The sequence below is a fragment of the Semicossyphus pulcher genome, unplaced genomic scaffold (genome assembly GCF_022749685.1).
Source record: "Semicossyphus pulcher isolate SPU_LCO1_2020_fin unplaced genomic scaffold, fSemPul1.0.p SCAF_20, whole genome shotgun sequence".
Taxonomy (NCBI): Eukaryota; Metazoa; Chordata; class Actinopteri; order Labriformes; family Labridae; genus Semicossyphus; species Semicossyphus pulcher.
Window position 1 is genome coordinate 11,240,343 of NW_027211694.1, and position 144,179 is coordinate 11,384,521.

Genomic DNA, 144,179 nt, shown 5'->3' on the forward strand with positions numbered 1-144,179 from the left:
GATAGCACAACTGTGCTTACTTACATTTCAGGTGAAACAAAGAGATTGAGGCCTCAAGAGGACTTTCAGCTGATGATTTTCTAAAATGTGAGTTGTGGCTCAAAGGACCTAAGTTTCTGCTGACTGATGAAAAGAATTGGCCAAAACAGGATGTGAACAAACCTGCTGTCACCTTGGATGACCCTGAGGTCAAACAAGACATCATGGTTAATGATTGTGTTGTTGAGGATGCTTCCAATGCTACGAACAAGCTTCTCAACTATTTTTCAGATTGGGAAAAACTGAAAACTTCAGTTGCTTGGCTTTTGAAGTTTAAAGATCTGTTTCAAGAGCTAAGAAAACAAGGTAAATCAACTCATGAGCATTCATGCAATAAGAACAAAAGGCAGCAGAACCGCAAAGCAAAGATAAAGGTTCAATCATTGACCCTGGATGATTTACACAATGCAGAATTGGCAATTGTTCGCCTCTGTCAATAGCAAAGATTTCAAAAGGAAATCTCTCTCTTGGAGAAAGGAGCATCATCTGTGCAGACCAACAGTGACATCTACAGGTTGGATCCCGTACTCCAAGATGGGCTGTTAAGAGTAGGAGGCTGCCTGAGGAAGGCATCCATGTCTGAGGCAATAAAACATCCCATAATTCTGTCTAAGGATCAACCCATATCTAAACTTATTTTACAACACAGTCGCCCAATCACTAAACTGTCTGATGACCCTAATGATCTGGAAACACTTACACCAAATCACATTCTGCTGTTGAAGGCCAAACCACTTCTTCCTCCTGGACTTTTTGATGAAAATGACTTGTACATTAAACGGAGATGGAGACAGGTCCAGTACCTGTCAGATTTATTTTGGAAGCGGTGGGTAAGGGAGTATCTTCCACTGCTCCAAGAGAGACAAAAATGGACAAAGCCACGAAGGAACTTTTCTGTTAATGACATTATTATCATCGACCCCTCTGCTCCACGAAGTTCATGGCTGATGGGCAAAGTGACCAAAACCTTTCCAGACAGGAGAGGTGTTGTCCAGTCAGTTCAGCTTAAAACCAAGACAGGCTTTCTGGAGAGACCTGTCATAAAGCTCTGCACGTTACTGGAGGAATGTAGTTAAGGACTGGTATTAAAGACTAAATATGAACATTGACTTCTGACTAATGAAGAAAGAAGATTTGCACATACACCTTTTTGGCTCCTTTTGAAATGTATGTAATTGTAAGTGCACACCAACACAATTATGGGGCCGGTGTGTAGGAGCCATTCTTCATTTATGTTTTGTGCAGGTACCTTATTCTGACCACAAGGGTGTAGTGTAGTTCTGTTTCTGTTTAATTGGTAATCACCCAGTAACCTCCCAGCAGCAGGTGTATGAAATGAGGTGCAAATCAGTGTGAGTGGAATGGTGGTGGGGGAGCACAACAGCTTTTACCGATATCCAGATGAAAGCCAGTTTAGGTTAAGCTCTAGGGGGGGGGGGTCTGCTGCTGCTGCTGCTGCTGCTGAGAGGTATGTAGATCCATCACTGTACGTCGCAACCGCATCATTGTCAGCTAGATGGTAAATGTTAATTTCTGACGGGTGAAGTTGAACGGAGCGGCTGTAAATATTTCGCCGCTATACGTCACCAACAGCTGACGAGGAAACACTGCTGCTTTGTATTCGAGGATCCTACTGACTGTTCCGAAGTTGTTTGGTTGTCCGTCTCTTGCCCTGCATGCTGCTCGTCTGGCCACCTGCTAGAGTTGGCTGCTTCACCTCCTCCTTCAGAGGGAGACGGACGCCAGCCACACCGCTTTATATCAATTAATGGACATTTTAATGGTGTGATCGTGTGGTGGAGATTTATATCCCTTTTCGTTTAGCTTAATTTGTATAAGTGTACTCCTGTTGTTTTGATTATTTTGATTTAGTTAGATTACCTGTTCCTTAGTTCCTTTATTTGAATTTGGGTAGTTTGTGGGTTTTCCTTTGGGTGTTAACTTAAGTTGTTTGTTTTTTGTTTCATTTGGGTAGTTAATTTGTATAGTTTGTTTAATTTGCAACCGACCGATTAGTTAGTATAGTTGTGTTATATTGTTTGTTTTATTGTTTCAATTTCACTAAATGTGTTATTTCTTTTCAGTTGCTGAGGGCCGGTGGTGGTACTGGTGATCCGGGTGGTGGTATCCCCCCCCCCCCCCCCCTTTTGTGTGCTGTGCTCCCCTGGGATTTAGTTACTTCACCATCGTGTGTGTGTGTCACGTGTGCCTGGGTGATTGTTTGGTTTGTTTTGGTGGATCCCTCCCCCCTTCACTAGTCCCTCGTCCATCTGGTAAGCCTCAGCACCTGATTAGGTCTTTCTTTATTCCCCCCCCCCCCTTTGTGTGAATGGTGTGTTTAAAGTACTTTTAAAGAAACTGATTTAAAAATAAAGCATTTGTATTGTAAGTATTTGAACCACGTCTCTGGCCTCCTGAGTATCCGAATCTGTGTGTCCTAAGTGTGGGTAAACTAAATACTTCTCTGGGTGAAACTCCCAGAGTGGCGTTGTCTGGCAACTAAATATTGATCTTCAAATATTGAACAATTGATCTGATAACCGTAATATCATTAGACAGATATTGTTCCAATGCGCTTCCACTCGCTGTCACTGCCACATGTGCATTCATGACTGACCACAAGTAAGTGTTAACGTGTGTATTCATTGAAAAAGGCATTTGTTTTCTGGGTCAACATCTGAGTAAAAATAAGTTGTCTAAAAATCAAAAGTGGCAAAAACAGATTAATTTCTATTAAATTTAATCTAAAGAAATACCTCTCGTCATGATCAGTTATTTCCCTGCTAACTTTTTTATTACAGATGAATGAATGAATTCAGAGGGAGCAGGAGAGTCTCTCTGTCAGCAGGTAACACTTTTTACGTGTGAGAGTTATCATCAGGTCGGGTTTGATCAGCGTGACGTGATTTCTATTTATCCTGAAACTTTGAGCCTAATCAATAATGTTCATAGTTCATGAACAGACAGTATTTGGGCTTATTAAATAATTAATTCAGATCAGATTATCAGTGATCGAAAATGTAAATAATGAACAAATAATATAAAGACACAGTGCTGTAGGAAATGTCCGTCTGGCTCTGCAGCAGGAACACAGACTGCAGCCTGCTCTTCATGTGCAGGTGTTTGTTACACAGGTAACAGGTTACAGAGAGGAAACACTGTTACTGTGTGTTTTATTAGAATTAATACAGAGCACATGTGTGCAGACACAAACAGCTGTTAAAGCAGACTGACAGCTGATCCAGCTGTGATCAGCTGACGCGATCATCACAAATGGACGTCGCAGCACGTGACGCTTCATTGGAAAGGAGGTCTCATGTCTCTTAAAAAACATTCCCTCGTTTCCTCTCTCCTCTCTTAGTTTCCTCGCGTCTCTCCATGCATCTCTGGTGGGAGGGACTAAGACGCAAGTGAAGGGAACATGGATGCAATTTAAGAGACTTGGGAAGCAGCCAATGACTAGATACACATGGGAGGTGAAACCAAACCGGCACAGGTGAGACAATCAAGGGAGCAGATGAAAACAATAAGGGCAGGGCACATAATCCAACAGGCGGGAAAACACATAAAGGCAGGAGGTAAAACACGAAAAAACAAACATAGGGCAAGAACTTCAAAATAAAACAGGAAACACTAAAAACCAAATTCAGGACTGTGACAGCAGAACTCAAGGAGATAATCTCTAGACAATGAAACACAAATGAATTACATAACCAAACAAGACTAAATCAAGACAAGAACACAATATATTAAATACAAAATTAAACAATAAGAACTCATGACAGTCAGTCCGCTATGTTTATAAAATTCAAGGAATACAGATACACTACAATGCAGACAACTACAGATAGAGACAATAATAAGCTAATATACGTTTTATTTATCCCCGGGAAGAATAAGGTTGTTATAGCAGCTCAGTGACATAGAAAGCCATAGAACATACTAGTGCTAACCCAGATCATCAAAGTCTCCACATATGACAGAGGCTTGGGAACAGCTTAAGACTTGGAAGTACAAGCAGACCTCAAGTGCCATCTCACCTTCCCACAGGACACTATCAGTAAAACCCTGAGGCTAGAACTGCTCATTTGGTCCATGCAACAAAGAACATCTGTATGCTCAATCTTACGGTTCCATATGAAGAGCACATGAAGAAAGTGAAAACTGCAGAAGCACCAACCACTGGTGGAAAAGTGCAACCACAAAGGATAGAGAGCTAAGTGCCTTCAGTAGAGGTTGAAGCAAGACGGTTTCTAGGACAAGCCCTGTGGTGGAGGCTGGAGACACTTGTCAGCAGTACATATAAGAAGAAAATCGGTAACACCTTGAGACACAAGGCGATAGGAGCAGTGGGCAACCCCCTCTGGTTAAAGCACACACTTTAAAGAATGTTGTGTGAGTGACAAAACATCTAATGATGAAAGGACTTGTCTAAAAAAGAGCATTGTGCTTAGATTAACAGGGCCTCAAGTTAAGTGACACAATGATGGTATAACAGCTTAACAGTTTGAATAATATGGTAAAAAATTGTTAAAATATAGTACTGTATATATATCGTGTGGAGTAAATGTGTAATGTTGTGTTGTATAAAGTGAGCTGTAAATCAGATATTTTCCATGTAAAACTTCCAAAACTTCTGAGAGAAAATTTTGGTTAAAGACTGAAGCCCATCACTACTATGAACGAGCTGATTACTGAAATAGGTTTTCATGTCTTTAAAATGACTCCAACATTTACTTAGTGGCTGTTTTTTCAAAGATAGTTCACTGTTGATCTCTGTATGGGTTGACACTCAACAGTGTTGTGCTACCAGCCAAAAATAATAACAACAACCCAGGGTTCCGTTTCACAAAGCAGGGGTCTGTTTCAGAAAGCGGGTTTAGTGAAAACCCAGAGTTTGTTAACCCTGAAATATGGGAAACCTCGGTTTGCCGTTTCAGAAAGAGAGGTTACTTTATCTCTGAGTTGATTACTATGGTAACTGAGTCTGTGAACCTAACCTGGTCGCGAGCAGGTTTTCTTCAGGAAACTCTGAGTTTCGCTCTGTCTCCTCCCTCTAGAATATAAAACCCTCATTTAACTTCCTCATTCATTCAGCCCGTCTCACGCGTGTTTGAGCGGTTACAAATTTTTAAAAAAAGGGTGCGTCTCTGTGGTGCTCTGACCCCTTTGCAAAAGTCTTTTATAATTATGAAAAATAAAATCAAAAGACAAATCTGTGTCAAAGTCATCATTTTTTGATTTTTCCACAACCACTGCCGAGAGCACTCAAATAAGATGGTGTAAGTTATTGGATTTTATTTTTAAACTAACACAATCCAGTTTAATCAACATAAATTATAATGTATGTGAAGTCAGCATCATGTTAGGGATAAAGCTAATGCACATTAAAACAGCCACTGAATGATATTTCATTAGTTTAATATTTAAAATATGATTAAAGTGAGGTTCAGCCATGAGCCTGTTCTGCCTGAGCCGTACCTTTGAATGACGTTCTGGTATTTTTTCTCCCGCTGGATTGCTCCTAAATAAATAGACCAGTTCAAACTTGCAAATTTACTAGAGCAGCAGTTTCTTCCTACGCTGCCTCTCTCTCTTTTGCAGCTGCAGCAGTGTTACTTTATTTTTCTAAAAACCTGCTCGTATTCGATGAACGTCCGCATGAGGATTTCGAGCTCCACTGGTGTGACGTAGGAGGACCTCTTTTTGTGTACCGTTGCCATGGTGAATCGTGGTATCGGGGCTCCATTAATGCTGGCTTTTTATAGTCAGCGTGCACGCACTTAACTCTGGCTGAACCTAATCAGAGTTGATTGAACTAACTCTGATCGGCTGTTCTGGAACCAAAAACTCAGAGTTTCCTATTTCAGAGTAGATCAACTCAGAGTTCAGGGTTAGACTCAGAGAACCTGCTTTGTGAAACGGACCCCTGATATGGCGCATCCTTTATCACACACACAAACACACATGCACACACACACACACACACACACACACACACAAACACACACACACACACAGAACAGTTAAAAATGTTGCAGTTAAAATACATCGCAAACTTCCTACTAAAATTATATCCAATCGTTTCTTTTGAAATATAACTATAATTACCTATTAGTATTTAATCAACCTTATCTAAATTTGGGTTAGGGCTATGCATTAGCAGCTGTGTCATCCTCTCCTTCATTCAAATGGTTGTATAATTGTCTTTGAATTCTCTGCCAGTAGCATAAGACAAACACAGTTGTGCAACCCTCTAAAAATCGAGTTTGGGATTAAGAGGTTTATCACAGGATTTCTAAATGAGCGCAGGGAGGATTTGAAAAATCTCAACTGTGTAACTTTGCTAGAAGACATCTGAGAAGGGTCGTGTGTATGTAGATGTCTCTGTGTTGAACATTTTAATCAGGAGAGACAAGTAAATATTTATTATACAAAGATGATGTGGTAATGAATTATTGTCAGAAAGTCTTTGGAGTTTGGACTCGGCATGGAGAGATGGTGATCGAGGGTGTCTGCCCAAGCAACAAGATGTATCCCCTGTGGAGTCCAGGCACTGGTAGTGGAAGTGTTTGCCGATGATGTCGTCGAAGCTGATGAAACTGCTAAGACTGGCGGTGATAGGGAAGTGGGGGGCCACACACAATGGTTTGAATAAACTAGAGGCAGAGAAAAGACAAAGACAAAGTAATATGCTAATAATATGGATGTGTTGCAGTACTTTTGGATAGATGTGACCAATTTTTGGTAGTGCTTCATGACTAAGAGGAATCCTGTCGAAAAGCATTACTCCCATTGTTTACTGTACAATCTCTGATGACCATGACCAGACCACATTTTGCACAGTTATTTTCAATAACACAGCATCTGCTGCTGCCATTATCCACACAATAAGAGGCCACAAACATAGAGTGACAAGAAGACCAACAGATATAATGTTTCAGCAAATAGGATTGTTGAATGATTGATGTTTAAGGTGAATTTTAGCCTTTAAAATGATTTTAAATTGCTTTTATGTAACTCTAATATTTACTCTCCTTTAAGTTCGGTTTTTGTTTTCTACCTTCTCCCAAGAAAAATTTCTGTCTCTTTAGCTGCTAAACTCTCTGCAATGTTCAAAAGCAAGGTGTTTACTTTCTCTTTATGTTCTTTGGTGCTAGGCAGAATAGTGTACAGTTGAAACAGAAAATCATACTGATGAGAGAAATGCAAGTGAACCATAACAACAAAGCTTCTGGCCCTGAAAACAAAACTTTGAACAGATGGTAGGACACAGCTTTGACTTTTTGCTGTTTTACTGTTTAAATGCAAAGAAGTCTATAACGGCCTATAAAGCCTGTTTTGCTACTGGTTGCTTTAAGCAGTGACAGTAACACTACATTGTGCTAAAATGTTGAATTCAGCTGCTTGAAGACAGTCCATTTGTGATGGTGGATGTGGTTGCAACACAGCAGCCACTGGACAACCAGGCACCCACTCCTCTTCATTGGCCTCACTGGTTATCTGACTGAAGACAAGAAAACACTTGTGATACTTCCCTGTAGACTTTGATCTCATTTAGGGGTCAGGAGTCAGTTGGCTCCAGGTTCGCTCTATTTTTCTATTTTCATTAATTTAACTCTTTGTTCCCTCCAGCTGCCATTCTTCATTGGCCATTTGATCCCAAATACATTCATAAACTTGGTTGTGTTACCTGCAGAAGTCTAGAACAATCTCAAGGAGGGAGAAAAATGGTAAATGGACTGCACTTTTATAGTACTGGACTGTGCTTTTACACTTCATGTCACATTCACCCTTTCACAGTCACATTTACACTAAGTGCTAATCTCTAATCAGATCTATGCCCATTCCTACCTGATGGCTATGCCTTCGGGTGCCAAAGGACACTTAATCAGGTGACTGTAGCAGTCAGGAATCGAACCACCAACCTTCCGATTGAGAGACAACTGACTCTACCAGTAAGCCATGACCACACGGAAAGGTTGGTGCTTCAATAACTGTCAAGTTTTTTTGTTCTGAATTGTAAAGATTGAACATTTCACTAATGCATTGAATTGACAAATAGCATTAATAGTCTATTTCAGGCTTTTAACCTCATCTCAGCAGAAGTATTAGGAAATATTGTAGAATCTACATTTAAATCTATGAGGAATTACACTTTTAAATGATTTTTAAGCATTGTCGGATATGCTTGAAGAGAGGAGCTAAAGGCTTAGCTCATTTTACCACAATTGTTGGTAGTGCATGTACATCAATGTTATTGCTTTTTTAAATTGCTAAATATTATTGCTTAATCTTACGACGAGGCCATTTTTTTCACCACCTGTTTACAATTTCACATGACACAGTTCAGTTGCAGCCACAGGGCGGTGGTAAAGGGAGATGGCTGTGTTTCCGCTCACGTCCTGTCTCTGAAGCATCATCCACCACCAACGGCCCCTTTAAGAAAGCAGCACCGAACACTGACGAAATTTCCTCGGCCCTGCTCCCTGCCTGTTTCTGCGAAGTCAACAAGAGACAAAGCTTAACATAGGCTAGTTCCCCCCAACCTCTGGGCTACAAAAACTGGTCAGGAAAATTCTTCCCAGATAAGAGGGGGACGTAATTGGTATTCTATTGCCCGCAGCGTTTGCTTGCCCACCCACTCGACACTCACCAGGACACGAGTCGGTATACAGAAACAAACGGCTACTGTTGGAATGGATGGACCAATTTAGCAGTTTTCGCTGTGAGACAGGCGCTACTGTGGACGTCCTGAGCAGCAGGTGTACTAACGGTTAAAGCAGGGAATCTCAGTGTTCATGAAACTTTGCTACGATTTACGTGCTGGGTAAGAAGACTTGTTTTAAGACTTGCTTTATAATGTTCTTCAGCGGTCTATTTCTTCATGTAGTAAGAGCTTTGTTTCACGTTAAACATGTCTTTGGGCTCATTCAAAATGTGAATAGCTATTCATTATAGTGTGTATCCTAATGTTACGGATTAATTAAGGCTCGACAGTATTGGAGGTTAATGAAACAGTAACTCGAGGCCTTACGTCAAACTCTAGCGTCTAATTCAGTCGCCGACACAATTGCGAAAACATAACGGATACAGTATTCAACAATGCTATTTGGCTCAGCTAGCAGCTATCGTTAAACAGTGTCACTCTTGGATGGAGTCATGGATATCAAAGTAACGCTTACGATCATAGCTGTCAACTGTTTATTTTCTGTCGCAGTAACGTCCATTGCTGTTTTTTAAGGACTCGTGCATTTTCTCTGTTAAAACCCAGCCCAAACACTGTATCACTGAATAATGATAGCCTGTACTCCTGTGTTCATGTTGTGTAATGATGCCATTGGTTTCGTGTTTCATTAACGTTCTCTTGTGAAAAGGAGCTCCCAGACTTTCCTTGAAAGTTATCTTTGAAATAGGCCTGTTGATCACTGTGTTATTTTTGTGGGGGGGTTGGGTCAAAGTTGTATAATGCTGGCTACCTGAAAGACAATTTATGTTGTTTTCACTGACCGTAGGAAGCTCAGCCATCTAAGATTTGAGAGTACTGGACAGTATGAACAGTGCTGTCAAACCAAGTTTAATTTGGAAGTGGAAGTTAAAGTGGAAAAATAGGGACAAGCATTTTATTTCCAGCCTTGAATTCAACCCCTCCCTGCTCAACTCTCACAGGGGCTAGGTGGGTTACACTTTGACCTGAGACAACATTATCCAACAATTTGAGAGAGACTGACCAAGTCTTAGGGAAGTATTAATTGTATGTTCATTGTTTATGTAATGGCAAATAATGGCAAATAATAGCAGCAGAGGTAAAAACCTTTGGTAAGGCATTGGGTGCAGGGCAGGGTTAGAAGGGGAGACAGTATTTCAATGCTGTTTCCTGCAGCTCTAATTTTCCCTAAAGCTTGTGAGTAAATCTTACCTCGTCAGTTCTGGTCTGATTGTTCCTTAATTCACCCGGCAATCATGTCTGCTAATATCATTGAAGGTATTTCAATTGCAGCCTTAAATGCATCACAAAGGTGTACTCTATAATTGGTCACTGTTAGTGCCTTCAAAAGATAATTATAAGTTAAAGAGTTGTGCTGTATTGACATTATTTAAAAAAGCATGTAGGAATTGGTTTCCTTTGTTTTGTACTTTTTGTTGTGTGTCTCAGGGGAATACAGAAAACAATTTAAACAAATTAGAGTTGGTAGTAACATAAAGTCACAGACATGACTTTACACAAACTAATGCATACCATAAAAAGCTGCACTGAAAAAACTATGCTGGACCTGATTTTGGCTTAGAAAAATGCATGCTATAAAATGTGACTTCTGCAGCTAAAGCCGCCATTGATCCTGCCTACTGTGTCTGTCTGCTCTGCCCTCCGTCACCCACAGCTCTCAAATAGCAACGACACAGACAACTGTTCTCATTCACAGGTCAGCCAATACCGATGTTTTGTAAATTCCTTTTGGCGTCTTGTGAAAGACAAACAAGTTATGTTAGTGCCTGTTGCAGACAGACAGAGAGCAGAGGATAGACAGGGCTGTCACCTGGTCTTTACGTTTTCATGTATATTTTCTATTCTATTTCCCAGTATATATACAGGACATTAAGGAATATGCATATTCATTATCCCCTGTAGAACATTGATTACCTCAGACCAGAATTTTTCTACCATTGGACAGGACCACAGTAAGTGCATTTTCTGTAAACAGTGGCAGCTCTTCCAGGTGTAATTATCCCCTGACCGTCATGCGTTATGGCTCCAGACAGTCTCCACACGTGAAAAAATGTGCCTGTATGTGCCAGGGTTGAGCCTTTTATACCCCCAAGACCGACTGATCTCCTGATTATAACAATAATGACAAAATATAATGTAGTATACAGACTGTTTACAGACATGATCACTGGGAACTCTTGAGTATAATGATCTATATGCACAAACATCACTGGGGCACAGATATGCTGTTTGCGCTGCAGTGCGCTGTGGGGTGCATATCACCCTTTGCGTGTGCTTCGAGAATAAGGCGAGTCTAAGGAGTCTTTGTCTCATCTGCACAGGTTTAGCCACGCAATTAGTGAATTAGGCCCGTAGTCTTGTATGTTTAAACCCCAAGATATAGCTTGGGTATTCAAATTATATTTTATTTTGTGTTGTTTGTAATCCTGAAACTATGTTTCCCTCAACTCTAATGTTCTGTTTAGGTCCTGGAGACCTTGGCCCTCTTTAATGAAAAACATACTTAATATTATTTCATTAGTTTGATGTTTTCTGGCTTTAAGTGGATATGCTTTTTTAATGAGAATAACTTAAAAATATGATTTGTATTGCATATTTCGTGGGTCCATTACAGAAAGTAACATTACTCTGTTTTTAGCCTCAAGACTCCAGCTCTAAAACATGGATATTAATTTTCTAAAAATCTGTAATCGATCTTGACAGTACTTTTGCACCACACACCATAATTTAATTTTTACACATTACAGTTGGTTAATAAGAGATCATCACCTTTGGTGATGAATAACTTTTTGCAAACAAAAGTAATGTTAGTATATTTTTGGTACATGCATAAACCATTGAATATTACCTTGTTTGGTGTTAAAAATAATGATTTATATAACTTTACGCATATTTTAGGGATGGGTATCAACAAGAAGTTCCAGGGCAAATGGTGCTGCTATCAGTATAAAATGTTATTAAAAGGCTATGTTACAAACTTGATTTTGATTAGTTAATTACAACATTCCGAGGTCTATTATTTCTGGATTAAAGTCTGTTGTTATGAAGAGCAGACCATTGCTAAGGATGTGGCTCTAATCTTGCAATCCGGAAGACTAACTGTAAACATATCAATCTGCCGAAAGAAGTCCAGTAAATTTGACATTGGTTTGTTTTATAGAAGAAAAAAAAGGAAAAGAAACAAAACAAAGGAGAGAAAGCAATAAAGGTTAAATGATGCAAAAACTGAGGGCCAAAACGGGGAGATACAGAACTGAAGACAGCACATGAGCTAAACATTAAATGGAACACAGTATGGGATACGACTGTGTTTAAAGACAGTGAATGGAAAAGAAAATGTCAACAGACTGACAGTGACGAAACAAAAAGAAAACCTCAATCAGGTGCTGCGCTAATTCCTGCGGTCCCATTCACGGTGTCTTACTTCAACATGAGTGGAAATGTTTTCAAGTAATGTGAGTAAAAACATCTGGGTTTGCTCATTTTAATGTGAGTAATATTAGCTTGGTTGGCTCATTTTAAAAGGCTACAGTGCTATGGACGTAGCTCTCACTGTGAGTGTAACAGACTATTTTTAAACGGAAAGATAATCATTTTTACATTAATAAAATAATTTCCAAATCAATATATTGTGTCAAATAATTGATTTCATAAGTAAAATACTGTACATTCTGTATTATCTCCTGCATACCATGTCACTTTATCCCATAACTGTCACTTTTTATACTGTATTTACCTGCTATTTTGTCTTTGTACTGCTGCAACACCCAAATTTCCCCCCTGGGGATCAATAAAGTATTATCTTATCTATTAAAGTATTAAGCAGATGTAATAAGCGGTATAATGTGAGTCAAGACAAGTCCTGCTCACCCTGTCGGGGTTCCAGTCCGCGAAAACAACCTGCTCACTATACATTATTCCTTACTTAATTCAAACAAACACAGGGGAACATGCATAGCGTATCTGCCCGATAATGATGACTAAGCTGTTGCCGTCGGTTTGGCTAAATGGCTGACGGGAAAATATTAAAAAGTGTGGATTACTTTCGTAAATTTATTGAAAATGCAGATAAATGCAATAAATGTAAAAGATAAGTTGCTTTTTAAGAAGGTAATGTCAACATCCTCATTAAACAAATACTTTTTTTTTTTTCCTTTCTGAGCCTATGACTGGAATAAACACAATCAAAAGCCACCTCGCGAAACTGAGGCCTGCCTCTGTCATCCTGCTGACATGATCTATGATGACAGCAGTGTTGCTAATGTAAACACGCAGGTGACACACAGACTCATGCACATGCACATCAGCCAGTTCACTCTGTGCTCTGTTGAAGAGCTGCACTATTGCAATGACTCACATTGCAATAACGATGTTAAACAATATATTGTGCAGCCCTACTGCCCACTATGTCTATCGCTGTTCACTACTTCCAACAAGTGGATCGGTACCGGGCCGCAAAACCCAATAGGTGACATTCCCATTCGCATGGGCTGTGCGAAGTGTGCAACTGCACAGGGCCTCGCACCTCTAAAGACACTTCAAAAGTAGCCCAAAACCGCGGACCTGGCAACCCATATCCCATATCCCATGACGAGATATGAAACTGTGTTTGATATGGAGCCTGATGCTCCTCTACAGCTCTTTGTTTATCAGTGAAATAAATCAACTACACAGCATATGGACATATGACAGCATGTGGAAACGTAATTTATACTTGAATATCCCTGTATACAGAAATATGGACAGATCGCAACATTATTGAGCCATGTACAGAGCATGAGAAACATATATCTGTGTCATATCTGCTCCTCTCCAAACGTCTGTCTCCTCCCCGTGCGGCATGATAACTCTGATACACTACGCGTGGATCAACTCCGGCTCATCTCATTCACAGCATGTGGAGATGTATTTTATGCTTTATAAAGGTTGTTCACAGAAATACGGGACAGATCACGACTCTATTGAGTCAGGGGCAGAGCATGAGAAACACACAGATAGGTGTCATCACTGATTATAAACTGCTCACTGCTGGATCACATTATCATAACTTCGGATAAACTGCTAATAGATCACACTCTGGATCATCTCTCTCATATCAGAGACTGCACAAAGGTTTAGAATTTTTAAAACAAAACTGAAAACATGGCTTAAGGCAAACCAGTTATGTGATCACTGATTTTAACCTTTGTATGGAACCGTCCTTCAACATCGAGAGATTGTTTTTATGTCATATACTGTTTGTCAAAATTGTTCATTTGAATTGTTTTTAATTGTTTGTATTGTAATGAGTGTTTTTTTTTTATCTTCTTGCCCAGGGACCACAGATGTAAATTAGCTATTTATAGCTAACTCTGGCCCAATAGTTGTGTTGTGCAAGGCCCCTGTCAAATAAACTGAACTATCCCCTGTGTTTTTTGTCCTCACAGGGTTGCTGTACGCCATGTTAAGGTAAAGCCTGGGTGCGCGGTGTTGACCATGCTAAAGCGCTTGGACAAGATCCGCTTCCGAGGTCCCAGGACGAGAGACGACTTTCTGGATCTTGCTGAGTCGCCACCCGCTTCCGACAACGAATGTAGCGACGACATGCAGCTGAAGCCCAGAGCAGCTCTGCGCGACACAGATGATCCTGTGAGTGCTCACTATGCAGTGTGTAGTATGTTGGTTGCTTGGGCGTGGCTTTTGACTAATGGCCACATTTGCCGTTGATTACATTTGTCTCTGTATTTATCATACTTATCATACTGAGGAAAAGGTCTCCTCTTGTAAATTATATAAGCATTTAGACTAATCTGGCTAGCATGAACACACATCATGTCATTATGCAATTCATGCATGAACTGTTCAATTTCAAAAAGATGCACTGAATTCAGGGAGACTAGCATAATTTCCACACAGCAGCAGGTTTGGGAGAAATATTTTTTTAATAAGTGATCAAGACTGCTATGACCCCTTACAGCAGTACTCTGTGGCCATGTGCAACACTTGTCTGTATTTGCAGGTATTCACCTGACTTGGAAAAGTGAACAACTCCTGACTCCTACTTAGAGGCCAACAATTAAATATATGTTGAGAAACACTGAACAGGCAAACAAGCCAGGTATGGCCTGCAATGCTAAAAATCTATACAAAATACTAGCATTTAACTCAACGGACAACAGACAGTTCCATAAAACACAATGCAAGGCAGAGAATTTGTCCGAATTTTAATGAAAAAATCCCCAAAAGGCTCCACTCCACACCTACACAAACACGGACAAGTTAAGTTCAGTGACTGTGTGTCTGTGTTGATGTTTAGCCAATAGTATCAACCTGTCACTCAAGTGACTCAGCTCCTATGATTTAAGGCTTAATATAATTAAAACAAGAGTGTTATAAAAAAATTCACCCCCCATACAGTTATCTTGAAGAGTAAAATTAGCTATTTATAATGAAACGTTTTTTTGTACCAGGCTGTAAACATGTGTTTTTCTGCTCTAATAATGATCATTTTCCCATCTGCCATAATGTTATTTCTTGGTTTCTGGAGCCGGCCTCAAGTGGCCACTCGAGGGAGGAACTGCAGTTTTTTGCACTTTGGCATTGGCTTCATTTTTCAACACCGAAGTTGCCGCTTGAGCGGCAGTGATGTGACACCCTCCAAAACTCCAAAATAGAAAACACCCAGGTCTCACTCACAAGTACATGCTTTATTGCAGTCTTGGCAGGCTCTACACAAAAAATGTCTCTCTAATCAGATTACATGACCTGGATCTAAACCTAACCTTCTTTACTTTATTAGTTAAAACGAGAACAGTGTTTGCCCTTTTGCTGCAGAATATCTGCACTTACACTTTCTGAAAAACTAGAATATCATTGGGCGGATGGCATTCAATCATTGCACAGAGTACTTTGCCTTTCTTTCATAAGACCTCTCTGGCCTCTTCTCACTTTTCTTGCTAGATCAGTTGGTTTCCTTACTGTATCTGTTATACTTTTTGTCATTGTGTCATTTATCTAAACCGCATTTAAAAAATGCAGACTATTAAGATGTGATGGACCCTAACACAATGTTAAACATGATACAGAAATAATGGCAAAAATGTATATGAAAAAGTTAGGAACATTTACATGCGTTTGATTTCTATTTTAAAATCCCATCAATCCAAAACTATCTTATATGTGAAATATTCCAAGCCACTTTAACCTATGACAATGGACCACCTGCTGGAAATTGTATCTACATTCCTATTTACTTTATCTAAAACTACAGGTATATATAAGGTTAAAGCCTGCATTTGTTGCAGTGGATAAGTTTAGCTTTATTTTTTTGCGTCATTATGTCATAGGGCTGCACGATATATCGTGTGCATGTGCAATAGTCACATCGCAGGACGTGCAATAGTGTAGCAAATTAAGTAAAACATGCCAGGCTGACTTTATTGTTGCTCTGTGCAAAACGAAAACTTGCCAGTTTCTGGTTTTCCATTACTAATTTACAGGAAAAGTCTGTCTGATATCACAAAGTGCAGCTCCTCATCGGAGCACAGTGAACTGACTGCTGTGCTGCAGAGTCTGTGTGACACCTGCATGTCAACTGTTAACAAGGCACACAACGCTGCTGCCGTCACAGATAATCATAGAGACGGACGCCTTGTTATGCGAGGTGGCTTATAAGTAAGAGTATTCCAGTTATCAGCAGCACCTCGTCCCGGTGCTGGTTAATGCTGTGGCTACATAAACACACAGTTCAAGGAGCGTCCACGTGCGGCGGAGTGTTTACTTTTAGCAGCTTCACCTGCAGCACATGCACGACAGGAGGTTGTGTGTGTCAACAGCAAGTTTGAAATGTGAGCTTTTCATTTCAAAAAGTTATTGTCTTTGGGCTGATCACGCTGATTAAACATGTATTTGAACACAGTTAGAAATGGTAGATGAAATACCGTATAAGTAACACAACTGCAGCCCACAAATCTGTTTGAATTTATTTTATAAAGAAACTCCACCTGCTCCACCTGCACTATCCCTACTTTTTCATAACGTTCTCAGAGTCGCTGAACCAGGAGTGGTAAAAGTAGGAGGGGGGGTTTGTTAGAAGAAAATAGATTTTAAAGTCCTAGATGATAAAAAGTATGATTGTTAATTGTTTACATGGACATAAAAACACACTGCTTTTATGTGGTATCATTTCCTGTATTTTTTTAAATCACGATAAATATCGCAGAACAAAATGTTATCACAATGTCAGTTTTTTCCAATATCTTGCAGCCCTATTATGTCATGTTGCTTTATTGGTTATGTGATGACGTCAGTGGTGTAAAACCTGGTGATATGGGCATCAGCAAACTGAGTGAAACCGTAATTGCAAAACCATTCATTCTTTTTGCAACAGGAAGCTTAGGTTTCATTCTTACATGTCATCACTCTGCGCCATGATAAGATAATAACTTTGTTACATGCTGTTTAAAGCATGGAAACAAAGCCCAGGAGGCAGGCGGAGGTTGTTTCCATAACCTTGTTTAAACTGAGCTTTAATAAAAACACAATACCTAGAGTATAACTAAAATAACTTTTAGGTTGTGCAGATTTCAGGGATGTGAAGCATTTGAAGCAATAAAGTTACGGTGTCTCTTTTTAATATTTTGTGTTATCGTCAACAAAAACACAAAAGACACACACAATCTTAACAAAAAGACGTCACCATATTTCTATAAGAGATGGAACTAACTCCTTTTCCACTCTACTCATAATATTGATGGAGATTTTTTTTTGTCAATTAAACTTTTGTTGATTTCATAGGACTGTTACAGTATAACTTTATTATAACTTTATTGCCTGATATTCACAGAAAAGTCACAGTGACTATTTTACTGTGAATGGCCTCAGCTTCTTCTTTTTGACTGTAGTTGTTCATTAACAAGTACTAGTACTCGATATCGTAATAGGATTAACAAATACTGTTACTGTATATCGTAGGTAAATACTACGTGAATGTCATTGTCGATTTTTCTAAGTCATTTATTAAACACAGATCGATGCTGGGCTGTAAATATGTTAAAGCGCTCGTGGGCTGTGCTCTGTCATTCCAAGGCGTGGCTGGTTGTAGCTGTGTTTGATAAAATGCAGTTTTTTGATGCTTAGGCTAGGCTGAGTTTATCAAGTTCATTTCAATCAATCAATCAATCAATCAAATTTTATTTGTTTAGCGCCAAATCATAACCAGAGTTATCTCGAGACACTTTATAAAAAGAGCAGGTCTAGACCGACTCTTTGTTCTGTTATTTAAAGAGAGGCCCAACATGAATCACCATGAGTAGCACTTAGCAATATTCGGCACATTGGCAAGGAAAAACTTCCTTTTAACAGGCAGAAACCTCGAGCAGAACCAGACTCATGTTGAACAGCCATCTGCCTCGACTGGATGGGCCGAAAATGGGATAGAAGGACATGCAGGATAGAGACAGGCAAAGAGAGCAACAACAACATATGTCCTTGTTACATGAACAACAACAGACACATACTTATGGTTACAATGCCAATAATAGTGGTAGACTAGGGTGAAGATTAGCAAAATAAATAAATAAATAAATTAGCGAGAGAAGCAGAGTAATGATAAAGGCTGAGGTAATTGTAATTGTAACAGTTGAAGTCAACAGGTCTACAGAGAATTTCAGAGAAGCAGGACAGAACAGAGTGAGTTCATATTGTCAGCAGACTACAGCCTATATCCCAAGATTGTATCACGGCAGACACAGTAGAAGTGTAAATCATGGAGACAATAACAAATCAGGGATAACCTGTCTCGAGCTAGTTTTCCTGTTTTTAAGCATATGTCTATTTGTATCTGTAAACAGAGCAATGTTAACCGGAGTCAATTCCTTGTATGTGTTTGCCAATAAGGCTGATCCTGTAGGCCACAACCAAAGCGGTCCAGAGCCGTATCAGTTCGAGCCGCTAGCACAGGCACCGGGTGCTGAGAGTGCCGATGCTGAGGAGGAGGGGCAGGAGAGGATTGGGGACGTCTCTGAATGGTACACGATGCCCCCTGGAGGATTTGAATGTTATGGTTTTAAAATTTTTAAACATATAGCCCCGTTTTTGCACTTTACAATACGCATATTTCATGGAAAGCCACTTTTTTTTTCTATTTACAACAGGTGCTCATGTGGTCACTACACTAAGCTCTCTCCTAGAGAGAATATCTGCTGCAAGGAGGTGGCAAAGGTTACAGCTCACGAAGAGCCATAAAAAAAACCATCATATCTTTGACCTTGTATTGCAACCTGACACTACTGCAAAGTCTATGAACACAGAGACTTTGCAGTAGTGGTTGTCTCTGATTGGAGGTGGACTGGTGTGTGAGCGTATTGCGTCAGGTGAGCGTATTGCGTCATTTCCTGTTTTCTCGCTGCTACTGTGTTGTCTGTGCTGTTTGTAGCTGCTGCTAGAGCTCGAGCTAAATCGATTAATCTGCTGTAATTACCATCACTGTGGTTATTCAGCTGCTGTGTACTTAAACAGACACTAGTTTTCATCAAGCACTCTCGTTGTTGCATTAGCGTCATATCTGCTAAACCCTTAACTTTATACTCGCTTAGCCGTTAGTTTAGCAGCTAGCTTAATCAATTGAAATGTCTTCTCCTTCTCCCTCCTGCTCTCCTGATCTGCCCTGTTCGGTGTGTCAGATGTTTAGCTCTACCTCGAACTCCTTTACGGATAAGGGTACTTGTATGAAATGTAGTATTTTTGGAGCTATGGAGGTGAGGATCACGGAATTAGAGACGCGGCTCCGCACCTTGGAAAACCAAGCATCGCTAGCTGCTGTAGTCAGCAGCAAGCCCCCAGGGCGGGCCGACCTAGCGTAGCTTCTCCCCCGGCAACTCCCGAGCAGCCGGGATGCAGTGGCTGGGTTACTATCAGAGGGAAGCATAGCCACAAGACGAAGCACACGGTTCACCACCCACCACTTCACGTTTCGAACAAGTTTTCCCCACTCAGCGACACACCCGCTGAGAAACCAACTCTGGTTATTGGCAGCTCCATAGTCAGAAACTTGAAGTTAGCGAAGCCAGCGGCCATAGTGAAATGTATTCCTGGGGCCAGAGCGGGCGACATCGAGTCAAATTTAAAACTGCTGACAAAGGATAATCGTAAATTTGATAAGATTGTAATTCATGTCGGCGTTAATGACTCCCGGTTACGCCAATCGGAAGTCACTAAAATTAATGTTGAGTCGGTGTGTGCATTTGCAAAGACGATGTCGGACTCCGTAGTTTTCTCTGGACCCCTGCCCAATCTGACGAGTGATGACATGTTTAGCCGCATGTCATCATTCAACCGCTGGCTGTCGAGGTGGTGCCCAGCAAACGATGTGGGCTTCATAGATAACTGGCAGACATTCTGGGGAAAGCCTGGTCTGATCGGAAGAGACGGCATTCATCCCACTTTGGATGGTGCAGCTCTTTTGTCTCGTAATATGGCTAAGTTTGTTAGTCGTAAAACCTGACAAACCAGAGTTGAGACCAGGAGGCAGAGCTGTAGTCCTACACACTCCTCTGAGCTTCCCTGTGAGCAGTTTCCCAGCCACAATGTTAATGTTATAGAGACTGTGTCTGCCCCCCACCCAGGCCTTTTATTACAGTTAATTCAAACTCAAATAAAAAAGGAGTAAATCAAAAACATTTAATAAAAATTTAAACAACAACCGAAGTTATGCCAAAAAATATGAGAATTAAATGTGGTCTGTTAAATATCAGATCCCTGTCATCTAAAGCTCTATTAGTGAACGATCTGATATCAGATTATCATATTGATTTACTCTCTTTAACTGAGACTTGGCTGTGTCAGGAAAAATATGTCAGCTTAAATGAATCCACTCCTCCCAGTCATCTTAATACTCATATTCCTCGAGACACTGGTCGAGGTGGTGGAGTGGCAGCTATTTTCAGTTCTAGTCTTCTAATCAACCCTAGACCAAAACTTAGTTTCTCCTCTTTTGAAAGCCTTGTTCTGAGTTTTTCACACCCAGCTTGGAAAACTTTACAGCCTGTTTTATTTGTGATAGTATACCGCCCTCCTGGCGCATACTCTGATTTTCTAACTGAATTCTCAGAGTTTTTATCAGATTTAGTCCTGAGTTCAGATAAAATAATTATTGTAGGGGACTTCAATATTCATGTAGATGTTGATAATGATAGTCTTAGCATGGCATTTATGTCCCTTTTGGACTCTATTGGTTTCACTCAAAGTGTAAACCAGCCTACTCACCGCTTTAACCACACCCTTGACCTTGTTCTAGCTTATGGCCTTGAAACCGAAAACTTAATTGTCTTCCCACAAAATCCTCTTCTATCAGATCACTATTTAGTAACATTCGATGTCCTATTAACCGACTACTCTCCAGTTAACAAAAATGTACTCACAAGATGTTTGTCTGATAGGACTGTAGCTAAATTTAAACAATTCCAGCTGCTTTTAATTCTTTACCACATCTGTTTACTACAGAAAGCTCTTATGCTAATGTTAGTCCCTCTCAGCTTGATCAGTTTGTTGATAGTACTGCAGGCTTGCTGAGAAGTACTCTAAACTCAATTGCCCCCTTAAAAAAGAAGATTATTAAACGACAGAGGCTAGCTCCATGGTATGACTCAGAAACTCGTAACTTGAAGCAAATGTCGCGTAAATTTGAAAGAATGTGGCGTTCCACCAAAACAGAAGAGTCTTGTTTACTCTGGCAAAATAGTCTTAATAAATACAGGAAGGCCCTACGGCATGCTCGAGGTGTCTAGTACTCCTCCCTCATAGAAGAAAATAAAAACAATCCCAGGTACCTTTTCAGCACTGTAGCCAGGCTGACAGAGAATCACAGCTCCACTGAGCCAAGTATTCCTATAGGCCTCAGCAGTGACGATTTCATGAGCTTCTTTAATGACAAAATCCTAAAGATTAGAGACAAAATTTGTAACCTCCTGCCGTTAACTGGTGCAGATGTATCTTTGGAAACTGCTCAAAAACCTGATGTTTACCTTGACTGTTTTTCTCCAATTGACCTTCCTGAGCTAAATTCTCTGATATCTTCGTCTAAACCATCAACCTGTCTTTTAGACCCGATTCCAACCAAGCTGCTTAAGGAAGTCTTTCCCTCAATTAGCACTTCTTTACTAGATATGATCAATATGTCTTTATCGACGGGCCAGTCTTTTAAACTAGCTGTAATTAAGCCACTTCTTAAAAAGCCTACCCTTGATTCAGGCACCTTAGCTAACTATAGACCTATATCTAACCTTCCTTTTATCTCAAAGATCCTTGAGAAAGCAGTCGCTAATCAATTATGTGACTTTCTTCATAACAACAGTTTATTTGAGGACTTTCAGTCAGGATTTAGAGTCCACCACAGCACTGAGACAGCACTTGTGCGAGTTTCAAATGATCTACTTACTGCTTCAGACAGAGGACTTCTCTCTATACTCGTCCTGTTAGATCTTAGTGCCGCTTTAGACACGATAGACCATCACATCCTGTTACAGAGATTAGAACATTTAATTGGCATTACAGGATCTGCATTAAGTTGGTTTAAATCTTATTTATCAGATCGATCTCAGTTTGTTAATGTTCATGATGTGTCCTCTATGCAAACCAAAGTTAGTCATGGAGTTCTACAAGGTTCTGTGCTCGGACCGATTCTTTTTACCTTATATATGCTTCCTCTGGGTAATATCATGAGGAAACACTCCATTAATTTTCATTGTTATGCAGATGATACTCAGTTATACTTATCTATGAAGCCAGACGAAACCAATCAGCTATCTAAACTAGAAGCATGCCTTAAGGACATAAAGATCTGGATGACTAGAAACTTTCTGCTACTTAATTCAGACAAATCTGAAGTTATTGTGCTTGGCCCAAAACACCTTAGAGATTCTTTCTCTAATAATATCAGCCTGGCATCCAGCACTACTGTTAGGAATCTGGGAGTTCTATTTGATCAGGATATGTCCCTCATCTCCCACATAAAACAAATATCAAGGACAGCCTTCTTTCATCTTCGCAACATAGCAAAAATCAGACACATCTTGTCTCAAAACGATGCAGAAAAACTAGTCCATGCATTCGTTACTTCCAGGTTGGATTATTGTAACTCGTTACTATCAGGCTGCCCTAATAAGTCACTAAAAACTCTGCAGCTGGTACAAAATGCTGCAGCACTTGTGCTGACAAGAACTAGGAAGAGAGATCACATCTCTCCTGTATTAGCCTCTCTGCACTGGCTTCCTGTAAAATCTATAATATAATTTAAAATCCTTCTTCTTACTTGCAAAGCTCTTAATGGTCAGGCACCATCATATCTTAAAGAGCTCATAACACGCACAACAGGCAAGTCATTTACACACATGTACTTACACATTCATCTGTGCAAGACACCACCACAAAAATTATGCCTTTCAATTCATGCAGGTGATGCATAGGTGTGAGCAGATTGGGGGTGCAGCCTGCATGACTGCTCACCCAGGTTTCAAACCAGTGGCCCTCAACCCCTATGTGCTGCAAGCTGTGTATGGGACATACAGGCAGCTCTATGGGGAGATGCAGGAACCAGAGCTCAGTAGGTCAGTTTTAGGAAATCAAAGTAAGTTTATACAGGGAATAGTATTTAGATTTTTATTCATAACATGTAGTTAACAAAGTCGACAAGCACTGCAAAAAGGCTTACCATGAATATAGTACGTTCATTTTTCACAGTTGTTACAGACGCCCAGGTATCCCCAGCACCACCGCACAAAGGTGGTGCTGGGGATGCATGTAGTAAACAAAGTCGGCAAGCACTGCAAAAAGGCTTGCCATGAATATAGTACGTTCATTTTTTTTACAGTTGTTACAGACGCTCAGGTATCCCCAACATCACCTTTGTGCGGTGGTGCTGGGGATACCTGGGCCAGCACATCAGGGTGGTCATCCCGTCCTGTGCTGTCACCCGCATCAGACAAGAGTTCCCTGAAACTGGGGAAACCGGTTTCCAGCTCCCACCCCTTGAATAAAAATATTGATGGAGAGCTACCATTTCCACAGCTGTGTCCATTCCACCAGTTGTTGTTGGGGCAGGATGGTTTACAGTCACATAATTATAACAATTTAATGCAACACAAGTTTGATCAAATATAGAAGGAATTAGACGTCATCTATTTGTCTAATTAGTAAAAATGTGGGAATATGGGATGCACATTTTATGTCATTTATCAATAAAATCCTATGTAGATGGAAATGTCCTGGTCCTGGTTGAGAGGTAGCAGCAACTTCACATGGTAACAGCATATCAAAAAATGTCTTTTGTTCATTGTAAAACCTACTCTTTTCTGTTTCACAGTTTAATTATGAACTACACTGATTTCAAAGATGTCTGGGCAATTCATAAGTACCATCCAAAAACCAAAAACAGCTCAATGATTCAACACACTAGGAAGAGACACTAAAGGCCTCATCACCCATAGACCTTAGCCTGGTGGAGTAGGTTGAGTGCAGCTTGAGGGTTAATGTCTCAGACACTGTGCTCCATGTGAAGAGTGCAACCAGGCAGTACACAATGGTCTGAAATGTAGTCATTTGGAGTGACACGATCTGAGTCTTTACTTAACTCAGTGATTCCCAAACTGTGGGGCGCACCCCCCCTGGGAGGGCCCAGGGGAATGACAGGGGGGGGGGGGGGGGTGCCAACGTTTGGAAAATGTAGCAGGCCGAACTATGTTTTGACGTCATTTTCGAGTGGCACAGTACACAAACACGTTGCCCTCGCATATGTCAATGATTTCTGTGAGAAGCACATCACATGTAGACCTCCACACTCTAATTGTACTCTTTTCTTCACTGTATTAAGTTTTAATTCACAATCTACTTTAATCTGATCACTTTGCTTTCCTTCACTCCCCCAACACACCTGTACCTCTGTTCTCTGCACAGCTGCTGCTTTAGATTAGATTGCGTAACAGAACTGCATATGATTGTGTGCGGTCAGAGAGCGTCCGATGTCGGACCCTCTTTTACCCTTTAGAACACTGTGAGGAGTAAACTGGTCCCGCTGTTGTTTATTTAGTTGCCATGACTTCACGTGTGACTGATGTCCTGTGACTCCTGTCACTGTTTCAGGGCCGCCACAGCAAAATGTATGCAGCGGAAACACTGTTTTTTTTAAAGCACTGATTGAACTTTGTTATTGTTCTGAAAAAGTTATTGCACATTTTATTATATTTCTATTTGAAAAAGTCTGATGAAGCAAATTAAATAGTTGGGTTTTTTTGCACAGCAAATTACTCAGAGAAAAGTGAAAAGAACGGTCACGATCTTGACTTTCTTTCAATAAAAGTTTAACTTCACCCATTTGTGACATTTTTTGGGGGGTCGAGGGGGGGCCTGGGCATTTTTTTTTCTCCAAGGGGGCGCTTGACAGAAAAAGTTTGAGAACCACCAACTTAACTGGACAGGAACTCAGTGCCCGTTAAAAAAAAGGCAAATATAGTCAAATAATCATAGATAACAACAAATGTATTTTTACAACATATTATCGAGTCAAACCTTACATGTTCTTGTTAATGAAGGTTCTCGGTCATCCAGGTCATGGTAATTCAAAGCTGAATCCGAATGGTAACTTGTCTTGAAGTTCTTGGTGGACTGGTTCTTGAAATATAAGCCTCTAGAAGCCTTCTCTTCTGGCTCCATCCACCAGTCAAACTGAAGAAGCCTTTTGGATGAGAGGTGAAACATCCTCAAGAACATCAACCATGTCCAGTTACCTTTTGGATTCAGTGTCGAACTTAGATGTTCATCAAGAACCGTGACTTGTGTCTCGCCACTGCCTCCTTCTTGTCAGGTCTTGTGAACAGGGCGCAGAGTTTCTCTGGTACAGAGACTGTGTCCAGAAGCTTTTGATATGGACCCAGGTCTTCCACAACATGGTGAAAAAGCAGCTCCATCAGTGTGTCAATGTAGCCTACAGTGTAAAGATAAAACAGAGTTAGAACATAATTGTCCATGAATTAATCAATCTGCCGCTCATATGTCTAAAAAGAAATGACCTGAAGTAGGATGAGTCTTCAGTGGGCGCACAGTGAAGTCCCCATGTTTATATTTAGGGTACACAATGGAGTATCTGAGTTCTCCAGCTGCGGTGGATGCACAAAGTCGGTGTGCATTCTCATTGTAGTGCATCGCCGTCAGTTGGAGTCTAATAAGAAACACATTACATTAAGATGGTCAACAAAACACTTTAACCGTTAGTACTAATAAAGACAAAAACAAGAAAAAATGTGAGTATTATAACAAATTGTGTTCTTTACTGCATACCTGCACAACATTCCCATGAAGGAGAACACCACATTTTGGGAGCAAACTTCAGGATGAGACTGAAAAGATTCAATCCCTGAAGTGTGGTGTTGTGGACTGATCTTTTCCATGTCTTTCATCAGTCGGGGGGACAGCAGAATTGCAGTCCATTTTTCACAAGCTGCTGTACCTACACGCAGGAGTTATATAATATGATTAACCCAATTTGGCTACAATAAATGACTGTTAACATGATCAAATATAAACCACCAAGAAAGACTTGTATCTAAGAGAGAGAAATCTCAGAACACTGAACACTGTAACCCTAGGGCAGCGGATATACAATTGAAAATCATTATTATGTATTGGTTTGTGAATTACTGTACTTACTTGGCGTGAAGCCATTGCCTTGCCTGCTCACCAACAAGGGCATGGTGGAGACAACTGGGGAAAAGGACATTGTCATTGTCTCTTCCTCCACAAGGCAACATCCTGAGTTCTCGTATTTATTGCCAACACGTCCATTTTTTCCCCAATCCCTGGGGACAAAACAGAAAATTTACAAACACAAGTTGTAAAAGGAGATCTATGTATTTTTTGTCTTTATGTTTCAATTCAAAAACTTACCCAAATGCCAAGGGTCAAAGTAGTTGGAAATGTCTGGCCTTTGTTCCCGCAAGAACTTCTGTACACCTGTATGTCTGTCGCTGACATGTTTGCCTTGATCGGGACTCCTTTACGCTCCATAGGAGACAGACTTCGCTCAAAGCCCTCCCTCTCCATCCGTAAGCTGTTTCCAACTTCATTGCTCTGCTGATACAACAGAAAATAGACATGGCCTCTTCAAAGATTATACAAAAGGACTAATATGAATTCCTATTGCCAAACTTTTTCCAGTGGATCAGTGTTTTACCTGGACTAGTTGAATGTCAATGACCTTGTTTGCTTTGAGATCCATCATAGTATAGCTCCCATACTTGGCAGAATGTCCTAAAAATATAAGTGAGAACTTTATATATATATATATATATATATATACATATATATATATATATATATATATATACAGTGGGGCAAAAAAGTATTTAGTCAGCCACCAATTGTGCAAGTTCTCCCACTTAAAAAGATGAGAGATGCCTGTAATTTTCATCATAGGTACACTTCAACTATGAGAGACAGAATGGGGGGAAAGAATCCAGGAAATCACATTGTAGGATTTTTAATGAATTAATTGGTAAATTCCTCGGTAAAATAAGTATTTGGTCACCTACAAACAAGCAAGATTTCTGGCTCTCACAGACCTGTAACTTCTTCTTTAAGAGGCTCCTCTGTCCTCCACTCGTTACCTGTATTAATGGCACCTGTTTGAACTCGTTATCAGTATAAAAGACACCTGTCCACAACCTCAAACAGCCACACTCCAAACTCCACTATGGCCAAGACCAAAGAGCTGTCAAAGACACCAGAAACAAAATTGTAGACCTGCACCAGGCTGGGAAGACTGAATGTGCAATAGGTAAGCAGCTTGGTGTGAAGAAATCAACTGTGGGAGCAATTATTAGAAAATTGAAGACATACAAGACCACTGATAATCTCCCTCAATCTGGGGCTCCACGCAAGATCTCACCCCGTGGGGTCAAAATGATCACAAGAACGGTGAACAAAAATCCCAGAACCACACGGGGGGACCTAGTGAATGACCTGCAGAGAGCTGGGACCAAAGTAACAAAGGCTACCATCAGTAACACACTACGCCGCCAGGGACTCAAATCCTGCAGTGCCAGACGTGTCCCCCTGCTTAAGCCAGTACATGTCCAGGCCCGTCTGAAGTTTGCTAGAGAGCATTTGGATGATCCAGAAGAGGATTGGGAGAATGTCATGTGGTCAGATGAAAACCAAAATAGAACTTTTTGGTAAAAACTCAACTTGTCGTGTTTGGAGGAGAAAGAATGCCGAGTTGCATCCAAAGAACACCATACCTACTGTGAAGCATGGGGGTGGAAACATCATGCTTTGGGGCTGTTTTTCTGCAAGGGGACCAGGACGACTGATCCGTGTAAAGGAAAGAATGAATGGGGCAATGTATCGTGAGATTTTGAGTGAAAACCTCCTTCCATCAGCAAGGGCATTGAAGATGAAACGTGGCTGGGTCTTTCAGCATGACAATGATCCCAAACACACCGCCCCGGCAACGAAGGAGTGGCTTCGTAAGAAGCATTTCAAGGTCTTGGAGTGGCCTAACCAGTCTCCAGATCTCAACCCCATAGAAAATCTTGAAAGTCCGTGTTGCCCAGCGACAGGCCCAAAACATCACTGCTCTAGAGGAGATCTGCATGGAGGAATGGGCCAAAATACCAGCAACAGTGTGTGAAAACCTTGTGAAGACTTACAGAAAACGTTTGACCTCTGTCATTGCCAACAAAGGGTATATAACAAAGTATTGAGATGAACTTTTGTTATTGACCAAATACTTATTTTCCACCATAATTTGCAAATAAATTCTTTAAAAATCAGACAATGTGATTTTCTGGATTTTTTTTTCTCATTTTGTCTCTCATAGTTGAGGTTCACCTATGATGAAAATTACAGGCCTCTCTCATCTTTTTAAGTGGGAGAACTTGCACAATTGGTGGCTGACTAAATACTTTTTTGCCCCACTGTATATATATATATATATATATATATATATATATATACACATAATTATCAAACATACTCATCAAAGTAAATTATCACCTGGTGAGTCAGCACGCATGTCACCACCGAGTGTCACATCCCCACAAGCTATGGTGTCTCCAATTACGTCTTCCTGGTTTCTGTTCCACTGCCAGTTGATGGTGGGAAAGAGGAGCTTGGCCTGGTGTTTGTGGAAGGTTGTTTCCGAGATCCCTTGGATCTTGAAGGCATCCATGAACTAAAAGTAAAACAGCAAGAGTGATGTGATGTGATTTGTAATGTTCTACTGGGACAGAACCTGTTATTACTAATTTGGTCCTCTCTCGCCTTTGATATCTTGACAAATGATGAGCCTGTGAACAGAACAGCTTTACACAGTTGAAGCTTCCCTGCTGGTATGTTTTTCACCATTGGCTGGCTAGACCACTGGCGAAAGTACTCGCAGTGAGCACAACTCTGCCTCACATGCAGGAGTGTCCCAAGAACTGTTGTGGAGATGTCACAGCTCCAGGTGCAAATCGGACATGTTCTAAACAGCTCCATTATATTCTCTTCATAGACAATGTACTTGGTCATTGTATGAGGTGGCAATTCATTTGAGATACTATGAAGAGAAAAATGGAAAGACAGATAACATTGTTTTAATTATACATTATTAGAGTTAATATGCACCTACTTTTAACAAAAAGTTGAGTAAATAAACTAGACATGAGCCAAAAGTAGAAGGTTTTTCCTCTTGGGGAATGGCATGTAAAACTAAATTTTGCTGTTGGGTCATTGTAATGAAAATGTAAAATCTATTGTTTTCTATTAGCTTTTGCAATTCAATCATATTATATCTCAGTAGTATTTGAAGGGTAACAACAACTTTGTTATGTAATATGTATTGCCCTTACTGTTGATGGACTCAATTCAATATAAAAATCTATAAAGTCAACTTTATTGGACGCAAACGCCAGGAAACTATCCTCAGTAGTCTTGATAACGTGCAAAACTGCATGTCAAAGTAAAATATGAACTCATATTGTAATTTTACATTGATATTGATACAGCATAGTCCTTTATAATATCATATAATAATGCAACAACAGGAACATTCCTAAATAAAAGACTCATAACAGTGGCTGAAACTGTAAACCATAGCAGAAACAGCAGTAGTATTGTGAACTAAATCATTTACCTTGTAATGGTGGTGTCGGTGCCATCTAGCTGATAGCTTGAGTCATTAGTTGACACCTCACACCTTGGTCTTTTGACTGGGGTGGAGCTTGCCCTTGGAACCTCAGGGATTGCCAGAGCCTCAGGAACAGCCATGAGATTGCCCGTGTCACACTACACACTCCTGTTAGGAGTTCAGGCCTGAGTAGCTGTGCACAGAGAGAGGGCTTGACATTTAACTTTTATGTCCAATGAGCAGCAGTAAGCAACACAAAGAAAAATTTTAGAAAGAAAGATTTTAATGACATTGTTTAAATGACATGACAATAATACGGAGAAGCATATCATATGCAATGCTGCCCATTATAGCTCACCTTTGCTTTTCCTGTTAGGCTTCATGTTCACCTGTCCAGCGGCATGTTTGGTGCTGACTGGTTCCGTCTGGCATCCGATCTCTCTGGTCAGTTTGGGCTGCTATTTCACAATTATAGTTTATCTCAACTACTATTTCGATAATACTTGTGTTTGTGGCTGTTTAACGTGCAATTGTTGTAGTCAAATTGACATTCTAACCAACGGAACAATTCACTTAAACCGAGATACACAGCGCTGAATAATGGTATAGGCTAACGTTACCAACCAAGCATATTACTAACTCTCCTGAAAGGCGTTACAGCACAGCCTAATTATTGCAATATTCATTACTTTACCAGCCTATCGACAACCTTATAGGACAGCTAGATAACGTTAGGCAACGGAAAAAGGTGCACTTATAGACTGCGCCGTAAAGCCGTAAAGTAGCTATCAGTTACAGTAACGTTAGTCTTACTTTGCCAACGTAATTTTACCTTGCAAGAGTTGTTTCTGACCATATAGCATAAGCCAAGCTGTTATGTCATTGTTAATAAAATGCCTATTACAAACATACTCTTTGTACACTTACCTCCAAAGTCAGCGGAGTTGCTGGCGGCGGCAGATGTAGCTGCTGTGACTGTCGTCCTGTTGTCGGCACCGGTAGAACAACATCATACACTGCATCCGCTTTCTACATAGCCACTTTAGAAAAACCCATATCCACCTCCATGAGTTTGGAGAAACACTCTTTGGAAAAGTGACGGTTGCACAACCCAGCTCTTTGCTGGAGTTCACGGTCCGGTAGGCCCAATGCACGCAAAAACCGTGCCTCATTTCTAGGTCCTCTGGGAAAAAAGTGCAATCCGGAGGCGCTATTGCAACCGGGCATGTAACACTGCTGACCCATTCTGGCCACTAGCTAACAAATACTAACACTTATACAAATACTCACACTAATACAAACACTAACGCTAAATAAAGCTAACTAGCTAAGTTTCCTAAAAAAAACACTACGAGCTAAAGCTAACCCACAGCTTAAGTTTTCGAGCTAGCTAAAATTGGAAAAATGTAACAACTTAAGTAACTACTGCCTAAACTGCTAACTAACTTACTAAATACTATAAACTCACAACTCTAAAATTAACACTAAAATAACCTATTCTAACAGTACAATCTAACTACTCTTTCCGTTATAATCAATCCGCGCAATACTCTCTATCCACTTGACTCCCCACAGTTTGCTGAATCGGGTGACAGACTTTTTATATGGTTTGATGACGAAACCAGCGACCACATACGTCACAAGCGACCATGAGCAGCCCATAGAAAAATTCAATTGCAGTAGCCATGTTTCAACCTGTATAGGGCAGTCGCTATGCATAATTCTAACACAATTTGTAGAATTCCAACACTTTACACTCAAATGTGAAGATATGGACGTTAATTGATCGACAACACTACTAAATACCCATATACATATGTTTTCAGTGGTCTGGGGGTTTAGTTACTCTTTAAGTGTGCACAGCGTCAGCCGGTTTGTGTCCACAAAGGCTGAATAACAACCACCAGGAATGGAAAAACTGCCCATCCCTCCATTGCCAACTAGGCTTAAACTACAAAGACCAGAGAAAGAGAAATGAGGAATAGCAAGCTAAAAAGAAAGAGTTGGACCAAGACAGAAATAAAACGGGAGTAAACATTGAAGCTGCATTTCCGAGGTGGAGAGAGCTACGGGACCTGAAATGATTAAAAAGCGATGCTGAGTTAGACGGTTCTGCTCGACAGGTAATTACCAAGCAGCAACCTCCGGTGTTGAAAAATCGAGTGGCCACTTGAGGCTGGCTCCAGAAAACAAGAAATAACATTACAGCAGGTGGGAAAATGTCAATTTTTACAGCTGAAATAAACATGTTTACAGCCTGGTACAAAAAACGGTTTTGTTATAGATAGCTAATTTTATTGTTCAAGACTGTACAGGGGGTGAATTTTTTTATAACACACCCATTTTAATTATATTAAGCCTTAAATCATAGGGGCCGGATCACTTGATTGACAGGTGGATCCTGCTGGCTGTCTGCTAGACGTCAACACAGACACAGACACTGAGCTTAACTTCACCTGTTTGTGTTGTTGGAGACTTTTGGGGATCCAAAGTTTGGACAAATAATCTATCTCTGTGGGATTTATGGAACTTTATGGCCGTGCAAGATGTCTGAGCTCCAGTTTTTTGGTGAATTAAGTGTTACTGTATTGAAATATTTTTAGCACTAAGTAGCAGGTGTACTGTGCTCGCTTTAGCTGCTTGTTAGCCTGTACAGTGTTTATCAAACATGTATTTAATCGTCGGCCAGTAAATAGGAGTCAGAAGTTTCAGAGATTACAGCAGACTGCACTGTTGAGAAGATTGGTTATTTTAAGTGTCCCGTTACGTGTCGGCTCGCCGCTCTCTCACCGGGCGAGCGAGCAGTGAGTCCGCTACTTCTTTAGTCTGATAACTAAACACCTGCAGTCAGTCACAGACAGAATCTCCTCCTGGCAAACTAGCTCATACATTATTCATACAGTCTATGACTAATAACCGCTAGCTATGCTGAGGAGCATATAGCCTAGCTTCATAGCCGTAGCCGGCTGATTCATGCGGCCCGCCCATAGTCCTCAGCCATAGGCTGTAGCTCTGTCGCGCTCCGCCTCTTTGCCTGCCTCTGGATTAGCCGGCGCTGGCATTTCCAATATGGCGACCCCCAGCGGCGGCGCAATTTGGGCTTCAAGACGCTGCTTCAGAAACCAATGGGTGACGTCACTGAGACTACGTCCATTATTTATAATTACCCCAGCTTCATTTCTGCTGTATTTGTTTCACATTGCTAAGATGTCTGTGGTTACTGTGACGTTGTGTTAAGTTGGTGTTGTAGTCGGGCTAACGTTGTTGCTTGTTCTCAATGTGGCTACTGTTCAGCGTTGTATCATGGCGGAGTGGCTGAAAATATCTCTGAAGTGCGCAGGCAGTGTTACCGTTTCTCCTGATAGTTTTGTGTGCCTGTGCTCTCACGGCTAAATGTTCACAACATCAGTGAGACTGCTTAGTTGGAGCTGTTTTGTCCACAGTCTCTGTTAGCAAACTAAGAGCTAGAGGTTTTGCTAAATGGAATTGTAGATTACCGTTCACAGCAAAAACATTTCCGCTGGTCTGATGTGTATTTGCTTCGATAGTGTTGGTGGTGTAATACAGCGGCTGTGGTTGTTGTCATTTCATGTTTTTACATAGTGTATATCTGGCTCCTTAAGTTGCTTTGGTTACTAGCCTGCGCGCTCATGATAGCCTTCCCTGCGGAGAGGGCTTGGGGGCAGGACTGAGCGCCGCGGAGAGAGAGGGTGAGGGACCTGGAGGTTGTAATCTTTCAAATTTTGAAGCAACGCCCGCTCTCTTCTTCATCTTACCTACTGCAGCTTTAATAACACTTGGGATTTATTAGAGGGACTTAGAGGGAGGGAGCATGTGAATATGGACAGAGGTGCATACATTGGCGTAAGTATCGGCAGTGTGACCGGTGCAATGTGCCGGGGCCCAAGCACTTAGGGCGGCCCATGATGAACGTCCACTGCTGCCACTTTATCAAATATGTTGGGGGAAAGGTACATCAGGGCCGGCTCAAGGCATAGGCGTTATAGGCAGTTGACTAGGTTACCACTTTCTGGGGGGCGCTGGCTTGAGCCTCAAACATTTTTAATGAAGCCCCGATATTAAATTCAAGTCTACTGAAAGATTAACACCTTCACTCCCAACCTTTCTCTCTGTTCCGCTCACTTTAACCGCTACTATGCCTTTCCATCTCTCTTACTTTCTTGACCACTCACTCAGTGCGCACTTCCTGGCACAAGTTACAAGAGAGGAGAGATGTGTTCAGGTCCAGTTGAAAAAACTCACCTCAATCTTTTAATAGAGGAGAGGGTAAGAGGTGTTCTTTTGTCAGACAGACAGCATATAATAGAAAGGGAGGGGAAGAGAGACAGCAGCATATGATGGAAAGAGAGAGAGAGGAAAGAGACAAAGAAACTCTGTCTGAAAAGGTTTATTGAGTGTCTATGAATAAAGAAAGACCCTTTTAATATTACAGTAAACTGATGCATGAATCTCACTTGTTTCCGAACCTAGTCAATAAATGTTAAATGAAAGCAGTACACATTTTTAAATGTTAATGATTACTATAAAATTTAAATCTAATTAAAGAGTGCATAAAATTGCATCAAAAGAGAGCTTTTTATAAGGGAGAATCCCCCAGACCCCCCTACTGGGTTCTAAGGCCCCACAATGCTTAATGCTTAATAAATTTATCGCAATATTAAATGTAATAATCAGGTCTCTTCTGCATAACTGTGTTTCACACTGGCATGCAAAATTAAAAATGATGTTGTGTGGCAAAAAAAATAATAATTTCCCATTTGCAGTGGGGGCATCAGATTCTAAACACGCCTAGGGCACCAAAATGGCCAGAGCCGGCCCTGAGGTACACTTAGGGGGGCCCGTGACGAACGTCCACTACTGCCACTTTATCAGGAATATAGTTTTAAGATTTAAGATTGTCATTTTTTAAGATAAATTAACTTCACCAATCAGTTAGATCATGCATGTGATAGATATTTATACCACCCTTCTAATTGGTATGTTGGATTGGCAATACTGTCAATAGAGAACAGCAGAGCCAGAAATTTGGACTTGAATAGTTCTCGCAGACTGAGCACAAGGCCTGCATGATGAATAGGTGAGTACAGGTTTCACTTTGTTATTGAGTGGGGTAGAATTTAAATTTATATAAAGCTTCTGTGCTTTTCTTTTGGTCGCGTGTTTTATGCTTATCAACATGCAGTGTATGTCCAAAGCTATTTAGGATGTTTTGTAGTTTAAAGGAATAAGGCTGTGGTGGTTTGAGGCAGGCTGTTCGATAAGCGTGGATAAATGTGTCGCTACGGCTGCTGTCCGTGGTTCTGATCATTGGCTGGTGAAACTGTGTAATGTAAAAAGTCTGTCCATGAACTATTGTATTTTGGTCGTTGTATCAATTTAATTATGTACTGTATTTGATGTGCTAGAAAATACTGTGGGAAGATTGGAGCATCTAGACCGTTATGACTTTTTTTCTTCTGTAATTTTTGTTTTTTTTATTTTTCCAGTAGAAGTGGTTGTAAAGTGACTTGAGGGATTTAAACCATTTGTCTGTTGGGGTGGTTAGTAGCATAGAGAATAGATAGTTAACTTGGGGTAAGATTTTCATTTTAACTGTTGCGATTCTTCCTATTAGAGAGATTGACCTACGTTTGATAACAAGGAGGTTCTGAGTTGACTACATCATTAAATAACAAAGGTGTACTCATGATATGTATTGTCCTTGGACTAAAACCATTAGTGATTTTGAAAAAAAACAAAGCTGCCAAAATCCATACAAATAGCATTGTAGCCAACCCATTTCACTCCCACCCTCCACTCCCCTTATCTTTTTCATGTTCTCCTCGCCTTGTCTTTCTGCCTATTTAGCTTTCCTTTTATTTTATCCGCCTTTCTCCAGTCAATCCCCATACCCCTCTTCTCTTTCTATTTCTGTCTTTCAGTCCATATCCTTTTTTTCTCCATGACACACTTTTACAGGAGGTTCCTGTCTTTTTTTTTTTAAGTGCTTTTTATACAGGGACACTATCTCCTCTATGTTGCCTCACTTGCCTGTCTTGTTTGGATTTGGGCTCTTTCCAAAAGCACATTTTTCTCTCTCTTTTTCTATGTCTCTCGGTCTGTCTGTCTGTCTGTCTCCTCTCTTCCTCTCTCTATTTCACACATTGCGGTCTACTCAGGCTCACACAGAACATGCTGTTTTACTGTCAGGGAGAAGCTGCGTGCCTGCGTGCGTGCCTGTGTGCGTGCGTGCGTGCGTGCGGCAGGCAGGCAGGCAGGCAGGAGTATTCTTTTCAAGGACCCTTGCTGTAGTTGAGCAGCTATGCTCAACCTGCAGTGCTCATCATCCGTTAGCACAGCCATCTCTCCTCTCCTCCGGCTTCTTCTTTTTCTCTACCTGCATCACCAAGTCAACCCCTTATTCATCACATTTTATGCCTCATTCCTCTCTTCTTTCACATAGTCATCTCTCAATTATTGTCATTCATACTCCACCTACACACGTTTTGTTGCTAGTTTAGTGTGTTATAGCCCTTAGTCAGCATGGAGTGAGTCATCAGTGTTGCTGTAGTCAGAAGAGGGGATTCTCCTCTTTTTCACCTTCCTCCTCCTCCACTCCAGTTGGACTTATATCGGGAGAGGAAACATTAGCGTGAGTCACGGTACCATGCTAATCTTTGTGTATGTGTTAGGTACAAGAGAAAACAAGTAGAGATATTCCAATTCATCTATTTTGTCATCAAATGATTTTTAAACCTAACCTGAATTAACTTTTTGTCTGTGTTTTTGACTGAAAATGTTTGTGTGTGTGTGTTTACGTGCAGGCAGGTTCGGGGTCTCCAACCATGGCTACGGCCATCCAGGACTTCCAGAGGTCAGAGGCAGACAGACTCAATGAAGTCAAAGGTCACCTGGAAATTGCCTTATTGGAGAAACACTTCCTACGTAAGAATGCACATACACACATTGTTTGTGAAGGTTCTCAGTCATCCAGGTCATGGTAATCAAAGCTTAATCCAAAAGGCAACTGGACTTGGTTGAAGTCGTTAACACCCTCTGGGTTTGGTGGTTTCAGCTGTTTAGGCAGATAATTCAAAACTGCATTGTATGTGGGTGATGGGTGGTGTCTTAGGCCAGTGGTTCCCAACCTTTTTTCCTTGGAGCCCCCCCTGCTTGTATCTAAAGCTGCTTTCCCACTGGTTAAAAAAAACGACTCTGTGATGACTCTGCAGTATACCCGGGTAATTATCACCTCGGCTCCGATTTGCATTGATGGAAACACAAAACCTGCATCAACACGCTGATCTCCTACCCCTGTCCGGCGCGATGCTATGCTCCTGTGACCGGTGGACCTCTGCGTTGTCTTGTGTTAATGAGGCTTTGACACCGGGACTCTTTCAGTGAATTTATTCTGCCACTGGTAAACAGAATGACAGACAGAACCTCCGTTACATCTCCCAGCTCGCTCCAGCTCCTCCCTCCCACAAGGGAATTTTACAAAAGGTGAGGATATAACATTAAACATGGCTAAAGAAAACTACATACAAAACAAAGCATACCTGGGGAACAGAAAGACAGACAGAACCTCTGTTACATCTTCCAGCTCGCTCCAGCTCCTCTACAGACAAAATTTAAATCATACAAGATAGCTTAAAATGGCGGCCCGCAATTTAGCTTAACGTACCGCGCAAGCTAGCTCACGGGTGACACATTTGACATTTACAGGATTTTCAAATTAAATGATCACATCGACAAGTAACAATAGACACGGACAGACATTGTAGGAAATAAAAATATACAAAAAGAATACCATAAATAATAAAATAGAGAAGACAATAGCTTTATAACAATAGGGAATTTTACAAAAGGGGAGAGGGGAGGGTGCCAAAAGGAATATAAAACAAAAACCAAAGAAGAAGAAACAGAGAAGAAGGAGGAGCCATATACAACAGGACCAAATGGAGTGCTGAGGTACTCTCTTTCACACACTCAACACCAGGTATATTTTGTGTAATTATAAACAGCAACAGATATTCATGACCCTGTTACACTCCGTCGGTAACTTCTGTGACTCCTTGTCATGTTAGCTACAAATTCCGCCTGTCTCCGTCCAAACAGCGCATGAAAATCGTTCCGAATCTGTTGGTGCAGAGTTTGATACATAGGCTGAATGAGTAATAGATACAATAGACCTAACCATCGTAACATCTTCACTGTTTACTAACCCTGTTTCGGGCACGTTTGTAACGTCAGATGGTGATGCAGCAGAAAAGAGACCAAAAGCAGGATACTCCCCTGGCAATGGGAATACAGGCAATCAGCATCGATAAGCGGGTCTTCCCGGGTCTGAAAAACCTGCGTCAATACGCTAATTTTGTTGGGAAAAGGCTGAGCCCCCCTAGCCCACACACGTACAACAAAACAATAAAGAGATTAATTCCAAATCCTGGCAAAATTAACACCATTCATCTTATAGTTCACAGAGGTGTGGCCTCCAAAGTAGCTACTAGATTTGAATGAGGACCAAAAATATATTTTTTTTAATAGTTGAACACACTTTTAATTATCAAGTCAGTGTTTTTTAATGATTTTATTTAACATGTGAAAATCAAATTTTGACAATCTCAGTGCAGACCAAGCCTCGCACGTCCACAACCACCTTTGGTGCCCCCCTAGATTGGGAACCACTGTCTTAGGCCACCACATCTGTTAAGGGATGTTTTTTCAAACTAAAACTATATGGCTTCCTTAACACCTCTTTCAAAGCGATCTTCTCTGGCCAGTATGTGAACTTTGCTGTCTTCAAAGGAGTGGTGTTAAAGACTGTCATACTAGGTCAACAGCCCAGGTTATCAACTCTCACTTGATGACACTGTCTATTACTAGTTAATGACCTTAAAGTTCAAATCTCAAATATTTCAGTTGCGTGCTCTTGAGCGCCACCCACTGGCGATAATTGCTAACTATGGGAACACACCTCCAGATTTAACCAGACGTCCACGGCTGGCTATCTTTGTCATGGTTCTAACTCTAGATTTTCCTTGCTTTTGTTTGTAGATTGTTTGACTTAATCTGAGCGTTGAATTAGTTTATTTTTCTTCGGATTTTGACTTATTTTTGAAGTTGTATCTGTAGTCATCGATCTTTTCTTTGTTTGTTCAGCCATAGTTTCCTCGTGATGCTTACAGAAACCGGTAGTGCAGCCACTTAGCTCCGCCTACACTCTCTGACAGACCAACGACTGCTGGGTGATAGGAAATGCGTCACTGGGCACCACTTGTGATTTTTCCTGCGAATGTCGCCACAGACACCCAGTCCATAAAAATGCAATACTGCAAATGCAAAAGCTTTCATCAGTTGGTCATAGGCTCAAAAACCATTGCGTTATCTCGGTGATAGATAGTGACTTAAAAGACATTTATTTAAATGAAAACGTTCAAGATTGTTACTTTAAAGATGCTTATATTTCTAGCTACATCCACAAGTCAGTTTAACTGAAGAAGCCGTTTGGATAAGAGGTGAAACACCTTCAAGAACAACTAAATCCAGTTGCCTTTTGGATTAAGCTTAGGTAATACACCGTTCACAAATCTGCACCCTAGTCCTGGGCCGGATCACATGTTGTTTGCTGGCAGTACAACATGATACATAAACATGATAAATAAAATAACATTGCTAAATACAAGGGTTTGATCCTTTATAACCTTACAGCTACGCTACCTCCCAATTATAAATGTAAACTCTCATTTTCACAGAAGCAAGTGAACTCGATATTATAAAGAGAAACAAATAACTGAACATTGTTGAATGCATATACTGTATAGGAGCCATAGATCATTGGCCATTAGATCATTTTCCTCGCTGACGGTCCCTTTCCTTTGCTGCTTTTTCTGCGAAAGTCACACCCAGTCTATAATTCTGCAAATGCAAAGGTTTTCATCAATGGGCCATAGGCTCAATCACCATTGTGTTACCTCATTTGGCGACAGATAGTGACTTAACAGGCATTTATTACTTTGAAGATAAAAAATATATATATATTTAAGAAGCCTGCATTGTTCTAATTTAATTAATGCTTTTCTGTGCGATTTCCAGACCATTTCCACCCCAACCTTTTGTGTTTCTCTTCTCAGCCATTGTGCTCTGGTTTATGAATTTTTTCAGTTTTTTCCTCTCTCCCATATAATCGCTTAAGACACCCCTGGTCTGCATTTGCATCCCATCCCCTATTATCCTGACACCTCCCTCTTTTTTAAATATCCTCTAGAGCTATCTTTGCCTTTTTCTCATATTCCAGCTTAGTTTAGCTTTCATATTCTGCCTGCCGTTTTTTGCTTTCCTTATCTAGATTATTCTCACCTCTTATTTTTTTTATTTATCCTTTTGAAATGTGCTTTTGATTTCCCTTTCCCTTTATACTCTCTCTCTGTCAGACATGGCAGTTGGCTGTTCTGAGATTCCTCTGAAATCTGACAAACACATGTACGCCCTTAGGGCCTGTGTCCATTACCGGAACCTCAATTTCAGAGGGCCTACTGTTGCTAGGTTATGAAAGTTGTCTGCAATTCTGCTTCCCTCGGTAGTGATCGGCAAGTCTGTTTTGAGTTGCTCTGAATGCTTAATATTTGCTTTTATTCGAGATAATCTTACAAAGAATAATGTCCTGGCGTTAGCAGCAGCTCTAGACAAGAAAATTGTACCCATGAAAAACGAAAGGATTAGCTTCTCCTCCGCTATTGTTGTTGACAAAGTTGATATCTTGATACCCGCACCCTTATTGATTTTGATTGGTCGGTGAGGGAGAAATGAAATACCTTTTAGTATTCATTGAGAAAGCTTGGTAGTCCCTATTGGTAATGTTTTTTTGTGCTTTGTAATTTTATTCTGACTTGCCATAAAATCCTGAATATAAGTCGCACCAGAATATAAGACGCAGTCTGTTTTTGGAAGTTTCCCAGAGGGAAAAAGGTTTTCTACAGCTATTTATTAATAAAAACATGTATTTTCATTTAAAACATACTCAAAACACACACAAATTACAGCCTACCATCTGTTTTCGCCATGTCGAGTTTGCAATCCTGCTAGCTCCCGGTGCCGTATCTGACAGCCAACGGTAATGTTGATTGTTGAGAGGGTGGCGGCTGCAATGGCACAGTTTGCTGTTAGGTAAAGCTCATAAGGTAAAGATTGGGGTGAAACAAAAAGTCAAATACACAACCCAATTATGGATATGACATTCTGTGAAAAGACTCACTATGGTCTGCACTTTGGAAGGAATTACATATTATTGAGATTTTAATCCTGGTTCAATTGTCAACACCACTGATAACTGGTGGTAACAGCATACTGCAGGCCCCATAATTCTGGGGTAATCCATTCAACACTTTGTGAGATATAAAACAGAACTTAAACGGATGCATCCGTTTACAACACATACAAAAAAAGCACATCTGGTTTTAAAGACGTCAGTCTAGGGCTGTGCTATATCATATCGTTCAGATTATACCGGTATAATTTTTTAACGTGATAAGAAAGTGTCATATCGCGATATCAAAGATGTAAATTTGCAAGAAAATTGCTATGGCAAACAAGATGCGTATTGCTTTTCCTGTTCATTATAGAAGCACCACTTTAAATCAATACGAGCATGAGAGATGCCCGTCAGTCCGTGTGAACCCCACTCGTGCATGCTCGGCGTATGTGAGTGTGGAGAGAGCGTGGCAGAGAGCAGACTTCAGTGTTTCATAGATTGCAAGTACAATTGCATTTTAATGCAAAGAGAGGGGCCATTGTCATTGCATGCTGCTTCGGAAAACACCAGAAAACATTGGTGGCAGTGACGTGATGCCTGTAAGCATTAAAAAGTTTTCCGAATACGCGACGCATACTTTAATGGGCTTAATGAATGAACAAATCAACAAATTACTTTTAATAAAGCCTACATTGTGCGTTTCTTCTTTATTTCTCTTGCAGATTACCATCTAACTGAAATGTCCAGCATGGCCATATATCGAGTAATAAGGCGGACAGCTTCGCAATTTACTGATTTAAAGATGAACAACATACAGGGACAGTTGATGCAGTGGCAGATCAAAAACCTCTTACTAATTAAAGTAAGAAGAGAGTCTAAGCATATCACAGCTTGTAGTAGCAGGCTACAGCAGTGTTTCTATGTTGTAGATCCAAACGTGAACACTGACTGTGTGGGCACAGAGTGGGATAAAATGTGTAAAAGGCCCAATTCTCCTTTGAAAATGTGCCAGAAGCAACCAAATTTGAGCTTTTATGGCCAAAATTTTCCCCCAGACCCCCCTAGTTCATTGGAAAAGAAGGGACATTGTCAAAGCACTTTATTTTGTTTGCATAAATAAATGCTGCTGCCTGAAATCACAACGAAAAAATTATTCAGTTTTCTTTTTTTTATATCGTCATCGCAAAATTTTGTGAAATATAGTGATATAATTTTTCGGCCATATTGCCCACCCCTACATCAGTTAATAATTCACTTTCACCATCATGCCACAAACAACCAGTCTTATTTTCATTTAAAGACAGTATAACAAAACTGTAAATGAGCCTTTGCATATCTCACACATTAATGCCATCCTAAGCAGATCATCTGCCGTCAATTGGTCCACTCCTTATCAGTGCACCAGTGAGCTCCTCTCCCCTGCTGGTAGAAATTGTTCTGACCATCTGATAGTTTGAGGTAATCCTTGCTGATTGCCATGCATTGATACTGAGTTCTAATTGTGCAGTGATATTGATTGCCGTGCTTAAGTTTTTGTTAAAGTCTGTATTTTGTTGTATTTGTATATGTTTTTTTCTTAATAGTTATTTATGTCGACATAAATAACTATTAGTTAGGAGTCAGTTGTTATTTATTCAATAGTTATTTTCAATAGTAACAAGTAACCAATGACTTAAATCAAATGTTTAAAAAAAGAAAAGATTAAAGCTGACCTATAGAAATGGAAAGATCTACCTGTCTCTCTAATTTGTGATTTAGTGAGTTAACATTGTTAAGATGACTGTCCTACCCAAAGTTCTTTATTTGTTGCAGTCAATTCCACTTAATTGCCCACCAAGTTTTTTTCACTGAATCAAATAATTACAAGAGTTTTGTGCTCTCATGAACATGCTAGGATTAAGTTAACAACATTGCAAGCTCCCTTAAATAAAGGATGTCTGAACCTACCCAGAAACTATATTATTTGGCTAGTCAATCTCGTAATATCTGGTGTTGGCTTAACAGCGAGAAAGTATCTCTCCCTGGATGGATCCTACTGGGAAATATTATAACACATCCTACTCCTTTAGATGTTATCCCCTTTATTGACACTGTAAAAAACCTCTAAGCTGTCACTACAAACCAGGTCATATGTCACACATTTAATTGCTGGAAAGAATCAATCAAACTTACAGGTGCCCAGAACAACTTGTTAAAGAGCACCCCTCTGAGGAACAATCCTCTTGTCCCTTAAGAAATTAAAGATAGAATCATTGATAATTGGAAAAATAAGGGAATTAAAGAGACCTGTGTAACGACAATGTTTTTGCAGATTTTAAATTTCTTAGTGAAACATTTGTCATACCACCCTCTAATTTTTATAAATACTTACAAATAAGGAACTGGGTCGAAATGAAAAGTCCCAGGTTCCCCCATATTGCGGAAACACCAACGGAGAAAATGTTTAGTTCTACCAAATCACCAACAGGCCTCATATCTAAGATGTACGCATTCCTAAGTAATGAACTGAAAGATTAACAATGCATGAATGGCAGTCACTACTTCAGAGGACTCAAAAAACTTACCTAATACAAAACATAGATTAATCCAGTTTAATATCTTCTATAGAATATATTATACACCATACAGGCTATACCAATACAGCCATGAGACAACCCCCTGCTGCCATAGATGCAACAATAAAATGGGAGACCTATCATATATTTTGGAAATGTGAAAGATTGAAGAACTACTGGAATTGTATATTTGACCAACTATCTAAAATCTTTCTAAAAGAACCGAGTTTTTCCCACAACAATAAGGCCCAGAAAAGTTGGTTACCTAAAAGAATGCTTTCCTGTAGGATAAGTAAAATATGTTTGCTAGGAAATAGTACCATAGAAACCATGGAGTGTGAGTTGCTTTTGCACTTCTTTCTTTAATGGTTCATCTGCATTTAAACCAAGAATTTTATTTGGATTTCTTTCATACTTTTAGTGAATGGACTTTTGGTGTATCACACACACACACACACACACACACACACACACACACACACACACACACACACACACACACACACGCAGACACACACACACACACACACACACACACACACACACACACACACACACACACACACACACACATACACACACTCTCACTCCCACACCCTCCCTCCCCCCTTCTCTATTTCTCTCTCTCTGCTGCTTAAAATAAAGCTCGGGCCCAGGCTGCATGCACAACCAACCACACTGCCTAAGTATATTGTCAACTGCCTTTTCAGGTGGCATGAGTTTCCATTCCAAATGGTTTGTGTGTGTGTGTGCATGCAATGACCCATGGCTTTTCCCTTGGCATTTTGTTGTGACTGAACAGTGCTATTCTGGGAACACTTAATTGGTTAATATGTAATCATGTGTAAGTGATCGTGAGATCCCATAGACGGGGATAACATACATTCACATACAGTATGCTGCAAGGTTTTGGTTGCCATTTGCTTTATTATGATTCTGTTTCCTTTAGTTTTTCTTCTCTTTTCAGTTTCCTTTCTCTCTCCTCTTTAGGTCCACATATGCTTATATTCTCTCATCTATACATCCTTGTCATTTCTGCCTCCTCGTGTTCGTGCATATGCAGAAATTACACAACAGGGCAATCAGATATGTTTAAAGTGCTAGGAGTGTGCTTTTAATATGTCTTTCGAGCTTTCTTGCAGACATTTTTAATTTTTTCATCTGTTAAAAATTCTTATAAATGCTTTTATTCACATTGTTCTGTTGATAAGCTTTAGTAATTCAAGTACGGGGAGTAATTTAATCCCAGGAAAATACCCACATACTTCAATTGATCCCGAGCTATGGAGATAGTTTTGGCTTAATTTGTTTTGAGATCCTCCTGCTGAGACATCTTCAATTCAATTTTTTTTGTAGTGCAAAGCATTGAAAGCTTTTCATATAGAAAGAGTCAATGACAGTATGTCTACTTATGTATCCATGAAAGATAATTCACAAACCTAGAATGAACTACAGCTCCTGCTTAACTGTCCACGGTGAGGATTTTTGGTTTATCTACAATTACAAAAATTCTGCTTTGGCGGGATAAAGCCATGTTACTATGGGTACTATAGCAGGCGTGTGCATTTCTTTCCTTTAAGACGATCCAATACACATCTAGATACTTGAGCTGCGATACAAATCATGGGCGAAACATCTTACTGAAGACCAATTTAGTGCAATTCGATTTGAATGATGATGATGCAATTTCATAATATTTTCCATTATAAATGAAGTTAGACTCATTCTATAAAAGAGGCTCCGCACTCCTTCAAATAGACATATTTTATTATAGAGCATAGAAGTTTGTTTTTCTTTGTCCCTAATTATTTGACTGGGGATAGCACCTAAAACTTTTGGCGTTTTCACACCTTCCTTTTTTAGTTTGGTTGACTCGAACCCTGGAGCATTTACCCCCTTGGTGCAGTTCGTTTGGGCAGGTGGGAACAAAGCAATCGCACCAGGGTGCGGACCAAAACAACTGGACGAGACCTTGTTGAATAGGTGGTCTTGGTCCAATTACAAACAAACTCTGCTGCAGTCCGTCTGTGATAAGAACGCAGTCCGACCTAGTTCCGATCCAACTGCTGGAAGCATGGCGCACTTTTGGATTAAAAAAGCTCCTGTAGCCAGCTGCGCTGTGCATACATTATATACACTAGGCACACAGTGGCTGCACTTTAGATAGGATATTATTTTCATTAATTTTATTTCTGACATTGTGATAGATGTTTAATCTGTTACATTTAATGCAAAGTGGGACACATGTATTTTTGTTTACAATGCAAATATGATCACCAAGATTGTGATGTTTGCACACAGTTAACAGGCAGGCTGTTTGCACTTCTCGTTGCGGCTGCACTTCTCTCATTAACTTTATTCCTGACATAGCCATTTCGTCCGAAACATTACCAATGCACAGTTGTTTGATTTTGCATAACTCTCACTCGTCATTTTGGATGTATTGTGTTTTTGCTGGGCGCTGTCCAGTGCTGCCAGGTGCTGAAGTCTCTCACCTTGACACGTGAAACTTTTTTGTCCTTGCCTTTAGTCAGTTATTTTAAGCTTTTAGCTATTTTTTTGAATAACCTTAGGCCAAATTCAATTAAAAACTACATTGATATTGAATGTGCTGTGTACCAGAGCTGTTGTTATTAGAAAAACAAACTTGCTAACTCTAATAAAGTAACTCTAATGTCATGAGAATCGTTTATTTTCTTAGCACCCCCATGTATTGGAAAACATGCCTGGGCCTAACGAATCAAGCTTTACCTGAGTCATCTTCGGTTTAACAGTTGGAAGGTTAGAATATCGTTGTACATGCTCAATATGTGCTTCCTTTCTCCTCTTCAGCCGACTGAATGTAGCACGTCTTCTTCGCGTAACGTGAAGTGTTACAACCCCGTTTAGGGGGTGAGAGTTGTGAGGGAAATTCTCCTCCTGAAGATAATTTGTGAAGAACAAGCAAACTCAATGTTATGAATCAAGTCTCTTTACTTACATTTTACATGCAGCATGGAGAGAAGTACAGCAGTTCTCTCCCTTGCTTTTGCAGTGTTCAAGCTTATATACAACATCAACAACCCCGTACCCCATCCCCACATGGTACTTCACTCAGCCACATGGCCTTCATCAGCAAGATAAGATGATCCTTATCTGCTCTCCAGGGGAAACCAGGGGAAACCGGGGTTCACCAAGTCAACGTCATAAAATAAATTGCCCCCCCATATAATTTTAAATTTAGAAGAGTTACCCCCTTGGTGATCCCTGGAAAATTCCCACAGAGTGCAACATATAGGCAACAGTAGACAAACAATGAACAGTTTATTTGCAATAACAAATAATCTTATGTACAACAAATCTTATGTACAATGTACACAAGACAAAATAAATGGATGAACGAAGCTCAGGCTTCAGGGTGAATCCAGGCCAAAGTAATAAACAAAACGAAGTTACCGAAAACCCAGAGAAAAACTAACTAATCCCTAGGGGAAAAAAAGGCAAATAAAAGACATGAACTGAACCTGTCTCCCTAACTTGGTAAAACATGAGAAAAGTTGTTAACAAAAATGCCGATTCACCCCTACTGCTTCAAAAGGAATTAAGTAACAAAAACTCAGCCCAAAGCTAGCACAAAAACTAATTCCAAACGTATTCAAAACTAACTCAACACAGTTCAAAATATCAGTCAAAAATACAGCAAAGTGCGAGTTTCACATACACGCACACAGCGCTCTGTGCGAGTTTCAAATACACGCACACAGCGCTGTTCTGCCCTGCCAGTTCCAGTTTTGTCTTTGTTATGCCTCTGCTACCACCTCCAATGCTGGCTGGATGCTAGCTGGAATGGGTTCCGCCTCTGGCCCACCATTCCGCCTCAATCCCACCTTGGCAGTGTAAAAGGGGCTCTAGATTCTTAGAAACGTTTAATATTTTGGTCCTTTTTTCTTTGTTTCTAGTATATGCAAGCATCCTCGTTGCTGCTCAGATTTTGCCATGCCAACTCACCAGTTGACAGTTAAAATTGCTGCTGTTGTACTTAATTACTTAAGCATACAAACAGACAGACTTTTGTAAAGTTTCCCTTCCATCATGTAAAGTTCAAATGCCTCCGTGAGGAACACTAACTTTACTCTTGTAAAAGGTTAAAGGTGAGAGTCAGAGTCTTGCAAGATTGGAGACGCTGAGCATAGTATGCAGGATTAGCAGTAGTAGTAAACCAATTTATATTGGGGATGCACCGATCAAAATTGGCTATTATGGGCTCTAATTAGGTGATCGGTGATTGGCCGATTCACCCCCTCCAGCTGATCAATGAGAAAAGATGCAACCTCCAGAGGATCGAACTGATTCTTTTTCCTGTAAAGCCCCATGCATTTTAAAATCCTTTTTAGTGTACTCATAGGCGCCGATCCCGTGGGTGCTCTGGGGCCCGAGCACCCTAGGAGATTGCCGTGCCAAACTCTATGTCGTGGTAGTTTCTAGAACAGACAGCAAAGATCAGGAATGAGAAGACTGACAACAGGAAAAGCAACAATTTTATAACACTTGCAAGTGGACACATTAACAAACAAATGTTTCTGGCTGAATGCGCACAGTAACTTTCTTTAGTCTGCCTTTTATACATGCAAGTACATTATTCACTCAAACACCTGTAGGTTGTACATCACTTCTTCTCTGACACAAATCCAAAGTTACACAAAGACCTCAATTTCTAGCCATAAGAAAATCTAAAGCCATTTCACGTTTAAGTAAAGTCATCCTATTTGAACATTGCACTTTACTAGGGTTTCCCACACGCTCGGTCCCCAAAGCACCCACAGGATTGGCGCTTATGGTCGTAGTATATTTGGCGACCCATTTTCGCCCTCCGCGATCGATTAACTAGTGGCACTGGGCAATCTCCCCTCATTCTAGCCCCTCCCCACGTGTTAGTTCTGATATTGCAGGGAGGTTTCAGCCTACTGAAAGTCACACATGCTCTGCAAACTTGAAACTGAAAGAGACGCACACGTGTTTATTGTTTGAAGAGGGGTAGGGCTGACCCGAATTCATTAAAGCTTCAGTCATTACAGTTACAGTTACTATAATATAAAGTACGTCTCTCCACATGCTGTGAATGACACGAGCAGGAGCTGTTACCTTCAATCAGTTCATAGCTTATAAAAAGGCAGTGTGGAGGACACAGATGTTTAATAACGTCGATCTGTGTAAATCATGCAGATCTTTCTGTCTGTCTGTCTGTCACTGTTGACAGAGACCCCAGTCTGCTTTGTATACTGTATTTCACACAGAGCTGTAGAGGATCATCTTCAAACTAAGTTGTATATCCCGTCATCGCTTCAGTCCGTGATCACCCGCTCCCTCCCTCAGTGCTGGTGCTCTCCCCCTCTCAGTGCAGAATAGTTTGTGTTATATGTTTGTCCAATACATAGAGCCCCATTTACTTGTTGAATATGATCACAGAGCCTACAGGTTTCAGCCCGTAGATTTGTTTATTTGCATTATAACATAAAACTTATCACGTTATAACATGACACTGATCTTTTTTATTTATTTTGGCGTAACAGCAATACGCTTCCGTAACAACTAGATGAGGTTGTCCACTGCAGGCATTATAAACATGTGAGCCTGTTGTTAAAGTTCCTTGTTGGCACTTGAAGGTCGATCAGGCCTGATTAAATATCAATCAATCAATCAAATTTTATTTGTATAGCGCCAAATCATAACCAGGGTTATCTCGAGACACTTTACAGAAAGAGCAGGTCTAGACCGACTCTTTGTTAAGTTATTTAAAGAGAGGCCCAACATGAATCCACCATGAGTAGCACTTAGCAATTCAGCACATTGGCAAGGAAAAACTTCCTTTTAACAGGCAGAAACCTCGAGCAGAACCAGACTCATGTTGAACAGCCATCTGCCTCGACTGGATGGGCCGAAAATGGGATAGAAGGAGATGCAGGATAGAGACAGGCAAAGAGAGCAACAACAACATATGTTCTTGTTACCACAACAACATATGTCCTTGTTACATGAACAACAACAGACACATACTTATGGTTACAATGCCAATAATAGTGGTAGACTAGGGTGAAGATTGGCTAAATAAATAAATAAATAAATAAATAAATAAATAAATTAGCGAGAGAAGCAGAGTAATGATAAAGGCTGAGGTAATCGTAATTGTAACAGTTGAAGTCAACAGGTCTACTATTAGCATTAGCAGCAACAATAATGATACTATGGGGAAGGCTGATGTTAGTAGTTGTTGCAGTCGAGCAGGTCCACAGCAGCAGGTGGTCTGCAGCAACGATCCTCAGGAACCTTCAAGACAAGGGAGCACAAGAACTCCCGGGAAGATATGTGGTTAGTAATGTTAATGGGACCAGAAGATACAGAGTTAATGAGCTGCATTAATATGACAGAGAGAGAGAGAGAGAGTCAGAGAGAGAGAGAGAGAGAGAGAGAGAGAGAGAGAGAGAGAGAGAGAGAGAGAGAGAGAGAGAGAGAGAGAGAGAGAGAGAGAGAGAGAGAGAGAGAGAGAGAGAGAGAGAGAGAGAGAGAGTCAGAGAAGCTTGGTGTGTCAGATCCCCCCGGCAGTCTAAACCTATAGCAGCATAACTATGGGCTAGTCCAAGCCTGAGCCAGCCCTAACTATAAGCTTTATCAAATACAGCTTTTTGTTTAACTGTTTAAAGAGAATGGGTTCATTTGTTCTTAAAACTTGTCGTTTTTTAACTGGATAAACAGAATACTTTTCCGCTCTTACGTTTTTATGTGTTTGGGATTTGTTATTAATTTCTATATTTTTGTCCAATTGTTATCCTTAACATTGTTAGGTTAAGTTTTTCAGAGCTGTCTCTTGTGGACACAGTTGATACAGAGAGCCCTATTTACTTGTTGTTTAATATGATTGCATAGCCTACAGGTTTCAGCCCATATATTAGTTTATTTGCATTAATGGTCTACATATGTGCAGCACATTTAATTGGTCTGAACAGTGCAGTTATCGAGTGCAATGGGTAATAAACACTAAGATCATAATTTATTAATTTCTATCTCTGTGTTATGATTTTTATAATCTTAGAAAGAAGGTTGGAAAAATGCCTTTAAATCGGTGATCGGCCGATCTCACTATTAAAAAATTGGTAATTGGTATCGGCCCTAAAAATCCTGATTGGTGCATCATTAATTTATACCTTTATAATCGGGCCATAGACCAATCATATTACAGTTTAACTGACCCACATACCGATGAAATGGCATCCTTAACATTAAAATCCGTTACCGATTCATATTCGTGAATCCTACCACCCCTACACTATAGGCGTGCATTATTATTGCTTAGAATTAGTCCAATATTTTAAAAGTGAGATAAATGCTAAATGATTACCTAGCTTTTATGCAAAATTATAAGCTGAGCTCAAACTGAGACTGAATCCAACCTAGTGCTAGCGTTGTAAGGGCCAGTTACGGCTGTCATATTTTATTGATGGTCTTACTTTAGTATGGCTGTCACAATTCAGCTATGGATGTGCAATATGAAAATATAGATTGGTCAACTCTCACAGAGTTTTCTATATTGTTTATATGTTTATATCTCTTAATACTGTTTGAGGCTATTGTGGGAAACATTGCAAAAATCCAAGGTCAGTTTTATGAGACTACCACCTCAAAAGTGGAGTACGCAATACTACTTTTTTAAGCTATAAGGCAGAGTGTGTGCTGTCAGAGCACAAGCCTGGAGAGTTTTTTTAAATTTTTATCCCTATCATGGACATGCACAGTTCTTCATTGGGGAGGGTGTGGAAAAGGGACTGTAGACTGAGGCAGAGGTTGGAGTGCTGTGTATGAATGCTACCAATTTGATAAGAATAGTGTTACTTAGTTAAATTAAGTTTTTGGTACCTAGCTTAGCTGAGTTTGATGAAAAAAATGATCAAATTTGATTTGCCTGCCCTACATTCAATTTATTAAAATTGATGGAGCATAAGTCAAGTATTTTATTTACTATATAAAAAATAATAATAATAAAAATAAAAATAATTATATGAAGGCTGGTTCTTTCATCTTCTATTCTGCAAAACTATGTTAGGTTGAAGATTTACAGCAGCAACCATAGAAGACCCAAACACAGTGAATATGTAAATTATGCAGGGGTTTTAGCATAAATCTGTATCTGCACTTCTATAGTTTGTGTGTTCATCTGACATGACAAGTGTGGGAATGCAAAAGTGTCTTTTTTTATGTTTCTCAGTCCGTGTCAGATTTTCAATAAGCACTAAAAGAACACAGTTGACTGATAACCCCTCAATAGCTCTTTGATAATGACAGTAAATAATGTCAAAGCAAAGAGATATCTCAACTAGAATATGTCTCATGGGTGACATGCTGGGGCTGAACTGACCCTCTTACTGGTGATAAAATGGCTGAGGGCAGTGCAAGTGGAAATTAACTCATGTAATTATATGAGCAGGCCTGGTGTCCTAATCATTTGTTACTCCCCCTCTCTTTAGTTCTCTCTTGATTTTATTATTATTCCTTTTCACGACTGTCTCTAAATATCATTGTCTTTGTGTCCTCTTGTCTTGACTGTTTTAATTTATTTGTTTATTTGTTCTCGATATTTGCAAGCTAGAAAAACACAAATACATATAGGTATGTAGGATGTATATGGATAGTCACATAGACCAACAGACACAATGGCATTTTTTGTGTTAATGTTCATGTTAGTCCTGGCAGACTAATGTGTGCACGTGTTTATCGGGTTATATATGCTTACATTGCAGTGTGCAATACACAGATCCTGCTTTAATTGGGTTTTTTCATAACATTTGAGGTGTGTGAGTGTGTCTGTGTGTCTGTGTGTCTGTGTGTCTGTGTGTGTGAGAGAGAGAATGAGAGAGAAACCCTGTTTAACCCTGGCTACTCTGGTAGAGTATTGAAGGTCACTCTGAGGAAACAGGCCAGCCTTTTTTACACTACAGTGCCTGGTTGATCAATACAGTGTCCTAGCTGCTGTCCTAGTTCACACTAGGCAGTGGTACACACAGACATAAAGGCTAAGCAGAAGTATTCACAATACAGTATACCCACCAGTACTTGGAAAACCGGCTGAATAACAAGTGCATCCCAGTTTTGGGCATCAAACAGACTTTACAGCTGCTAAGCTGCAGTGAAAACAAAATCATTTCACTTTTGGTCAATATAACTGGAGTTCATCCAACACAATGCCTGAGTAGGTCTGAGGTGTTTATTTGGCATTACCCAGGTACTGAATTTACAGCCATGGCCACGAAAGGCAGATTGTGATCAAGTTGAGCTACACAAACAGATGTGGCATGTGGCAGGAACAACAACATTAAAAATAATTATATGAACAATAATAATAACCACAACAATAATAACAACAATAATAGTGACATGTAAAGGTTCCAAGATTGATTAGGGGGCAGCCCAATAAAAAATGTTGAGAAATCCCAAATATTTCTTCAACAAAGGTAAAACTAAATGAACATGTGTCACAATTGAATAAAGCTGCCTATTACTTTTTAACTTTTCAAAAACTCTTCAAGTCTGGGGTTATATTTTCCCCTGTTTTCCCCTTGTTCTTTTCCTTGATCACTGTCTTGAATGGTGTATCAACCTATTGGCTAGAGGCCACATAGCTCAACCTTTGTTTCTGCTTGAGTCAAGCAATGTCATGGCAAACATTGTAGAGAATGGGTACAATGGCAGACCAATGCAAAGCAGTGGTCTCTGTATTGCTCTCTGTCTCTCTTACGCAGAAAGCCCCACCCCCTGCCCCCACCCTCCTTAAATGAAAGGAGCCATTGTCTCTGACCTGGATTGAAAAACTCACACGGTGCTTTTACTTTGAGGTGTTATAAACTGTGCATGCATCCGTACGCAAATCTGCGAATATGCACAAAGAAAAATAAACAAAGCACATAAGACATGATCATGCGGAACCACTCAAATCAAACAAATCCAGATAACATAAACGTGTGTGTGTGTGTGTGTGTGTGTGTGTGTGTGTGTGTGTGTGCGTGCGCGCGTGTGTGTGTGTGCGTGTTTGGCTGTGCCTGGTGTCCTACTATGCTCAGAAATCCCAGATTCCAGGCCCTCTTAGTCTGCTGATCACCCAGCAAAGCTCCACCTCTCTCAACCTCTGGTGCCTACTTCTTACATTACTGATTCCCTAACCTACTCAAACCAACTCTAAACAGTGACCATCACCGACCATCACAAGTGTATGGAGGCAGTCAAGACAGCCTTTGGTACAGCTGGGGCGGATTAGCACCAGGTTACCAGTCGATTACCTCGTCTTTGTCCCTGGATTGGACAACAAAACATGGAACATATACCTTAAGTTTAATGGGCTTTGAAAATCTTGAGGTAATCAATTTGGACCAGACCAGGAGAAACTATATAACATGGCTGGAATTCAAGAAAGAACCAAGTCAACTACTCTGCCACCCCGTTCCTGCAGCTTCCCCGGGACGGGCCAACTGCAAAGACATGGTTTTTGCAAGATGGAGGACTGCACCTTTGACAGCGTTAAGCTGCTTTACAGTGGAGCTGTTGATAAGATAAAACGTCACAAAAGCAATCTCAATCTCAGTAAGTTTTTTCAAAATCAGGATCTTAGTGCCATTTTTGCTGTAGACTTTAGTAACATTACTAATTCTTCTGTACATTAGCCAGCAGTGTTTGGCAGCCAAACCTAATGTATACTCTGGGATGCAAACAGCTTGCTTTTTTGCTAGTTTTGAATGTATGGGTGACTGACAACTCTCCTCAATGGTTCTGAGTTAAGCTGCAAAGTCGTTATCATAGGGCTGCACATTATATCGTTTAACAATCACAGTTGCAATGTGTGCATGTGCAATAGTCACATTGCAGGACGTGCAAGAGTGACGCAAATTAAGTGAAACACGTCACAGCTACTTTATTGTTGCTCTGTGCAAAACGAAAACTTACTTGTTTCTTGTTTTCCATGACTAATCTACAGAAATGTCTGTCTGTTATCATATTAGTGCAGTTTCTGTTTAACCTGCCTGTAAACTGTTAACAAGCATGCAACCCTGCTGCCGTCACAGATCATGATGGCCGGATGATCGAGGCAGACACTACATTACGCAAGCTGGCTAATAAGTGAGTGTTTTCCCGTGATTAGCGTCACCTAATCCTGGTGCTCGTTAATGCTGCGGCTTCATAAACGGACCGTTCATGGAGTGGAGGAGTGTTTACATTAAGCAGCTAGACCTCCCACGCACTCACGGCGTGAGCTTTTGTTTCAAAAAGTTACTGATAGAAATTATATGACATGGTATGATGACATACCGTAGAACACAACTGTAGCACGCAAGTCCATTTGTATTTAATTTTATAAAGAAACTTGTTGCTCCACCTATACTCAATCTACTTTTTATTGCAGGTGTCAGTCAATGAACCAAATGTGTTAAAAGTAGGAGAGGGGTTTTTTTTTTGTTGGAAGAAAATGGACTTAAAAGTCCCAAATAATAACAAGAAGCCTTTGGTTGTTTATATGGACATGAAAACACACTACATTTATGGTATAATTTCCTGTATTTTTTAAAATCCTGATTAATATTGCAGAACAAAAAGTTATCGCAATGTCAGTTTTTTTCCTAATTCTGAGACCGTATTTCTTTAACATGCATTAAATGCTATAAGCAAAAAATTCTACCCAACTTGTTGCTAGCGGCTCACACAGAAGTACTGTAGTGGACGACAAGGGCAATCAAACAGCTTCCATTAGAAGAAACAGGCTTCAAATTCAGTGAAGTGAAAGTGTTGCCTCCATTAGCTATGGATCTAAGTTAGCCGTGTGCAGCTAGCGGTACTATCAGCTGACTCTGCCCGTTGTCGGGCTCTGAGCACAAGGGTGTGTTAGCGTTCACTCCTCAAACTTCTCTGAACGCCCGAAGCCCCTATGCTCATTAGAGGAGTTAACACCATCACTTCACTGTGCTCAAGAGCCCGACACCGGGCAGAGTTATCTAAACGTAGCCTACCGCTAGCTGCACGGCAAATGCCAGGTAGCTAATAGAAGCTACACTCACCAGTGGTTACTTTAGCAAAGCTAGTCCTTATGCATGCGTTAATTGGGTTTGTGTGTTTTTGACTTTTGACGTTTGATGTTAATGCATTTGCAAGGATGGAACGATACAATAAATAATTTTAACAACGAAGGGTGGAAGGACACAAGGAAGAATGGAATGAAACAAAGAAAGAGGAATAAAGGAAGGATGGAAGGAAACAAGGAAGGATGGAAAGGAAACAAGGAATAATGGAAGGAAGAAAAAAAGAAAGGAAACAAGGAAGGATTGAAGGAAAAAGGAATAAAAGAAACAAGAATGGATGGAAGGAAACAAAGAATAAAGGACGAATGGAAGGAAATAAGGAAAAATGAGACAAGGAATAATGGAAGAAAGAAAAGTGTTATGCACCACCCTAAGAAGGCCCTATGGGGCTGACAACTATCCACAATTGACCCAAAATAACCATGTGAACACCTTAAGACTCTCAAATACATGGGATTTATTAAATGACAATTAAACAACCAAATCATTAACTGAAGGCTAACAAAAGCAACTAGAACACAACAACACAAAATCCCAGTCAGAATCACTGCAGTCCCCACTCCAGAAGCCTCTTTGTCTTTAGATGGCATGTCTGGGGTTTTTAAGAACCCAAAACCAGGTGAGCCTTATTCTGCAGTCGACAGGGAAGAGCTGGGAAGGCACAGCTGGGAACACACAACAGAAAGGCAAAAGGGACAAACAGTGCAGGGAACACATACAGCCATAACACAATGAAGGATGGAATGAAACAAGGAATAAGGGAAATAAGGAAAAAGGAAACAATGAAGGATAAAAGGAAAGTAGGGATGGAAAGAAACTAGGAAAAAAGAACACAAGGAACTATGGAAGGAAACGAGGAATAAAGGAAACAAGAAAAGGGCAGAAGGAAATAAAGGAAGAGGAAAGGAAGGAAATTAGGAATTAACATAATAAGAAAAAAAGAAAGGAAGGAAACAAGGAATAAAGGAAACAAGTAAGGATGGAAGGAATTAATGAATAAAGGAAACAAAGAAGGATGGAAGAAAATACAGGAAATAAAGGAAGAAGCAAGGAAGGAAACAAGGAATAAACAAAACAAGAAAAGAAGAAAGGAAACGAGAAATAAAGGGAACAAGGAAGGATGGAAGGAAACGAGGAAGGATGGAAAGGAAACAAGAAAGGATGGAAGGACACAAGTATGAAGGAAACAAGGAAGGAAAACAACAAGGAATAAAGGAAACAAGGAAAATAATCAGGTACTGGAAAAAACAACAGAGCGGATCATAAAAAAATTAGGCTTCATAATAACCACATGTACACAAGGAATTAGAAATAACGGCCTGTCTCTAACATAAGCCTGCTTCATATAAAAGCCTGGTACCTTCTGCAGCTAAGGTAAATAAAGGCCCCGCCCACTATTTGAGAATTTGCGGTATGTGCAGCAAATTTCATAAATCCAATACAAACGGTCGGTGGGGGCGGAATCTTTGCAAAATTGTAGGGGGCGCCACTGAGTCCTTTAGCCATGCCCACTAACAAAACCCACATAAATCTTCCCATTTCCTCACTGGGGATATGTCTACCCAGTTTCATGGCTGTATGTTTTATGGCATGCAAGTATTTTAAGCCCCAGAAAACATTACTTCCTGTTAATGGCGAACAATGCATTGCCATGGCAACAGATAGAGACATACTCTAAGAGTTTCGTAATGGAGCACGGCAAAGATATTGGGATGTTTCTGACCACATCTGAAAGGGGTACGTCCAACCTGATAGGAATTGTACATGGAAATATAGCAACAGTGACTTCCTGATGCCAGTAGGTGGCGCTGTGACTATTTAAGAAATAGTCTATGGATGTGTTCAGGTCGGGACTTATCAAGCATATAAAATTTGGTGCAGATATGATAAAGTATCATGGCGAATGTTATATTCACCGCGTCGCAATTGTAACGGCCTCTGATGAAAACTCACAGATTTTTCTACAAACCTTAATAATGGTCTTAAGGCTTTCCTGACCAAAATTTGATGTTTGAAAACATGTTTTACTTCCTTGGAGGACTGGCTTGTAGCTTAAAACATGACATTTCCTGTAGCCATTAGGGGGTGCTATGCATAATGGGAAATATTTGCATGTTGTTGTGTTCAGGCTGTGTATCATAGAAAATATGAAGAAGATTGAACATAGTATATGAGAGTAACAATGATTTTTCAAACAAAAAAGCAAGGCTACATTCCTTGATGCACGCTCAAGTATTTGATCTACTATTTTCATCTTCTAACTTCAACATTATTTGGTACAGAATGAACTGCCTCACCCAAACTAGATAACACCATATTGATTATCTCCTCTTGTCCACTGTTAAATCCTCATATCAATTAACAGTTATCAGAGAGGGTTGAGAAGAGGATTTGGTGGTTCACTGTGTCAAAGGCAGATCTAGCAGCAATATAGCTGAGTACTGTCTAGCAGCTTTAGCCAGATGCAGTGATTCCGTTTCCGAGAGTACAGCCATTTCAGTAGAGTGGCCCCACTTAAAGCCCCTGTAAATCCTTCTAACCATGTAATTTAGGGTCTTATGTACATACTTGTAAGCATCTAAAAGTTCTAGAAATTAGTTTGAATCCAAACTCGAGTTATTGCCATTGGTATTTTGTTAACTTCCCTGATGCTGGGGTTGAATTGGGCGTGGTCAGGTAGGATATTTTTAGGATAAATTTCCTTATTCCTGTCGGGGGGGCTTGGCTGTTTTGTGAACAGGACGGGCCTTATTTCTGTCACAGGGGCGGGGCTTGGCTGTTTGTGAAAGGGGCGGGGCTTATTTATGTCGCGGGGTGGGGCTTATTTCTGTCACGGGGGCGTTGCTTATTCCTGTCATGAGGCGGGACTTGGCTGTTTTGTGAAAGGGGCGTGGCTTATTCCTGTCACGGGGCGTGGCTCGGTGTGAAAGGGGCGTGGCTTATTCCTGTCCCGGGGGCGTGCCTTATTCCTGTCACGGGGGCGGGACTTGGCTGTTTTGTGAGTGGGGCGTGGCTTGTTCATGTCACGGGGCGGGGCTTCTTTTGAAGGGGGCGTGGCATGGCTGTTTCGTGAAAGGGGCGGGGCTTATTCCTGTCACGGGACGGGGCTTGGCTGTATTGGGAAAGGGGTGGGGCTAAGTCCTCTCACGTGGGCGGGGCTTGGCTGTTTTGTGAAGGGGCATGGCTCGATGTGAAGGGGTGTGGCTTATTCCTGTCACGGGGCGTGGCTTTGCTGTCTTGTGAGAGGGGTGTGGCTTATGCATGTAACGGGGACGTGGCTCGTTGTGAAGGGGCAAGGCTTTGCTGTTTTGTGAGAAGGTTGTGGCTTATTCATGTCACAGGGGCATGGCTCAGTGTGAAGGGAAGGGGCTTATTCATGTCACTGGTGCGTGGCTCAGTGTGAAGGGGCGTGGCTTGGCTGGTTTGTGAAATGGGTGTGGCTTAAACCTGTCACAGGGGCGGGGCTTATTTCTGGTTTGAATAGGGCATGGCATATTCAGATAACGGGCCGTGGCTTGTTATTTGGCCGTCGCTTATACCTGTCACGTGGGCGGGGTGGACTCTGTTTTAATGAAAGGGGTGTGGCTTATACATTTCATGGAGGCAGGGTTTCACTCTGTTTTGATGGAAAGGGGTGTGGCAGATACAGACTGAAGAGCCACCCGAGAAGAGAGTTACAGAGACACAGTGGGAGAAAATAAGTGAGTTAGGGAAAAGTAGACATGGCGTGCTCCAAAATGAGAGCAGTAGAGAAAACCGAGTTTTTAAGACTGGACAGACTCGTATGTTCCGTGACTGTAGCGATTATTAAACGCGGACATTGTCTGACAATGTCACTCCGCTTGTCTCTGTTAACAGAGACTCCGAGAGTTACATAGAGCTACATCGGGTTTCATCATCATGACTAGTTTTCCTCTTATTTCCGCAGTTCTGCTCTTATATGTACCGGCATGTGCCCTCTTGCTCTCCCCCTCGCTCTCGCTCTCTCCAGCAGTCCGTCAGTGTACAGTGCGTTTAAACATTATTTATTTCATAGTCATTGCCCGTTTTCAAACTCACTATGACTCACCATGAGAAAAAGTCTAATGCAACTGCATTTCGGCAAAACATATCATACAATTTGGCAAACATGGAATTAAATATAAAGTTAATCCACCTATTATGGTCAAATTTTTGATAATTCTGTCAGGAGGCAGAGAGATAGCAGCTTAAGTGAAGAGGTAAAGCTGTCTCTCTCTTTCATTTGATTTCTGCATGGACAACATTATACCAGTAGTACCAGACATTATATTATTTGTTTTCATTTACAAATAAAGACACTTCCATCACAAACTGGGGCATAAAATAAACCAAAAATACAGGAAATAAAGGTTTTGACACTCAAAATTTCCTGGGGGAGACCCCCTAGACCCCCCAACATACAAACGCACGCTATATTTCCTTACTTATATTGAAGTATTCATTATTATTATTGTTAAATTATGAGAGCTTTTTGTAAAAGTTATAAGTGTTGTTGTAAAAACTATTTAACCTTTCAAATACACATATGGTGATGCACTTGCACAGTTCCATATGTCCTTCAGAATTCTAGAGTTGCCCTCCCATTTTCTGTCTTTCTAGAAATATTTGCCTTAGATCTGTTTTTTGTGCAGAGTACCTCCTAATCACTGATATCAATTTTGCTTGTCAATACTTAAGTTAATTTAAAGACTTAAAAAATCACCATATGTATTCTGTCTGAACTCTGAACATCTGTTTTTATGTCTCTGAATGTCACAAGCAAAAAGATTCTTCTCCTTTGTCTGACTTTGCTGCAACGGGGACTCTAGTTGAGTTGTCAAAAGAAAGCAAACAAAAGCCCTTTTTACAATGCGGTTCCGCCTCAGCGCCGTAACGAAACTCCGTCCTCATGCCACCTTTGTCATTTTACATTGGGCCAAGCAACTCCGGTGTAAAGCCGCCCCAGTGTTTTTTAATAGCGTTCCGGCACATTCAGGAGCAGCCAGGACCTGCCAGGGGAACTCCTAGTAGCTACCGCGACATGCCAAAGATGTAGTGGCAGTTCTGGTGGCTGCCAGCACCTGCCAGGGGAACTGCCAATAGCTACCGCCACCTGCCGCGGCAGTTATGGTGGCTACAGGGACCTGCCAGGGGAAATGCTGGTAGCTACCTTGACCTGCCTGGACCTGCCAGATCTGTTGCGGCAGTTATGGTGGCTACCAGACTATTAATTCTGTAAGCGTCATTTATCAGTGATAAGTTGGTTTATATTGTTTGAATAATTTAATTTGCTGAAGTGCAGTGAGATATATATTTCTGTTTCATTTTTGGGAATGCTGTTGAACATTTTTTTTAATAATGTATTTCACTTCCTTGACTTTTGTTGCAGTCCTGTGCAGCATCCGTAGTCAAGTGGCCAGGAGACAGGTGTATTATTGTGAAATCTCTGTTGAAGTCAATAAACGAGGACGGCAGAGCAACACGGTTGTTTTACCGTGCATGCGTTGGTTACCGAGCAGACTTAACGTATGAAACAGTCTCATGTCATCACTCTTGTGTGGATACTCAGAGCAGTAAAAGTTGATAAATATATGAGTAATGAAGAAGACTAAAGATAGCTGAAATAAGTTCCACTATTAGTTCTAGTAGCTAGTAGAACTAATGATAGTTATATCATTAGTAATAGTTATATTATTAGCTGTTCGCTAACTATGTATTTATAAATATTTTTACACTGACACTTATTCACACATTTACTTATTTTTGCTGCTTGAACCCATGTCTATATTCTCTACTGCAGTGGTCACCTTTTTAAGCCCAGGATGCATTACGGCCTTGGTGAAAGGCAAGATCTACTTACTGAAGCGTTAAGAAAGACATCCCAGATTGAAGTTTCAACTTAAGGCCTTTTATTTAGGCTTTATTTAACTTAATTCCAACACATTAAAATGAAGGCATGTGGTCTATTTTCCATTTGTATGAAGGAATTATTTTGTTCGTATTAGACAACAAAGAAAAAAAAGATCATATCAATTGCCATTGTTAACTGTATGCATTTTAGAAAGTAGAACTGTAATGTGTACTAACAAAATTATCAGTCAGTGCAATTAAGCACAGTTCTATGTCCCATCTTATGCAGCATGATTTTTCACAGTGCCATCAGAAGGCAAAACTGTTGCAGTCATGTTACTCAAGTCAGTGTGATAGCTGTAACTGAATGCTGTCTGAGAGTGCTATAAAACCAGAACGCACACTGCGCATTGCTGGGGCCCCATCAGTAGTAATTGCCACCAGTTTATGAACGGAGATGTCATTTTTGCTGACATATTTTTTAAGCTCACTGTAAATATCCTCACCTACCATTCTGTCCTTTAGGTGCAAAAGCATGAGGAGTTCCTCTTTTGTTGTAGAATCATGGAAAGCCATCCTGACAAATAGAACAAGCTGAGCAGTGTCCATTACATCCAGGGATTCATTGAACTGGGAGGATTCATAAAAAGTTTCATTAAAATTGTGTAAACATCTTTTTTTGCATAGACTTCCAAGTCATGACTTGGAACTAGAAAGCCTCGTCATGACTTCGCTATCACCGGTCCCTCCCATTTCTTGTGCTTGTGCACTAGTTACAGAACTGACAAATCCACCACATCCCGTCAGTGACATAAAGTAATATTTTTTAACTGCCGGTAATGATCAGATGATATTTGCAATGTTTCACTCACCTCAAAAAGTAATGGCTTATTTAGATTTTCCAAGCTGTATCGGCAAAGCTGAAAGCGTTTAAATGGTCGGATGTTACGTGAAGGAAAACTTAATAAGAAACTGGACGAGCTTAGATGCAAAAGAAACAACATTCACATGTTCAAAGCAACACAAAATGTCAAAGCATTGCCTTACCTGTAGCTAAAAAACACAGGCGTTCTCCGCAGAAAACATTTCACTCCTTCTTTATTGCTGCTAGATCTGTCACCTGCCTTTGACACGGTGAACCACCAAATCCTCCTCTCTCTCTGAGCTTGGTATCTCAGGATCTGCCCTCCGATGGTTCATGTCCTACCTCTCAGGGAGATCTTTTAGAGTATCTTGGAAAGGTGAAGTGTCCAAACCCTACAGCTTATTCACAGGGGTGCCTCAAGGGTCAGTGCTCGGTCCCCTTCCTTTTCAATATATACCACCTCACTTGGTGCAATCATTTGCGCCCATGGTTTCTTATACCATTGCTATGCAGACGATACCCGGCTCGTCCTGTCATTCCCACCAGACGACACTACAGTCTCGGTACGGATCTCGTCATGAAAGAACGCCACCTTCAGCTCAATCTATCCAAGACTGAGCTCCTTGAGATCTCAGCCAGTCCCTCTATGCTAGCACAGATCAATATCTACCTATCAGAGCATGCAACCCAACTGCTGGTACAGGCTCTCATAATATCACGCATTGACTACTGCAACTCCCTACTGGCAGACCTTCCTGCATGCACATTCAAACCTCTGCAGATAATCCAGAAAGCAGCGGCACGACTGGTCTTCAATCAACCCAAAACAGCATGTCACTGTTCATATGCCCCCACTGGCTCCCAGTTGCTGCTCGCATCAAATTCAAAACCCTGTTGCTTGCTTACAAAATAGCACCGAAAACGTCTCCTGCCTACCTGAACGTCCGTTACCAAACTCCATTCTGAGTCCCTTTCCACCTTTAAGAAAAAGCTCAAGGCCCTCTGCACTTGATATTGATATTGAAGCTGTTGATGATGATGACATTGAGGATGTTGTTGATGTTGATTAGGATATTCATGATGATGATGATGACTATATTGGCCTTGTTGATGTTATTGATGATAATAATAAAAAATAAAAAAAACGCCCTGTGCACTGCCTGTCGGCATCTGTGTCTGATCGCACTTGAAGCTGTTTGTTGGCATTTATTGACTTTGTTCCCTCCTGTCTTGACTGTGTCAGCCTCTTCCACATGACAGTTTGTCTGTGTCTGTGTTGAGGAGCTGAGCCCCGCCTTCACTAAAATACCAATTTAGAGCAGGGGACAGAAGCAGTGGACCCACTAAATGCCAGCAAAACACAGCATCATACTTTTTTTCCTGTTGGGGAAACCCCTGATTTGTATGAATCATATCCATATTTATTTCAGCAATAGTTGAAAAGCTGAATGAAATCTAATAATAATCTATTTATATTATTTATATCAGACCTCTTTTTGATAACTGTTTCATGACTCTGAATGTTGTGAATGTGCTGCTTTTCTTGTTGCATTGTTTTCATATCCAAATTTAAGAAACTTATCTCCAGCACTTGTGCTGTGATTTCTAGAGGAGGAGCTGAGAAAGCTTCGGGAAGAGACCAATGTGGACTCTCTGCGGCAGGAGCTAGAGAGAGAACGAAGCAAGAGGATAGACCTGGAGCAGAAGATAAATGAGGTGCTCAAGACAAGGTAAGTTAGAATTACAGGGTGCAAGTGCATGACGTGGGCAACAGGAAATGAGGCTAAATGTGCAAGATAGGGAATAATGGCGTAACTACAAGGAATGGCGACACTGCACTTTCAAACATTTCAGCTCAACCGCATATACTAGGTCTTACAATGGAATATACATACCTGGGTCTAATTACTACCTCAGGACATTTTGTTAAGGCTGTGAGTGCTGTGGCTGATAAAGCCCGTAGAACGTATTACATCATTTTCAAATTAAACCACTGAATAAAGATGTGGCTAAAGATTTTCAAAAGTATGATTGAGCCAATCCTTTTATAAGGAAGTGAAGTTTAGGGCCCATTAATCAATCAGAAGCACAGACTTCTCTCACAGAGTGAGACAACAGAAAGTGTCCAAACCAAGTCTGCAGAGCTAGGCCAATTCCCCCTCTCATTCAAATTAAAACAAGAACAGTCAGAAGGCAAAATAGTTGCCTTGTGGGGATAAAAGAAAATGCAGAGGGACAGCCAACTGAATGAATCACAAATCTACTTATCAAGGTGTAAGGGGAAGAAAGTTTTGCGTTAACGCCATCTGTAGACAGAGCCCATAGAAGTGCAGCTCCTCAACCGAGAGAAGGTGACAACAAGCCACGGCCATTCATAGTGAAGCTACTTCACTGACCTGCATCTTGCGCGCGAGAAAGGTCCTCTTACCTATGATGACTCAAGAATCCACATATTTCCTGACTTCAGCAACAAACAACGTGCCACTTTCTTGGACTCCAAACAGAAGCTTCACACTGCGAATATCAGATTCGATCTGTACTATCCGGCCACAATACAGTTCACCTCTCTCATCTCTCATTTGGAAGGTTGGTGGTTGGATCCCTGACTGCTACAGTCACATGTTGAAGTGTCCTTGTGCAAGACCCAAATTGCTACCAGTCGCATAGCCATCAGGTATGAATGCATAGATCCCAATTGAAAATTGGCACTTAGGTTATTGCCACCATGGTGTGAATGAGTGTGTGAACGGGTGACTGTGACATGTAGCGCTATATGAGTACAGTCCATTTACCAATTTTACTAGCATACTTTTCCCTCTATGAAAAGGCAAAATGTGGCAGAGCCACCTTGTCTCTATCAGGGAGACCGCGTCTACCCCCTGGAGCCAGACCTGGCTAGCGTCTGGTGGCAGCAGACAGGTACCAGGTGGCCAGAAGGGCTGCAGCTTCAGTGGTTGCGGAAGCAAGAACCCAGGTGTGGGAGGAGTTTGGGGAGGCTATGGAGAAGGACTTTCGGTTGGCCTCAAGGAAGTTCTGGCAAACCATTAGACGACTCAGGAGGGGGAAGCTGGGATTGGCTCAAGCTATCCTCAGCAGGGGTGGATAACTGCTGACCCGGACTGGGGATATCATCGTACAGTGGAAGGAACACTTTGAGAAACACCTGAACCCAACAAACATGCCCTCTGATGAGGAGGCAGAGTTCGAAGGTCCAGGGGAAGCCTTATCTATATCCGTGGCAGAGGTCGCTAAGGTAGACAAGAAGCTCCTCAGTGGCAAGGTGCCTGGTGTAGATGAGATGCCCTGAGATGCTAAAGGGTCTAGACATTGTTGGGCTGTCTTGGCTGACACACCTCCTCATTGTCACGTGGAGGTCTGGGACAGTAGTGGAGTGGCGGACTGGGGCGGTGGTTCCCATTTTTATAAAGGGAGAACGGAGGGTGTGTCTCTGTATAACCCAAGTGAAAGCTGTGTCTACATACTTAGCACAAAATCAGACACGTTTCCAGTGAGTGTTGACCTCTGCCAGGGTCGTTCCTTGTCACCGATTGTGTTTATGATTGTTATTTCATGGACCGGATCTCAAGGCGCAGTCGGGGGGAGGAGGGTCTCCAGTTCAGGGACCTTAACATTTCAACTCTGCTTTTTGCAGATGATATGGTTCTGTCGGCTCATCAAACTGGGAGCAGGCAGTGGGACAGTTTGCGGTCGGGTTGGGATGAGAGTCAGCACCTGCAAGTCTGAGGCCATGGTTTTCTGCCGGTAAACGATGGATTGCCTATTGACATACACACTTGGATAGTATTTTGATAGTCATAAGATTAGCGAGCATGCTAAGGTTAGCCAACTAGCTCTAACATAAATACACTACATGACTTCGGCATTGTGCATTGTAACCAAACGGCAAATTATGCCAGCGAACCAGCAAATCATCACAAGCATTAGCAAACATTAGCCAGGCAGGGCAGGGCGGCTGGAGAGAGCTGGGATGAAGCACTTGTGCTGTGAGACAAAAAATGCTGCATCCACTGAGAGAACGCTGCACGTGGGTTTTGTTTCTATGACAACAATAAGTTGTGGATTTGTTTTAATCCCCAAAAGCAATTGAAGGTCTCCATGATTCGCATGCCATGCCGATGTTGACTCTAGTTTTCCCCTGATGTCAATCACATTCCTGTTTGGTCAGACGGGCTTCACTTGATAAAACTTTTTTTTCTATTTTATTCTTGTGTGTAGTTTGTGTTGGTGTTGCTGTGGGTGCCGGTGTGCCAGATTAACTGGTGCTTGAATTTACTGGTGACGGTCACAGATGTGTGTGTGTGAGCGTGGCTTATGAGTAGGGATAGACCGATTATCGGCCAGGCTGATTATAGGCATTGTTATTATAGGCAATATTCGGCATTTTGACGCGTATCGGCATCGGCCTTTTTTTTTTTTTTTTTTAATCCGACGGCCGATAAGAGATCAATTCAAAACTGGGTTATTTTGGCTCTGATGCATATGCTTAAAGGCATTTAAACAAAGTTAAGTGTTGGAGTTTGTATTATTCAACATTCTGACGCCAATATTTTCACTTTTACTGCAAATGAATATCGGCTTCAAATATCGGTTATCAGCCTCCTTGACTACTAATAATCGGTATCGGTATCGGCCCTGAAAAAAACATATCGGTCTATCTCTACTTATGAGTCCGCTGTAGACAAACTAGGAAATAAATTACTCTACTTCTTCGCTGCTATATTTAATTAATTAATCGGTGTCTTTTGAGACCTTGTGAGACGCACAGTTTGCTGGAACATTCATTTTTCTGTGGACAACATTACATGTCAATAGTGGACTGTACACTCGCCACCGCTGATCGCTTCAAACCGTCGTCTCTGCTTCTGTTTTCTTAAAATAACGTAATGCCATGGAAACATTGAGTAAATAGAGAGGATAGTCAAATCGATGAACGCGTCACAATAACTCAAACTCAATACATCTAAAGCATGAGTCACCTGTGGTGTAAAAGAACACATTAACTGGTCAGCTGAAGTTTGAATTAACTTGTGATGTTCCGCTGTGTGCAGCTGTGGTTGCAAAGGCCATCTCAGAGCTTGTTTTTATGATGCCAGAGCACTGACGTGCACAGATGACAAAAAGTTATCCATAAGTAACTGTCAAAAACTCTTGAATTCAGTTTCTATGTAATCTTGCTGCACAGTCTCTGGGAACTCCAACCTGCAAATCCGTTTAAAATGATGTCTTATGTAAGTGACTGTGTCAATACCTGTTCAATGCTACAATAAACTGTCACATTGTTCATGTTGTCTTTTTCATATTTGTGCCATGGCAGTTTTAATGTGTTAACTCTTTCATACAGAATATACGTAGCACACTGAGTCTTAAGTATAGTAAATGTATGCATGCTTTAAAGCACAGTGGATAGATTATTAAAGGTATGTCAAACTGTGGTGATATGCCCAGGTTAACATGTGATACAATATCTGTATATTTAGTATAGTATAGTAAGTATACGGCCGATGCGGTCGCTACCGGCCTGCGTTTATTCCTTTGATACTGTTGTTTTATGCCCTGATTCATGGAGGCATTTTAAACGACATCCTTGGCTCGGTGCGAGCGTGCCTTCCTTCAGAGCTAACTTTTTAGCCTTGAAGAGCACCTGGCATTTACCTGGAGTGTAACACCTTGCTCTACTTTGAGCATCCGGCATCCCAATTTTTCTATACGGACATTTTATTGTCTCTGTAGCCACAAAAGGTATAGTGGTATGCACATATTAATAGAACGATAATCTACTTATTCTGCAAAAATAGCATTCTGAATAGCACATTTGCACAAATTTAAATAGAGGGTGATGTGAGACATCCATTGCTTGTGTAGGCTACTATCACAAGTTAACTTGGGCGTATCACCACAGTTTGAACGCTTTAAACTCGGCATATACATTTAAACTTAAGACTCAGTGTGTTACGTATATTCTGTATGAAAAGTGTTCACACATTAAAACCGCCATGGCACAATTATGAAAAAGACAACATGAACAAAGTGATGTTTATTGTAGTATTGAACAGGTATCGACACAGTCACTTACATTAGACATCGTTTTAAACGGATTTGCAGGTTGGAATTCCCAGAGACTGTGCAGCAAGATAACATAGAAACTGAATTCAGGAGTTTTTGACAGTTACTTGTGGATAATTTTTGTCATCTGTGCACGTCAGTGCTCTGGCATCATAAAAACGAGCTCTGAGATGGCCTTTGCAACCACAGCCGCACACAGCGGAACATCACAAGTTAATTCAAACTTCAGCTGACCAGTTATTGTGACGCGTTCAACGATTTGACTATCCTCTCTATTTACTCGATGTTTCCGTGGCATTACGTTATTTTAAGAAAACAGTAGCAGAGACGACAGGTTTGTAGTGATCAGCGGTGGCGAGTGTACGGTCCACCATTGACATGTAATGTTGTCCACAGAAAAATGAATGTTCCAGCAATCTGTGTGACTGACAATGTCTCAAAGTGAATATAGTGAAATAGAGTGAAATATAGCAGCAGAGAAGTAGAGTAATTTATTTCCTTGTTTGGGTACAACAGACTCATAAGCCACACCCACACTCATCTTTGACCGTCACCAGTTAATTCAAGCACCAGTTTATCTGGCACACCGGTCGTTTGTTGGCATTATCCATCTCCATTTCCCAGCTTGCGTTGTCTTGTGTTGCACACTGCTGACTGTAGTGGCGTTGAATGAGCGCTCGGCAGATGTACTTGCGAACGCACAGATATGTCACATCCTCTTGAGTCCCGGAAAAACCGTTCCGAGTGCTTTAAATAAAAATCAGCCCACAGGTTGTTAGGGCCAATGGAGGAAGTTGGGGAAGGTCTGAATTTGTCAGTTGGGCGGCTGTGGCACAGTGGTAGAGTCGGTTGTCTTTCAATTGGAAGGTCGGAGATTCGATCCCCAGCTCCCTCAGGCTACATGTTGAAGTGTCCTTGGGCAAGACACTGAACCCCAAATTACTCCCGGTGGCATAGCCAACGGGTATGAATGTGATTGACAGTTGGGCACTCGGTCTGAGGAAAGTTTACCCCACTCTTCAACGCAGAATTCTTTCAGCTGTGAGATGTTTGAGGGGTTTCTTGCATGTACAGCCTGCTCAAGTCACCCCGCAGCATCTCAATGGGATTAAGATCTGGGCTTTGACTCGGCCATTCCAGGACTCTCCATTTCTTAGATTTTAGCCAGTCCCTGGTGGATTTACTGGTATGTTTTGGGTCATTGTCATGTTGCAGGGTCCAGTTCCTCTCCAGCTTTAATTTTTTCACAGATGGTCTCACATGTTCCTCAAGCACCCTCTGATATACGGTAGAATTCATGGTGGATTCTATGATGGTGAGCTGGCCAGGTCCTGCTTCAGCAAAGCATCCCCAAACCATGACACTTCCACCTCCATGCTTCACAGTTGGTAGGAGGTTATTTTCCTGGAATGCTGTATTTCGTTTACGCCTTTATGTTTTTCTTAGAGAGCAAAGGTTTCCTCCTTGCACACCTCCCATGAAAGTTAAACTTGTATAGTCTCTTTCCAAATGTAGAGGCATGCACTTTCACATCAACAGTAGCAAGAGCCTGCTGTAGGTCCTGTGATGATATTTTAGGGTTTTTGGTGACTAATTTTAGCATCTTGCGGTCTGCTCTCGGGGTGAACTTGCTTGGACGGCCAGACCTGGGCATGTTGGCAGTTGTTTTTAATGTCCTCCACTTATAGACTATTTTCCGGACAGTGGAATGGCTGATGTCAAATTCTTTTGAGATCATTTTAAATCCCTTACCAGACTGGTAAGCTGCTGCAATCTTCTTTCTGAAGGCCTCAGACAGCTCTTTTGATCTCACCATGGTCTTCACTCTCACTTCAACAGTCAGGAGCACACCAAACTAAATGTATGAGGTTTAAATAGGGCAAAATATTGTGCCTTCAAAAGGCTGAGTAACGATGTTCTAATCATGTGCACCCGATGTGATACACCTGTGTGTGATTTTAGCCATTTGAAGTGGGAATAAATGTGGGGATGTCCTCATTTATTCCTCACCAGAAATTGCATTTTTTTTAAATTATATTTTAAAGAAAGTTTTAAAAAGTATTTTGTTCAGTTTTAATTGTTTAGTTATATTACTTGAATATCTCATTATTGTTGAAATTGTTATTAAATATCCATATATCGTTTTTTCACATGACTGTATATGAATCGGGATAGCATGTATTCCACTGAAATCCCTGATGAGGACTTTGCAGGCCGTGGATAAATTCCAGCCTCTATAGCCGCGGAATGCTGGCATCTCATGCGCTTGTGGCATCAAAGAGAGGAGCTGCGGCTGGTGCCGCGGAGAATTTCTTTCAAAGAAATTCCTGGGGTTTTTTTTGTTTGTAGGTTTTTATCTGCAGTCTTAACTGAGAATATAACTTGACAAATCTTTCCCTTATCTGTCAAATTCCCTTCAGGCTAGAGGACTCTCCACCACAGCCTGCCAGGAAACAGCTGTCAACCTCAAACAATGGAACAGGTAAGGCCCCAGAGAAAGACAGAGTGCATGACAGAAGAAGAGAGGGGGTGGGTAGGAGTCCAGGGGAACTAAATCGAAATAAGAAGGAAGACTTTCATGTCTCTTAAGCCCATACACAATTTCCAGTTCAAGGCAGGATTATTACATCTCTGTTACGTTCCGTCTTCTATGTAGAGCGCACAGAGGTGGAATGGTGGGGCGAAGTCGTTACGCCTTTGAGCCAGCATCGGTGGTTGTAACAGAGGCGGAACGGCGTCTGTGTAAACTTCAGAACAGCGCCATGTGTGTGTATTTGCAGCATGCGCTGTTTATTTACACCTCGTGCATGTTTTGCTTTTGTAAACGCTTTGTAAAATCACACACTGGGCGGCTTTTACGTTGGCGTTGCTTGGTCCAATGTAAAATGACAAAGGTGGCATGAGGACGGAGCTTCGTTTCGGCGCTGAGGCGGAACCACAGTGTAAAAAAGGCTTTAGTGTGGGAGTAAATCAAGACGTGTGTGTGTGTGTGTGTTTGTGTGTGTGTGTGTGTGTATGTAGTTTCCTCTAGGATTTTTTTTTAACCCAGTGGCAGGGCAAAGGGTGTTGTTGTACCTGATTGCGTGCTGCCAAAGTGAATATCAATACAAACTTTAGAGAAATCTATTTACAACTTTTCAATCACACTAGTGCTGTCAAAATTGGCCAACAATGACGTTCAATTATTCCTTCTAAAAAAATAAACATTCAAATTATTCGACTATCTATTTTTGCACATTATGTGCACAAAAGGGCATACCCATACAACGAGAGACAAGCTTACTTGCAAAGATATATTTATTTAAACATAAATATGCCTTTTTAAAAGATCGAAATAGTGTACACCTTGCAAAATAATCAAATTAAGTAATTAGGTTACGGTAGAACCGACATGCAGCGCTCCGAACTAGTTGCACTGTGACAGGTATATTTATTGAAGATTATTAAACATAAACATGTCTTTTAAAAAATCAACATAACTATGCCAATCTGAAATGCTGGGGTTGAGAATCTTTCTCTCTCTCCGGCCAGGCTGGGATTTGAATTATCTGCGATCATTACCACACGCCACATGGTTGTTGTATTAGCTCGTTTCAGCTAGACTGAAGTTATTATTAAATTATCAAAGTGATGTGTGCATTAAAAAATGCTCTGTAACCAAGAGAGTGCACACAAGGACAACAAGAATATGCAAGAGCTTGCTGATTTTTTTTCACATTGAATATTAAAGGAGCTATATGTAAGATTTTACATGTACTCATCAATCAAATATTTTTTTTTTTATTGTAAATGTGTGAAGGGATAGTAGAGGAACTGATAGATTGAGACCTTCCCCAACTTCCTCCATTGCCTCTAACAGCCTGTGAGCTGATTTTTATGTAAAGCACTAGGGACGGTTTTTCCGGGACAAGAGGATGTGACGTATCTGCGCTTGCGAGTACCTAACTACACACAAAAATAAAAAACAAAAAAAGTTTTATCGAGTGAAGCCCGTCTGGCCAAACAGGAATGTGAAAAATGTCAGGGGGAAAACTAGAGTCAACATCGGCAGGGCATGCGGATCAAAACAGACCCACAACTAATTGTTGTCATAGAAACAAGTACTTCATCCCAGCTCACTCCATATGCCCTGCCCCCCCCTGGCTAATGTTAGCTGATGCTTTTGATGATTTGCTGGTTTGCCAGCGTAATTTGCTGTTTGGTTACGAAGCACAATGCCAGATCCATGCAGTGTAGCTATGTTAGAGCTACTTGGCTAATCTAAACATGTTCGCTAACGTCATGACAACCAAAATACTATCCAAGTGTGTATGTCAGTGTTGTCAGTCTAGCTTGACAAATAACTTCGCCAGCTAACATGATACTAACTTAGGTATTATCATCAAATCAAATCAAGTTTTATTTGTATAGCGCCAAATCATAACCAGAGTTATCTCAAGACACTTTACAAAATGAACAGGTCTAGACTGACTCTTTGTTATGTTATTTAAAGAGAGACCCAACATGAATCACCACGAGTGGCACTTAGCAATATTCGGCACATTGGCAAGGAAAAACTTCCTTGACAGGTAGAAACCACAAGCAGAGCCAGACTCATGTTGAACAGCCATCTGCCTTGACTGGATGGGCTGAAAATGGGATAGAAGGAGATGCAGGATAGATACAGGCAAAGATAGAAACAACAACATATGTTCTTGTTACAACAACAACATATGTCCTTGTTACACGAACAACGGGTAATACATACTTATGGTTACAATGCCAATAATAGTACACTAGTGTGAAAATTAGCAAAAAATAAAATTGTAATTGTAACAGTTGAAGTCAACAGGTCTACTATTAGCATTAGCAGCAACAATAATGATACTATGGGGAAGACTGATGTTAGTAGTTGTTGCAGTCGAGCAGGTCCACAGCAGCAGGTGGTCTGCAGCAACGGTCCCCAGGAACCTACAAGACAAGGGAGCACAAGAACTCCCGGGAAGATATGTGGTTAGTAATGTTAATGGGACCAGAAGATACAGAGTTAATGAGCTGCATTAATATGACAGAGAGAGAGACAGAGAGAGTGAGAGAGAGACAGAGAGGGAGAGAGAGAGAGACACAGAGAGACAGATAAACACACACACACACAGATAGAGAGAGACAGAGAGAGAGCGAGAGAGAGAGAGGAGCTTGGTGTGTCAGATCCCCCGGGCAGTCTAAACCTATAGCAGCATAACTATGGGCTAGTCCAAGCCTGAGCCAGCCCTAACTATAAGCTTTATCAAAGAGGAATGTTTTAAGTCTACTCTTAAAAGAAGAAAGGGTGTCTGCCTCCCGGACCTTGACTGGTAGATTGTTCCAGAGGAGGGGGGCCTGGTAATTGAAGGCTCTACCTCCCACACTACTCTTAGAGACTTAAGGTACCACAAGCAGGCCTGCATCCTGGGAGCGCAATGTTCTAGAGGGGTAATATGGCACTATGAGCTCTTTAAGATATGATGGTGCCTGACCATTAAGAGCTTTGTAAGTAAGAAGAAGGATTTTAAATTCTATTCTAGATTTTACAGGAAGCCAGTGCAGAGAGGCTAATACAGGAGAGATGTAATCTCTCTTCCTAGTTCTTGTCAGCACACGTGCTGCAGCATTTTGTACCAGCTGAAGAGTTTTTTAGTGACTTATTAGGGCAGCCTGATAGTAACGAGTTACAATAATCCAGCCTGGAAGTAACGAATGCATGGACTAGTTTTTCTGCATCGTTTTGAGACAAGATGTGTCTGATTTTTGCTATGTTGCGAAGATGAAAGAAGGCTGTCCTTGATATTTGTCTTATGTGGGAGATGAAGGACATATCCTGATCAGATAGAACTCCCAGATTCCCAGCAGTAGTGCTGGATGCCAGGCTGATGCCATCTAGGGCAGTTATATCATTAGAGAAAGAATCTCTAAGGTGTTTGCAGCAGAGCACAAAAACTAATAAGTTTTGTCTGAATTAAGTAGCAGAAAGTTTCTAGTCATCCAGATGTTTATGTCCTTAAGGCATGCTTCTAGTTTAGATAACTGATTGGTTTCGTCTGGCTTCATTAATAAGTATAATTGAGTATCATCTGCGTAACAATGAAAATGTGTTTCCCCATGATATTACCCAGAGGAAGCATATATAAGGCAAAAAAGAATCAGTCCGAGCACAGAACCTTGTGGAACTCCACGACTAACTTTGGTGTGCATAGAGGACACATCATGAACATTAACAAACTGAGATCGATCTGATAAATAAGATTTAAACCAACTTAATGCAGATCCTGTAATGCCAATTAAATGTTCTAGTCTCTGTCACAGGATGTGATGGTCTATCGTGTCGAAAGCAGCACTAGGATCTAACAGGACGAGTACAGAGAGAAGTCCTCTGTCTGAAGCAGTAAGTAGATCATTTGAAACTCCCACAAAGGCTGTCTCAGTGCTATGGTGGACTCTAAATCCTGACTGAAAGTCCTCAAATAAGCTGTTGTTATGAAGAAAGTCACATAATTGATAAGCCACTGCTTTCTTAAGGATCTTTGAAATAAAAGGAAGGTTAGATATAGGTCTATAGTTAGTTAAGGTGCCTGAATCAAGGGTAGGCTTTTTAAGAAGAGGCTTAATTACAGCTAGTTTAAAAGACTGGGGAACATAGCCAGTCGATAAAGACATATTGATCATATCTAGTGTAGTGGCAATTTTGACGAGACCAATAAAGTTCTTAGGGAAACAAAGTTGTCTTTTGATGTCTTTTAATTGAAGAATAATAATAATTGAGTAAAAGCAATTAATAACTCAAGCTGGGTCAGACCAGTACTACACAGAACGCAGCTGTCTAGCTGACTGACACAGACTCAAGGTTCACAGAGTATGTTATACATTACAGAAAAGAACTCTTTCTCACAGAGACAAAGCAAGGTGTTATTGTTATGACTTTAGCTGAAGCGCCTGACTACTAGTTTACCCCTTGCCCTGGAGCTCTCAGCCCAGAAAAGGCCACAAACTATCTCTCTTGGACAGAAGGAGCAACAGGAAATCACGTACAAGACCTTGGAGAGGAGTAGACAATACTTATCCTTAAAATTAACCTTAGCTGATTAACATATATGATTATTGATTCTATAGTAGTGAAGAAATTTAAACATATGGACAGGTTAACATTAAAATGTCCTTCACATCTAGTAAAGAAGTGCTAATTGAGGGAAAGACTTCCTTAAGCAGCTTGGTTGGAATCAGGTCTAAAAGACAGGTTGATGGTTTAGATGAAGATATCAGAGAATTTAGCTCAGGAAGGTCAATCGGAGAAAAACAGTCAAGGTAAACATCAGGTTTTTGAGCAGTTTCCAAAGATAAATCTGCACCAGTTAACAGAAGGAGGTTACAAATTTTGTCGCCAATAATGCGCTTCCTTAACTTTAAAGATAAGGAGAGAGTGATCCGGGCAGCCAGGGCCAAAGGAAAAGTGATGTTTAAAGAGCAGGGGGTGAAATTCTTCCAGGATGTTGCCAGGGAGACACATATTAAAAGGAAGCGCTTTGACGGAGTGAAGCAGCAGCTTAAAGCCCTGAGCGTCCAGTGCGGAATCCTACATCCAGCCCGACACCGGGTGACACACGCAGGTCGGTCCCGGATCTTTGACACCCCGGATCATGCGGCGGCATTCGTCCACAGTCTCTCCGATGGCCGACATGGCGCGTCGCTGGCACCGGTATAGATGCTGAAGGTGATGATAACGACCGGAACATTCAGATCTCTTTTTTTTTCTCTCTTTTATGGAGTCTGTAGGGAATAATACCGTGATGGCCATAATTACAGAGTCCGAGGTTAGTAGGGGAAATTCCCGCCTTACTCTTTCTTCCTCTACTTAAGACTTACGGAAATAACAAGACAACGAGAGGAAGCGTGTCTTTTCTGAAATGTTTTCTTTTTTTTCTTTGAGATTGAGCATTCTCTATTTTGTTTTATTTCTCTCTACACCGTTCGGCAGGGTTGGCTGGTGATGAACATGTGTTTGAGTATCGTTACTCTGCTCCTCTCTGTAGGATCAGACCAGCGTTATGTTGTGTTTTCATCCAGTAGGGTTAGCGGGGAATGTTGTCAAGTTCTAGATGACAGCAGGGGAGGGATTTTCTCATCCTTCATTGTAATTCAATTTATTGTTATAGGGCTACCAGTTCTTTTATTGTCCTCACTTCAATCATTTCACCCGCTTTTTGACTGTTTATGTTTAGACGACACTCAGCGCGGTACTCACTATATCACTGATGATAAATGATGGATGGTGACTCAAGCATAAAGATAACTACTTGGAACGTGAGAGGCTTAGGGAAATTATCAAAATTAAAGCAGGTTATGACGAGGCTTAAACATCTTAAATCAACAGTTATATTTTTACAGGAATCTCATTTAATGTCCAGGGATATGTTAAAGGTAAGGAGGCATTGGCCAGGCCAGGTTTACTCTGCTTCTTTCTCTACTAATGCTAGGGGAGTTATTACATTAATTCACAAGTCTCTCCCTTTTCAGGTTATGAATACATTATCAGACTCTACAGGAAGATATCTGATTTTGCAAGGTTCACTCTTTAATGAAAATATTACAATGGTTAACCTATATGGACCCAATGATGACTGCCCCAAATTTTTTGAAAATCTATTTCTGCTACTGGCTTCACTACCAGGGAAATTACTAATTGGTGGAGATTTTAACTGCACAATCTCTCCTCACCTTGATCGCTCCTCTGGCTCTGACACAACTCACATACATAGTAGGAAAACGCTGCAGTATTTTATAAAAGAGCTAAATTTATGTGACCCCTGGAGGAGATTGTTTCCTAATAACAGAGAATATTCTTGTTGCGCAAATGTATCCAAAGGCCATTCACGGATTGACTACTTTTTGGTGTCCAATGATCTTTTTCCAAGAATAACAGATTGTGTTTATGACTCCATCGAATCTCAGACCATGGTCCAGCTTCTCTTATATATAACGACCAAAAACTTGTGTGGGGTGCTCAGAGATGGCGGCTCCACCCCAAATGGCTAAATGATCACAGCTTTTTGAAATTTGTGGGGACACAAATAGACTACTTTTTTGACATCAATAAGGATGAGACTTCGGCCTCTATGAAATGGGAGGCATTTAAGGCTTATATTCGTGGTCAAATAATTAGTTAATCCAGTTCAATAACTAATAAAACAAATTTAGAAATGTTAACTTTAGAGAAATTAATTAAACAGCTTGAGAGGGAGGTAGACAAAACAAATCCTCATACACAGGAATTAGCTACCCTCAGGGCTAGATACAATGCACTTTCTGCCTCTAAAGCAGAAAGTTGCTTAATAAATTTAAAACAAACATTTTATGAACAAGGGGAGAAAAGTGGAAAGCTATTAGCTTGGCAAATAAAAAAGTTAGATACAGAAAGAGCCATCAATAGTATCCAATCTCCAAACAGTGATATAATTGTTGAGCCTTTAGTGATAAATGATACTTTTGCTGCATATTATCAAACCCTATATGAATCAGAACTATCAGAATTAGAGGATGATCAAACTCTCTTTTTCAATCAACTCCCAGTCTCAGTTTTAGGCATTGGATCAAACTCTTATACTCAGGACCATGCGCAGAGATTATGACCAATAACATTATTTCCAAACCATTCAATCTCCATCGTGGGACCCGACAGGGTTGCCCCTTATCCCCCCTGCTTTTTGTTTTAGCACTAGAACCCTTTGCAATTGTAGAGCATCGCATAGCCTAGTTCGCAGATGATGCATTACTCTTTTTGACGAACTTAGAACAGTCTTTCTCAGCCCTTGCTGATGTGATTAATAGGGAAGTTTTCAGGATACAGAGTCAACAAAACAAAATCCTCGGTTCTCTTCCTCAATGAAAGACTCCATCCTACAGTCCGGCACCCATTTATGAACGCGCCTCAAGGATTTAGGTATCTTGGTATCTTTATTACTCCCAAGCTAAACTCATTAACCTCTGCCAATTACAATCCAGTTATTTCAAAAGTCAAAGATTCTCTAAGCAGATGGATCTCACTTCCCTTGTCTGAGATTGGACATGTAAGTGCTTTCAAGATGAATGTCTTTCCCAAATTTCTTTATCTGTTCCTCCTCCTAAATTCTTCCAAGATATGAAAAAAATCCTTAAAAACTTTATTTGGAAAAATAGGCGTCCAAGACTCCGACTTACACTACTATACCTTCCATTTGACAGAGGAGGCCTAAAGGTACCAAACCTAGAATGGTATTACTGGGCAGCCCAGCTTAGAGCTGCCAGTTTGTGGTTCTCATCACATCCAGAGTTATCTTGGGTAAAGATGGAAGCATCGTCCACAAGAGGGCTAACGTTAGATTCATATTTATATTCTGACTCTTTTAAAAACTTGAAGAAAAATACACTAAATCCATTTGTGAGAAACACCTTGATGATATGGCATGAAGCTCATAAGACTGTAGGTGACATCTCACCTTTGTCCTGCCTTGCACCTATCTGGGGAAACACAGAGTTCAAACCTGGTACGAAAGACTTAGGATTCAAACAACGGTCACTCAAAGGGATTAGTAGGATAGATTCAACATTCCACAGTCTCACTTTTTTAAATACCTACAGCTGCAAAGTTTTATTCACTCTAAATTAAAATCATTCATCTAACTGTCCCCCTTTAACAGTATTAGAACGGTTTGCAACCCAGCGTCAGCAGGACAAGGGCCAGATCTCTACAATATATTCACAGCTCATGCTAAAGAGTCATCTGACTCAAAGAGGAAGTTATGGAGTGAGGACTTACAAGAATGTGTGCTGGACAGTGAATGGAGTCAAATATGCTCAAAGGCCCAGAGCCTTTCAATTAATTCTAGACTTAAATTGATACAATATAAATGGATAATGAGGACCTACATTACCCCAGCAAAGCTGAATAAATTTAACCCAGACATTCCAGACACTTGTGTGAAATGTCAATCTCATAAAGGCACCCTCTTCCACTGCATCTGGGAATGTGAGAAGATGCAAACATTTTGGAAGTAAGTAATAAATGTAATTTCCCAAATAATTTCCAAACCCATTCCTGTCTCCCCTAAATTCTGTATCTTAGGCCTCTACCCTGAAAATCTTTCCTTAAAATTGCATGAAATAAAATTGATAAATCTTTGGCTTGTCCATTCAAAATGTCTCATTGCCATGTATTGGAAAAATATGTCATGTCCCCCTATTAGTCATTGGCTCAGAGAATTATCATTGTGTCTGGCTTTAGAGAAGCTGACTTATAGTATTAAACATAGGCTTGGCGAATTCTATGAAATCTGGGGCCTTTTTTTGCATTTTCTTGGAAGTGCAGATCTGCCGTGTGCCCTTGACCCTTGAAATTAATTACTCTACACTGGCTCTGTAACCGCCTGGGTGCCATTGCTCTGTTGTCTGTGCATGTTTTTTTTGTAGTGACGTGACACTGTGTGTTTGATTTTATAGCTCTATGTATCTTACTTTTTCTTATTTTTCACTTATTTATTTATTTCTCTTGCTTTTTCTCTCTATGGACCTTGTTGGATGAGATCCTTGATGGGTGGGGTTGTTGATGTTCGTGTTGTATGTTAATGTACTTTGTATCTTTAAATCAAAAATGTCAATAAACATATGTTAAAAAAAAAAAAAAGAAAAAGAAAGCAATCCTGCCCCTTGTCAGTGCAAAATAATCACAGCCGGTTCAGTCCTAACTGATGGCCTATAAAAAGGTGTCTCCCAAGGTATCACACAAGTAACATCTCATGATGGTAAAAGCAAGGAGCCCCTTCAAGACCTTAACAACCTTATTATTGCAAAAAATACTGATGGCATTGCTTATAGAAGGATTTCTAAACGTCTGAATGTTCCAGTGAGCACTGTTGGAGCCATAATCTGGAAGTGGAAAGAACATAATTTCACCATAAACCGGCCACGACCAGGTGCTCCTCTCAAGATTTCGGATGGAGGACTGAAAAGAATCATCAGAAGAGTTGTCCAAGAGCCAAGGATCACTTGTGGAGTGCTTCAGAAAGACCTGGAATTAGCAGGTACAATTGTTTCAAAGAACAATAAGTAATGCACTCAACCGCCATGGCCTGTATCCACGCTCAATCCATTGCTGAAGAAAAAGCATGTTAAAGCTTGTTTAAAGTACAACATTTGGACAAGCCTGTGAAATACTGGCAGAATATAATCTGGTCAGATGAGACCAAAATGTAACTCTTTGGATGCCATAATACACACCATGTTTAGAGGACAAATGGCACTGCACATCACCCCAAAAACACCATACAAACAGTGAAGTTTGGAGGTGGGAACATCACGGTGTGGGGCTGTTTTTCAGCATACGGTACTAGCATACTTCATTTAATTGAAGGAAGGATGAATGGAAAAATGTACCAAGACATTCTTGATAAAAATCTGCTGCCATCTACCAGGATGCTGAAGATGAAAGGAGGGTGGACATTTCAGCAAGACTGATCCCAAACACACAGCCAAGGAAACTCTCAATTGGTTTTAGAGAAAGAAAATAAAGCTGCTAGAATGGCCCAGCCAATCACCTGACTTGAATCTTATTGAAAATCTATGGAAAGAACTAAAGATCAGAGTTCATAAAAGAGGCCCACGGAACCTTCAAGATTTGAAAACTGTTTGTGTGGAAAAATTGGCCAAAATCACACCTCATGTGACTAGTTTCTCCATACAGTAGGTGTCTTGAAGCTGTCATTACAAACAAAGGCTTTTGTATGAAGTATTAAATACATTTCAGTAAGTGTGTGCAAGACTTTTTCCCTGTGTCATTCCATTTTATTTCACATAACTTAATTTCTGAAATTATTTGTTTTGGTTTCTTTGGAAGTATGGATTACTTGGGTTGTTACCAACTTCTGGTGAAAATTTTATGTCACTAGCACCTTTAGAAATATATTTACTGGAGGGGGTGCTAGTGAGCCAGCAATGGAGTAGGACGTGTTGAGCCGTGCTCCTGCCTAGCTTTTCCAGAATTATTATTTCACTGCGCACTTTCTGCAAATTTAATGTGAATATCACTTTCTAACACATACAAGATACACTGGAGTAAGTTTGAACTGTGCACGTTACTTCAATGGCGACCAAGCTCCGTAAATATAAATACGACGGTTTCTTACGAGGTCCGACGCATCCAAGACACAAGATCAACCACCTGCCCCGCGACCAGAGTCAGAAATGGACACCGCAGACTTGAAAGCGGACATTCTCTCCTCACCGAGAGTGGACATCTCTGTTGTTATCAGGTCAGAGCTAAAGAATGCACTCACTGAAGACTTTAACTTTCTTAAAAGTGAGTTGAAAGAAGTCAAGTGTGAAATTGCAAACAACACAGCGGCTATTCACTCTGAATTGGATAATATGAAGGCCGCTATCGGCGGCATGGAAGAAGGCCTGTCAACGTGGTCGGATGAGGTAACCACGTTACAGGCGACAGTTGCTGAACTTAAAACGGAGATGGCTAATTTGAGGGAGAAGAGTGAGGATATGGAAGAGAGGATGCGGAGGTGCAATGTTCGTATCGTGGGTGTTGCAGAGGAACCCTGTTCGAGCTCCACTGCTTCAGTTTCTAAACTACTGAAGGAAGTTTTTCATGTGGAGAAAGAAATCTTGGTTAATCGGTCGCACAGAGGCCTCGCACCGAGAAAGTCTAATGGAAAGCCTCGGGTTATTGTTGCCAAACTTCACTACTACCAGGATTGTGTTGATGTACTACGCCGAGCCCGAGAGCAGGGCCCACTTCAACACAAGGGGGAGCCGTTAGCCATCTTTCCAGACTACACCGCGAGTGTTGCCAAAGCCCGGGCTGCATTCAACAACATCCGGAATCTACTCCGAGGCCAACGAGACATCCGCTATGGGGTTATTATTCCCAGCTCGACTCTGCATCTCATACAACGAGGATAACAAGGAATTTCTGGACCCGGAGAAGGCAATGGCCTATGTGAAGAACACTATTCCAACCACAGAGGCTCACCAGTGACGTTAATATTTTGATCCATTTGATCTTGAACCCAGCTCTTTTCCCTTAGGCGGATGAGAGGTGTGGTGATGGCTCGTAGACAATTCTACTTAAAGGGCTGACATTTATTTACTTACTTTACTTTTTTCATATATCGTTTAGAGGGGTATCATGACACCCCATTCATGTGCAGTCTTTGCTTGCTCCACTGGCACTACTGAATATTATATCATCTTGATGCGCTTCTTATTTCTATTTCATAACGGGAGGTTTGGCGGGAGCCAGCCTATGGACACTAAATTGTTCCCCACTACCAGCACTTAATGTGTGGTTTGGTTTGCAAAGGGTGTTGCAGTCACCATGTTCTCTTAGGTGACAGAGGTTGGGGACCAACCAGATCTATACTATTTGTTTGTCTTGTTAACGGTCTTACATGTCTTAGAGTAAACTGTCTTGAAGTCTTGGGGTATATTTATGGTGTATTGTTCATTTTGATTCCTAATGGCTGACACAAATAACTTAGGAGAGACTGTAGGTTGCCTGGTTAAGTTTGTAAGCTGGAACGTCAAGTCTTTAAATCATCCGGTAAAGCGTAGAAGGGTTCTCACACATCTTAATCATCTCAAGGCTGATATTACGTTCCTCCAGGAGACTCATCTCCGTACCGCTGACCAATTCAGATTGAGAGGTGGATGGATAGGACAAGCATACCATTCCAATTTTGGCTCCAAGGCAAGGGGGGTAGCGGTCCTAATCAGTAAGAATGTATCATTTGTGATATCTAGCATAGAATCTGACCCCATGGGGCGTTATGTTATTGTAGTTGGTCGATTGCACGGATTCCCAGTTGTTTTAGCTAACATCTATGCCCCAAATTGGGATGACAATGCTTTTTTTATCAATACCTTCTCCCGACTTCCTAACATGGAAACACATGACCTCATTCTATGTGGGGACACAAATTGTGTACTTTCTCCAAATTGAAACAACAACCGAGTCAAAATCGGGCCAATCAATCCAACTTTTTCTTCAGGCATATGGCGTAGCTGATGATGCGTTTCCGCAACCCTTCATCTCGGGGCTATTCATTTTTTTCCCCGGTCCATAAGACATTCTCACGGAGAGACTATTTTTTTATTGATAAAAAACTTCTTCTAATGGTAGCTGCTTGTGAATATCAGTCCATAGTCATCTCTGACCATGGCCCCTTGACTATGAGGATACGCATTCCCAGTGCAGACCCCGGTTATCACCCAGGGCGACTTAATTCTTTGCTTCTTTCAGAAGAAGCTTTTGTAAATTTCATTAAATCTGAAATCAAATTTTTTCTTGCCCATAATCAGACCCCAGGAACGCCGTCCTCAACGGTTTGGGAGTTGTTAAAGGCATATTTAAGGGGACAGGTCATATCTTATTGCGCAATGCGAAGGAAAGCTAACACTGTACGCCTTAAGCAGTTGACAGATGCTATTTTGAAGTTAGATTTAATGTACAGCCATTCACCTTCTGATGACATACTCAAACAACGTCTGACACTTAAAATGGAGTCTGATTTCCTCTCGACGCACCAAGCAGAAAATCTTATTTTAAAGTCTAGACATCGTTTTTATGAGCATGGGGAAAATGCTGGGAAAATTTTAGCACATCAATTCCGTCAGAGGACCGCCACTCAGTACATATCTGAAATTAGTGATGAACAAGGTCTAAAGCACACCGACCATTTGGAAATTAATTCATGCTTTCATCGCTACTATTCCTCCCTCTACACTTCAGAGCCACCAGATGATGGATCTACTTTGGATATGTATTTCCATAATCTTGACATCCCCAGAGTGGGTCCGGAGCTGGCAGCTGAGCTAGAGGATGATATCTCTCTTGAAGAGGTCGTAGAGGCAATCAGGAGTATTCAAAGCGGTAAATCTCCAGGGCCTGATGGCTATCTGTCCGAATTCTTTAAAACATTCTCAGAAACACTTTCCCCTCTTTTGCTCTCTGTTTTCAAGGAATCGTTCTCCTCAAACTCTCTCCCCCCAACTATGCGTGAGGCGACCATTTCGCTTATCTTAAAGAAAGACAAAAAACCCCTTCAGTGTAGCTCATATCGCCCAATCTCTCTCTTGAACACAGATGTAAAGCTTCTTGCAAAGCTCTGGGCCCGACGTCTTGAGATTTCCCTCTCTTCAATAATTTCAGCAGACCAAACTGGCTTCATGAAGAACCGGTATTCATTCTTCAATATTAGGCGCCTTTTAAATATTCTTTATAGTCCCTCTCTATCCGACGCGCCAGAGATTTTGCTATCACTTCATGCTGAGAAAGCTTTTGATCGGATGGAGTGGGATTACCTTTTTTACACTCTTCAAAAATTCGGTTTTGGCCCAAAATGTTTATCTTGGATTAAAATTCTCTATTCCTCCCCAATGGCTGCGTGCGTACCAACAATAACCTTTCTGCTTAGTTTAACCTGCAAAGGGGTACTAGACAAGGATGTCCGATGTCTCCACTCCTGTTCACCGTTGCTATTGAGACGTTAGCACTAGCTATTCGACAGGATATTCATATTAAAGGAATTGACAAAGGAGGTCAAGAGTGTAAACTATCGCTTTACGCTGATGATTTGCTATTGTGCCTGTCGGATCCCCTGTCAAGCCTCCCTAGAATACTAGACCTATTAAAGAAATTTGCTGCCTCTTTCTCTGAGTGGAAGGATCAATACCATCAAGATGAATGTATTACCTAGACTCCTATATTTGATTCAAAGTCTTCTTCAAATTCTTCTTTAGCTCCATAGATAAACTTATATCAGCCTTTATCTGGAACAAAAAAAAACCACGAATACGGAAATGCATACTGCAGAGACCTCGTCTCCAGGGTGGTATGGCACTCCCAAATATTTTATATTACTATTGGGCAGCCAACATCAGGGTATTGACGTACTGGATGAGTGACATGGGCAACCCCCATACCCCTAAATGGCTAACCCTGGAGAATACATCCTGTAGGCTCACCTCCTTACCAGCTCTACTGTGCTCTGAACTCCCACTGGCAAAACCCATTTCTTATTATACCACTAACCCCATTGTTGCACAGTCGGTAAGAATTCTGAATCAGTTTAGGAGGTCATTTGCTCTCCGCAATCTCTCTCTCTCTGCTCCGATAGTTAAAACCACATGTTCACCCCTTCAATATTAGATGGAGCCTTTGGTATCTGGCTTAAGAGTGGTATCTCATCACTACAGGACCTCCATGTAGATAATAATTTTGCATCCTTTGAGCAACTGGTAAACAAATTCGGTATCCCCAGGTCTCATTTTTTTAGATATCTACAATTGCGGAACTTTATAGCCTCACACTCCGATTGTTTCCCTTCATATCCCCCCACATCTCTGTTAGATTCTGTTTTTAAGTTCAGGACAGATTTAAGGCAGGTTATAGGTAGGATATATAACCTCTCAATCTACGCAATCTGACAACTCTAGATCACCTCAAAAACAAATGGGAAGAGGACTTAAATGAGCAGATCTCAGAGGTAATCTGATTCTCAAATTATCCGAAGGATTCACTCATCATCCATCTGTCAACGGCATGCTGTTGTACAATTCAAGATAGTACACCGACTTCACTGCTCGAAGGTTAGGTTGTCTAGAATTAAACCGGAGCTGGACCCTACATGTGATAGATGCAAGCAAGCTCCTGCAAGTCTATTACATATGTTCTAGACATGTCCAAGACTATATAATTTCTGGCAGTCTTTTTTCAAGACTTTCTCGAAAGTACGAGAAGAGCCATTGGATCCATCCCCTTTTATTGCCTTATTTGGTGTTACACCGCAGTGTGTGTATCTCAGTAATTATAAGTTTTTTACAGCACAGAAGACCTGCAAATAGGTCTTAAATATGCACATGGCGACTTTAACATGATAGAATGCTGAAAGACTGTGGCAAAAATTACAGGTCATGTCCCCGGCAAGAATTTGAATTCTCACCACTTCATGATTAGTCTTCACTTCACGCCCCACCCATTTATCCTCTTTCAGTTCAAACTCAGTTGTAACAGGTCTTTCGGCATAGCGCTGCCCTAATTAGCTAGCTATTGTTGTTGTCAAGTAGGATTGAAATTTGAGAACATTCAGCTGCTACAATTGGGTCATAGGATGATTTAACAGTACTTCAGCCATCGCTAACTTTGAGGACATTGAGCAAAAAAGGCCTGGAATTACTTGTGATGACAAAGGCAAAAAGAAGCTAGGAAGTGAACCTCTCTCAGCTCCTTTTTTGCACAGAACTTTTGTGAGGACAATGAAGTTCAACACTGCATATACCCTCAGGTGAGACTGTTTGTGCCATAATCCTTATATTTAAACAATATTGCGTTCCTCCTCTCAGGCTTTTCACTATCCTACCTTCCAGTGTTGTTGTTAACACACACTGGACTCTTATACTGTCTGTACACTGCACTATTTTTAACTTTAACTTCATACTGTAAGTTTTTTGCACTCACCAATATCCTGCACATCTGTACAGTTTTTATTTACACCTGTTGGACATATTTTGTATTATACTTATTGCTTTTTATATTTTTATTCTTATTGCCTAATTTTTTATCTTATTCTGTTTTTTCTTTTACTTATTTTTATTCTAGTTCTGTGTTAATTGTTCTGCACCAAAATTACCAAAGCAAATTCCTTGTATGTGTAAACCTACTTGGCAATAAACCCAGATTCTGATTCTGATTCAGTGTGACCATGTGGACAGCTTTGAAAACCTCTGAATTGTTTGTTATCTACGCATTCGACTTGTTTATGAAAGTATCCACAATGACAAATTAATTATTTGATTGATTGATTGATTGATAACCTGAAATAGCAGTATGCATGCTCAAGAACTTTCTTTGGCTTCTTGCTGGCTACCTCATAGCCCAGGAATCTTTCAAGTAAAAGGTTCTGGTCTGTTGTTTTCACATTAACTCAGTAAAATTAATAAAAAAAATATGGCAGTTTTTTTAAATTCAAAGCCTCAAATGTTTTATGGCAGCCTCTCACAGAGCAAGTGCTGCTACCCATGGCTTACTTTTACAGCAGGAAAAGGATGATAATGCTATACATGCTAATCATTTAACAAATTACTTGTACCTCTGCTCTAAAAGGGAAGTAAAACTACAAAATGATGCAATGCGGAAAATGCGCTATAAGGCAAAGAATAAGGTGTTATGCCCCACCCTAAGGTGGCCCTATGGGGCTAACAAACTATCCACAATCTGACCCAAAAGAACCATGGGAAAAACCTTAAAGCACATGGAAATCCCATCCCAAAAGGACCTAATACTATCCACTACTTTTGACAATTAAAAACCAAAAAAGGGGAAATTAATTCAAGTTGTAATATTAAGTAAAAAGAGACTGAAAGTGCCATTATCTCTTTTGTTAGTAGAGAAACAGCAGAAGGAAGTCTGGAGTTCGCGCCTGCAGAAGTGGCTTCACGAGCGATTTGGGGTCTACATTGAAGACTTCCGCTTTCAGCCAGAGGAAAGCACAGTAGAAGCTGAGGAACCACTAAGCGCTAAAAGGTGGGTCAAATCTACTCTCTTAAGCCCCTTTCACACATGCACTCCTGACATTGTCCTGACAATTTCAGGACAGTTTGACCCTGACATTACCCAGAGTTGCCCTTTCACATATGACCCTCACAGCGGGAGATTTTTCCCTGTCGGATGCAGAGGGGTGGCCGGGGCGGGGAGGGGGGCAAGTTTATTTGGCGACTAATTCTGTCATGTGTCTTCTTTTATCTGTCAAAAAGATGGGCATCTGCGGTTGATTAACTTACTGGACAACTCACCCCTTGTGTTCTGTCTCTCCCATACCTGCAGCAGCATCTCCCACATGCTCATCAGAAAAACATGTTTGCTGGTCTCTCCTGTAAATGCATTGATTGAGGTTTGACGTCTCTTGTTAAATATGGACCTTCTTATTCTGTTTTAAAAGATAGTAAGTGATAGTAAGTAAGTGCAGCTGTGTAGTGTCGGTCTCATTAGTTGGGTTTGATCATTTCGACACGTAACAATGAGTCTCCTTCACACGCAGCTCACCTGCTGCTGTGAAAACAAGATCACAGGTGAAATAATACAAAACCCAAGTTGTGTTTTTTGGGCGACTTTGGAAACGTGCAGCTCATGATGAATATAAACAGAGCAGACGGATAGGGAGAGAGAAACAGAAAGAGCTGCTGTGTGCAGGTACAGCAGGTGAAGGTGTGTAGGGAGAAATAACTGAAGGGAAGCAAGGTGAGCAGATTAAATTAGTTTTGTGAACAAACACTAACATATGGTGGAGAAGAATAAAGCACAGCTATAATGGAATTACGATATAGCTTTCTTAAATAGGGTGACGTATTGTTCGCTGCAATACCCCCCCGCCCCCCTCCCTTCACCCGTTGCTTGCTCACTGTGAATGTTCCTGAGTATGTCGTGCTGCGTTCACACATCGGCCGACCTGGACTTCCTCCTGACATGATACTAGGTCGCTGGCAGGAGAAAGTAATGTCGGGTCAAAATATATCGTCCGTTTGCGTTCACACATACAGCCCACCCAGGTCATGTCAAGAAAAGTGCAGTGCATGTGTGAAAGAGGTTTTATAGAAGCAGGTTGTCTGTCGTAGGGGTTGTTCTCCGGTTCCGGAAGACTAGCCCCTTTAACATTGCCAGTTTAAGGCTGTAATGTGTAATGCCTTTTGTGTAACAGATGCAGAGGCAAAATGGTGGGGCAAAGTTATTCCGCCATTAATTCTGTAGCGGAGGTAGTAAGAGAGGCAAGTCTGAAGTATAAATGGGGCATAAGGACAGAGCTTTGTTACGACACTATTAAAAAGGGGCTAATGTATCTTTGAAGTGTAGAGTTGCTGTATGACAGTTGCTAGGTGAGATGTAGCAAGAACTTGCTTAATGTTGCAGGGAGAAGATGAAAGAAGTTAGAAGCTCTTTTCTCATTTTTCTGTTCCTCCTTTGTATAGGTTATTGAGACATTACATGCTGATGAAGGCCAGTGTAACCATCTTGTCTAGCACAAAAAGCAGCTTTGTGTATGCTTATTCATGTTCTTATCTTAATTTACTTTGTTTTCCATCCAGGTTAACAGAAAATATGAGGCGACTCAGTGAGTATTCAAAAAACACATTAACAAATAGAAAACTATTGTACATGGACAGTTCAAACTTTTCTGTCATTTCAATTAAGTTTTTGAAGCAGATTTTTTAACTGCTCATTAGCCACTGCAAAATGCTGTAATGCTTAATTATGTTTAACAACAATTTCAAATATTCTACAGGTTCCTGTACCTTGGTTTCCTGTGCATGATATTAATATTCAGAAAATCAACAAAAAACTCTGCCAACGATTATTTGTCCTAAACCTCATTATACATCACTGTACCTTTTTTTTCAAGAGCGAGGAGCCCGTCCTGTCACCAACTTTTTAAGGAACCTCTCCGCCTTATCTAATTGGCACTCCGTCTATACCTCAGCTATTGCCTTTATTGTGAGTATTGCCTATATTTTGCTGCACCAGGTTCATGTGTGTCATATTACTGTTACTGCTGCTTCGGATATTTTTTTATTGCAAACATGTCTGAGTGTACAGCATCAAAACGTCTTTAAGATGTCAGGGGTGGTATATTGTGATAGACCAATATAGCCAATCATTTTATATTTCACGCACTTTATGTATATCGAAATAATATGGAGGTCACACTAAATACTACTGGCACCCCTGGAAGGGCACTCCGTACCAGTGCTACCCAGGTGCAGCTTGGATTTGTGTGATTTTTTTTGTTTGTCTGCTGTGAATGTGCGCCTTTGGATTTTATGCGGACGTGCTTTTTTATCATGAGGGGAGTATGAGTGCAGGATTTTTGCTGCACTTTGGTATCTTTTAAGCTAATTCACCTGGGAATTGTAATAGTACTTGCAGCCAAGAGTTACTTCTGTTCCTCCATCCATTTGCAGTAGATAAAAGTCTTCCACATATTCCTAGATTTTCCCCGATCACTTTGTAGTAACAGACTAGACACTACAATGGAACATTGTCAAAAAGACTCTGGAGGAAGACAACGCAGAGTGAGGAAATATGGTCTAAATGACCGATGCAGGCTCTCTCCGCTCCCTACTGTTCTGCTGTTAAACATTCACTCCATCCGTAACAAGTTGGATAAACTGGAGGCTCACGGCAGATGTAATCGACGTGAGCCTCCAGTTCAGAGACACAAATAGCAATGAGGATCTCCATATAAACGGGCTTTGGGTCCACCGTGCTTATGGACCGTTCACCTCTCAATTCGAACAAATCCACCAGAGGCAGAGTATGCCTTTATATTAATGAGAGATACACAGTAGTAGTCCAGGAGAAAATATGTACCCCTGGAGCTGCTTTCGATCTCACGTCGTCCCTCTCTACTTGCCTAGTGCGTTTCCTCAGCTCTTTTTCCCAGTACTCTATATTCATCCACAGGCAAATGTCACATTGGCCACTTAGCTGATCACAGAGGTGCTCTCTCTCCTGACACTCCAAAATTAATTCTAGGAGATTTTAATCATTGCCAGGTACACAAGTCATTAAAAACATACAAACAGCATGTGACCTACTTAGAAGAACTCCATATTGATTTGTGTTATGGTTCAGTGGCTGGCTTACAGATATCTGCCTATGCCTCACTTTAGGGGATCCTACCATAATAGTGTTCTTCTCCCACCTATCTACAAGCCCATATGCAAGTGACAAGCTCAAACTGTAAAAATAGTGAAATGAAAGAACACAGAAAACACAATTGCCAGCTTGTAAGCTTGTTTTGACTGTACAGATTGGGATGTCATTTGCAGCTCGTGTACTGACTTTGATGAACTGGCACAAACGATTTCCTCCTTCTGTGTTGACACCATCATTCCACGTAAAAACATTACAGTCTTTCCTAATCACAAACAAAAGAAACAATATAAAAACAAAATAAATAGAAACTGTCATTATCAAGGCCCTAGTGAGGAAACTGATCCTTTTATAGTTTTATTAAGACTGATCTTTCGATTGTTTTATCCAGTTTGTTTATTTATTTATCAGTCTACTAAATATCAGTATGCATTTTAGATTTTATTTCATATTGTAGCTCTGATGTATAATTTAAATTAATCAAAGTTGTTTTTTTATAATATATTTATGAAAGATTTCTTGAGTATACCCCTGGGTAATACTCCTACTATTCATGCACATTTTGTAAGTGCAGATCTATTAGGAAGCACATCTTTAAATCCTAAAGACAACACTTGTTGATCTTGTAACCAAATTGTCTTTCAGAAAGACAACAGAAAGCCACAGTTTTCTTGAATAGAGGTCTGTCAAGAAGAGATTGGTAATTGCCAGTGGTCATATATACCATTATGTTGTAAGATTAACAGCTTAAAGAAATTTGCTGCTAAGTCAGTATCACAGAATTCAGATTCTGACAGTTGAACTGCATAATCGTGAATGAGTTTAATGCTCAAATGTATCTGACCTTAGTCCTTTCCAACAATGCATATAGAAGCAAATTACCAGAATAAACCAGATGTTCAACTGTGCTATGTTATGCTGTGTTTACTCTTGCCTTCAGGTCTACATGAATGCTGCTTGGCATGGCTGGGCCATTCCCATGTTTCTCTTCCTGGCAATTCTGCGCTTGTCCTTAAATTACCTTATAGCCAGGTAAAAACATTTCTCACCTTTCTCTAATAGAGAAGCCAATTTTTTCTGTATGGCCACTATACTGCTGCCAGTTTATTTTCTACAATGTGCAATAAACCCTATTAAACTTAAAGATATAAACTCAAAGTTTTCAATTTCGTGCTCTTGAGCGCCACCCAACGGTGGTACAGTAATAATGGGAGCACACTACCCAATTTAACCAGACGTCTACGGCTGGCTCCCTTTGTCATGGTTGTAACTTTAGATTTTCCTAGCTTTTGTTTGTAGACTGTTAATCTGAGCGTTGAATTTGTTTCTTTTTCTTTGGATTTTCACTTATTTTTGAAGTTGCATCTGTAGTCATCGATCTTTTCTTTGTTTATTCAGCCATAGTAGGTTACCGTTTTCTCGCAATGCTTGCAGAGATCTTTCTCAGTCATGATTAATTGTACTCAAACAAACTGGTGTAGATTTAAATGTAATGGTTTTTATTCATTATTAAACACACATATGGAAGGATGGATATTTTTCTGCACATGCACGTTCTAAGCAGCAATAACGTACATAAATTGTCAGCAAAGGAAAGAGGAAATACTTTCTTTGTTGGTTACCACAAAAACAAAAATTTAAAGAATCTAGATAAATCCTGCGTGTCCAGTTGATGGTGGTAACGTGGCGCATTTGGCTCAAATATGCCAATAAAATACAGCATAAGAAAATTACCAGCCAAATAGATGGCTAATGTAGCTAGCATCGGCGTGCTAGTCACCAGCTTCGAAAGCTAATGACCAGCTTGTTCAGTAGCCGATCCATTGGGTTGCTAGCTTCGGCATGCTAGTCACCCGCCTCGGAAGCTCATGACCAGCCTAGCAGTAGTCGATCCAGTGGGTTGCTAGCTTCGGTGTGCTAGTCACCAGCCTCGGAAGCTAATGACCAGCCTAGCCAGTAGCAGATCCAATGGGTTGCTATGTTAGACGCATGACTTGCCACCCTGGTTGAATGAATAGGCGGCTTCTCATTTACCACCGCTGGCCTCTCAGTTACCAGTGCTGGCTTATCATTGGCCAGATCAGTAGCTGGCTTCGGCAAGGATATAGCGTCCTTAAAAAAAGTTATATTTATGTCAACAACATTGTGGTCAAGTGGGCATTCTAATAATCATTATGAAAGAATATCACATGAGCATTTTTCAGACATGTCTTTGATGTAGACTTTCAAACTGGGTAACCTGGTCAGCTTAAAGTTATTTATCATTAAGAGGTTATTGAGTAAGTATTGTGGTCTAGTTTCAGCCCAAAAATGTGTTTTTCTTTTTTCCAGAGGTTGGAGGATCCAGTGGAGCATTGTGCCTGAGGTCTTTGAACCGATGGTAAGATAGCTTCCCAATTGCTGTATAATTGCTGCCTGAATCTATTTGTCAGGAGGAAGACAAATGTACCAGTGGAGGTAAATATATAGTGTTGTTTATTTTTCTCTATGCAGGAGCCTCCAAAGGAGGACTTAACTGTATCTGAAAAGTTTCAGCTTGTACTTGATGTTGCACAAAAAGCACAGGTATAACACGGCTCACAGTCAATTGTGAAAAAAGTGTGGTATGATAATTAAACAGGAATACTGAAGTTCATACAGTTCTTAAACTCTTCTCAACAGAACCTTTTTGGTAAGATGGCGGATGTTTTGGAGAAGATAAAGAAGTAAGTAAAAAAACAATTCTGGGGCTGGGTGAAAAAAAATGCATAATAATATAAAATAGTAAAGAATAATTATAACTAAAATTAGAAGTATTGACTTTTACCAGATTTTATAACTTTTTCTCTTTTCTTTGTGGATTTTTATGGATTGATTCATCAGCCTGTTCATGTGGGTGCAGCCAGAAAGTACCCAGAAACTTTACATCTGTCTCTGGGCAGCTTTCATCACCTCTTGTGTCCTGCCTTACAAACTAATGGGCTTCATGATTGGTAAGAGACATACATGCACACGGACAAATTTACTTTCTTTCTGATGTAGTTTTAATACCGCGTTGTCCCTTGTAGAACGTAAATACCTATACCACATCCATTACACACAAACAAGTGCATTCATACACTTATGTAACTGTTCTCCCTCAACCCGCAAGGAGTAGCTGCAGGCTACTTGCATGGCTGTCTGATATTTTTGGTTAATACTATTTGTTGAACACAAAGGGACTCCAAAATGGTGTTGATTTAAAGGTGCCTAGAGCAAAACTAATCATTCACACAAGCACTGTGTTCATTTACCAAGCATATCTCTGCATGCTCTGTAACCTTATTTTTAGGTAGTCTACCAAATATGATTGATTGTAACCCAAGTAGCACAGCTCTGTTGGTCGGTAGGTCCACTTAGGCGCAGACTGAAACATCTCAGCATCTATAGGATATATTGCAATTGATCTTAATGACTTTGGTGATGTAATAATTTTCTTTGTACCTCCATATGTTGAATTCATGTTTCTAGGAAATTATCCAATCATTTACCAGATGGATTGGCACATAATTAAATTCATGGGCACGGGAAGGTGGGTACTGAGCAATGACTGTATAAATAGATGGACGTATATCCATCTGCTCCCATTGTACGGAATTGATGCCAAAATAGCCCCTGGACTAGGCGCTGCCATCTTGCGATGGTGACGTCATATGGAGCCAGAGTCTGCGCAGTAGAGATCGGCGGGTGACGCCACCTGAGCCGTAGCCACAAAACGCACACTTAACTTACCGAAAAAAAAGCAGCAAGGATCCCGCACGCTGGTTTGTTTGAAAGCAGAACAGCTTCTTTGTGTTGGTCTGAGGTTAACGTTCACAGATATGGAAACTGATTGTTTTTGTTACGTTTCCTCTTGCCGTTTGTCCTCAACTCTGCTAATCTGGAACTCATTGGCTGCAGAAACCGTATTACATAGCTGTCAATCATCATTTTAACAGCATCAAATAACTAATTAAAAATATACTTGTCAGAAAAATTAACACTTGGACGTAAATCAGCATGATAATAACTAGCTATAATGACAGAAGCCATGTTTGAGAAAAATTTATTTGACCTGTATTTTGATTTTATAGTTTGGCAGGTCCATGGTACTGACACAGAGCAGAAGAGATTGATAGCCTGCTTGCTGCTTCTCCTGGTTGTAAATTCAAACAAACAAAAACAAACAAAACAAAACAAAAAAGTGATGCAGGGAAGGGGCAGCTCCACCCTCCCTCTCACTACAAAGATGGGGTGAGAGTGGAAACACGTATGAGCAGGGTTTTGTTTTTAAATCGATGGCTCTTCTCCTCCTTCTCAGGTCTGCCAATATGTTTTTGACCAGAGTTACTGTGTATCATAGTTCGTTCAAAGAAAATGTTTGCATGAGTCTTCCATTAGTTAATTCAGGAGTTTATTTTGTGGTTGAGCCTATCCAATTTAAATTGAAGTGTTCAAATTTATTTGTAAAGTCATCGAAAATCAATTTATGGACATTTTATCTGGCGCCCCCATTTAATTTTTTTCAGCGGGCTTCGTATCAGTCAGTTCAAGAGATATTTAGTGTCTGCTATTGCTACTTAAACTGTGATCGCTCTCATTAATAAATATATTCTTTGAATTTCAAACAGTAATCTTCTTTTGTTGTCTTTGTTGTAGTTTTTGTTGTTGCTGTCGTAAGACTATATCTAAAAATTCATTCTGCATCATTTTTCGGGTGTGCCAGCTGCCTCTTTGAGTAGCACACGACAATAAAATCAATATTTACATAGCCTAATAATTGTAATTTCTCTCGTGGTCGTCTGTCCCGCATTTTCCCGCAAATCATGTCTGCTGTCCTGCAACAGAACAATAGTAAGGTGGTCACCCTAGTATATGGTAAGGTACCAGTTGGAAAACATTAAAAAAAGTATTTAATAATGTGTGAATGTAATTTGTGCTTACGTTATGACATCACGCAATGTCAAAGTGTAAGAGTCGTCCGGGTTAGGTTAACTTGGCAGCAGCAATGGGAGTGAATGAATGGCGCAGAAAATAATTTTGGGCTTTTTCACGTCCAAAAGCCGAAAAGCAACCAGAGTACAGAGACATTTGAACAATCATTTCAGCCAGGCTGGTTTTCAAAGTGGCAGTGGCTGCACTATGTTCCAGATAAAAGTTAAGAGAGTTAGATAAAGACTTTTTTGTTTTGTTTGCTGCAAGGCAAAAGAGAAAGGTTTCCTCCACGCTGAAGGACGGACCATCCTATGTGATGAGCATGGCTTAGGTACAGCCTCAAAAAGCCAATTGCAATAATGCCATGTTGCTTTGCATCTTACTCTTCTTATGAAATGATCTCGTTGTAATTCCAGTTATTCTCTATTCATCTATTTAGTGAATTGCAATGTCTTTGTCGGTAAAATGCTGCAACTTCAATACAAGCCTGTGGGCAGATATAAATTCAGTAGAAACTGAATTTGAATTATTTTTATTTGAATTTGAATTTCTCAACCTGAATAGTTGAAATAGTTAAACATTTGAATTTGTATTTGAAAACTAATGTTTTTTTCTTTACTACACAGAGCTTCTGCTAGCTACAAGAGCTAATGATAGGTAGTTATATTATTAGTTATAGTTACATTATTAGCTGTTTGCACTACGTCAGCTTTGTTCGAGGGGTGCAGCTGTTGTAGCAGGGAGTTAAAACTGACAGATTGCTGTGCCACCTACTTGCTGTTCCACAGCCTCTCCAGGGTGTGGACCCAAACAGCTCCTCACAAGGTTTTGTTTACTTAACAGTATGCCATCATTGTCCTAAAATAGATGATTATAACATAATGAGGGAGAAAAGCTATTAAAAACTCATTCCGCACCAGGCAAGCGGCGCCACGTCTTTCTCCGTCATTATGTCATAATCATGCTTTTAAAGAAAATGGTGTTATACCTTCAGTAAATAAAACTTGTGGGGTGTTGGTTTGATTGATAATTAACGCCTATAAGTGACAACTGAATGTGGAATTTAATTTTCAAATGATCTGAATTCAATTTCAGATTATTACATTCAGTTTCAAGTTTATTGGAATTCAATTTCAAATTGTGTGATTCAAATTCAAAAAAAAGTTTTTGATTCAACTTTTCAAGTTGAGCAATTGGAAATCAAATATAATTCTAAATCAAATATAAATAATTCAAATTTAGTTTCTACTGGCACATACACCTATCAGCTATAACATATGACCACTGACAGGTGAAGTGAATAATGTTCGCATTACAATGGCACCTGTCAGTAGTAGGGATATGTTAGGCAGCAAGTGAACATTTTGTCCTCAAAGTTGATGTGTTGGAAGCAGAAAAATGGGTAAGCGTAAGGATGTGAGCTACTAGGACAAGGGCCAAATGTGATGGCTAGACGTCTGGGTCAGAGCATCTCCAGAACTGCAGCTCTGTTACCGGTCTGCAGTGGTCAGTACCTACCAAAAGGCTCATTGATGCATGAGGGAAACGAAGGCTGGCCCATGTGGTCCGATTCAGCAGAAGAGCTACTGTAGCTCAGATTGCTGAAAAAGTTAATGCTGGCTCTGATAGAAAAGTGTCAGAACACACAGTGCATCACAGTTTGTTGGGGCAGCATAGCCGCAGGCCGGTCAGGGTGCCCATACTGACACCTGTCCACAGTCGAAAGCGCCTACAATGGGCAGGTGAGCATCAGAACTGCAATGGAAGAAGGTGGCCTGGTCTGATGAATCATGTTTTTTTTTACATCATGTGGATTGCCGGGTGCTTGTGCGTTGCTTACCTGGAGAAAAGACATAGCACCAGGATGAACTATGTGTAGAAGGCAAGCCGGCAGAGGCAGTGTGATGCTTTAGCAATGTTCTGTTTGGAAACCTTGGGTCCTGGCATTCATGTGGATGTTACTTTGACACGTACCACCTACCTAAGCATTGTTGGGAACCAAGTACCCCCTTCATGGAAACAGTTTTTTCTTATTGCAGTTGCCTCTTTCAGCAGGATAATGCACACTGCCACACTGCAAAAATGGTTCAGGAATGAAGGAGTTTAGGGTGTTGACCTGGCCTCCAAATTGCCCAGATCTCAGTCCAACCCATGGAGGCCCACCTCGCAACTTACAGGACTTAAAGGATCTGCTGCAAACGTATTGGTGCCAGATACACACAACACACCGTCAGAGGTCTAGTCGAGTCCATGCCACAACAGCTCAGGGCCGTTTTGGCAGCAAAGGGGGGACCTGAACAATATTAGGTCATAATGTAATGGCTTATTCTGTATTTCAGCCCATTTCTACTAACAAGTACATAAAAAGCAAAGCATTATAAAAAATATTCAAATAAATAGCACACTATTCAACTGACCTGTTATAACATCAAAGGTCTGATTACAATCAAAACAATTAAATTGTTTAACTCTCAAGGTTTTATTATTTTACATGACTGTCTCTAGATTCACTTTGAAATCTCACTCCCCTTTTCACTTTGTTCTGCTGTGTATGTAACATAATTCAAGGCTTGTTTTTTGTAAAGTGTAAATGTCAGAACAGAACAGCTGTGGGGTGAGCCTTTGAAAACTTCAAAACTTTTTTTTTATGTGTATATAAAACATATTAATATGTGAAGGATATTCAAAGACAAATCATGAAACAAGAATTTGAATGATTGCCAAGAATACAAAAGACGTAAGGAGGAAGTTGCGGTTTTTGATTTAATTGAAATCGTCTACGTCTTTTCGTCTGCAGGCCTTTACGCAGGTATCAAGTTCTTCATCATAGACTTCCTGTTTAAGAGCTGTCCGAAGCTGCGGGACAAGTACGACACACCTTACATTGTGTGGAACAGCCTGCCCACAGACCCTCAGCTCAAAGAAAGGACCAATGCCACTGTGTCACGACGGGTAAGGGGGGCAGAAAAGCATACTAACCCACATCTGTATCAGCTCTTTGCTGTCCCTCCCATACATTCCCTCATCAAGTAGATGTTCACTTTTTTAAATAAGTCTTAAATTACTTGCACAGTAACACACACAACCACTAACCATTCATGACAACTTAGTCTGAATCCTAACAGAAATTTTGCTCAAAATACACAAGGATTATTTTTGCTACCCCAAGCCTTTTCTGATGTTAACCTTAAAAGTAAAAGTTGACCAAGCTTATATACCCAAAAAGTCTTTGCAAACTTAATGCCATTGAGGTCCATTTGAGATTCCCAGTAGCTTTGTGTTTAGAAGAGCCAACATTTTTGGTGATTTCAGGTTGTCAATGACAAGGGATTGGTTCATGTCAACAACAGGTAAAAAGTCAGACAAAGCGTCTACAAATGACATTTTTATATTGTACGTTTGTCATGTTTGTAAAGGCAGGAAACATTTACACACGTACTGTATTATATTTATAGAGAGATAGTTGGAGACCACTCTTTAACTGAAGGTTGCATCTTTTATGTTGGCAAGAATTAACCTACTAAAGTGTCTATCTACCTCTAACCACTGACCCCCTGTGAAAGGTCCAAGAGAGAAAAGAGATCAATAACTCAAGATCAAATTATCATAACTCCAGTCTGTAATTCGTTCTTTGCTCTCAATCTGAGGACAGCATAGTATGTCTCTCGCATATATAGGCTTGAGTGTGTGAGCATGTGTGAGTGTGTCTTTTGCTGTGACAACAGTCACAGGTGTACTCTGTCATTTCTCTCTCTCAGCTCTCTGGCACTGATAAGGTAGGGACTCTGGTGTTTCTCCCTTTGGTTCCTCTATTGCACCTGGGTGTTCTGCCAGCTCACCATAAAGCGTGTGCGTGTGCAATGTGTTACACACCATGGGACTGGCAGTCAGCGTTTGTAGACAGAATGGATCAAAATGCCATGATGAACCCTAGCTTTACACAATATATTGTTAAATCATTATTTTACATTTTATAACTTAACAAATTACATATTATTTCATCAATACGAGAACTAAAAAAAAAAAAAAAAAAATTCTCAGACTGTAGACATTTTTGATCCATTCACATAAATGCTTTGTCAGAAATAGTGTTTTAACTGAATAGTTGGAGTACACATAAAAGCGCCCCTATAATTACATATCAGCTTATTAAATGTAGAACCCTGTCTTTTGATTTTTGTTAGGTTTTTGAATGTTACTTAATTGCCTTTAATTACTTAAACTAAAATACTTGCATAGAGAGGATTGAACATTAAAAGCATCCTTTGGCCTAAACATCTTAATCTGGGTATATTTTTAGGCTAATTATGTTTTTATATTAACTACCAAGTATATTTCAACAGTAAACTGTTGCTGTGTCTATTGAGTGAAGGATGGCATCACTCTCTGCTTTGCACGTTCGACTTGAGCCTGCTGCAAAGAACTGCACATGCAGAGAAGCACCTGATGTAAAACTAAAAGTTGAGCTGTTTAAATTCTTTCTCAGTGTCTCTGGGAACTGTTTTCCTACTGGATGCTACCACATAATGTGTAGAGATACTTGATTTTAAAAATGTCTCCCTGTGTTTTTCCTCCTTTTCCTCATTATCACTTGTCTTATTTCCTTCATATATATCTCTCACATCTCCTTCTTGTGTTCTTCGTGGCGTTTCTTTTTTCTTCCCTTTGTCTTTCTGTCTTTTCTCTGTCTCTTTCTCCACCACGGTGTCCTGCGTTCCCCTCCTCCTTCCCCTCTTTATAGGTTCAGCCAGTGGTTTCTCGGAGCAGCCTTGCCTCAGTCCCATGCGGTGTGAGCAGAGAGGATGAGACAAGTCGCTCCCACAGCACCAAGAAGGGTGCCTTTCATGAGATCTTCAATCTCCAGGAGTCAGAGCGCCCTCTGGCAGGTGAGGGGACTTACAGGTTGATTTTCTCACATTGCTTTTAAACGAGGTGTCCCATGTTCACATTTCAAGTTTTCACATGTATTGCAAACAATATTTTTTACTGTTTTTACTGTACTGTTTCTGCCCTGTGTGTTTTTTAGTTTGTGAGAATGGCTGGAGGTGTTGCCTCATAAACAGAGACAGGAAGATGCCCACAGACTACATCAGGAATGGAGTGCTCTATGTCACAGAGAAGTAAGTGTGAAAGTAAAAGAGTAGTAAGAGTAAGTAAAGAGTTCTTCTCTCAGGATAATAATTTTGGCAATAAATCTTAAACTGCATTAGAGAAAAGGAAGGTACGTTTAAAAGAGGAGCAGAGTGGATGAGAGGGTAACAGTTTAGGTCAATGGGTTTGGGATGTAAAATACCTAGAAGACTGTTAGACTGAGAGCTACAAAGGCCCTCCTCCTATCTTCCCTCTGTTTGTGTCATTCAGAAAGGACTGAAACTATAGAGATCTTTAAATCTCTTCACCTCAATCAATCAATCAAATTTTATTTGTATAGCGCTAAATCACAACCAGAGTTATCTCGAGACACTTTACAGAAAGAGCAGGTCTAGACCGACTCTTTGTTATGTTATTTAAAGAGAGGCCCAACATGAATCACCATGAGCAGCACTTAGCAATATTCGGCACATTGGCAAGGAAAAACTTCCTTTTAACAGGCAGAAACCTCGAGCAGAACCAGACTCATGTTGAACAGCCATCTGCCTCGACTGGATGGGCCAAAAATGGGATAGAAGGAGATGCAGGATAGAGACAGGCAAAGAGAGAAACAACAACATATTTTCTTGTTACATGAACAACAACAGACACATACTTATGGTTACAATGCCAATAATAGTGGTAGACTAGGGTGAAGATTAGCAAAATAAATAAATTAGCGAGAGAAGCAGAGTAATGATAAAGGCTGTAGTAATCGTAATTGTAACAGTTGAAGTCAACAGAAGTCTACTATTTAGCATTAGCAGCAACAATAATGATACTATGGGGAAGGCTGATGTTAGTAGTTGTTGCAGTCGAGCAGGTCCAAAGCAGCAGGTGGTCTGCAGCAACGATCCCCAGGAACCTTTAAGACAAGGGAGCACAAGAACTCCCGGGAAGATATATGGTTAGTAATGTTAATGGGACCAGAAGATACAGAGTTAATGAGCTGCATTAATATGACAGAGAGAGAGAGAGAGAGAGAAAGAGACAGAGAAACACACAGAGAGAGAGAGAGAGAGAGAGAGAGAGAAGCTTGGTGTGTCAGATCCCCCCGGCAGTCTAAACCTATAGCAGCATAACTATGGGCTAGTCCAGGCCTGAGCCAGCCCTAACTATAAGCTTTATCAAAGAGGAAAGTTTTAAGTCTACTCTTAAAAGAAGAGAGGGTGTCTGCCTCCCGGACCTTGACTGGTAGATTGTTCCAGAGGAGGGGGCCCTGGTAATTGTAGGTTCTACCTCCAACACTACTCTTAGAGACTTTAGGTACCACAAGCAGGCCTGCATCCTGGGAGCGCAATGTTCTAGAGGGGTGATATGGCACTATGAGCTCTTTAAGATATGATGGTGCCTGACCATTAAGAGCTTTGTAAGTAAGAAGAAGGATTTTAAATTCTATTCTAGATTTTACAGGAAGCCAGTGCAGAGAGGCTAATACAGGAGAGATGCGATCTCTCTTCCTAGTTCTTGTCAGCACACGTGCTGCAGCATTTTGTACCAGCTGCAGAGTTTTTAGTGACTTATTAGGGCAGCCTGATAGTAACGAGTTACAATAATCCAACCTGAAGTAACGAATGCATGGACTAGTTTTTCTGCATCGTTTTGAGACAAGATGTGTCTGATTTTTGCTATGTTGCGAAGATGAAAGAAGGCTGTCCTTGATATTTGTTTTATGTGGGAGATGAAGGACATATCCTGATCAAATAGAACTCCCAGATTCCTAACAGTAGTGCTGGATGCCAGGCTGATGCCATCTAGGGCAGCTATATCATTAGAGAAAGAATCTCTCAGGAAAAACAGCACCTTCTAGACACCTTTTGAGCCAGCTATTGCCTTGTTCTTTCTCCAACAGCCACCTGTGCTTTGAGAGCTCCAGCTCCAAATCCAGCTCTTCCAAGAAGAATAAAGTTATCAATCTTGTGGACATCACTGACATTCAGAAGGTATTCCCTCTTAAATGTCAACAGTTTAAAAAGGGAGCAAGAATTAAGCAATATCACATGAGAGGGAGTGATGTTGTACTGAATACCATTATTCAGTACAACATCACAACCTCAAGTGTGATATTGCTTTAATACAACAGTTACACAAGCGGCAAAAAGTAGTTAACCATAACAATCAACAACAGATTATTTAAGCAATATCACATGAGAGGGAGTGATGTTGTACTGAATATCATCACGGCTGTGATTCGGTCAAAGGCACCAGGCCGCAGGCCTATTATACAAAAGTTTCAACTAAGTAATCTGATTGGACGCATTCCATGAGTGGCGATATAGAGTACACATCTTTTCACTCTGTGCATTACCCCGTCAGGTGTTCAGTCCACGTGAACACTCGCAATGTGGTAAATGTTGCCAAGCAACACACCTCTCCACTCTCTTCTCCCATCAAATTATCGACAGAAGATATAGATAACACAAAACAAAAGTAAAGAAAAATACATTTTATAAATAGTGAAATAAGTAAACTCAAAGAGTTGTATGCAGAACATAAAAATGTTTTCAAAGCAAAACTGAACAACACACACAAAAAAAAAATCTATCGACAAGGAAATTGGTCATTGCTACAATCGATAATGATAAGCTTGCCGTTGTCCGATGTACATTTATCATGTCCACGGTGTTTTGAGAGATCCTGTTGGTATAATATCTGAGCTCAATCAGCACCTGCTGGGCGGGGACAGCGCCGTGTTTCTGTCCGACACAACAAGGTTACACCCAGGTGTTCGCCCAAGCTGGTGCACTCCGCTCCAACCCTTTATCATGTACATTTATCTGTTTGTTTCAATTTATCATCAATCAGTGAATATATGAGTCTTTTGTGTGATTCTGAGGTACCAGCCTGATCAACGTAGACATACACAGTCTGCTGTAATTTTAATTAACAGTATTCAGAACACGTGGCTGAATGATACACAGAGTGAAAAGTGATGTTGTTCTCTATCACCACTCATGGAATGCCTCTTGTCCAATCAGATTACTTGGTCAGAACTAACTGATGTATAAAACACTATTGTCATTTATTTAGGATGTAAACTGTTCCATTGTATAAAGTTATGCAAATGAAATAATCAAAACCCCCTTATTTCTCTGAACCCCATCTAGTACAAAGTACTGTCAGTCCTACCAGGAAGTGGAATGGGTATCTCTATAGCCACTCCTTCCACTCAGAAGGTACAGTATGGAGAGACTGCTGTGCAAGTCTGCTATACAAGTTTTTTTTATCCTATTAAGATTCATATGGTGGGATTGTGTTTGAACAATTCTGTTTATTCAGAAAACTTGCTCTATACAAACTAGAAAAAAGCTTAAAAAACAAAACTAAAAAACATTCCCCTTAATTGCTTAATTTAAATTAAGCAATATCTTTAATTGGATTAAGTTAAGTTAAGGGTCCCCTCTAGAAATGTTTTAAGATGAGTATGTCTCACTGACTTAACAATTGTGTTCATTTCTCCAATTACCTACTAGAAGATTTAAAATATTACCTATATCTGTCTCCTTTATTAAAAAATCCAGAATCTATGTATATGTAATTACAATTAATTTCAGTAGTTTAACTACCCGACTCAAAATAGCACCTTCTTCAAAATAGTCAATTACCTGCACATTTTGCTTGTTTGCTGAATTGAATCCTCCAATCAATATCAAACTGGTGTAAGTTGCAAATTGGACCAGTTGTCATTGTCATAAAAACCTGTTTGTTCATACATTACATGTAGGCTTATGTTAAATTGAAAACATGGAAAGTCTCTCCAATCAGCAGATGCCACAACGTTATTTTGTCAATCTTTGCACTTCATTATTATTTTGAACAGTAAAGCTAAAACATACAAGTTAAGTTACAGTAAACAACACATTTTTCAGGAGAGAGGAGCTTTAAAATCATATATTGTTTCTTGTGTCTATTTCATATTGTTGACTTGCCAACAAAGTTGGGGTGTTAAGGCTCGTGATCACTGTTTTTGTTTATTCCTAATTAGAAATATCCATAGGCAGTGGCTAAACTTAAATTGATAGAGATGAATTGCAAATATTATGTTAAGTATATTTTTAAATGCAATGACTTCAAGATCAACTAGGTAATATTAGTTGCCAACTAGAAAATGCAATTTCCGAAGAACTTGCAGTGTGAATGCTGCATGCTAAAAGGCTGGTGCTAAACTGTTAATGCTGTGCTTGAAAGTTGAATGAATATAAGTAATGTATGAAATATGTGGAATATACTGTAGAAGAGCTGGCGCTAAACTGCTAATGCTGCACGTGAAAGCTAAATGAATATAAGTAATGTATGAAAGATGTGGAATATGTTGGAGAAGAGCTGGCGATAAACTGCTAATGCTGCGCTTAAAGTTGAATGAATATAAGTAATATATGAAAGAGGTTGAAAGAAGCTGACGCTAACTAACTGAATAACTGAATTGCTGTGTTGATGGACAGATGTTACACTAAATTGACATGCTGAAGGATGAAATCATGAAGTGTGTGTGTTTGTTTGTATATGTGTGTCAACTGACCTCCAACTGAACTCAAATGATACCGTGGTGATGGTAAGTTTGTAACTGCTGTTTGACTCCTTGGTTGGGCAGGTGATTTTGTGACGTTATGACTATGAGCTGTAGTAAGCTAATAATGCATCGGACACGGACGGCTACTTCTCATGGCTGTGAAGCCCATTTACTGCGTAGTAACGGAAGTAACCACATTCACCCTAGCTGGAAACAACATACATTAGTGCAAACAAACTTACATTACACCTCCCTCTTTCGAGTACACTTGTTACTGGTTAACAACTGACAAAAACCTGTGTCTTAATTACATCTTCTGTCTATCAATGTCTAATCATTGTGTTTCTTTTATGTTTAGGCTAAACAGGAGTCTATTAGAAGGTGTAACTCAAACTCGAGAACTTATCCAAAACTTGACATGCATAACAACTATTATGATGTAACTCTTTAACCTAACTGTGGTTAAGCTCTGAAGGTGGGGCTGACTACCCATTCCCTCAGCTGAGTGAGGGGACGATTCTGCCCCGTGTTGATCACTCAGTCACTTGAGAGAACCTTCTATCTTATTCAAAGTCCTTAAGGTACCTCAGGGAATTTCTCTCCCTGGCTTGATTAGATAACTACTCTCTGCAACTTGACAATTTTGAGGTGCAGAAGTGTGTGTGGCTGAATTATGGACGGGTGTGATGTCCTCAGGTGAGGTGGGATTTGATGGGTCCACAGTTAAGCCCGAGCCTCTGGTACAAATGACTACTTTTGCGGCGTTGGATCTCTCTGGGGGGTCTCGATGCGGTAAAATTGTGGTGCGTCTGCTCCCTTGTCCTTTTATATCAGTTACCCAGATCTGATCCCCTGGGTTTAGTAAATGGAATGGTAAATGGACTGTACTTATATAGCGCTTTTCTAGTCTTTGCGACCACTCAAAGCTGCTTTTACACTACATATCACATTCACCCATTCACACACTGATGGCAGAGGCTGCTACGTAAGGTGCCCAACTGTCAATCAGATATCACATTCATACCCGTTGGCTATGCCACCGGGAGCGATTTGGGGTTCGGTGTCTTGCCCAAGGACACTTTGACATGTGGCCTGGCGGAGCTGGGGATCGAGCCTCCGACCTTCTGATTGAAGGATGACCGACTCTACCACTGAGCCACAGCCGCCCCAGGCTAGTCTGGTTTTGAAGTGATTTGGGGAAAACTAGACGCACCCCTATAACAGTTAGCTGTTCTCCACTGTCAGGTCCCCGGCATGCTGATTGTAGGGATAACAATGCTCCCTAATTTCTTGCAGATTTTGTTCTGTGGCTGGAAGAGACGACATCCCTTGACAGGCATACAGATTAACCTCGGACTCTAGAGCCTTGTCACCTCTCTGGCGCTCTGGACAAAACATCAGCAGTCGCTATGTTTTTCCCTGGAACATGAATAATTGAGTATGAGCAGGCCCTCCAACAGCTGAGACATTCTCCGAGGAGATGCCAAAGCATAGCCTGTTGAAGCAGAATCTCCCAAATGGAGTGATGAATCTGGAGAGCAGAGCTGATTCCTTGATAATGGGGCAGCTGTGGCTCAGTGGTAGAGTCGGTTGTCTTTCAATCGGAAGGTCAGAGGTTCGATCCCCAGCAAAGGCACTTTACGTAGCAGCTTTGCCATCAGTGTATGAATGTGTGTGTGAATAGGTGAATGTGACATGTAGTGTAAAAGCAGCTTTGAGTGGTCGCAAAGACTAGAAAAAGTACAGTCCCTTTACCATTTGCCAAAATCCTTAATTTGCATCCAGCTCTGAAAATATTTTGGCACCCTCTAGCTGTCCCAGGGTGTGCTCCACTGAAGGAAACATGTGTCGCCCTTTTTACTGAGCTGTTCAACTTCGTCAGGTCTACACATATACAAACCTCTTTGGCCACATTCCTTGATACAGGGACCATGCCTGCACACCAGTCCGTGGGCTGCTCCACTCTGGAAATCACTCCAAGCTCCTCTGTGTGACCTAGTTCATTCTTGACTTTTGGTAGAAGAGGCAGTGAGACACGTTGGGGTGCTCACAGGGCAAATGGTTAAGTATCCTCTTTTAGCTCAATTTTATACTCTCCCTCCATTCTACCTAGCAGTCATTTGCTGTTGGTCCGAAACCGTTTTATCATTTAAGCCAAAGAAGAGTCTGTCTGTTGTCATTTCGCTGTGTAGTTCGCCATTGCCACAATGCTCTGCTAAACAGTACAAAGCTGTAATAAAACAGTCTGCAGTCTCTCCTATCTCTTTTTGTCTCTGATTGAACTATGCACGTTCAAAAATGACATTTCTTCGAACTTCATCAGAATGAAGCAGTCATGTAAATTTCATGTCTGTATTGCCAGAATTGTGGCCAGGGCAGTGAAATATAAAAGTGCTCATATTTGGTGTCCTCCAAATGTCTGACAAGATTTAACATTGGAATAGATGGGGCAGTTGGTCAAGTTTCAGTTAGGCATCTTCTGGCAAAAGTGTACATACTATAGCTTAGATAACCCATCTTAAACAAGCAGCACAAGAATGCCTATATTTTGATGTCTTAATTATGTTTGTGGAGTGAAAATTGTGGGATCAGTTGCATTTTTTCAAAAGTGTGTCAAAGATATTTTCAACAGCCTCTCCACTCTGAGTCTGAATATTCCACACCATACACACTAATGTAAAATGCCCCGAAAGGCTGAAAACTTTGAAAGGTCACTGTGAATAAAGTATGAATATGAAAAAGTTGAATTACCTGAAAAAGACCAAAGTGTTTGGAATATTTTAAAAGTGGAATGGAGTTTTAAAATGAAAGTATGAATGAGTTGTGAAGTCTTGAAAAAGGTTGAAAAAGTTTTAAATGTGGACATATTGAACATCATCCGCCCATTCGTTTCAAAGTGCCAAATTTCCTGAAAAACCTTGAATATTAAGGAAAGTATGAATAGTATGAAAACAAAAGTCATAGTTTGCATGTCCTAAATGAGCTGAACTATTTCATGTTTGAATTACTTTAAAGTGGCATAAGCAACATGAACATTCCAATGGTAATGCTGACACAAGTCATGTAGAAGCCGGAATGTTTAAGTTTGCGCAGAGTTGCTGTGATTGGCTAGTTACGTGAAAAGCTAACCCTGATCGGCTGTTTAAATCGGACCGGACAACATTTTTAACAAACTAAATACAAAGGGGCGGGCGCTCACAGTCACAGATCAGCGATCAACATCATCAATTAAAATGTGTTATTCTAACCAAATTCTTATGAAATAATGTTGCCTACTGTAGCTTTAATACGTTGAAAATTGTGAAAGAAGATGGTCCCAAAAAGTGGGCTCCTATTATTGGTTTGAATGCTAATAGGAGCATGACAACACTTTAGAACTTTACTTTAATTATTTTATCTGATCAGCAAATTTATTTTTCAGAATAACAGTTTTTCTTTTTCTTGGGATCAGGTTGAGGTGACGTGTAGTCACTACTCACTGCTCTTTTGAGAAAGTTTTGTATTATGATTAATCCCGTACTTGTGACATTCTATGGTTTATTACGGAGCCCCTGAAGTCCCAAAAGGTGTAACATTTTATCTTGTGCTCAACTTATTATCTTGTTGGAACAAGTTATTATCTTGTGCGCACTAGTTATTATATTGTGCAAATATAGCAGTGTTAACGACTCCACTTCATCATTTGTCATTATTTGCCTATATTTTGCCAGTAATTTGCTGTGTAATTGTGTAAATAATGTTTATAATGTATTCTTATTAGTGTTACACTGGGATTGGCATTTTGTGTGTAACATGAGCCCCCTCTGCTGGAGCCCCTGCAGAAATGAGGGATGCGCCCCATGTTGTTAGTATGTAATAAGCTCTGCTAAAATACATTAAAAAGTTAGTTTTCTGGGTTAAAGTGCTATTTATCCATATGGTATGAGAATCTCCAAATTCAATATCAAACGCTTTTGTGATGATATTGATCCACTAGCTAAATCGTGACTTCATCATTAATCTCTGTGGTTAACCCACAGGTAGCTAAACATATAATTCTGTGTTTCAGCATTTTTGGAGCCTATTACTAGTATAAAAGTAGTTGTGAGAGACTTTATATGTTTCTGTTGTTATCAGAATAAACGGAGTGTTGAAGCCAAAAGTGATGTTTATGCCTGGTTCATCACACAATACAAGAGAGAGTAGGCCTACACAACTGCTACACAAACAAGGTATCTTGTTCCCACAAGATAATTTTCTTGTGCACACAAGATAAAATGTTTCACTTTTTGGGACTTCAGGGGCTCCATATATAGCTCAGGCAGATTTTTTACTGCAATAGCCTTTTTGTTTTTCATTTAGACTAATGGAACCAGTTTTTGTTTTAAAATTCAGTTTAATTGTAATTAGTTTTTAATGCTGGTTTGTTTTTTTAGTTTGGGTTTTTTTTTATTTTTTATGCTTAGTTTTAGTTTAGTTTTTAATTGTTTTAGTAAAAACAAAAAAAAATAGGAGAGCGACGGATCATAAAACTAATGATTCAGATCGTTTCAATGTTTTGAGTCACAGATCCCTCAACTGTCAAAGTAAATCCTAACTAACGATGCATCTCTATACATCTACACAAAAGCCGATCGGATCCTCAATTTTCTTTATTACTTCATGTTGCTACTATTTCAATAATTAATTCAAATAGAGTTGAACTCCAATATTATTTAAGTGCTTCTTATAAAATAAAATGTAACATAAAAAGCTGTTAATTTTCTGAAATGTATCAGTGTGACCTATCTCTGAACATAAAAATGTCAAACACTGAACATAAATCCTTCTATAGTGCACTAAAGGAGTGCTGTAATAATAAAAACCTTTATTTATAGAGCACTTTTCAAAATCCAAGCTACAAAGTGCTTCATAAAGACTTAAAAAATATAACAGACAGACAAATCAAATCGTAATGTCAAAAATATATATTTTTTTTACATAGCAGTTTGTTTACAGTGGACACATAACCTATGCAAACCGTTCATTTAGGGGATTTTTGTGTACCTTTTTGCTTTACTGCTTCACCTGCAGCACATTCTATGTGAGTCACAACAAAACAACAAATGGTGAGCTTTTGTTTTTTGACCCAGCGCTGCACTATTATTGTTATTGCCTGTGATTGTTATCACATCTCACACATCCATCAGTAGATGCGGTACTTTTAAAATAAATGCAGACACAGTCAGAGTGAAAATATAAAACAAAGAAGCCCTGTTTGATACAAAGCAGCTAATGTGCATTGAAATATGCACATCTCACAGAAATGTTAAAACAAGCATGAGGTGATGTTATACTTTGTGTCGGTCCGCGGATCACCTGCATCCCGAAACCGTGGGGAGGTGATTCATACGTCATACGGATCATGGGGATATGTGTGACATAAATTGACAAAGTTGAAAACGAATACATTTATTTAATTTTATTTAGTTTTGTAAACACACGAGTTCCGGTTAGTTATCATTTTTTGTAAAGTCACTGTTTTGTTTTTATTTCAGTTAATGAAAATGTTTTAAAAATCTAGTTTTTATTTCTGTAGTTTTTGTTATAACAATTATGATGAGAACTCCATTGCATAAAATCTTATATATCATAGCTGTATTACCTTGCAAGATATACTATGTATAATAATTACCAATCATTTCTTTCCTCCAGCCATTGGTGTTTGGTGCCATGATCCACAGAGATGAGGCTTTTGAGGCCATCTTTACCCAGTACATGAAAATCCTGACTACCACCAAACCATCTGCCAGCACGGACCTCTAAGCAGCCTGAATTCCAGCAACAGATCCTTGAGATTCAAATTGATTGAAATTTGCTGTTTAAGATTCCACTCCTCTGCATTCTTAATTATTTGGTCAGCTTCACTGGTGGTCATCTGCCTACTTTTATTGGTGGATTAGTGCTTAGGCCATTTAGAGGGGATATGTGTAGATGAGGCTATATGATATGGCTATATGTGACACACGTCACTAAACGTCACTAAACACACATCACTAAACACAATAGATGTTGTTAAAATAAACAAAAATACGCTAACTGGCTCTAGAAAGAATGAGGATCCATGTCGTTTTTATCAATCGGAAGAAGCCTGGTGAAAGGGCTGGTTCTCCTATACCACCTGATTGATCAACTGACTTACCTAATTGTTTTCCTAACTTACTTGTTTGTGTGCTGTGTGGGCCAAAATGAGGCTCTAAAATTGCATCAAGTTGCTCTATATTTTTCTCTTTAGCGGAGTGACTTCCACTGTAGAAAGATTTTAAGTGCTCATCCAGTGATAAATGATTAACATAAAATAAACTAGAAGTTCAACTGCCAGTAGGAACAAATAGGTACGTTTAACCGTTATAAATCTTTGCAAAGACAAACAATATTTAATATTAAAACATTCAACTTGCTGATTGTTGCCTCCCTGCACAACCCAACAAAAGAATAGTATACATGTGTAGTAGCTGTAAAAATGTCGGATCAACATTTTACTGACAGAGCCTTTCTCTTCGTATACACTTCTGCTGCGCTATATTTTTTATTTTTCCTTTCTGTGTAGACCACATTTATGCAGCAACAGCATGTTTTTATTCATCTTACAAAGTGTACACTGATTTCAGCATCCACTTCATTGTGTGCACATGTGAAACAATGTTTTTTATTTTATTTTCCAAAAAAATGCCTTTATTTTTTTTTTATGTCTTACAAACAGCCTTTGGAATGAGTATCTGGTGGTCATGGAGCTGCTGATTATGTCTGAGATGAGAGCACAACTACTGATAGATGGGCAAACACTGACTGCCATTTAAAGCTTTGTCAAACTTGAGAATAGCCTCCTGTGTCTAAGCTTCTCTTTCAAGGCACAATCTATACATATATAGAGAGAGATTTTTTACTGTAGTCGTATTCTCCCTGCACTTTATCAGGACATAAACTGGAATTTCTGACAATGATGTTGCAGCTATTAGACTTACACTGTTCTACTTCAAGCTGGTATCCAGTCAATGTTAGACAGAAGAGAAATATAAGACATAACTGATTGTTACCAAATTAATTACTACTTGAACCAGCACAGGTAACCTCCTGCTGAGTGAGGCAGAAAGGCGGTCGAGGCACATTATATTGAAGTCTGATGCAGCAAGCCAGACAACCTTCAAACTGACCATAAAAGGAGGAGGTACAAATATGTGTAAATTGACTTCTGGGTTCTCTTCCACATGTTCCAGATCAGAGTTTTTACAGTATATGAATAAAGGTCTGGACTGAACAGAATATTTCAGTGCTTTATTTTAAGATGCCATGATTAAGAATAAAGCTGGTCTTTACTCTAGTACAATGGTGTCATGTGTAGATATACTATGTAGAGGTATAATGCCAAACTGCACCAGACACTTCAACGTGATCTGATAGATGAATGGGGATAGGATAAGGGATTCAAGGGATTTCTCTTCAGATTTTTTTACGAGAGACAGTAGAGTATCTATTTTACATTTTCAAACTCCTTTTAACTGTATTCCAAGCATCACCATGCTTAAGTTTGTAGTATGTAAATCTTACAAAACACTGTTGAAGGGGAAAACTTTTCATTTAAATTTTTTCTTTATTTTAATGACTTTTTACCATTTGAACATTTTTTATGATCCATAAAAAATCGTTTTTCCGTTTTTGACATAGACCAGAACATTACTTTCTGTCATCTTCCCACTAATTTAAAAACTTCAAGGTTTCTCTTAAAAAAAAAAAATAATTTTTAGGAGAAACTACTGGGCTGGACAGGAAATTGAAATAGGGGAAATGGACCAGTTTAAAGAACTATATTATTATTTTACAATGGAGTTTTATTTTTCATAAAAAATGATTTGGCCTGTTATAGAAAGCCATGAATTTTCTAATTTGGTGTAAGATTAAATGTGATCTACAAATGGGGAAACCTGTCAGATAATAGATCTGATAAAATCAGTAAAGAAGCTAGTAAATTCTTAATTTGTAATCGGACGGCTCGATGTAGTCTTAAAGCTTTTGCGTTAAGCCTTTTGTTATCTATTAACTCTGAAAATCAAATCATCTTCTTCTTCGTCCTTTGAGACCCTAGCAAGGCTGCACTCAGATAAAGCACAGAATGTATCGTGAGGGAGTGTTCTAGAATATTTTTTTCTTCTGCCAAATCTCTCATTTTCTGTCTGTTTACAAAAGGTTGTAGGTATATGTTCTTTCTCAACAACCGACTTTGAAGTGAATTTGATTCAGGAGTTATGAAAACCGGCTGCTCTTTTTGAATTGGTGGCTCAGATCTCATTGGCTGCACCACTCACATTGCTATTTCTGCTTACAGTTAACCATTAAAAACCTCAGTAATAGTAGGAGCAGTATTTTAAACCTCATGCAGTAAATGCTGTAAATTGTAATTTTCATCATCACAGTAAGCATTTGAAGTGTTTTTGAATTTGCTGTCAAGAAACAGGCCTCAGCAGGGATAGTCATGAAATAGCAACATTGGTGTTTTGACATTTACTTGCCATTTGACATTTTCTTGCCAAAAAATGAATAAAAAGATATGTTTAATACACATTGTTCTGAAAATGAAATACAGTGTTTGCCCTCATGACAAGTTGGGGATGGCATCAATTTGAAGAAACAGTGCAATAGTTTTACCAAGAACTAGATGAGAAGTTTTTTTTACCACACTGTACACTAAATATGAATTCTAATTCCAGGAAATGGTTGTCATATCTTAGTTCACCACATATTTTATTACCTTTGGTAGAGCCAGGCTAGCTGTTTTTGCTTGTTTCCAATTCTTTTTTTGCAGTTCAGATATGGAACCATTGTCTCTTTAATTCATTCATTTTTTGGAAGCCTTTGAGAGACCTTCTTTCATTGATTCACAGAAAGAAGGATAATTAGGTTAATATAGTTTTTTTTTGTTATGGACAGTAAGCTGCACATAATGACTGCCAGATGCTAATAGCAATTCGTACATAACAGTTTGAGGGTGTAATGGCTGTTAAAAGTGACAGTGACATTGTTGTATTAAATAAGTAGGTTCTCTGTGTAAATCTTGATTAAGGGTTTTCTGAGAGCTTTTTACCTCCAATTGATCCACACTGAGTGTACAGTCTACTTGCTAATGTATCAAGGCGTCTGTATTGGGCCAATTAAATAAAGTGGTGTCTCAAGGCTGCAAATATCCTTAATCTGACAGTATGACTGAAGTGAATATGAAAAGTTTTCTGGACTGATTTGACTCAGTTGTACATTTTGGTACAACCAATTGTGAAATTAATCCTTTACATTTATGCAATTTCTTTTTTATCTTTGACAGTAAGTCTCATTACCTCCGCCTTTTTCCCTTTTCTGTTGTCAAAGAGGAACTTGTATACAAATGATTGAAATGTACAGTGAAGAATACATAAACCACAGAGTTTTCAGAAGTCGTGTCTATTGTCAAGAATGATGTGATGTACATTTTTTAATTTAAGTAAATAAATTTATGGTATTTTGCCCTTGTCTCAGTCTCTTTTTTCCATTCCAAGTTAGGCTACATCCACTTCTTCTCAATTTGAGGTATCAGTGGGATATTGGCCTATAGGCCAAAATTGAAAACTTCGCTTGCACATACATACATACATACATACATACATACATACATACATACATACTGAGAACTTGCATATACATAAATATATACATGCATATACTCATACATACTTACGAGTATTTAATTTTATTTAATTTTTTTTATTGTGTTACAACTTTTTACTCCATCAAAATACAAACCTGTCCATGTTGTACAACTTGCAAAATACGGGGGCAATAAAAGGATAAGAATAAAATATATTTTCTCACCAGGTCAGATGTTATGGAGAGGTGGGGGAGGAGGAATAAAGAGAGGGTGAGGAAGGTCAAGGTAGGCAGAGATGCGCAGTGCGGGAGTGTAAAGGGAGTGTATGAAGAGAAGACTCTCACAGTTTTAACTATAACATAGTGTAGGGGTTAAGCTAACAGCCTAGGAGCTGGTGGAGCGGAGTTCAAGCCCTGATGTGGACCTTCCTTCTGTGAATGAACAAATAATGAACATAGCTAATACATATTTAATTAAGTAAAGTTGTAGTGTGCCAAAGTCCCACCCATGTCACAGACACAGGTCACGCCCCCCCCCCCCCCCCCCCCCGCTATAGGCATAGGCCCCGCCCCAAAACAAGTCCCGCCCATGCGACTAGTGCAGGCCACGCCCCCTGTTGCAGGCATAAGCCACGCCCCATCACATGCACAGGACACGCCCCCATGAAAGGTATGAGGCCACGCCCCTGTTACAGGAATAAGCCCCGCCCCAGTTACAGGCACAGGCCATGCTCCCAAAACGAGCCCAGCCCATCTAACAGGGACAGGCCACACACCCATCACAGGCATAAGCCCCGCCCCAAAATAAGCCCCGCCCCCGTTACAAGCTTAAGCCCCGCCCCCAAACAAGTCCCGCCCCCGTTACAAGCTTAAGCCCCGCACCGTCACATGCATAAGCCACGCCCCAATACGAGCCCTTTCCATGCAACGCATACAGGCCACGCCCCCAGCACGGGAATAGGCCCCGCCCATGTGACAGGTACAGGCCACGCCCCTGGTACAGGGCTAAGCCCCGCCCCGTCAAATGCATTAGCCACGCCCCCAAAGCAGGCCACGCCCCCGTGAAAGGTATGAGGCCACGCCCCCGTTACACCCATAAGCCACGCCCCCAAAACAGGCCACGAAAGGTATGAGGCCACGCCCCTGTTGCAGGCATAAGCACCGCCCCCAAAACAGGCCACGCCCCCGTTACAAGCTTTAGCCCCGCACCGTCACATGCATAAGCCACGCCCCAAAAACAGGACGCAGGGACAAGCCCCATCCCAAAACAAACCCTGTCCATGTAACGCATACAGGCCACGCCCCCAGCACGGGCATAGGCCCCGCCCATTTCACAGGTACAGGCCACGCCCCCATTACACCAATAAGCCATGCCCCAAAACAAGCCCCGCCCATGTAACAGGTACAGGCAACGCACCCGTTACAGGTGCAGGCCACGCCCCCGTTACACCCATAAGCCCCACCCTGTCAAAGGCATAAGCCATGCCGAAAAGAACAGGCCACATGGACAAGCCCCACCCCAAAACAAGCCCCGCCCATGCGACAGGTACAGGCCACCCCCCCCGTTACACCCATAAGCCTCGCCCCAAAACAAGCCCCGCCCATGTAACAGGTACAGGCCACGCCCCAAAACAAGTCCCGCCCATGCGAAATGTGCAGGCCACGCCCCCTGTTGCAGGTAAAGGCCCCGCCCCATCACATGCATAAGCCACGCCCCCAAAACAGGACACGCCCCCGCGAAAGGTATGAGGCCACGCCCCTGTTACAGGCCTAAACCCCGCCTCGTCACATGCATAGGCCACGCCCCAAAAACAGGCCACAGGGACAAGCCCCACCCCAAAACAAGCCCCGCCCATGCGACATGTGCAGGCCACGCCCCCTGTTACAGGCATAAGCCCCGTCACATCATAAGCCACGCCCCCGTTACAGGCCTTAGCCCCGCCCCGTCACATGAAGGTAAATTAAATAAGTGTGTGATAACAGAAGGTTTCCTTTTCATCCTTATCTGAAATCAGGCGGGAATGTGATAATGATGTATGAGCCCATTCCCCCATTTCAGGCTTAAGCCCCCGCCCTGTCACATGCCCCATAAGCCACGCCCCAAACATAGGCCACAGGGACAAGCCCCACCCCAAAACAAGCCCTGCCCATGCGACGCGTACAGGCCACGCCCCCGTCACATGCATAGGCCACGCCCCCCGTGAGAGGTATGAGGCCACACCCCCGTTACAGGCATAAGCCCCGCCCCGTCAAATGCATAAGCCCCGCCCATGTAACAGGTACAGGCCACGCCCCCGTTACACCCATAAGCCCCGACACGGCCGGGGTGGTTCTCAAATTCAAATTTTAGGTGGAATTTTATTCGATTTCAGACTTCAGTTTTTTAACCCGATTTCTCACGACAGGGCCGGGGTGGTTCTCAAATTCAGATTTCAGGTCGATTTCAGACTTCACTTTTTGACCCTGATTTTTCACGACAGGGCCGGGGTGGGTCTCAAATTCAGATTTCAGGTGGAATTTTATTCGATTTCAGACTTCAGTTTTTGACCCCGATTTTTCACGACAGGGCCAGCGTGGTTCTCAAATTCAGATTTCAGGTGGAATTTTATTCGATTTCAGACTTCAGTTTTTTTATCCGATTTTTCACGACAGGGCCGGGATGCTTCTCAAATTCAGATTTCAGGTCGATTTCAGACTTCAGTTTTTGACCCCGATTTTTCACGACACGGCCGGTGGTTCTCAAATTGAGATTTTAGGTGGAATTTTATTCGATTTCAGACTTCAATTTTTTAACCCGATTTCTCACGACAGGGCCGGGGTGGTTCTCAAATTCAGATTTCAGGTGGAATTTTATTCGATTTCAGACTTCAGTTTTTGACCCTGATTTTTCACAACTGGGCCTAGGTGGTTCTCAAATTGACATTTCAGGTGGAATTTTATTCGATTTCAGACTTCCGTTTTTGACCCCGATTTCTCATGACAGGGCCGGAGTGTTTCTCAAATTCAGATTTCAGGTCGATTTCAGACATCAGTTTTTGACCCCGATTTTTCACGACAGGGCCGGAGTGTTTCTCAAATTCAGATTTCAGGCGGAATTTCATTCGATTTCAGACTTCAGGTTTTTAACCCGATTTTTCAGGACAGGGCCGGGGTTTTTCTCAAATTCAGATTTCATGTGGAATTTTGTTCAATTTCAGACTCCAGTTTTTGACCCTGATTTTTCACGACAGTGCCGGGGTGGTTCTCAAATTCAGATTTCATGTGGAATGTTATTCGATTTCAGACTTCAGTTTTTGACCCCGATTTTTCACGACACGGCCGGGGTGGTTCTCAAATTCAGATTTCATGTCGATTTCAGACTTCAGTTTTTGACCCTGATTCTTCACGACAGGGCCGGGGTGGTTTTCAAATTCAGATTTCAGGTGGAATTTTATTCCATTTCAGACTTCAGTTTATGACCCTGATTTTTCACGACTAGGACTAGGTGGTTCTCAAATTGAGATTTCAGGTGGAATTTAATTCGATTTCAGACTTCCGTTTTTGACCCCGATTTCTCATGACAGGGCCGGAGTGTTTCCTAAATTCAGATTTCAGGTCGATTTCAGACATCAGTTTTTGACCCCGATTTTTCACGACAGGGCCGGAGTGTTGTTCAAATTCAGATTTCAGGTGGAATTTTATTCGATTCCAGACTTCAGTTTTTGACCCCGATTTTTCACGACAGGGCCGGAGTGGTTCTCAAATTCAGATTTCAGGTGGAATTTTATTCGATTTCAGACTTCAGTTTTTTAACCCGATTTTTCAGGACAGGGCCGGGGTTTTTCTCAAATTCAGATTTCAGGTCGATTTCAGACTTCAGTTTTTGACCCCGATTCTTCACGACACGGCCGGGGTGGTTCTCAAATTCAGATTTCAGGTGGAATTTTATTCGATTTCAGACTTCAATTTTTGACCCTGATTTTTCACAACTGGGCCTAGGTGGTTCTCAAATTGAGATTACAGGTTGAACTTTATTCGATTTCAGACTTCCGTTTTTGACCCCGATTTCTCATGACAGGGCCGGGATGTTTCTCAAATTCAGATTTCAGGTGGATTTCAGAATTCAGTTTTTTTACCTGATTTTTCACGACAGGGTGTGATTCTGGGGTTCTCAAATTCAGATTTCAGGTCGATTTCAGACTTCAGTTTTTGACCCTGATTTTTCACAACAGGGCCGGATTGGTTCTCAAATTCAGATTTCAGGTGGAATTTTATTCGATTTCAGACTTCAGTTTTTTAACCCGATTTTTCACGACAGGGCCGGGGTGGTTCTCAAATTCAGATTTCATGTGGAATTTTGTTCAGTTTCAGACTTCAGTTTTTTTCCCCGATTTTTCACGACACGGCCGGAGTGGTTCTCAAATTCAGATTTCAGGTGGAATTTTATTCGATTTCAGACTTCCGTTTTTGACCCCGATTTCTCATGACAGGGCCGGAGTGTTTCTCAAATTCAGATTTCAGGTCGATTTCAGACATCAGTTTTTGACCCCGATTTTTCACGACAGGGCCGGAGTGTTTCTCAAATTCAGATTTCAGGTGGAGTTTTTTTCGATTCCAGACTTCAGTTTTTGACCCCGATTTTTCACGACAGGGCCGGAGTGGTTCTCAAATTCAGATTTCAGGTGGAAATTTATTTGATTTCAGACTTCAGTTTTTTTACCTGATTTTTCACGACAGGGCCGGGGTGGTTCTCAAATTCAGATTTTAGGTGGAATTTTATTCTATTTCAGACTTCTATTTTTGACCCCGATTTCTCATGACAGGGCCGGGGTGGTTCTCAAATTCAGATTTCAGGTCGATTTCAGACTTCAGTTTTTTTACCCAATTTTTCACGACAGGGCCGGGGTGGTTCTCAAAATTCAGATTTCATGTGGAATTTTATTCGATTTCAGATTTCAGTTTTTGACCCCGATTCCTCATGACAGGGCCGGAGTGGTTCTCAAATTCAGATTTCAGGTCGATGTCAGACTTCAGTTTTTGACCCCGATTTTTCACGACAGGGCCGGAGTGGTTCTTAAATTCAGATTTCAGGTCGATTTCAGACTTCAGTTTTTAACCCGATTTCTCACGACAGGGCCGGGGTGGTTCTCAAATTAAGATTTCAGGTGGAATTTTATTCGATTTCAGACTTCCGTTTTTGACCCCGATTTCTCATGACAGGGCCGGAGTGGTTTCAGACTTCAGTTTTTTAACCCGATTTTTCACGACAGGGCGGGGTGGTTCTCAAATTCAGATTTCAGGTGGAATTTTATTCGATTTCAGACTTCAGTTTTTGACCCCGATTTTTCAGGACAGGGCCGGGGTGTTTGTCAAATTCAGATTTCAGGTCGATTTCAAACTTCAGTTTTTAACCCGATTTCTCACGACAGGGCCGGGGTGGTTCTCAAATTAAGATTTCAGGTGGAATTTTATTCGATTTCAGACTTCCGTTTTTGACCCCGATTTCTCATGACAGGGCCGGAGTGGTTTCAGACTTCAGTTTTTTAACCCGATTTTTCACGACAGGGCCGGGGTGGTTCTCAAATTCAGATTTCAGGTGGAATTTTATTCGATTTCAGACTTCAGTTTTTTTACCTGATTTTTCACGACAGGGTGGGGGTGGTTCTCAAATTCAGATTTCAGGTGGAATTTTATTCGATTTCAGACTTCAGTTTTTTTACCTGATTTTTCACGACAGGGCGGGGGTGGTTCTCAAATTCAGATTTCAGGTGGAATTTTATTCGATTTCAGACTTCAGTTTTTTTACCTGATTTTTCACGACAGGGCGGGGGTGGTTCTCGAATTCAGATTTCAGTCGAAATTTTATCCGATTTCAGACTTCAGTTTTTAACCCCGATTTTTCACGACAGGGCCGGGGTGGTTCTCAAATTCAGATTTCAGGTGGAATTTTATTCGATGTTAGACATCAGTTTTTTAACCCGATTTTTCACGACAGGGCCGGGGTGGTTCTCGAATTCAGATTTCAGTCGAAATTTTATCTGATTTCAGACTTCAGTTTTTTTACCCCATATTTCACGACAGGGCTGGAGTGGTTCTCAAATTCCGATTTCAGGTCGATGTCAGACTTCAGTTTTTGACCCTGATTTTTCACGACAGGGCCGGGGTGGTTCTCAAATTCAGATTTCAGGTGGAATTTTATTCGATGTTAGACATCAGTTTTTTAACCCGATTTTTCACGACAGGGCCGGGGTGGTTCTCAAATTCAGATTTCAGGTGGATTTCAGACTTCAGTTCTTGACCCTGATTTTTCACGACAGGGCCAGGTGGTTCTCAAATTCAGATGTCAGGTGGAATTTTATTCGATTTCAGACTTCAGTTTTTTGACCCGATTTCTCACGACAGGTGGTTCTCAAATTCAGATTTCAGGTCGATGTGAGACTTCATTTTTTTCCCCTGATTTTTCACGACAGGGCCGGGGTTGTTCTCAAATTCAGATTTCAGGTGGAATTTTATTCGATTTCAGACTTCAGTTTTTGACCCCAATTTCTCATGACAGGGCCGGAGCGGTTCTCAAATTCAGATTTCAGGTCGATGTCAGACTTCAGTTTTTTTACCTGATTTTTCACGACAGGGCCGGAGTGGTTCTCAAATTCAGATTTCATGTGGAGTTTTATTCGATTCCAGACTTCAGTTTTTGACCCCGATTTTTCACGACAGGGCCGGAGTGGTTCTCAAATTCAGATTTCATGTGGAATTGCATTCGATTTCAGACTTCAGTTTTTTACCCCGATTTCTCATGACAGGGCCGGGGTGGTTCTCAAATTCAGATTTCAGGTGGATTTCAGACTTCAGTTCTTGACCCTGATTTTTCACGACAGGGCCGGTGTGGTTCTCAAATTCAGATTTCAGGTGGAATTTTATTCGATTTCAGACTTCAGTTTTTTGACCCGATTTCTCACGACAGGTGGTTCTCAAATTCAGATTTCAGGTCGATTTCAGACTTCAGTTTTTGACCCCGATTTTTCACGACAGGGCCTGGGTGGTTCTCAAATTCAGATTTCAGGTGGAATTTTATTCTATTTCAGACTTCAGTTTTTTAACCCGATTTTTCACGACAGGGCCGGAGTGTTTCTCAAATTCAGATTTCAGGTCGATTTCAGACTTCAGTTTTTGACCCCGATTTCTCACGACAGGTGGTTCTCAAATTCAGATTTCAGGTCGATGTCAGACTTCAGTTTTTGACCCTGATTTTTCACGACAGGGCCGGAGTGTTGTTCAAATTCAGATTTCAGGTGGAATTTTATTCGATTCCAGACTTCAGTTTTTACCCCGATTTTTCACGACAGGTCCGGAGTGGTTCTCGAATTCAGATTTCAGGTGGAATTTTATCCGATTTCAGACTTCAGTTTTTGACCCCGATTTTTCACGACAGGGCCGGAGTGGTTCTCAAATTTAGATTTCAGGTCGATGTCAGACTTCAGTTTTTGACCCCGATTTTTCACGACAGGGCCGGAGTGGTTCTCAAATTTAGATTTCAGGTCGATGTCAGACTTCAGTTTTTGACCCCGATTTTTCACGACAGGGCCGGGGTGGTTCTCAAATTCAGTTTTCAGGTGGAATTTTATTCGATGTTAGACATCAGTTTTTTAACCCGATTTTTCACGACAGGGCCGGGGTGGTTCTCAAATTCAGATTTCAGGTGGATTTCAGACTTCAGTTCTTGACCCTGATTTTTCATGACAGGGCCAGGTGGTTCTCAAATTCAGATTTCAGGTGGAATTTTATTCGATTTCAGACTTCAGTTTTTTGACTCGATTTCTCACGACAGGTGGTTCTCAAATTCAGATTTCAGGTCGATGTCAGACTTCATTTTTTTTCCCTGATTTTTCACGACAGGGCCGGGGTTGTTCTCAAATTCCGATTTCAGGTGGAATTTTATTCGATTTCAGACTTCAGTTTTTGACCCCAATTTCTCATGACAGGGCCGGAGCGGTTCTCAAATTCAGATTTCAGGTCGATGTCAGACTTCAGTTTTTTTACCAGATTTTTCACGACAGGGCCGGAGTGGTTCTCAAATTCAGATTTCATGTGGAGTTTTATTCGATTCCAGACTTCAGTTTTTGACCCCGATTTTTCACGACAGGGCCGGAGTGGTTCTCAAATTCAGATTTCATGTGGAATTGCATTCGATTTCAGACTTCAGTTTTTTACCCCGATTTCTCATGACAGGGCCGGGGTGGTTCTCAAATTCAGATTTCAGGTGGATTTCAGACTTCAGTTCTTGACCCTGATTTTTCACGACAGGGCCGGTGTGGTTCTCAAATTCAGATTTCAGGTGGAATTTTATTCGATTTCAGACTTCAGTTTTTTGACCCGATTTCTCACGACAGGTGGTTCTCAAATTCAGATTTCAGGTCGATTTCAGACTTCAGTTTTTGACCCCGATTTTTCACGACAGGGCCTGGGTGGTTCTCAAATTCAGATTTCAGGTGGAATTTTATTCTATTTCAGACTTCAGTTTTTTAACCCGATTTTTCATGACAGGGCCGGAGTGTTTCTCAAATTCAGATTTCAGGTCGATTTCAGACTTCAGTTTTTGACCCCGATTTCTCATGACAGGGCCGGGGTGGTTCTCAAATTCAGATTTCAGGTCGATTTCAGACTTCAGTTTTTGACCCCGATTTCTCATGACAGGGCCGGGGTGGTTCTCAAATTCAGATTTCAGGTCGATTTCAGACTTCAGTTTTTGACCCCGATTTTTCACGACAGGGCCTGGGTGGTTCTCAAATTCAGATTTCAGGTGGAATTTTATTCTATTTCAGACTTCAGTTTTTTAACCTTGATATTTGTTTTATGTGGGAGATGAAGGACATATCCTGATCAAATAGAACTCCCAGATTCCTAACAGTAGTGTTGGATGCCAGGCTAATGCCATCTAGGGCAGCTATATCATTAGAGAAAGAATCTCTAAGGTGTTTTGGGCCGAGCACAATAACTTCAGTTTTGTCTGAATTAAGTAGCAGAAAGTTTCTAGTCATCCAGATCTTTATGTCCTTAAGGCATGCTTCTAGTTTAGATAGCTGATTGGTTTCGTCTGGCTTCATAGATAAGTATAATTGAGTATCATCTGCATAACAATGAAAATTAATGGAGCGTTTCCTCATGATATTACCCAGAGGAAGCATATATAAGGTAAAAGAATCGGTCCGAGCACAGAACCTTGTGGAACTCCATGACTAACTTTGGTTTGCATAGAGGACACATCATGAACATTAACAAACTGAGATTGATCTGATAGATAAGATTTAAACCAACTTAGTGCAGATCCTGTAATGCCAATTAAATGTTCTAATCTCTGTAACAGGATGTGATGGTCTATCGTGTCGAAAGCGGCACTAAGATCTAACAGGACGAGTACAGAGAGAAGTCCTCTGTCTGAAGCAGTAAGTAGATCATTTGAAACTCGCACAAGTGCTGTCTCAGTGTTATGGTGGACTCTAAATCCTGACTGAAAGTCCTCAAATAAACTGTTGTTATGAAGAAAGTCACATAATTGATTAGCGACTGCTTTCTCAAGGATCTTTGAGATAAAAGGAAGGTTAGATATAGGTCTATAGTTAGCTAAGGTGCCTGAATCTAGGGTAGGCTTTTTAAGAAGTGGCTTAATTACAGCTAGTTTAAAAGACTGGCCCGTCGATAAAGACATATTGATCATATCTAGTAAAGAAGTGCTAATTGAGGGAAAGACTTCCTTAAGCAGCTTGGTTGGAATCGGGTCTAAAAGACAGGTTGATGGTTTCGACGAAGACATCAGAGAATTTAGCTCAGGAAGGTCAATTGGAGAAAAACAGTCAAGGTAAACATCAGGTTTTTGAGCAGTTTCCAAAGATATATCTGCACCAGTTAACGGCAGGAGGTTACAAATTTTGTCTCTAATCTTTAGGATTTCGTCATTAAAGAAGCTCATGAAATCATCACTGCTGAGGCCTATAGGAATACTTGGCTCAGTGGAGCTGTGACTCTCTGTCAGCCTGGCTACAGTGCTGAAAAGGTACCTGGGATTGTTTTTATTTTCTTCTATGAGGGAGGAGTAGTAGACACCTCGAGCATGCTGTAGGGCCTTCCCGTATTTATTAAGACTATTTTGCCAGAGCAAACGAGACTCTTCTGTTTTGGTGGATCGCCACATTCTTTCAAATTTACGCAACATTTGCTTCAAGTTACGAGTTTCTGAGTCATACCATGGAGCTAGCCTCTGTCGTTTAATAATCTTCTTTTTTAAGGGGGCAATCGAGTCTAGAGTACTTCTCAGCAAACCTGCAGTACTATCAACAAACTGATCAAGCTGAGAGGGACTAACATTAGCACAAGAGCTTTCTGTAGTAAACAGATGTGGTAAAGAATTAAAAGCAGCTGGAATTGTTTCCTGAAATTTAGCTACAGTCCTATCAGACAAACATCTTGTGAGTACATTTTTGTTAACTGGAGAGTAGTCGGTTAATAGGACATCGAATGTTACTAAATAGTGATCTGATAAAAGAGGATTTTGTGGGAAGACAATTTAGTTTTCGGTTTCAAGGCCATAAGCTAGAACAAGGTCGAGGGTGTGGTTAAAGCGGTGAGTAGGCTGGTTTACACTTTGAGTGAAACCAATAGAGTCCAAAAGGGACATAAATGCCATGCTAAGACTATCATTATCAACATCTACATGAATATTGAAGTCCCCTACAATAATTATTTTATCTGAACTCAGGACTAAATCTGATAAAAACTCTGAGACTTCAGTTAGAAAATCAGAGTATGCCCCAGGAGGGCGGTATACTATCACAAATAAAACAGGCTGTAAAGTTTTCCAAGCTGGGTGTGAAAAACTCAGAACAAGGCTTTCAAAAGAGCTGAAACTAAGTTTTGGTCTAGGGTTGATTAGAAGACTAGAACTGAAAATAGCTGCCACTCCACCACCTCGACCAGTGTCTCGAGGAATATGAGTATTAAGATGACTGGGAGGAGTGGATTCATTTAAGCTGACATATTCTTCGTGACACAGCCAAGTCTCAGTTAAAGAGAGTAAATCAATATGATAATCTGATATCAGATTGTTCACTAATAGAGCTTTAGATGACAGGGATCTGATATTTACAGACCACATTTAATTCTCATATTTTTTGGCATAACTGCGGTTGTTTTAATTTTTGTTAAATGTTTTTGATTTACTCCTTTCTTATTTGAGTTTGAATTAACTGTAATAAAAGGCCAGGGTTGGGGGGCAGACACAGTCTCTATTGCATTAACATTGTGGCTGGGAAGCTGCTCACAGGGAAGCTCAGAGGAGTGTGTAGGACTACTCACAGCTCTGCCTCCTGGTCTCAACTCTGGTTTGTCAGGTTTTACGACTAACTTAGCCATATTATGAGACAAAAGAGCTGCACCATCCAAAGTGGGATGAATGCCGTCTCTTCCAATAAGACCAGGCTTTCCCCAGAATGTCTGCCAGTTATCTATGAAGCCCACATCGTTTGCTGGGCACCACCTCGACAGCCAGCGGTTGAATGATGACATGCGGCTATACCTGTCATCACTCGTCAGATTGGGCAGGGGTCCAGAGAAAACTTCAGTTTTTTTACCCGATTTTTCACGACAAGTTCCGAACGATTTCATTTTTTTATGTAAGTCAGTGCTCAAAAAAGTATTTTCACTTAAGTAAGTAGAGCCAAAGGTCATCAGGACATCCATGGCGACCTTGGATAGCTGCGTGTATTACCATTCGACGGAAATCCAGTCCGCAGTGTCTGAAATTTACGTGAGGTGCAACTTGTAAGACTCTTGCTTTCAGTTCTTTCTTCTCCCCCAGCATTGCTCCAGCACTGCCTGTACACACACCAATCACACATCTGTGGATTCATCCAATTGTAAAGCATATTTCCCTTTCTTCACTCAATCAACCAACTGAGACTTAATGTCCTTGGCCATGTCGTTGATGCTGCCGGGCAATATTTCCTTTAGACAGCTGCACTGACTTTCACTCACGGGACAGTTTATCCCGATGCATAGCCTGACTTATTGCTATAGCAGTAGCAATAATATAATTGGATAAATTGATGCCTCAACAACCTGCGTTGGGATCTGTGTTCATGACACGGCTGCCAATCTGTTTTTCACTGTTAGCAGGGACTCCAGGCTGTGATGGCGCTCATTATCTTCAGTGATGAACCTGAGAGTTATACAGAGCTACATCAGGCTTCATGATTAAATTAAATATTCTCTCTCTGGGCAGCCAGGTGCCTCTGTGTCTACCTGTCTCGATGGCCAGGCTGTTTTGGCTGAGTCTGTACTTAACCTCTGTACTGAGTCTGTACCTGGTTAAAGTCTCATCAGTCACGGTGCTCAGCTAGTCTGCCACTGTTTACTGTCTGTTTAGAGTCAAATAACACTGTAGTTTGCTCTGAGTGTTTGTGCTACATGTCCAGTAGTTGATGTTTTTTAAAATTCTAATTAAAAGTGGAAATTTGTCTATGTCAGTGGAGCCCAATAATAACTGATACTGGTTTCCATGACCCCTGGATCGTTTCAGGAATATCATTATTCTTGTCTAAATTCAAATTCAAATTTCAGGGCCTAGGTCTGACAGAAGGTTTGCAAATGATATTGTTGGCTCCATCAAAGGGGGCATTGGTTGAACAATATCAGATCATCTGCAAACAGTAGACATTTTTACAGCACGTTTCATGCTTTTAATGATGTCATGAACTTTCCCTCCTACACCTTTGTCAATTAATTTTAAGAACAGGCCATAATGCCAAATCGAATTAAATGCTTTTTTGAAGTCTACAAAACAGGAGAAGATTTTGTACTTGTTTTGGTGGGCGTGTTTTTTAATGAGGATGTTGAGGGAATAGATGTGGCCTGTAGTTCAATGTGTTGGTGTAAATCCAATGTGACTCTTGCTCAGGACTTTGTGCTCACTGAGGAAGTCTTGCAATAGGCTGTTTAGGATGCTGTAGAATAACTTTCCCAGGTTGCAGCTTATGCATATGCCTCTGTAATTGTTTGGGTCAAATTTATTTCCAGTTTTAAAGATTGGTCTGAAATTCCTTCGCTCCAGAGGTCAGGGAAATGTCCAATGCTCAGAATGAGGTTGAACAATTTAAATATAGCAGTGGTAAATTTATGGTTGCTAAATTTCAGCATTTCATTTAAGCTACAATCAGGACCACTGGCTTTACTCGGCTGCAGGGCCTGGATTTTAGCCAGTAGCTCAGATTCAGTTATGTGATAGTTTAAAGGGTTTCATTGTCTTTAACGACTGCTTCTAAGTTGTTGTTTATTAAGGCGATTATTTTGGACCGAATTTATTGTAGTTGTACTATATAGATTTTGTAAGTGTTTTTTCCTGATTTCACCATTTTGAATAGCCAATTGTTCTTTGTGTGATTTGGTGAAAGAGTGCCATTTCTTCCAGAAGTCATTAGAGTGAATGGACTGTTCCATTAGATCTAGTTGGTGCCTCTCATGCTGTTCTTTTTTATTTTGTATTTTTTACTTCTGGGTGTTCTTCTGTATGTTTTTAGTGTTTCCCAGTACTGGAGGCAGAGCTTGTCTGTGTTTTTAATTTGATAAACTTTTCCTCAGATGTCTGCAGTGTGTGTCGAACCACTCCTCATTGGTTAATATTTTTGATAATTGGTGCTGAGGCTTTTTCAGACTGGATAAGTCAGCCACATTGTCAAATATGTTGTAAATGACTTGTACAACCTGTTTCAGGATGTCTTTACTGAAGGAAAATGAGGTGGAAAGAGAATGCTCGAGATGAGGTTGAATGATTGGATTTTTGATAGCTCTCAGATATTTGTCCTTGTTTTCAATTGTCCATCTTTAAGGTTGTTTTTTGTACTTCAGATTAGTGGGTTCTGCTGCATGAGGGTTGGTTGGGGGACCGGGGAAATTTTAACAGGGGGCAGTTGTAACACACTGAATTCCTCCAATAAGAAACAAGCTAGAGTGATGAAATTACTCTGCACATACTCAGTAGGATTCTCTTTCTGCCTACTAAAAAGGAGCAGGATCACTTCATCACAGCAGAAGTTTTTAACAAAAAAATTATTTATTAGTTATATATTAATATGAAAGGGCAAGCTGTGGTGCTGCTGGACTACCAGATTGTGCAGCTGTATGTCAGAATGCAGTCTGTTGTGCAGTGATAGAAGTTTATAACAGTTATTGATGGATTCTGTTGTACCTGAGGGTTTTGCACTGCTGAGCCTTCCTAACCTGGAATAAGGTGTTTAGGCTCTCTGTGATGATGGAATGAAATGCTAAGCTCAAGTCAACAGCATCCCAACATACTGTAGGTGTAAGGGTTTTCCAAGTGGGTGAGAGCTGTGTGAAAAAGATTAAGTCCTATGTGTAGTTACTTTATATTTTTAGTGTCACAGAATAACGGGATTGGTAAAGATCAGTAATTATTGCATAAAGCAATCAACAAATGATACACAGCAAACACAAAAAAAGATTTATTATGCTATGTTCTGATTAGATGTAAGCTTATTAACATTATCTTAATGGCAAATGATACATTGTACTTTTGACCGATGTACATTTATCACAATTTGGACAATAAGCACTAGAAACCAGGGGGATATTCTACAAAGTTTATTGTCATATGCACGGTAAAAACACAGAGGTTACACCATACAATGAAAATCTTACTTTGTCAGTCTCCCTTCATGCAACAGTAAAAACAAAGAATTTAAATAAAAATATAAGTTAAGAATATAAGTTAAAAGTAAAGTGCACTATGCATCATGCAAATATTGCAAGTACAAGTAAACATGTATAGTACTATTGCACAGTACATTTGCATAGTAATGAAATTATTGCACAGTGGTGTAAATCCACAGTCCAACAAGTTACAGTTCAATTATGCTGTTAAAGTGAGAGTGATTGAATGGGATGGAGAGGAGGGCAGTGTTTGATGCTGCTATTCAGCTGTCTGATGGCCTGTACATAGAAGCTCTTTGGGAGGGGCACGATGATGGTGGACTTGAAGCAGGCAGGCACAGAGGCCTGAGCGAGGGACAGGTTGTAAATGTCTGCCAGCACATCAGCCAGTCCACATGAGCAGACCCTGAGTGCATGCCCGGGGATGTTGTCTTGACCAGTTGCCTTGCGTGGGTTTGTTCTCCTCTGGTAGTGTGACTTGGCTGGTTGTTGTCCCCGCACTCCTCTGCTTGTAGTCTGTGATGTGTTGCAGACCTTGCTGGGGATCTGCATTGGTGTAGTATCCCTCCAGCTTTAGTTTGTATTGTCCCTTGGCTTTGCTGATGGATCTACACAGGTCGTATCTGGCTTTTTTGTAATCCTCAGCATCACCTGATAAAAATGCAGTGGAGCGAGCGCGTAGCATGGAACGTACTTCATAGTTAATCAAGGGTTTCTGATAAGGGTATGTCTTGCAGCGTTTTGTGGGAACAATGCTGTTAACACATGTGCTGATATAGCTAGTTACAGTTGAAGCATATTCCTCTAAGTCCACATTAGAGTCCTCTCTCAAAGCAGCAGTTTTAAACACATTTCAGTCTGTACTCCCAAAGCAGCCCTGAAGCACTAGATCAGTCTCTTCATTCCACACTTTAATGGTCTACTTACTAGGGGGGCTTGCTTAAGGAGTTGTCTGTGGGCTGGATAGAGAAACACTGAGATGTGGTCTGACTGTCCGAAATGCGGCCAAGGTGCAGCCTTGCGGAATATCCCCCTGGTTTTTAGTGCTTATTGTCCAAATTGTGACAAGGGTGCCTCTCACATTGCTGTTGACTTGGTCAAGGATGTTATTCTCCCTCATCGGAAAGCTCACGTGCTGATGGTACTTGGGGAGGACCGTCTTAAGGTTGCAGTGATAAATATCCCTGGAACACAGCATCCGGGTGTACAGTCTCTTGCTTGCTGATCATATCATGCAATAGCATAGCACAAAGTAGTACAATAAACTTTTTATAGGCTAATGGTTTATATACATAGCATGGAATATATTATCAGAACATGAGAGGCTAATGTTGGAGACAATTACCAGTTATGTAACTTCATGATCTATCTGACCGCATAAAAATGGAGAAAAGTCAATTTCGTTTTCAAAACCAACACTTTATTTTCATAATTCCCACAAGCCTTGTGAAAACATGTAATCTCTGGCAATGGCTGTGTTTCAGTGACAATGCTGAAGTTGTAAAAATATATAAAAATATATATTGTCTTCTCCCTGTTAAATGCATTACAGCTCCTCAATGTGCAAGCTAAAAAGGGCTGTCAGTTTCACAACACCGCAACACCCTTGCAAATTTCAAATGAAAATCAATACAATCATCCGTAATGGAATGATTTTTAATACCATTTCAAAAAAAGTAATAACTGTACAGTCTCACACACACTGAATAATGACAACGTGGTTTCAAATACAGCCACTGCAACTGCAAACATAACAGAAAGACTCTCTTTACCAATGGACTCACTTCCTGCTTAACTGGGAGTACAGCACCAGATGATAATATACCAAAGCTGCTACTGACACCTACTGGGAAAAGTAATGATTGCATGCAGCAACACAATGCTGTAATGAGTCCGATTCAGCAGATGAAGAGAACCCTTTTGCTTCTCTTCCTACGCATTTTCAGTGTATTGCTACACGGGTCCGCAGCCAACATACGCCGTAGGATTCTGTGTCTAATATGTTACTATCATGGGGATAGTTACCGGCCAAAGTGTAAGAAAGACTGAGCAAAGTGGGTTTTTTTTCAATATTGTGCAGCACCAATGTTGTGTTCGCCATGCGCCATGGTGAGGTTACTTTTTTACATGTAGGTGCATATATCCGAACTAAACACACACACACACACACACACGACTCATGCGATTCAGTGAGTCCTAGCTTGCACGTACGTGCATTGGCATGTAATGTCATAATACTTATGTCATAAAAAATGAAGTTTAAATGTTATTTGGGTGTGTTTAATAGTGTATTAGTGTTATATAAGGTGTACTATTCTATACTTGTCAAAAGACGCTTAAATCAGCGAGAGGAGATGAAAACGTGCTTTGCTGGTTGAACAAGTGCCTTTTAGACATATAAGACAGTTTTCTCTTCTTATAATCATCTCTGTTGGTAATTCTGAAGTAGCAATACATTTTTATAGCATAGGGGAGGACTTAGCACCTTATCCTATAGTTGTTGAAAGTTGTAAAAATGCACTTGTCTCAGCGAGAGAAGTCGAGTGATGAACGCAGAAGAGAACTGCATGTTCTTTTCGATGCAAAAACATATCACACTATAAAGCCGTCAAGCCACGTCAAATGAAGTTTACTGTACACTGCAGGTTAAAGGTGCCTAAAACATCGCCACTCAGAACTATCAAGGCCATCCAAACGGCGGGGTCCTCAGCCCTTAACTCAACTGCTAACACAACTTTCTGTCATGAACATTCAGATAGTCAAAAGTTTTTCTTTAACTGTCAATCCCTCCCACACACAGCTCTGGACACGAAAATGATCACAAGCAACATAGTCAGCAAACCCCAAGCAAGAACGACGTGATCAACAAAGTAAAAACATGTTTTTAAATGCTTTCCCTCACCTTTTCAATGCTTGCATGGTCATTGAAGTGTATCCTTTCTTCAGTATTAATTTGGGCCCTACTCCAGACATGTTTTTCTGACCACGCTGAAGTTTTATGATTTATCCGAGGCGACGTCTTCTTTAAAGTCAGCTTTGCCCAGAGTTGTCGGCAGAAGGAGACTTGACCAGGAAACTGGGATTGGAGGCTATCCCAGGCTGGGGTGCTACCTGAGAGAAAAGCATTTTTGAGATTCAGGATGTGGTTTTAAACATGACCTCACAAGGCCTAATATCTGTGAGGTATTATTTGTGAAGGACAGCTTATCTCCTGCACGTAGACAGGACGGCTGGAGACAAATTTCCTCTGTGGGGCTGTGCCACATCAAGCAACTTCAGCAAACATCCTTACTGTTATTTAAAGCAAAAAATAGTAAAGATATATTACAAAAAAAAAGTAATTTATACTCAGTAATTAAATATTAAACTATTATTTTATTCAACCATGTCAAAACATTTTATTATCCAAACATGCAGATTTATTACAAAGCATTAAACGTGTACATGAAAGCAATAAGCAATAATAACACTTAAATGGACATATAAGCATGGGTGTCAAGAGCTTTGAAGTGCAAAATAGTGAACTTCAGCAAACCTAAGCTTTAAGAAAAATTTCACCTTACTCAGAGGCATAATCTGTGTCTTTATCAACAAAATAACTATGACAAAGCAATCAAACCTGTTAGCTGTAGAATACACAAAGTATATGGATAGTTTAAAAATACCTTACATACATATACCTGTAAAAGATACATCAACATCATTCATCAGCTAACATTAGAAATAAAGCAATTTGATGAACACATTCATAAATCCAAGTCAGGCAATATGACTACTGAAACTTCAATAACATAACATAATTTTTCCTGCTTGCACCTTACAGTATGTTTAAAGGTTGTCAGTCATCCAGGTCATTGTATAAAAGTTTAATCCAGAAGGCAACTGCACTTGGTTACATTTTAATAATAATAATAATAATAATAATAATACATTTTATTTATTTAGCGCTTTTCGTGGTACTCAAAGTCACTTTACATTATTAAAAACAACTAAAGAAACAAAATAAGAACATAAGAAACACAATAAGAGGAACTATTAAACCAAGGAAATAAAATCAGCATCATAGGTCAAAAGCAATTCTAAAAAGGGGGGTCGTGATCAGAGATTTGGAGGAAGTCAGGTCGGTACAGTCTCAAATGTGTTGCGGTTAGAGAGTTCTAGAGGGAAGGGGCAGCCATGGAGAATGCTCTGTCACCCCAGGTTCGGTGCTTGGTTCTGAGTGGCGGAGAGAGGAGGTTTGCATCAGAGGAGCGGAGGCTGCGGGAGGGAGTGTGGCGATGGAGATGGTCTGTGAGGTATGGAGGGGCCTGGTTATGGAGAAGGACTTTGAACTGGTTGCGTTGTGGAATAGGGAGCCAGTGGAGGTTCTGGAGGACGGGGGTGATGTGTTCATGGGCAGCAGAGTTCTGGATGTGTTGGAGTTTATTGAGGACTTTGGAGGATGAACCACGTAGGATTCTGTTGCAGTAGTCGATTCTGGATGTGATGAAAGCATGGAACAGAGTTTTGGCAGCAGAGAGAGAGTGATGTACGGAGACGAGCAATGTTTTTGAGGTGGAAAAAGGCAGTCCTGGTGATATGATTGGCGTGTTGTTCAAAGCTGAAGTTACTGTCGAAAATGACTCCAAGGTTGCGCATGTGTGGTGATGGGGACAGAAATCATGCGTGGTTTTAGTGAGGGACTTGGGGTCGATGGTTATTATGTCAGATTTTTCACAGTTGAGTTGGAGGAAGTTTGCTTGCATGCATCCATGTTTTTATTTGGGTGAGGCAGTTGGAGTGGATCGAGTTGCTGTGGTGGAGATGGTGGAGATGTAAACCTGGACGTCGTCGGCATAGCAGCGGAAATGGAGACCATGTTTGCGTATGATGTTACCGAAGGGGAGGAACCAAGTACCGAACTCTGGGGGACAGCTTGTGACAGAAGCGCGATGGAGGAGGTGCAGTGCATTTTCAAGTCCAGTTTCCATTTGGAATAAACTTTGTTTGTTTAACTCCCTATCGGTTTCGCCAATAAAAATTATAGGGGTATCTCAATAAATTAACCACATCATTTCAGGTGGCCTCATACATGGAATTCATTTTCTGTATGTGTGAATGACCACAAGTCATCGTGATGCTTGTGACCTCTACATTATCAACACTGATGAAAAAAGTAGAAAATGCAAATCGCCTTCAGTGCTGAAACAGTGAAATATACATCTCAGCTTACCTTTGAAGCCAGCCTCTGTTCTCCTGGTTCCAGCATCCTCTGTCGTTATTTGGCCTGGTGCTGCTACTGAGGTGCACTCTACCCAAACAGAGAGAAAAGGGAGGGCTTAAAACAAAAAAACAAAAAATGTAATATAATTCAATTATGTTTTTCTTTGGTTAGCATTTTAGCATATTTTAGCACTACGTTCATAAGTCAGATGGAATATATTTTAATTCCTCTGTGTTACAGTAGCCAGATTATTTACAGTTAGACTAACCTGGACTCTGACACCGGGGACGATTAAGACAGTAGGGGAAGATTGATTGACTGACATTAACTTTAGTCAGTTTGATCACGCTGAAGGAATGACTGGCTGAACTGGGATGAACATGTGACTGCTGCCATATTGTAACGACACGACGAGCTGAGTGAGCTGGAACCCAAGTTGTGGAGGGGGAGCCTGAGAGAACATAGGCCAAATGAATTGTAGATACCAAAACCTCTGTCTGTGGGAGACCTGTGGACACAGGCCCACTCTCAGCAGGCACCTTAGGATTGATCATATGGGCAAGGAGAGAGAGAAAATTTTGACCACAGTGCTATTGGGCTATAAGACTAAGGCTAAGCTTCTGTTCAGACAAAACAGCACAAGTAGACGTAGGCAGACCTTGAAGGGCTACTACATTCCTAAAGTTGGTACAACATCTCCATGTTGAAATTCTTGCCCAGCTTGACGCTCATCTGAAGTCGGCAGATGTAACAATGCCATTCCAATAATGAAAGATGGAAGGCACTGAGGCAGGCTTTAAAGGCCCCAGTATTAGCCAGAAGAGACAGTGAATTGTTCGGTGCAGTTTTGAACGATCATCGACAACCCTAAAATGTCTGCTTACGAAGTATGAAGCTGGATGGAATAAACAGTAGAATAAGGCCCTGACTTATCTGACGATGCATAAGATTGATGAAAAAGTAATAATTAATCTTCAAGGCTTTCTTCTATTAAGTTAGTTTTAATATATTTCCATTGTACAGTAAAATAAATGAATAAATAAATAAAGATCTTGTGGGGAGATATATCGTATTCACCTGAGAAAGCACATTTTGATCTTCTCTCGCTTATTTAAGCGTTTTTGACAACTATACACACGCTATATACACGCTAAATGTCACGAATACACTATTAAGCATACCCTATTTCAGGTTTACTAATAAAGATAATTAAGAGGAGAAAAATGTATTATATGTCTTAAAGGCACTTGTTGAAACATCAAATAACGTTTTTGAGCTTCTCTCGCTGATTAAAGCGTTTTTGACAACTATAAAATATTACACGCCAAATGTCACGAATACACTATTAAGCATACCCAAATAACATTTAAACTTTATTATTATGGCAGTCGAGGTAGTTTCATATGGCACATTGCTGCATCTTTACCAAACAGGGACATATGTTGTTTTTCGACTCCTCTCGCTGAGACAAGTGCATTTTTACCACTTATTATAGGTTAGAGTGCTATGTACTCCCATGTGCTTCAGAAATGTATTGCTATTTCAGAATAAGTAATAGAGATGATTAAGAGGAGAAAAATGTATTATATGTCTTAAAGGCACTTGTTGAAACAGCAAAGAACGTTTTTGAGCTTCTCTCGCTGAATAAAGCGTTTTTGACAACTATAAAATATTACACGCCAAATGTCACGAATACACTATTAAGCATACCCGAATAACATTTAAACTTTATTATTATGGCAGTCGAGGTAGTTTCATATGGCACATTGCTGTATCTTTACCAAACAGGGACATATGTTGTTTTTCGACTCCTCTCGCTGAGACAAGTGCATTTTTACCACTTATTATAGGTTAGAGTGCTATGTACTGCCATGTGCAATAAAAATGTATTGTTACTTTAGAATTACTCAAAGAGGTGATTAAGAGGAGAAAACTGTATTATATGTCTTAAAAGCACCTATTCAAATAGCAAAGAACGTTTTTGAGCTTCTCTCGCTGATTTAAGCGTTTTTTGACAAGTACAGAATAGTACACGCTATTTGTCACGAATACACTGCTAAGCACATCCAAATAACATTTAAACTTCATTATTATGGCAGTCGAGGTGGTTTCATATGGCATATTGCTGCATCTTTACCAAACAGGGACACATGCTGTTTTTCGACTCCTCTCGCTGAGACAAGTGCATTTTTACCACTTATTATAGGTTAGAGTGCTATGTACTCCCCTGTGCTTCAAAAATGTATTGCTATTTCAGGATTACTCAAAGAGGTGATTAAGAGGAGAAAACTGTATCATATGTCTTAAAAGCACTTATTCAAGTAGCAAAGGACGTTTTTGAGCTTCTCTAGCTGTTTTAAGCGTTTTTTGACAAGTACAGAATAGTACACGCTATTTGTCACGAATACACTGCTAAGCACATCCAAATAACATTTAAACTCCATTATTATGGCAGTCGAGGTGGTTTCATATGGCATATTGCTGCATCTTTACCAAACAGGGACATAGGCTGTTTTTCGACTCCTCTCGCTGAGACAAGTGCATTTTTACCACTTATTATAGGTTAGAGTGCTATGTACTCCCATGTGCTTCAAAAATGTATTGCTATTTCAGAATTACTAATAGAGATGATTAAGAGGAGAAAACTGTATTATATGTCTTAAAGGCACTTATTCAAATAGCAAAGAACGTGTTTGAGCTTCTCTCGCTGATTTAAGCGTTTTTTGACAAGTACAGAATAGTACACGCTATTTGTCACGAATACACTGCTAAGCACATCCAAATAACATTTAAACTTTATTATTATGGCAGTCGAGGTGGTTTCATATGGCATATTGCTGCATCTTTACCAAACAGGGACATAGGCTGTTTTTCGACTCCTCTCGCTGAGACAAGTGCATTTTTACCACTTATTATAGGTTAGAGTGCTATGTATTCCCATGTGCTTCAGAAATGTATTGCTATTTCAGAATTAGTAATAGAGATGATTAAGAGGAGAAAAATGTATTATATGTCTTAAAGGCACTTGTTGAAACAGCAAAGGACGTTTTTGAGCTTCTCTCGCTGAATAAAGCGTTTTTGACAACTATAGAATATTACACGCCAAATGTCACGAATACACTATTAAGCATACCCAAATAACATTTAAACTTTATTATTATGGCAGTCGAGGTAGTTTCATATGGCACATTGCTGCATCTTTACCAAACAGGGACATATGTTGTTTTTCGACTCCACTCGCTGAGACAAGTGCATTTTTACAACTTATTATAGGTCAAGGTGCTATGTCCTCCCCTATACTATAAAAATGTATTGCTACTTCAGAATTACTCAAAGAGGTGATTAAGAGGAGAAAACTGTATCATATGTCTTAAAAGCACCTATTCAAATAGCAAAGAACGTTTTTGAGCTTCTCTCGCTGATTTAAGCGTTTTTTGACAAGTTCGGAGTATTACACGCCAAATGTCACGAATACAGTGCTAAGCACATGCAAAAAACATTTAAACTTCATTATTATGGCAGTCGAGGTGGATTCATATGGCACATTGCTGTATCTTTACCAAACAGGGACATATGTTGTTTTTCGACTCCTCTCGCTGAGACAAGTGCATTTTTACCACTTATTATAGGTTAGAGTGCTATGTACTGCCATGTGCAATAAAAATGTATTGTTTCTTTAGAATTACTCAAAAAGGTGATTAAGAGGAGAAAACTGTATTATATGTCTTCAAAGCACTTATTCAAATAGCAAAGGACGTTTTTGAGCTTCTCTCGCTGATTTAAGCGTTTTTTGACAAGTACAGAGTATTACACGCTATATGTCACGAATACAGTGCTAAGCACATGCAAAAAACATTTAAACTTCATTATTATGGCAGTCGAGGTGGATTCATATGGCACATTGCTGTATCTTTACCAAACAGGGACATATGTTGTTTTTCGACTCCTCTCGCTGAGTCAAGTGCATTTTTACCACTTATTATAGGTTAGAGTGCTATGTACTCCCATGTGCTTCAGAAATGTATTGCTATTTCAGAATTAGTAATAGAGATGATTAAGAGGAGAAAAATGTATTATATGTCTTAAAGGCACTTATTGAAACATCAAATAACGTTTTTGAGCTTCTCTCGCTGATTAAAGCGTTTTTGACAAGTACAGAATATTACACGCCAAATGTCACGAATACACATTTAAGCATACCCAAATAACATTTAAACTTCATTATTATGGCAGTCGAGGTAGTTTCATATGGCACATTGCTGCATTTTTACCAAAGAGGAGCATATGTTGTTTTTCAACTCTTCTCGCTGAGAGAAGTGCATTTTTACCACTTATTATAGGTTAGAGTGCTATGTCTCGCCTATAAAAAAAAAAAGGTTGTGCCACTTCAGAATTAATATAAGAGATGGTTAAGAATAGAAAAACTGTCGTATATGTCTTGAAGGCAAAGCACATTTTGATCTCTCGCTAATTTACGCTTCTTTTGAAAAGTAGTAGTAGAATAGAATAGTACTATTCTATGTAATATATGACACGAATACACTATTAAATACATACTAAGTAGTGTATTTACAGTGGCATTACTCAATTTTCATTCATTTTCTTCTTGTCAAAATAAGCTACCCCGCCTGTCAATATGAGCTACCCTCCCTGTCAATATGAGCTATCCCAGCTGTCAAATATTAGCAACACTCCCTTTCAATATGACCTACCTGACTTTAAATATATTTAAAGTGGTACTAGTAAAATTTTGTCTACTTTTACCTGTCAATACGAGCCACCCTCCCTGTCAAAACGAGCTATCCTGCCTTTCAATATGAGCTCCCCTCCATTTCAATATTAGCGACCTTACTTTTAATACATTTAAAGTGTTTTAGTCATTTTTTATTCATTTTCATCCTGTCAAGATGAGCTACTCTCATAATCAATATGAGCTTCTCTCCCATGCAATATGAGCTACCTAATTTAAATACATTTAAAGTGGTATTACTCCATTTTCATCGATTTTCTACCTGTCGATACGAACTACTCTCCTTGTCAAAATGCAAAAGAAGCAACCCCGATTGTCAATATGAGCTACCTTACCTTACTACCGCACATCCATATTTAAACATTTAAACTTTGTTATTATTGGCTAGTGGTTCGACACACACTGCGGACATCTGAGGAAGACGCTTATCAAATCAAAAACACAGACAACCCGACAACCCTGAGCTCTGCCTCCAGTACTGGGAAACACTAAAACATACAGCACAACACCCAAAAGCAAAAAAAGAAAAAAGAAAAAAGAACAGCATGAGAGGCACCAACTAGATCTAATGGAAGAGTCCATTCACTCTACTGACTTCTGGAAGAAATGGCACTCTTTCACCAAATCACACAAAGAACAATTGGCTATTCAATATGGCGAAATTGCGAGATAGAAAGGAAAACTGACTTGGACCAGGCATCAATCAAATGCATCACATCACATCAAAAACGGGCTAATCAGATTGTCATGCAATTCTATGTTAGAAATGTGAAAAATGTGAATATATTAAAACGCTACTTTTTTTCTGAATGATGCTTTTTTCTAGAATCAGCATGTTCCTTTCACTAATGTTATTTTAAATGGTATCATTTTCATGTCGTAACTTTTTTCCCCGTCGCCGTTCAAAAAAATAAATTAAAAAACAACTATTTTACTTACGTCGTGGTTTTCTTTGTGAGTTTCTTTGATAATTTTCTGTGATACAGAGAATGTTGATTTTTTTCTCAGTGGTTCCCAAAGTGGGAGGCGGGGCCCTCAGGTTGATTTTTTTCCGCCGAAAGGAGCAAGAGTAGCAAGGCCAAAAAGCCCTTACGAAACAAACATCAATCCCAGCCAAAGCTCAAAGGGCATCATAATAAGGTGGAATATTTAATTGCACAGGCAAAAAAAAAGCTACGCAATCGAGGAAACATTCATCAAACTTGCTGCTATAGAAATAAGTCGCGCTATGCATCGGGATAAACTGTCCCGTGAGTGAGAGTCAGTGCAGCCGTCTAAAGGGAATATTGCCCGGCAGCATCAACGACATGGCCAAGGACATTAAGTCTCAGCTGGTTGATTGAGTGAAGAAAGGGAAATATGCTTTAAAATTGGATGAATCCACAGATGTATCAGACTCTGTCCAGCTGCTTGTATTCGTCAGATAGAGTTTTGACGTAATCCTTAATACTGTTTTGCACCCAGCTGGAGAGGACGTGCCCAGGTGAGGACATTTTCACAAAACTTAATAAACTTTGGGACGATTGCATTGGTGTGTGTACAGGCAGTGCTGGAGCAATGCTGGGGGAGAAGAAAGAACTGAAAGCAAGAGTCTTACAAGTGGCACCTCACGTAAATTTCAGACACTGCGAGTTCTGGATTTCCGTCGAAAGGGAATACACGCACCTATCCAAGGTCGCCATGGCTGTCCTGACGACCTTTGGCTCTACTTACCTATGTGAAAATCCTTTTTTGAGCACTGACTTACATAAAAAAATAAAACCGTTCGGAACTAAACATGGATGATGATCTCGGAGTGGTCGTCTCCAAAATTAAAGCCAGAATGGACTTGCTCTGCGCCATGTTACCCACCCATCTCATTAGCTGAGTATAATGTTGAAGTAATGTGTAAATCTAAAATGTATGTTTGCACATAAAAGCAACAATGTAGGTGTCTGCTGCTCTTCACGCACACAGATGCACAGACATCACCTTATTAAATATTGTATTCAGTGTTACAAGGACATTTTATCAAGCCATTCTTTAATCTCATTGAGACACGTGGTGTCATTGTCAAGAGAGACCTGCCTGGACAGCAGCTACAACACAAGTTACACATTGACAATAATCAACAATCAATCCAGATATACAGAGATACGAAGCAATGGTAAAATAAAAATAAAAACATATCACACTATTAAGCCGTCAAGCCACGTCAAATGTAGTTTACTGTACACTGCAGGTTAAAGGTGCCTAAAACATCGCCACTCAGAACTTTCAAGGCCGTCATTTGTACTCAGTAATTAAATATTAAACTATTATTTTATTCAACCATGTCAAAACATTTTATTATCCAAACATGCAGATTTATTACAAAGCATAAAATAGTATAAGTGTACATGAAAGCAATAAGCAATAATAATACTTAAATGGACATATAAGCATGGGTGTCAAGAGCTCTGAAGTGCAAAATAGTGAACTTCAGCAAACCTAAGCTTTAAGAAAAATTTCACCTTACTCAGAGGCATAATCTGTGTCTTTATCAACAAAATTACTATGACAAAGCAATCAAATCTGTTAGCTGTAGAATACACAAAGTATATGGATAGTTTAAAAAGACCTTACATACATATACCTGTAAAAGATACATCAACATCATTCATCAGCTAACATTAGAAATAAAGCAATTTGATGAACACATGCATAAATCCAAGTCAGGCATATGACTTGAACTTCAACTAAAACATAACAACATAATTATTCTTGCTTGCACCTTACAGTATGTTTAAAGGTTGTCAGTCATCCAGGTCATTGTATACAAGTTTAATCCAGAAGGCAACTGCACTTGGTTACATTTTAATAATAATAATAATAATAATAATACATTTTATTTATTTAGCGCTTTTCGTGGTACTCAAAGTCACTTTACATTATTAAAAACAACTAAAGAAACAAAATAAGAACATAAGAAACACAATAAGAGGAACTATTAAACCAAGGAAATAAAATCAGCATCATAGGTCAAAAGCAATTCTAAAAAGGGGGGTCGTGATCAGAGATTTGGAGGAAGTCAGGTCGGTACAGTCTCAAATGTGTTGGGGTTAGAGAGTTCTAGAGGGAAGGGGCAGCCATGGAGAATGCTCTGTCACCCCAGGTTCGGTGCTTGGTTCTGAGTGGCGGAGAGAGGAGGTTTGCATCAGAGGAGCGGAGGCTGCGGGAGGGAGTGTGGCGATGGAGATGGTCTGTGAGGTATGGAGGGGCCTGGTTATGGAGGGCTTTGTGGGTGAGAAGGACTTTGAACTGGTTGCGTTGTGGAATAGGGAGCCAGTGGAGGTTCTGGAGGACAGGGGTGATGTGTTCATGGGCAGCAGAGTTCTGGATGTGTTGGAGTTTATTGAGGACTTTGGAGGATGAACCACGTAGGATTCTGTTGCAGTAGTCGATTCTGGATGTGATGAAAGCATGGAAGAGAGTTTTGGCAGCAGAGAGAGAGTGATGTACGGAGACGAGCAATGTTTTTGAGGTGGAAAAAGGCAGTCCTGGTGATATGATTGGCGTGTTGTTCAAAGCTGAAGTTACTGTCGAAAATGACTCCAAGGTTGCGCATGTGTGGTGATGGGGACAGAAATCATGCGTGGTTTTAGTGAGGGACTTGGGGTCGATGGTTATTATTTCAGATTTTTTACAGTTGAGTTGGAGGAAGTTTGCTTGCATCCATGTTTTTATTTGGGTGAGGCAGTTGGAGTGGATCGAGTTGCTGTGGTGATGGATTTGGTGGAGATGTAAACCTGGACGTCGTCGGCATAGCAGCGGAAATGGAGACCATGTTTGCGTATGATGTTACCGAAGGGGAGGATGTAGAGGATGAACAAGAGACAACCAAGTACCGAACTCTGGGGGACAGCTTGTGACAGAAGCGCGATGGAGGAGGTGCAGTGCATTTTCAAATCCAGTTTCCATTTGGAATAAACTTTGTTTGTTTAACTCCCTATCGGTTTCGCCAATAAAAATGATAGGGGTATCTCAATAAATTAACCACATCACTTCAGGTGGCC

The 144,179-nt window shown here is 40.5% G+C and overlaps 1 protein-coding gene across 3 annotated transcripts; it reads left to right on the forward strand.

Annotated features, from left to right (window-relative positions):
• The first annotated feature begins 14,193 nt into the window (after positions 1-14,193).
• Positions 14,194-115,381, forward strand: gramd4a (GRAM domain containing 4a). Of its 3 annotated transcripts, XM_069670823.1 has the most exons (19): positions 14,211-14,395; positions 36,728-36,848; positions 64,123-64,243; positions 75,006-75,036; positions 75,887-75,914; positions 88,035-88,170; positions 89,727-89,752; positions 90,041-90,132; positions 92,234-92,325; positions 93,625-93,673; positions 93,787-93,858; positions 93,955-93,998; positions 94,156-94,265; positions 99,023-99,177; positions 100,967-101,111; positions 101,252-101,345; positions 103,208-103,298; positions 104,463-104,531; positions 111,539-115,381. In XM_069670823.1, exons 1-19 carry the CDS (start codon positions 14,243-14,245, stop codon positions 111,647-111,649), a joined length of 1,740 nt encoding a protein of 579 aa, XP_069526924.1. In that variant the 5' UTR covers positions 14,211-14,242; the 3' UTR covers positions 111,650-115,381. The 3 variants fall into 3 exon arrangements, with proteins under 3 accessions (XP_069526923.1, XP_069526925.1, XP_069526924.1); XM_069670822.1 differs by lacking the exons at positions 75,006-75,036; positions 75,887-75,914 and adding an exon at positions 71,018-71,079 and having other exon boundaries at positions 14,194-14,395; positions 88,032-88,170; XM_069670824.1 differs by lacking the exons at positions 75,006-75,036; positions 75,887-75,914 and adding an exon at positions 71,018-71,084 and having other exon boundaries at positions 14,210-14,395; positions 88,037-88,170.
• The last annotated feature ends 28,798 nt before the right edge of the window (positions 115,382-144,179 follow it).

Bases quoted from the DNA above. Each gene is read 5' to 3' on its own strand.
- gramd4a (XM_069670822.1), top strand. From the start codon at position 14,243: ATGCTAAAGCGCTTGGACAAGATCCGCTTCCGAGGTCCCAGGACGAGA. The intron at 89,753-90,040 runs GTGAGTATTCAA...TTTTTTTTCAAG, and splicing joins AGAAAATATGAGGCGACTCA to AGCGAGGAGCCCGTCCTGTC. The intron at 93,859-93,954 runs GTATAACACGGC...TCTTCTCAACAG, and splicing joins ATGTTGCACAAAAAGCACAG to AACCTTTTTGGTAAGATGGC.